Source organism: Panthera onca, chromosome A2 (assembly GCF_046562875.1).
Source record: "Panthera onca isolate mPanOnc1 chromosome A2, mPanOnc1 haplotype 2, whole genome shotgun sequence".
Lineage (NCBI taxonomy): Eukaryota > Metazoa > Chordata > Mammalia > Carnivora > Felidae > Panthera > Panthera onca.
This window is the reverse complement of record NC_138340.1, coordinates 15,084,676-15,199,201: the sequence shown is the minus strand read 5'-3', so window position 1 is coordinate 15,199,201 and position 114,526 is coordinate 15,084,676. Positions and strand designations below refer to the sequence as shown.

Genomic DNA, 114,526 nt, shown 5'->3' with positions numbered 1-114,526 from the left:
CTCAGGAAGTCGACGGCTCGCGAATTGCAATGGAAATGTTGAAGCCAAGCCCACCGTGATCAGACTGCCAACGAGATCTCATCCGAGAGTCTCCCCGGGTGAGAAGCGGCCAAACGCAACATAGCTTACGCTCAGCGGCTCAGATATCACCCTCCGCAGCCTCTCCCTGCCCTGGGGTTTGTAAGGAAATAACCAGAACCTCCTAAGAGCAGGGAGAGCTGTCTGGCCCACCATCTCGCTCCTCCCCTTCCTTGGCCACGCCCTCCATGCCCCCATCTTTCACCCACCACCCAAAGACCAGTAATCCAGTCTCTCTGTGGACCCCCCCCCCCCCCCCGGGGCCGCCTGCCCAGTCACTCCTCCCAGGAAACCCAGTTCGGTGCCGGTAACCACCTCCCTCCGTGGGAGTTACCTGATCCGTGAGACTCAGCCAGTGTTGGCAGCTCTGTTCCCCTCGCCTGTGACTGGTTTAGGTGGCACCACGCAAGGTGATTCCATCCGGCGAGAAACGAGTGAAGGGTTCTGGGGAGCTTCGGGGCGGTGTTTCACTGCTGTTATCACCGGTTGCTGCCGGGTCCGCCGCTGCCACTGGAACTGAGGCAGCCGTCCTGGGGGCGAAGCAGGGCTGAGGACGGAAAGAAGCTGGGGTCTTCCGTAGTATCGCTGAGCTGCTGAATTTTCACCCTTGGAGACATCCGAGCTTGGCTACTTTTATTGCTTAATGCACTTCCAGTTGGTGTTTCTGTTGCTCGTATTTGGAAATTGACTCAGTGACTAGCCATTTCCCTTCCGACCCTTCCCGTTCCTCCAGCTGGCGCCCGGTTGTCTTGGGGAAAGGGGGGTACAGGTGCTCTGCGTCCACCTTTTTCCTTTTTGGTTCCTTTTGTGAATCCAAAGAGGGCCCTATTAATTGCTGGTGAGTTTAGGTGACAGCTCAACCTTGCACCCCTTTCATAGAAATAGAGAATGTAAGTTTTAAATGGTTATTTCTTTCCGGGGAGGGGGAGGGGCAGAGAAAGAGGGAGAGAGAGAATGAATCCCAAGCAGGGGGTTCCTGCTGTCAGTGCCGAGCCCGTCGCCGGGCTCGATGCTCCAAACCGGGAGAGGATGACCCGAGCCGAAATCAAGAGTCAGGCACTCAACCGACCGAGCCACCCAGGTGCCCCAAGAATTGAGGCTTTAAAGTAAAATGGGACATCAAACTCCAAAGCCTGGGCTCTCGTTTCAGAGGTCACGAACACCTTTGAAAATCTGGTAAGAGCTAAGGAGTAGCGCCTTAGGAAAATACGTGCACCCACACAACGTGCCCGTTAGGCGAAAGCTTTCAAAGAGGCTCAGAAACCACTACTGAGAATCCCTACAGCTGCAAGGATGGTCATGGTGCCGTGTGCCCGATCTATTCTCGATGCTTTCATTCAAGAAATGGGATGGCGAAAATGTTCTTTTCCAGAATTCAGGGGGAGGCTTTAAAACAGAGCCAGGGGGTCAGGGGCGTGTAGGGGCATACTGCTCTCATGACAGAAGTCATAAGGGGACCGGAGTGTATTCTCCAAGGATCTGTGCAGTGGATGAGAGAGTAGGCGGGGAGAGAACGCTGGAAGACAACCGTGGAAAGGGGGGGGGGGGATACCTGGAGCCACCCAGATGGCAGATGGCCATGGTGTGATGACTTCTCTGGGTAACCCCTCAAATCTTCAGTGCCCAGTGGCACCTCCAAACCCACACAGTGTGGGGAAAGGTGGGGTCTCCTATGGAAAGAAGGAGGCGCTAAGGTTCACATCTGGGGTTGATGTGCACCAACCCACACAGGCACGGAGCATGGGGACAGAGGGGACAGAGGGACAGAAAAAGTGCTAAAAAAACAAGGCTTTGGAATTGGAATTTGCAGAACTATGAGAAAAACTCTGGATTATCTACCCCACCACACGGGGTGTTTATTAAGTCAAGAGTGCCAAATCTCGGGGCGCCTGGGTGGCTCAGTCGGTTGAGCGTCCGACTTCGGCTCAGGTCATGATCTCGCGGTCCGTAAGTTCGAGCCCCGCTTCGGGCTCTGGGCTGACAGCTCAGAGCCTGGAGCCTGTTTCAGATTCTGTGTCTCCCTCTCTCTCTGACCCTCCCCCGTTCATGCTCTGTCTCTCCCTGTCTCAAAAATAAATAAATATTAAAAAAAAAATTAAAAAAAAAAAAAGAGTGCCAAATCTCCCGGCAAGGGGTGGGGGGCGGGGCAAGGAGGCCCCAGTGGTACCAAGATCACAGACAGCCTTGAGTTCAACAATGTGCCCAGAGGGACACGGTTCACAAGTGATGAGCTGGGGTCCCAAGTCATTCTCAGATTCATCAAAGGAAAGAAAGAGGTTTTCAACGTTTTCTTTTTTTTTCCCTTCACTACTGGTATCTGGTATTTCCACAATATTATCTTCTGGGGGTTTTCTTAATGTTTATTTATTTATTTTGAGAGGAGAGAGAGAGAGAGAGAGAGAGAGAGAGAGAGAGAGAATGGGGGAGGGGCACAGAGCGGGGAGAGAAAATCCCAAGCAGGTTCTGCACTGTCAGCACAGAGTCCGACAAGGGGCTCGATCCCATGAACCGTGAGATCATGACCTGAGCCGAGATCAAGAGTCGGACGCTTAACCGACTGAGCCACGCAGGCGCCCCTTCCCTTCTGGTTTTTATCGTCCCTGTGCAATAATTCAGCGACGTGCGTTAAGCTTGAGCCCACATCAATCAAAAGTCTATCATTTGTGTAAGGTATTCAAGGGTGGGTTTTGGTTTTCAAATCCTGACGTCGCTTGCTTTCCCCCTCTGGGATCTCTCACCAAGGGAGCTGTGCTCGCCAGAAAGGAGAGCCAACCGGGAAATCGGGTACTGCTGGGTAAACACGGAGCTCGAGCCCTAGTTTGCCCGGAAGATGCCCAGTGTGTATGTAATTTCCTGGGGTCGGTATAAGTTCCCTTTCTCTCTCAAAACGCCTGATTTGGGTGATGAATCCTCTGAGGCTCGGCCGAGGCTCCCAGGGCAGAGTTCTGGCACCAGCTGGTTTGGAGGGAGGCGGTTCAAGTTAGCAAACCTACGTGGACGCTTGGTCCTCGCCTCTCAACACACGGGAACCTGCGGCCTTCACCCTTGGCAGAAAGCGGACCAGAAAGAGAGGCCACTTTGCCAGGCGTGGAACAGAAAGTGGAAGATGATGGCTGAGACTACCCCGGGGTGGGGGGGGGGGGGGGACAGACAGGTTTTGCTTCATCATACTTACCACGTGCTGATGGGAAGGGCAGGAGGAGATTCACTAAAGCGCCCTCACCTCTGATGGCACATCTTCCCAGGAGTCACAGTTCTTTGTTGTGCCTATCCGATTTCCTAACCCTCCAGTATGAACAGTAAAAGGCCAAGCGAACGGAAGAAGAGAGGAGGGCAGGCCCAGAGGGAGGGAGTGCCCCCTCCCGGGGTCGAGATGTCTAGCTCCTCCTGTTGTGGCCCCCAGAGGTATTTATATGGCTTCTGGCCTCGGGGGACCCAATTTCATGGCTTTCCCAGAACCACGTGGGTTTCCCTGGCTTCCCGAGTGGGCGATTCCTTGCAGTAACTGTAGTCTGTCTTAGTTAAGGGAATCTGAGGGCGTTTGTTTTTCTCGGAATCAGGGGCGCCCCCTCCCCTGCCCCCACACTGTGACGCAGTAGAGCCCCGAAGAAGGACGAGCAGCGCTGGCATGGGTATGAGCTCCTGAGGGGACCCAGGCAGGCCCCTTCCCCTCTCTCTGCCTGGTTTTCAGTAGCTGCGTGAAGGCTGACGTCTGTGAGCGGTAACCCGGTTGGGACGCAGGTAGAGACGCTTGAAAGAGCTGACCTCTGATTCTCCAGAAACCCCTGCACCTGCCAGAGTGACTCCTTAGAGGAAGCTCCTCCCCTCTGGGGGGTGCCTGTCCCTGACCACCCAGGGTTTGTACAGTGGGCTCGGGAACAAGTAGCCCCGTGGCAGAAATGGGGTCTCCGCATGGCCATCTGCTTCCCAAAGGTCATCCGGCTCTTGCCGCTGCTGAGCTGTGCCTGCCAGGGACAGACACCGAGACCCCAACACGGTATTAGCCCTGCAGGAGGGCAAGCAGCCACTTGGTGGGAAGCTAATTAGCCTACAGGGGGCACTGAGCCACCTTGTCCAGGATGGACACGTATCCCAGCTGTGCGTCTACCCTGCCTGCCTGACAGGTGCCACCGAGGACCACAGCCACGCGTAGCCCTTGAAAATGCCCATCACGTGGGGCGCCTGGGTGGCTCAGTCAGTTGGGCGTCCAACTTCAGCTCAGGTCATGATCTCAACAGCTCGTGAGTTCGAGCCCCACATCGGGCTCTGTGCGGACGGCTCAGATCCCGGAGCCTGCTTCGGATTCTGTGTCTCTCTCTCTCTCTCTCTCTCTCTCTCTCTGCCTCCCCCCTGCTCACAGTCTGTCTCTCAAAAATAAATAAAAATGTTTAAAAATTTTTTGGTTAAAGAAAATATCCATTACAGGAAGCCCAGTAAGGTTCTAACCCAGTTTCAAGGATTAGTCTCAGGGGTAAAGGGGACAGGAGGTAAAGGAAGGCGAGAGTTGAGATCCCAGGAGACCTTAGAACTGACTCCAGACTCCCTTGAAAGATATGAACTCTGGCAGAAGGTTTGGGTGGCTTGTTCGACCCTTCCTGGGGTTCACACCAAGACCACATTAGCTGAGTAAGTGGAAGACGCTCCTTATTGTCAACTCTTGTGAGGAAAGGCAGAGGTTGGCCTGTTTTCTTTCAACATTTCAGGCCAAAACGTTTTGTGGATGTGAATTATCCCAGTATCCATGCCTATGCTCCATTTCAACTCACTGGAGAAGACTTGGTCTTTGTGCAGCAAGAAATTAAGAAAGAAGGGATTGGGGGTGGGGGGCGCCTGGGTGGCTCAGTCAGTTGAGCGTCCGACTTCGGCTCAGGCCATGATCTCGCGGTTGGTGAGTTTGAGCCCCACCTCGGACTCTGTGCTGACAGCTCTGAGCCTGGAGCCTGCTTCACGTTCTGTATCTCCCTCTCATTCTGCGCCTCTCTCTCTCTCTCTTTCCAAAATGAATAAACATTAAAAAAAATTTTTTTAAATATCAAAATTTGCAGATGGTTATTATTAAAGTAAGGGAGTCTTTCTGGTGGGTGGGTGGAGCCATACCCCTGCTGAGGATTTCTTTCTATATATGACAGGTATTGGCTCTTGCTCATGACATCTAGAGCCATCTTATATATATACATATATATATATATATATATATATACATATACATATACATGTACATACATATACATATACATACATAAGTATATGCATATACTTATACATATAATAAATGGATACATATATATGTATATATATATACATATATATGTATATGTATATATGTATATACGTATGTATATGTACATGTATATATGTGTGTATATATACATGTATATATGCATACGTATATACATATATGTATATGTATGCATTTATTTTTGAGAGACAGACAGAGAGAGAGCAGGAGAGGGACAGAGAGAGGGAAAGAATCCCAAGCAGGTTCCGCACCATCAGCGCAGAGCCCAACTCGGGGCTCAGACTCACAAACCGTGAGATCATGACCCAAGCGGAAACCGAGAGTCAGATGCTCAACTGGCCACAGGCGCCCCTAGAGCTGTCTTTCCTTCATGCAAATCTGACCACATTAACTCCCTGCTTAAAAACCTTCCATGGCTCCCCAGTGTCCCCAGGATAAGACGATATGCTTTTGGCCTGGCAAAGGCAGCCTTCAGCGATGGCCCCCTGACCTCAGGAATGCCACCTCTCACCACGCTGCCACATGTACCACATGTTCCCCGGGTGTGCTGTGGCCTGCCTCCGGGACCGGCTGGTGCTTCTTCCCCCAACCCGTCTCACAATCATCACCCGAACTTCTCTCTTCACTCTTCAGCTTAGACATCCCCTCCTCCAGGAAGCCTTCCCGGATAGCTTTTTGGTTGCTCATCTGACCACCCAGCTTCCACTCCCTCTCCCTCGGGAGACAGCCCCCTACATCCTCCAGAGAAGGACGCACTCCCCAGTTCTGGTGCGTCTGCCGGAGCCTGCTGAGACCAGCCCCGCTGTGGGACAGCAGTGGGGGTGGGGACACTGCACACTCTTGGCCACCAGGATGGCCTCCGGCACTGCCCCCGTGCACAGTGAGACTCCGGGCAGCTTTGGCTGAGTCAGTAAGAGCCGGGAGACCTGGAGCTGAGAGACGCGGGAGGTGGGTGCAGCCTTCTCAAGGTCCCGGCGAGGGGGGGGTGGGGGAAAGGCTTCTCAAGGTCCCGCGAGGTGGAGGGAGCTTCTCAAGGTCCGGGGCATGGGGGAGGGGGGAGGGGAAGCCTTCTCAAGGTCCAGGGAGGGGGCCCGTGAGAGAATGCAGCACATGTGCAGGGAAAGTAAAACAACAGAATAGGTCTGGGGTGGGGGAGGAGGGAGCATTCCAGCCGTGAGGAACGTGCAAGCCAGTTACCCCCTGTGCTCGTGCCCGCATCCACCTTTGCTGTAAACCAGTTGACTCGAGTTTTCTGTCCCTTGCGCTCATCCGCCCCGCCTGCCTCCCTACAGACGGCCGTTCCCAGGGCGCTCTGCGTGGGTCCCTAGACCCGGCACCACAGTTCCGTGTTTTCCTAAGTCAGATCTTTCCCTGGACGATGTCCCGGATCACTCATCTCCACACCTCCTTTGGGTTCTATCAAAATTCCAAGGAGTGTATAATCCCAGGAAAATGGGGAGGCCGGTCTTGGTCCCTGGGGACACCCACAGTACTGTGACACCCGCTCCCTGGGGCTACTGCTCCTCCCCAGCCCCAAACCCACGACCAGGGTCGCCTATCACAGGAGGGTCCCCTGGGGAACCCTGCCTGGGAAGCCTCCCTACGTTCAAGCCCTCTACACTTAACGCCCTGCCTCCAGCCGCCCCACAATCTGCTCCCCTCGCCTGACAAGGTAGCTTCCACAGACTCAGGCCCCCCTGGGACACCGCCACACACGTTCCTTGGAAGGAAAAAAGGCCTCAGCGAGCCTCCTTGCCCCCGGCGCCCGCCTGAACCAGAGAAAGGTTACTAATGGGGTGTGTGTGTGTGTGTGTGTGTGGCAGATGGTCCTTGGGTTTTTGGTTTTGAGGTTTTTCTGAGATGAAACTTACATGATATAAGATGAACCATTTTTAAATGAACATCTCAGGGGCACTTAGTACATTCGCAGTGTTGTACAACCATCACCTCTATCTAGCTCCAGAACCTTCCCCAAACCCCAAAATAAAACCTGGACCCATGAAGCACTCCCTCCCCATCCTCCCTCCCACAGCCCCTGGCAACCATCTGCGTTCTCTCGCCATGGATTTGCCTGCTCTGGACGTGTCACCTACGTGGAATCACACACTATGGGGCCTTTTGTGACTGGCTTGTTTCGCTCCGCACGATGTTCTCAAGGTTCATCCACCTTGTGGCGTGAGTCGGTGCTTCGTTCCTTTTTACGGCGGAGTGCCACGTGGCTGTTGTCGGGATATGCCACTTTGCTACCCATTTATCCGCTGGTGGACACAGATGGGTTTTGGGGGGGGGTCAGAAACTGTCTTGACAATTATTTGTTTTTAAGTCTGTTTATTTTTGAAAGAGAGAGAGCACGCACAGGAGAGGGGCAGAGAGAGAGAATCCCAAGCAGGCTCTGAGCTGTCAGCACAGGGCCCGACGCGGGGCTCTAACCCACGAACAGCGAGATCATGACCTGAGCCGAAGTCGGATGCTTAACGGATTGAGCCACCCAGGCGCCCGTCTGTAATTACTTTAAATGAGCTAACAGCATTTGCACGTAGATGTCCAGCTACGCCTGGAAAATCAGACCTTGAAACCTGCGGCCTAAGCGACGGCCGGGACAATCCTAGGGGGTCCGAGAAGCACTCTCCCAGCCCCTCCCTGCCAGTGCCCTCCCTTCCTGGCTCCCATTCTCAGGCCCCGGCCTGCCGCCCCCCCCCCTCCCCCCGCCCCAGGCTCCCTCCAATCTGGCCTCACCCTTAGAGCACAAACCCAGGCTTCTGGGGAGAGGGCAAAGGGGAAGGGGCCTTTTCCTTCTTCTCTCCTTTTGAGGACGAGACATCACTGCCATCTCTGTGGAAGGGGGCCCAGCCTCCAAGCCACCAAAGCCACCTGCAGTGGGGGCCCCCAGCCCAGTCACCAGCCTCTCTTCCCCGAGACAGGGGCTCTGTGGGGGCACGGACTGTCCTGGTGAGGCCCGGCCAGGGGGTCAGCCAGGTCCACACCCGTCCTGCCGACCGCGTCTCATCCCCGCAGCAGCTGTCACCCACGTGTGGCCACGCACCAGCTTCCACGGACCCCCACCACCCCCAGCACATCATAATGCCGCACACCTGCTCGAGTCGGAGGAACGAGATAGAAAGGTCACTTCATGGGTGGGGGCCTTGCCCACCCCACCCTGCCCTTCCTTGGGGCCTCTCCTTTCATGCTTTTCATGGGCCTTCCTCCCCGCACCGGCTGTGGCCTCACATTTTCCCAGCTGGGGGGGGGCTGGGAGGGAAGTACATACCCATATTATTAAGGTTGTTGAGTGCGCTCACCTGAGAGGGAAGAAGGGCTAGAAGGACCTGGAAATGGGAGTCCCCCACCCCCCCTCCCACCCCCAGCCCACCCCCCCTCCCACCCCCACGAACACCAGGCCAGCCCCTCCCCCACGGGCTGGGCTTCCCTGGGGGCTCTCTCCCTCTGCAAGCCAGCCCCATCCCCCTCCCCTCCCTCCCCTCCCCTGTACAACTGAGAACGACACTTAGCAGCCCCCATGGGCATCCGGCATCAGCTATTTAATGTTTACAGTCGGGTCATCACAGCCTGGGGGCTGTTTCTGCAGGAGCACATTGGGAGCAGCTTGTAAATCAGAGCGGGAAAGAGCCGTGCCTGGAAAAATACCAGCTTGTAGAATTTGGGGCCCTTTCATTCTGTCATGTTGGGAAATGGAACCTTTGGAGGGCTTGTGTGTCTATGACTTAATTTCCCCAAATGCGCCCAGCAGGGCCCCCGATAGCTCTCTCTCCCCCTCCAGAATCGAGTCCCAAGATCCTCATCTCACCTTCCTGGAGGCAGAGTGAGAGCCCCAGGACCTGGTAGCCAGGATACTCACCCCTGTACCGCCTGAGCCCTTAAGACAACTTTACAGAAGACAGAATTTCCCTCTATTATTGGGGGGCTTTGGGGCTCCGAGCTGGCCAGCAGCTTGCCCAGGGTCTTCCGGCTGCCACAAGTGGGCATCTGCCCCATCTGCCCCACGGTCTGGGCTTGCCATTGTCAGCAGAAGCCCCCAGCCACTTTTGGGTTTGGGCATAAAAGCTCATCTGTTGTGTTTCATCTGGGAGCCTAGGGTTGGGCTCGTTTCTTTTTCTTTCAGCAGGTGGATCCCCATGTGAAGCCCTCTGGCAGATGGACCCCATGAAGCTGCTCAAGAGCCCCATTTAATGTTTAGTGTCGGGGTGGGGGGGGGTACAGAGGATCCAAAGCGGCTCTGCACTGACAGCAGAGAAGCCTGATGTGGGGCTCGAACTCACGAACCACGAGATCGTGACCTGAGCCAAAGTCGGACGCTTAATCAACTGAGCCCCCCCAGATGCCCTTGGAGCTCCATTTAAAAGAAAAATTCCCAGGGTGCCTGACCAGCTCTGTCAGTGGAGCATGCGATTCTCAATCTCAGAGGCTGTGAGTTCAAGTCCCCCCCCCCCCCCCCCCCCCCCCCCCCCGCTGGGTGTAGTGGCTACTTAAAACCTTTTCAAAAAGGAAGAAAAGAAAAAGTGCATGTCCATAGGGCTGGTGAGAACAGCTTTTTACAGACCACCATAATGAAGGGCAGGGGTCCTAATAGGACACAGACACTTCTGGCTCCTGGGCAGGGAGGATCACTCTGGCCCCAGCCGCCAGACCATTAACCTATTGCGGGGGTGGCTTAGAGCCAGCAGCCTGGGGCTAAGCGCATGGAGAGACGCCTGGACCCCCCACCCCACCCCAGGCTTCCATCAGTACACCCAGCCAGCACACTGCTAGGACACACAAGAGGGAAGACACCGGGGCTCGGAGCCCCCGGCCCTCCACCGCCACCCCATGCACCCATTCTCCAGATGGAGCTCTCCCCTGCCCCATGTCACCTAGCCGGATGGCCCCAAATGCAGTCCCTCGTGCAGGTTGGCACTTCCTAGCGCCTGTTCCCCCCTGGCTTCATATTAAGCTCCATTGTCCGTTTTTATCTTTCCAGATTCCCCAGCCTGCAGGGACAGCCCTCCACCCTAAGAGAAACCAAGACTTGGATGAGTCAGGACATTCCTCCCCTGCCGACTCGCCCAGCCAACACCCACTCCGAACCCACTGGTTACACCGCCCACTGCCATCCCCCCACACCGATCCCCACCCAGCTCTGCCTTTCAGGGTGCCACCCGCCTTGCCATGCTCTCTCTGTGGCTTTACGGTGTCCACTGTAACCCTCCCACAGAAGCACAGAAGAGATTATCCTGGCCCCCGGGGAAGCACCTGCAGTTCTCAGGAGGCAGGTAAGTGACGACTGGTTTCTACTCCACAGACCTCTAAAAGGACCAAAGTCTGCTGTTTACAATAAGAAACAAAGAGACAAGCCCCTATTAAGGCCAGGAATGAAAGAGCAGTAACAATGTCATGAAGTGTTTGCTTGGCAGAAGGCAGGCATTTCTTGTATCAGAAATCCTGATTTAGAAAAAGCACTGTAATTTACAGAAAAAAAAAAAAAAATCTTGCTCTGAGCCTCCTAGCAGGCAAGGCAAAAGTGATTTGTGTTGCTCTCGTTATCAAATTAAAAAAAAAAAAAGTATGCCATATCTTCCCAAGGACCCAAACTCCTAGCAAATTTTTCTAACACAGAAAGAGGCTTCAAAAAAATAAGTGTGTGGAGGGGAAGAAAGGAATGCAAACTCAGTCCTAGTTTTGACACCCTGACTGCTAAATTAATTATCACCCGGAGAGAGCCCTGAATAAGCATGGGCAGGAGCATTCATGGGAAGTTTTACAAAATAGGCTGAGTTATTTTCCCTCAGCAGTTTCCAAATCGAGTGTGGAGCCTGTGAAAATGCAAACTGCTGACCCCTGACCCTAGATCGCTAGAATCGGGAGATCTGGAGGGAGGGGACCTAAGAATCTACATTTTACCTCCTATTCCCCCATGCAAAACTTGGGCACCCTAAAATTGCAGAACTGATTTAGAATTTCCCTGCACTTAGAACCTACCTTCCAAGTCGGACTCAGGGAGAGGAGCCCCCCATCCCCCTGCAACCGTGGCTTTGAGCACCAAAAGAGGACCCCACTCCCAGGATCATGCCCGATGTAAAGAAACTAGTTTGTAAGTCAAGACTGCCGACACCTCGCTCCCGTTCCTGGCCCAGCCCTGCTGGGTTAGTCCGGGCCCTCTGGGAAGTCGATGCCAAGGAGGGATTAAACGTGCAAAGATTTTATTAGAGGAACTGCATGTGGGACAGAAAATTGAGAACAGAGGAATCTGCAAGGTGAGTCAGACCCCAGTAGGGTCACCAGATTTAGCAAATAGCCCGCACACACAGGTAAATGTGAATTTTAGATAAACGGCCAACGATTTTTTAGAATAAGCCTACCCCGTGCGGTATTTGGGACATACTTATACTAACGGTTTGTGTTCATCGGAAACTCACATTTAGCCGAGTATCCTGCATTGTTTCTGGCCACCCTAACTCCGAGTGAGGGAGAAACATAGGTTGAGTATCTTAGACTCCTGCGCCGTCTAAGGGAGTTTCAGCAAAGCCATCGGGGTGTCCTTGAGCCAAAGTTAAGGGACATGCCAGGAATCGATGGGCTGGCCTTAGTATCCCTTTTGCACTCAGTATTGATGGGTACTTGGCAAGCCTCGTGGCCTCAGCACAAATGGGAGGGTGGATTCAAGACCCAGGAGGTGGGGCCCTTGGTCGAGTTAACCTCCTGGGGTTGGAGGTCTTCAAGGTGCATGCTCACAGCCGCCCAGCACAAAGGCCAGAACAGAGGTTGGCAGGGGCTGCACTTTATATGTACGTCTCCCAGCCTCACTCTGCCTCCCTGGGGGCCCCCCCTCACAAGCACGCTCGCCAGAGAGTGGGTAATGTGGCTGAGTACTTCTTCACCCTCGGCTCAAAGAGTAGGTGTGTGCTGAGTGGATCGGCCTTGCCCAGAATCAAGTCTCGCATGGGGACGGGACCTTCTGCGCAGGGGCGCCGCCTCAGCCCTTCAGAGACCTCCCCCAGCATCCTTGGCGGATGTGACCATGCTGAACCCCTTTCCCACAAAGGTGAAACCCTGAGTCTCTGAGCTTTCGCATCTGTCTCTGGGAACAAAGAGAAGGGAAGCAGAGAGGAAGGAAGCTTCCAGGGAGCTGTCCCAGGGAAGCAGAGAGGGGTCCGGAGGGCAGGGCTGGCCAGGCCTGGGGGAGGGTGGGTCCAGCAACAGGTGCAATAGCACCCTCCCTCCACCGGGTGGCAGAATGACACGGGAGGGGACCTTAGCCAGGGAGTCCAGGGAAAGAGCTCCTCAAACACCCTTACTCGCAAGGTGGGAACAAAGCTGTACCACATTGTGGTGGCTTTAAAACTCGTCCCTAAGGGCGTCTGGGTGGCTCAGTAGGTTAAGCATCTGACTTCGGCTCAGGTCATGATCTCACAGCTCGAAGGCTCATGAACTCGAGCCCTGTGTCGGGCTCTGTGCTGACAGCTCAGAGCCTGGAGCCTGCTTCGGATTTTGTGTCTCCCTCTCGCTCTGCCCCTCCCCCACTTGCTGTCTCTGTCTCTCTCTCTCCCCCTCTCTCTCTGTCTCTGTCTCTCTCTCAAATATAAATACACATTAAAAAATAATAAAAATAAAAATAAAACACATCCCTAAATTATTTGATATGTCTCCCTTTTATGTATTTTTTTTCATGTTTATTTATTTTTGAGACAGAGACAGAGAGCAAGCAGGGGAGGGGCAGAGAGAGAGGCAGACACAGAATCCGAAGCAGGCTCCAGGCTCTGAGCTGTCAGCACAGAGCCCGACACGGAGCTCGAACTCACGAACTGTGAGATCACGACCGGAGCTGAGGTCGGATGCTTAACCGGCTGAGCCACCCAGGCGCCCCGAAATATTTCTGCCTTTTAAAGCTACTCCCCCTTCCCTGAAGCGTAGGGTACCAAGTAACTGGCTCCTAGTAAGATGTGGCAGAAGTGACAGCGTGTGATGCTCAAGATCGGGAGCAAAAGGCATTACGGCTTCCTCCCTGTTTTGTCTCCTGGACCGCTTGCCCGGCTGCCATATGAGGGGCATACCCCAGCAGCCCTGTGAAAAGCCCAGTGGTAGGGAACTGAGGCCTCCAGTCACCCCTGGCCTGAGTGAGCCTGCTTAGTATTGGCTCCTCCAGCCCCAGTCAAGCCTTCGGATGACTGCGGCCCAGTGATCAGCATGAGCCCAACCTTGAGGGAGTCAATACCACCCAGGGAGGCTGCTCTCAGATTCCTGGCCCGCAGAAACCGTCCTAACAAGTTGTTTTGGGGCGCCTAGCTGGTTCGGTCGGTGGAGCGTGTGACTCTTGATCTCAGGGTGGTAAGTTCAAGCCCCACACTGGGTGTAGAGATTACTTTGAGTGAATTTCCCCCCACCATCCCCCGCCCTCCCGGCCACCTGAGGCCAATCACTGACTGATGTGAAGGACAGGTGCCAGCTCCTTCACCTCCAGCAAAACGAGCCCAGAACTCCCCAAAGGATCAGGCCAAGGCTGCCGCTTCACCTGAGCTCCCCCCCCTTGCGGGGCTCCCTCACCTGCCGTTCCCGTTCCCTTCCCAGTTGGCACACAAACCCTTAGCCCAGGTTCTGGAAGAATCTGGCCTGAAAGTGTGACAACGCACTGGTCAGTACCTCCCAGGCGCCACGCCAAGGGTTACCGTGATCGAACACTTGCTTCTGAGTTGGGCTGTGCCCTCCACGCTTAGAGCCGGACGCCAACGGGAGTATTCAGGGATGGCACGTCACATCTGGAGACACCACGCATTTCAGAGCTTAAGAGACCAGCCCAGGCCCCACAGCAAAGGGAAGTGCCAGGACTCTGTCTCGGATCCGTTCCCCCAGAGCCACCCTCCTGGCTGCCCCTCCTCTCCTCCCCTATCTGGGCTGGTTGGGACGTATTTCCACTTGTTTGCTTTTTTTTTAGTGGCCCAGGTACACGGTTTCCACTAAGACCACATATGCTCCAAGGAAGAGGCAGCCCCTCAAAGCTCAGCCAGTTCCCGGTGGTTCTGGGGTCCCAGGGGGGGTCAGTTCCATCCCTGGCAGAGCTTAGAGGTGATGCTGCCACCCGCTCCGACCGCCGTGGGGCTTGGTGTTAAGTGTGGCTGCTGGTGATGGCCGACGCCAGAAAACGGTGCCCCAAAAGCCCTAGCAGGGCAGAGAAGTGTGCTTTCCAAACAAGCAACAAATCCAGCTCCAGACGGTTTAGAGAGATATCCTCGGCTGGAGGCTGTGCCCAGCAGGCCCTGGAAACGTCCCTGGGGAAAGAGCTGAGCCTTCTCTGCTTCCCTGAGTTTCCTCAGGTAATCTCAGCCCCCTCGTTGTCATCTCCATGAACTTTCTCTCACTTTGTCCTCCAGTGACCCCGAGGACACACACAGCTGCTTCCCCACTCTGGGCCTTCGGTTGGACTGTTCCCCCGGCCTGCACCGCCCTCCCCACGCTTCCTGACTCCGCACACCCTCTCCTGGGCTGTTCATCCCGCGGATGGCAGGGTGACGTCGTGGTTAAAGGCTTGGGATCAGGCTCTGAAATCCTGTGGCCCGGGCTCCCTTCCAGGCTCTGTTGCCGAAAACTGTGTGACCCCGGTTAAGTTCTTCAGTTCACATGCAGCTCTCGTGGTAGAGTCCTACAGGCCAGGCGCTGTCCTGGGGTAGGCACGATGTAGGCCTGACGCTTGAGACACAAGGCAGGCCCTTAACGTCTAACTGTAATTGACAGGAACTGACTTGCTCGCGCCTCACCTCGAGCTGCGGAGTGTGGTTTGTTAGACCAATGGACAACCAGCGGTATGTTGGAGCTAACAACTCAGACTTCCTGCGGCTGGATGAGAACCTCTCCGGGGGGAGTGTTCCCTTCAAACCCCAGCTCCTCCCTTTCCAACTGAGTGACTCGGGACAAATGTCTGATTTACCTCCCAAGGCTGTGGGAAGGACCGATACTGCTTGGGGAAACAGAAAGCAAGTGCCATACCGTTGGGAAATGTGAGTGGCAAACAGCGGCTTCCCGGAGATGAAAAAGAAACAAAGATATAGCTTTCTAATGGTGAAATTCCAGGCACAAGCAGGCCAGAAGAAGAGCTGCTTTTGGAAGTAGGGACCTTCCCAGTGAGCTGGAAAATCAAGTCCTGGATGACTCACGCTGAACAGTCCATCGGCAAAGAACTCCATGAAACCCGGGCATCCAGAGTGAAGAAGTCTTTTTTTTTTTTTTTTTTTTTTTTTTTTTAATTTTTTTTTTTCCCAACGTTTTTTATTTATTTTTGGGACAGAGAGAGACAGACAGAGCATGAACGGGGGAGGGGCAGAGAGAGGGAGACACAGAATCGGAAACAGGCTCCAGGCTCTGAGCCATCAGCCCAGAGCCCGACGCGGGGCTCGAACTCACGGACCGCGAGATCGTGACCTGGCTGAAGTCGGACGCTTAACCGACTGCGCCACCCAGGCGCCCCAAGAGTGAAGAAGTCTTGAGAACGTAAAGCTTCCGTTCAGGAAACGCTGTATGTGGAACTATGCCAGGCACGTCTATCTCGTATAGGGGCCTGATTACGCTTCACGACAACTCTACAAACCAGATGCCATCATCCCCATTTTACAGATGAGGAAACTGAAGCTCAGAGGCTCGGTCACCTGCCCAGGCATATGCACTCCGTTCACGGCAGTGCCAGGATTCCAACCCAGAGTGGATGTTTCCAGGGTGAAAGATGACAACCGTGACTTACTGCGTGTTACAAATCGTGGGAGCTAACATGAAGGAAAAGGCCACATCAAGCCCCTGAAAGTGCCCGCCTCTCACATCACATCCCAAGGATACAAAGACGACAGTCCCCTCCAAAAGCCAGATGGACCCTGGAAGACAACAGTGAACTTCCTCAAATCTAGCCAAATAGCAGCCCAAATAGCAGTTGCCAAATGCAGATTAAGAAGACATGAGTTGCTGGGGTGCCTGGGTAGCTCAGTCGGGTAAGCATCCAGCTCTTGGGTTCAGCTCAGGTCATGATCTCAGGGTTCATGAGATCGAGCCCTGCATTGGGCTCTGCACTGACAGTGAGGAGCCTGCTTGGGATTCTCTCTCTCTCTCTCTCTCTCTCTCTCTCTCCCTCTCTCTCTCTGCCCTTTCCCTGCTCACACACTCTCTTTCTCTCTCAAAATAAATCAATAAACTTAAAAAAATAAAATTTGCTTTAAAATTAAAAGGAGACATGATATACAGGCATTAATCTGGCAAGTGCATTTTCTTTTTCTTCCCCCCATCCTTATCAGAAACAACTCACTTTCACTTGGACAGCGGCACGCACTGATGATCCTCCCCAAGGATCATGTTACCTCTCCCACCCTCTGTCGTAATGGAGTCCAAAGGGACCTGCCCCACTGCATATCCCTCAGGACACCATCTGTCCATTACATTGACGAGATCGTGTCATAGAAACAGACTCGGGCCATTCCAGCCAACAGCCCCCACTGGGGTCTTACCCAACAGCCAGTGTCAGCCATCAGCCATGTGAGTGAACGAGCGAGCTTTCGGATAGTTCCTGCCCCGGCTTCCGGCTGCCCCAGCTGTCGCCATAAAGGTGAGCAAAATAAAGGTGGCGGTGGTTTTCCCCTCTAGGCCCTGGGACCGTTTGCTCTGCAGTAATGGGTAACCGGGAGCAAATCCACAGCCCCGGTTCTGGAAGATAGACTGACCCGCCTCCTGACAACATGCGGCCAAGTACAGAGTCTGGCACAGCCTAGATGCTGCCTAGCTGTCGGATGCTTATGCTGCTCGGTTTCAGGTGGAACACGTCAAGTCTGAACCCGTTTCAAGCTCCGAGCTGTGGACACACAGAGCCCAGGCAGGGCAGCAAAGGGAGGCTTCACGGAGGCGGAGGCACTTGGGTTGGGAGATGAGGAGGAGACTTTCAAGCGCAAAGGGCAGCACAGATCACAGGCACTGGGAGCCGGAAGGAGCCTCAGAGCCCCTTGGTTAAGGTTGGCGGCGTGAGCCCCAGTCCTATCCCGGGCACCTCCCTTTTCTGGTTGCCTGGATGCTGTCCTCAGGCGTCTACACTCGCAGCCCTCCTCTCTCTGGCGGGTAGGAGGGATTTGACGTTTGTCCCCGGGAACTCATCTACTGGGTGATTTTAACTGTGTGCTCTGGCTGCACTCCTTACCTCTCCATTCCCCACCTTGACCCCTGCAGGGCCCGGCAATTTCTCTTTACCTACTCAGTGCAGAATCCAGAATCCGCCGCGCGGTTAGCTGCTCAGATGTCGTCAGGCTTTCATGGATGAACACTTCCCCTCTCGCTCCCCCTCCAACGTTCCAGCCTTCCCTGGGGACTGTGGCTTAGGAGGTAGGTGGTTTAGAACCAGCTTCCCAGATGAACAGCTAGTTCGCATGGCTTTTGAAGTTATAAAAACGAGATACGCACATTACGGAAAATGTTGGAAAATCAAGAAAAGCAATCACCCACACTCCCACCTCCCCGCTGTGCGAGTCCCTTCTGCTCATCTTTTGTCTATTTTTCCCAAAACCTACAGCGTTTTTTAAAAACCTGTTGTAGTCCTACTTTCCATTTCGGTGTGAACCCTGAGCCTTCCATTTAAAGCTGTGGTACACGCTGTTGTCATAGTTTTCTTTCTTAATGAATACATAGCGGCATCGAGCGGCTGAACCACACTGTCTGTAAGGTGGTTACGCCCCCGTTTGGCAATTCGGGTGTTTGCCAGTTTCTACCTGCAGCGAACGTCCTGCCTGGAACTTTTTCCGAAAGCAAAAAGGACTTCCTCAGACCAGATTCCTGGAAGAGAAATGACTGATCGGAAGTTGTGGGTATCTTCTCAGCTCTGGATATACATCCCTTGTCAAATGGTCACAGAGACTTTATTTTGAATTATGATTGTCATAGCCGATGCCATCATTGTTATGAAAGTAGAGAGCAAATAAAAATCACCCATCCCCCCCTTCTAAAGTAACACGTTGGCGTATTCTTTTCCCATGTTTATTTTTCTTTATGTAAGTTTCAGGGTTTTGCGCTTGTTCTCCTGCCTGTGTGAATTCACATTTAATTGTGGTGATACGCTAGATAAATGGGAGATCACAATTTTCCTTAAGCGTTATAGCTAAGCATTTTCCATTTATTGCAAACTCTTCGTCAATACCTAGTTTAAGAAATGCACAATTCTCCGCTGGGGAGACAAATCCTCATTTCCTTGACAATTTGGGGCCCTTAAACTGATACCAAATTTTTGCTCTTAAAACCATTTTCTATGAATACATTTACAAGTTGCGGCTTACAAAGCGATTTGTAAGTTGGGTAAATAGAGAAATTATGGAAATTCACAATAGGAGGGTCCACTAATTGGTCTTGATTGTGGAAAAGATTAATTCAAAACCTCTTTCCTTAGACTCATGAATGGAATTTAAATAACCAAGGGTGGTTTTGTCTTATTTCATTTTTTTGATACTCAAAGCAAACCACTGATCGGAAGTCAGGAAACCTAGTCTCCCGATGGCTTCGCCTCCCGCTGCATGACCTTGGGCAAGTCCCAAGGCCCCTAGTGACCTGATAAAATGAGCAGAGGAGAGGGTGCTGGCCCTGGCCACAGCATACTCCCTAGCGGGTCCCTTTGCTGTGACCACACCTTTGTAGACCGCACCTTCTTCAAGCTCTCCCGGATTGCCGCATTCGAGTTGCCACCCACTTCCGGCCCCCTCCGACTCACACATGGCAGCCTGGGGACACAAGTGTCACAGCCTGCAGGCTTGGGGCCAGATGGCGGCAGCGCCCCAGAGCAGCAAGTGCACTTGGTGCACAAGTCATTACAAATGATTGATGTTGCTTCCTCTGTGCAGACGTGGAAAGATAATGGAGAATCTTGTTAACACTGAAAGAAGGAAAGGAAAAAAACCCCGAGGGACAGAGCAGGGGAACAGTATGCTACGGTTTGCATAAAAATAAAATGCAGCCAGACACACACCACACATAGTTTTTAAAATGTGGAGCTCGGGACCGGGCAGGCAGCGAAGTGCTACGTGGTCATGGCCGACAATCACGAGAAGCGTGGACACTTGTTCCCCAGGTCATCGCTTTCTTTTCCATGTGGAGAAATGTGCTCGCTGAAGGGCTCCCCTGGGAAAACAACACAGGCGTAGTTGGACAAAGCAAAGCCAGTTTCCCCCAAATGCTTCCTGGGTCCCCCCTGCCCCGGGGGCTGCCCTGTGGCTGAGACCCCACCCCCACCCCATCACCCTCACCCCTGCCCAAGCCCCATCAACAGGTCCACATGCAGAGCCCTTAGAAATGACCAAAAAGAGTCAGAAGGAGACAAAGAGAGGGACAGGGATGGGGAGAGAAGGGGGGCATATAGGGAGGGAAGGGAGTGAGAAAAAGAGACACTGGCCATCTTCTGAACAACCAGAAAGATCCTGGCGAAGCTTCAGTGATGTTTCATTTAGGATGAGCTTGCTAATGTTATAGTCTTTAATTTTTTTTGAACATTTATTCATTTTTGAGAAACAGAGAGAGACAGAGCACGAGCAGGGGAGGGGCAGAGAGAGAAGGAGACACAGAATCCAAAGCGGGCTCCAGGCTCCGAGCTGTCAGCACAGAGCCCGACACGGGGCTCGAACTCGTGATCCGTGAGATCATGACCTGAGCCAAAGTCGGATGCTTAACCGACTGAGCCGCCCAGATACCCCTAAAGTTACATTCTTTAAAGGCCAACTGCCTCTTAGGATGTCTTTCTAGCTCTTAGCAGCTCAGACAGGCGGGGACATTTCCTGGGACCTGGGCCTCCAGGACCAGCCCTGTCCCTCAGACACAGCTACAGGCGACCAGGCCCTGCCAGCATCCAGCCTTGGGGAGAGCTCAACACCAGACCCCCGTTAGCTCACCTACTAAAAGGAGCCTCTCCAACAACCTAACAAAGCTTTGGAACAAAGCCACTGAAAATGCTAAGGCCCCGAGAGGGAAGATAAGAAGTGACAGAGTCAATATTCTCCAGATGTCCTTTTTCTTATCTGTCGGGATTAATCTTTGGCAACAGAGCAGCAATTCAGTTGGACAGAACACGTGAGGCAATGAATTATAAAGCAGCCGTCCGGAATCTTAGGGGGAGGAGGTGGGAACTGAGGGGGGAGCATGGACAGACAGACTCCTGCCCAACACAGCACACACCATGGGAGGGGACCCTGAAGAAAACCATTCTCCTGGGGCCCGAAAGCCACTGCTTTGGACTCTTCTGGCCGCCATTTTGACAGCCTCTTCCATTCGAGGGGCTGGGCTGGGCTGGCTGCAGGAGAATCAGTTTCTTGCTTTCTCCCTTCACTTTCTGGCTGAGGTCAAGTCCGGCGGGGGGTCCAGTGGGCCCACGGTGAGAACCCAGAGTGAGGAAACGTGGCGTCCTTCCCAGCTTGCTCCAGAGTTGCCCCAATTGGCCGTCGCGTTCCTGAGTCTCTGCAGTTCAGAGTCAGAAGCATCCAGCGTGCCCTCAGGTGTCTGTTGCAGACTTTTCATGCCCTTGGGAGATGCCCCCTCCATTCTTGGCTACCCCTCTTGACAGACAGCTCTTTCTTGAACCAAACTAAAAGCCTCCTTCCTACTACATCCAAACCAAGCCCGGAGCTCTGCTCGGTAGAGGTACAAATAAGAATTCCAGCCTCACCTCAAGAAAACAGACACCTTCAGACATTAAAACCAATCCTCACATGCCCCAAACCTGCTCTCATCTGGGCTAAAGCCCCTCGTGTCCCCAAGTGCTGCCTAGGTCGCCTGTTCCAGCCTCTCATTCCCCTTCTTGGGGTTCCTCCATGGACGATTATGAGGCCGCCAGGTACCAGAGTGATAGCCTTGTGTCCACCGGCCCTGAGTTCTGTCTCTACCCGATAATTATTCTCTCAAATCCTCACCACAACGCCGAAAAACAGACATTGCGACGAGCACTTTATCTATAAGGAGGCTGAAGCTCAGAGCTGTAAAGTAACTTGTCCAGGGCCACACAGCAAGGCGTTGGTGGAACTGGGATTCAGACCCAGGCCTGCCTGACCCTAGGCCTCAGGCTCATCTCCCCAAGCCTCCCCTGCCGGTCTTTCCTGGGGGCTTCCCGGACAGCAGATACTCTGGCCCAGAAGCAGTGGAACCTCCCTTGGCCTAGAGACCCTCCTCACCTAAGATTGGCTTAATCACTTCCAAGATGGCGGACCCCGTGAAACCCCAGAAGGCCCGATCAGATAAACGCTCCCAGAAGAAATTAAGGCTGCCACTGATCCCCCCCATCTCCCCCACTCCCCTTTGGGGGTTGTGAGGATTGTCTGCGTTTTCTTCCCACACGCTTTGCTGGTTTTGCCACTTCTTTTTCTCCCCACCCCCGCACACGCACTTTCCTTGGAACTGGCCTCAGATCCTTCGCATTCATGTTATTGTTTGCGAAACGTGAGCAACAGCCCTGGAAATAAAAACCACAGCAGCCCACAGAGGGATGAAAATGTTCAGGAATTAGATGGTGGTAACTGACGCACAACATCGTGAAAACAGAAAACAAACAAACAACAAGAGACCACGGAGTTGTACACTTCAAAAGGCCATTACAAAGGGCTGCGCATTTTAAATTACATTTATGTGAATTACGTCGCATACCCTATGGTATATGAACTGTATCTCCAAAGAGCCATTAGTTTATTGGTTTTTATTTAATAACCCATAAGGCACATGGTTGAAGGGACTAGAGTGAATTTGGAAAGGTCTGGAAAGAATGAATGAATACAAACCTCGTGAAATCCCTTAAATACCATCATCCTGTGGACATGTTCCATTTGTATAGATTGACCCTGCAAAGCTGGCCACCTTTAGTATTCTCTCGTTACAGAAAGGAATGTTCGTTTCGGTCACTCTGCAACGTAGAGCAGGCCGGGCAACGTGCTCTGTGAATCTGGGCTCGGTATTAAACTGAGGAACGCCAGAAGCCAAGGGGGCGGGGCCTCCCACTAGGGAGAGGCGGGGTCTGACCACCCGGCAGACTCAGTTTCGTAACACGGTTTCCACTTTTTACTGGTTCTGAAGAAGGACCCACAGATGTGCCGTGAACACTGCATCTCCTCAAATCTCAAATACCATCGAAGTATCTGATGCCATGACGGCAGGAACTTCCAAGAAAGAAAAAAACATACTGTTTTCTTACCCAATCAGCTGTGAGATGTAGCTCAGTTTCAGAAATGGTTAACATGTGGGGGGAAAAAAACATGTGCGTCTCTGAATCAATGGAATATGGTAAAAAGGCTTCAAGGCAGAATACATTTGGGAAACCTTTGAGTGAAACGGGCCTCCTTATTGCGGGACTTGTCAGAGCCTTTCACGTGCTCCCGCACCATGAGTCTCTACGGAGGGGTAAGGAATGAGCTAGTTTCTGCACGCGCTGGTCGGTAGAACCCTTTCCGCCAGAGCACCCCAGAGAAGGGACGTTCTACAGGGTCAACTCAGAAAAAATACAGCTTTAAGGAAAAGAGGAGCATACGGGGACTGGGCCTAAAACCTGGGAGTACTTATATCTAAAGAGGAAAAAAAACCCAAACATATGTTGGAAGACAGACATCAGAAAAAAAGACTTAAGGAGGGCGAGGGAAGGAAGAAAAGATGGAGGGAAACACAGGAGGCTGACACTGAAAAAGAAATCCAAGCTCCACCCTAAATGAGAGGGAACACAACTCCCCATTCACTAAGTGTGGTCTGAGCACAGTGACTCAGTTCCAAAGAGCATTACACGGGAAGGGTGGAGGCAGGGAGGGAAACCTGACGAATACCACCTCAGCCAGGCACTCGAGATGAATATTAACAGTGCTAAGTCATGTGGGTCATTTAGACTCTTGACAAGATGTGATGAAAATGTCCTCTGTGATCTTCCTGCCCAAAACTCACAAAGCCGGTCTAATCCCGAGGGGGCGGGGGGAAATCAGAGGAATCCCAAGAGAGGGGCATCTTACTGTACAACTGACCAGTACTCCCCAAAACCATGAAGGGCATCAAAAACAAGGAAAGTAGGGCGCCTGGGTGGCTCAAAGCGTCTGACTCTTGATTTCGGCTCAGGTCATGATCTCATGGTTCGTGGGATCGAACCCCGCATCAGGCTCTGCACTGACAGCTGGGAACCTCCTTGGGATCCTCTCTCCCTCTCTCTCTCTGCCCCTTCCCCACTCTCTTAAAGATAAGTAAAACTTTAAACAAAAGAAAGTAAACAAAATTACACAGCCAAAAGGAGTCTGAGGAGACATGAGAACTGTGATGTGGTGTCCCGAACGGGATCCTGGAACAGAAACGGGATATTAGGTTAAAAACTAAGGAACTCTGAATATGGACATTAGTTAACAATAATATGCTAATGTTGGCTCCTTAATTGTGAGAAATGTAACAGAGTCACGTAAGATATTAACAAGGGAAACGGGGCGGGGCGGGGGGGGGGGGGACTCCTGAGGGGGGCACCCAGGGGGACTTCTCCCTACTATCTGCTCAATTTTTCTGTAAACCTAAAACTGTTCTAAAACATAACGTCTATTAATAATAAGAAAGAAGGCAGGAAGGAAGGAATCCAGGGAGACGATTATCTGCCCTGTGGGAAGGAAAAGAAATGATAGGGCTGTTTGCATATAACTGGAAATCACACACTCTGGTGTGGATTTTTTTTTAAGATTTTATTAATTTTGAGAAAGGGAGAGAGAGAGTAGGGGAAGGACAAAGAGAGGGGGACAGAGGATCTGAAGCAGGCTCTGCGCTGAGAGCAGAGAGCCTGATGTGGGGCTCGAACTCACAAACCGCGAGATCATTACCTGAGCCAAAGTCGGACACTCAACTGACTGAGCCACCCAGGCGCCCCTAGTGTGGTTCAGGCACATCTCCTGGCTGAGCCATCAGAAGTCCATGCAGGAAAAGGAACCAGAGGGTTGAACTACCATGAGCATGCCTTTTGATCCCCAAATCCGTTCGGAGGCGCCCTGAAAACAGGAATGTTTTAAAATCAGGACTCTTGTAGAAAATCTAAGGTGGGCAGTTGGGGGTATGTATTACTCAAGTGGAAAAGAAAGAGAGAGGCCACTGGTATAGCCACGGGAGGCTTCAGCTTGGCCGGGAGCAGCTGCAGGAATGTGACGAGAATCAGAGAATCAGGACGAGCAAATTAACATGCTGAGAAAGGGAACCGGTTTGGGTTTTCAAACGTTTATCGTGACGAGACCTCATCCCCAGTAAATGCTCTGTAAATATATATTGATTGACTGTTGGCTTCATTCCTCTGATAAATATTTTTGGAATAGTCGTAAGCACTGAGCTAAGTTCTATGAGGAGGTTACCCAGATAAATGAAATGAGATTCGTGCCAGACACACAGCCAGAACGCTGCATTTCACCGATTTCAAGACACATATTTTGAAAATTTCTAGTATCTCTGAAATGGGGAGGGGGGAGAGGGGGCATCCCATTGCCCACCAATGGCAGCCTTGGCATGGCCGTGACCATACATTTGGCCATAACTGTTCATGTTGTGTGTGTCACCTTTGAATGAATGACAGGCATGGTTGGTTAGAGTTTACTTACCATTTAAAATAACATCTAGAGCGCCTGGGTGGCCCAGTCGGTTAACCATCCAATTTGGGGGAGGTTATGATCTCGCGGTTGGTGAGTTCAAGCCCCGCGTCAGGCTCTGTGCCGACGGCTCAGAGCCTGGAGCCTGCTTCGGATTCTGTGTCTCCCTCTCTCTCTGCCCCTCCCCTGCTTGCTCTCTCTCTCTCAAAAATAAATAAGAAAAAAATTTTTTTAATAACATCCAAAAGATAGCAACATGATTCAGTATGGACACAAAAAGCTGGTGTAGGCACAGAAAGGCATGGAAATAGGGCAGTGGGGCACAAATTAAACAGTGGAGTAGCAAATACTTGCCCTTACGATTCCCTATGTTCTTGCAAAGCTATAACCAAGTGCTGTGGGTCTTACGAAATGTACCTAGAAGAAACAGAATTACATTAGCCTGTGCTGTCACTAAGAAGTGTGCAAACGGACGGGCTCGGCACGTGCACCTGCAAAGCCCGCTTGGGATTCTCTCTCTCCTTCTCGCTCTCTGCCCCTCCCCCACTCGCTCACTCGCACGGGCCCGCTCTCTCAAAATAAACTAATAAACCTAAAAAATATTGTTTAAAATAACAAATAAATAAATAAATAAATAAATAAATAAATAAATAAAAGAAGTGTGCAAATGGAGAGCAGAATGCCACAAAGACCTGGGGAGTGTTAAGCACATACGAATGCAGCCGTCAGAGGCGTCCCAACGACTTTGACTGAACTCCCTGCAAATGCAAGTCAACTGAGGAAACAATAATCCTCTGGGTTAGTGAAAAAGAAAAATGCTCACTCGACCCTGGTATCGTACTGACAGTGGAGAAGTTCCGAGTGGTGAGAAGCAAGGTGCCATAGATTCGTTTGCAGTGTTTCTTTCCTTGGTTGTGTGTAAAATAATGGCGTTTCTCGCCACGGGGCGGGGGTGTCTTTGATTTGCTGGAATCTACTATGTGTGATGGGGGTGGAAAGTGAGCTGTCTTCGTTTAGGAAATACCTTTGCCTTGATAAGGTAAGTCCTGAGAATCAGAAGGCGTTAGAACCGAGGGAACACACTGGGCGCCAACAGCCTCTCACGTCACAAAAAGGAGACAACCGGTACCTCCTGACCGAAGTCCCCATCCCCACCTGTGAGGCGGTCCTGCTGAGAAAACCAGCCGAGAATCGGATCAGGCCCCTCGATCCAAATACCCATTTACAGCAACTATGAAAAGCAAAGGAACATGTTACGACCTGAGAAATACCACTGGACAAAGACTTGGTTTCTTCAGAAATAACTTTTGAGGAAAAAAAACAAGAAAGATGGGGGGTCCTGTTGACTTAAAAGACATATCATGACATACCAAGACTTTAAAAGACATATCGTGGGCTTAGTGATTTGCTTTCAAGGAACGGAGCAGGGAAAGGGGAAAGATGGTAACTTTATGGCAGAGAAGCCCGGAGACATCGTGTGACCTCGCTGGGAGGTCCTGGATGAGGCAGCGGGACCCTCAGAGCCTCAGCCCACAACCCTTCCCCACCCCCACCTCCTTCTAAAGCCATCTCCCTGTCCTCAGACCTGGGAGCACCAAGAGGAGGGGCTGTGGCCCTTCTGGGGAGAAAAGCGGCTGCAGAGCAGTGGGGGTGGAAGGCAAGGCGAAGGGCTGAGTGTCAGGGGCAGGTGACAGCATGCTGATGGGACAGAGGGCAGGACTCGTGTGCTCCTGGATAGACATCTGGCTTCTGCTCTGAAGGTCACTTGCTGGGTGACTTGACTTGTGTCACATCCCCTCTCTTGAGATTCTATCCAGAGGGAGGGGACAACCAGATGTGCTCCAAGGCCTCCAGCTCAACGAGTGCATGACTCAATTCCCTCTCCAAGGGCAAGAAGATTCCTGAAAGCATTAGAGAGGCCCTTCCCTTCTGAAACTCCAAGCGGAAACGTAGAAAAGAAAGAAGCAAGGCCAGCAGGCACGGGCTCGACGTGGGTATGGGTCATATCCGAGGGCGGTGCTCTCCGAGGAAGGGCAGGGTGCCTTTCTTCGCCCTGCAGGGCAAGTGACTTACAGGGACCCACTTTCACAAGCTTTGAGAAGGGCGGAGAAGAGAGCACCGTCTCCGGTCCACCTTCCTCTCTTTTTGCCACCTGTCGTTTACCTCGACCTTCTAGGCGGCTTGGCTGGGGAGGTGACAGAATTATGTATCCCTGGGCTTCGGGGAACTCTGGGGTGAGCATCGAAGAGCTGGCCTGTGCCTGAGTCACGCAGACCCGAGATCACCCAGCCCCCCCCCCCCCATCCGTCCCCAGCAGCCGACCTGCTCCGGCAAGAAAGATCTTCCTTCTTTGCCTTACTCATCCCAGGACTGCAATTGTACCACGTGGTTACCCTGAGGCAAATTACTTGGCCGGCTAAGTCATGCCCCACCCCCACCCCCCACCCCCCACCCCCAACCCCAACCACCCGTCTCATCCCAAGACCACAGCGAGCTCCTCTGTCTCAAGACTCACAAAGGGTCTTCTGCCCCAAACTGGGCCTGGACGGTTTTCTCCCCGGAAACGGTCGTTGGTATCGCAGTGACACTAAGGGCCATTGGTGCCCCGAAAGAATCTCCACTTTTGTGAACTTGCTTCGTGGCCTGGAAAGCAAAGTCTCAGAGAAACGGCCTGCCTGATTCAGACGGATGTTCCTCCCACCCTGTGTTCAGAGCAGATAAAGTCCTGGCTCACCAGACACTGGTCAATCCCACAAGGCTGCCAGACACCTGGCGGGAGCCACAGTGGCCTCATTCTGGAAGCCGGGGGCCCCGCCCCTTTTTCAAATGAACTGTGCATTCACCCTCTCAAGGTCCGGTCTCCAGGAGCTCCCCAGGCTCGGCCGGCTGCGCGGGTGGGGCAATCCGCGCATCGGCCGGCTTGACGAGTCCATTCATCTCCCCGGCTATTTGCTGAACGCCGACCAGATGCCAAGCACTCTTTTGGGCACCAGGCACATCCAGATCAATAAAGCCGAGACCGCCCCCTCCCTTGGGGGAGCTGACACTTTCACGCTTGAATGAGACCGTGAAGATGTCTGTCTCCAGATCTCTCTTTCCAGAGCATTCTCTTCCACCTCCATGGCTTCCACTCCCGCCAAGCAGATACCTCTCTCCTGGCGACTCCCGTGGTGAAGGCAGCCTCCGGGCTAGATGCATCACGCGCTCTATCTCACGAATCTTTACAACGCCCTAGGAGGGTGCCCTCTCCTAGCCCCAGTGTATGGATGAGGAAACTGAGGCACATAGAGATTTGCACATGCTGGTAACTGCCAGGGCCGTATCTGAACCCATCCGACTGGAGAATCCACACTGGTAGTCGCGGGGATATTGAACTTCACCCATTTAGGTCAGGTTCCTTTTTGGAGTGAATCACTTGGGTCTGCTCTCCCTTAAACATGCCAGAGCACCAGAAAAATCTGTGATGCCTGCCTCAGGACGAGGTTCGGTTACAAGAGACCGGAAGCCCAAAGTCACAGAAGCTTTAGGAAGAGAAGTTCGCAATCCCTATCAAAATAATGCCAGCATTCTTCACAGAGCTAGAGCAAACAATCCCAAAATGTGTCTGGAACCAGAAAAGACCCCGGATGGCCAAAGCAATCTTGAAAAAGAAAACCAAAGCAGGAGGCATCACAATCCCGGACTTCAAGCTATACTACAAAGTTGTAATCATCAAGACAGTATGGTATTGGCACAAAAACAGACACTCAGATCCATGGAACACAATAGAGAACCCAGAAATGGACCCACAAACGTATGGCCAACTAATCTTTCACAAAGCAGGAAAGAAGATCCAATGGAATAAACACAGTCTCTTCAGCAAGTGGTGCTGGGAAAACTGGACAGCGACATGCAGAAATATGAACCTGGACCACTTTCTGACACCAGACACAAAAATAAACTCAAAATGGATGAAAGACCTCAATGTAAGACAGGAAGCCATCAAAATCCTCAAGGAGAAAGCAGGCAAAAACCTCTTTGATCTTGCCCGCAGCAATTTCTTACTCAACACGTCTCCGGAGGCAAGGGAAACAAAAGCAAAAATGCACTACTGGGACCAAAATAAAAAGCTTCTGCACAGCGAAGGAAACAATCAGCAAAACTAAAAGGCAACCGACAGAATGGGAGAAGATATTTGCAAACGACATGTCAGAAATAAGGGTTAGTATCCAAACTCTATAAAGAACTTATCAAAGTCAACACCCAAAAAACAAATAATGCAGTGAAGAAATGGCCAGAAGACATGAATAGACACTTCTCCAAAGAAGACATCCAGATGGCCAACCAACACATGAAAAAATGCTCAATATCACTCATCATCGGGCAAATACAAATCAAAACCACAGTGAGATACCACCTCCCACCTGTCAGAATGGCTAACATCAGCAACTCAGGCAACAACGAGATGTTGGCGAGGATGTGGAGAAAGAGGATCCCTTTTGCATTGTTGGTGGGAATTCAAGCTGGCGCAGCCACTCCAGAAAACTGTATGGAGGTTCCTCAAAAAATTAAAAATAGAATTAGCCTATGACTCAGCAATAGCACTACTAGGCATTTATCCACGGGATACAGGTGTGCTGTTTCGAAGGGACACATGCACCCCCATGTTTATAGCAGCACCATCAACAATAGCCAAAATATGGAAAGAGCCCACATGTCCATCGATGGATGAATGGATAAAGAAGATGTGGGATACATATACAATGGAGTATTACTTGGCGATCAAAAAGAATGAAATCTTGCCGTTTGCATCTACGTGGATGGAACTGGAGGTATTATGCTAAGTGAAATTAGTCAGAGAAAGACAAATATCATATGACTTCACTCATATGAGGACTTTAAGACACAGAACAGATGAACACAAGGGAAGGGAAGCAAAAGTAATATGAAAACAAGGAGGGGGACAAAACGTAAGAGACTCTTAAATAGGGAGAACAAACAGAGGGCTGCTGGAGGGGTTGTGGGAGGGGCTAAGTGGGTAAGGGGCATTAAGGAATCTACTCCTGAAATCATTGTTGCACGATATGCTAACTAACCTGGATGTAAATTTAAAAAATAAATAAATAATTTTTTAAGAAAAAGAAAGAGAACTCTATTCCTCTCTCGTGTCAAAAATCCAGGTCAGTGTCCTGGGCTGGTGTGCCACTCCATGGTGCTGGCTCCTTGTCTCTCACTGTGCAGCTGTATGTGGCTTAGGTGCATCTAGAAAGCACGGGTATGCTGAGGTACGAGGGGTATGCATCTCGGGCAAACACCGGTTTTAAAAATACGTATTTATTTTTGAGGGTGGAGCAGAGAAAGGAAGACAGAGGATTGGAAGCAGGCTCTGTGCTGACAGCAGACAGCGGACAGCGGAGAGCCCGACGCAGGGCTCAAACTCATGAACCATGAGATCACGACCCAAGCCAAAGTCGGACCCTTAACCAACTGAGCCACCCAGGTGCCCCAGTGGCCAACCACCATTATTAGTTGAGGATCTCATCCATGAAAGTAACACGCCATTTGACTTCACCCTGTCCGTCTATTCCCTTGAGAGGGACCCCCACCATCCTTGGCCATACGTTTTACAACCTGACTCAGGCTAGACTCAACTCTCCGTAAGCCGGGTGCACATCTCCCTGGGAATTTCTTGCCTCTCCTGCCAGCTGGATCTTGTGTTTTCTGTGTCCGTTGGCTAATATACCACAGGAGCTTAGAAAGCTCGAAGGTCACTGTGCAGCCCCTTCCAAGGGCATGTATGTACTCGCCCGGCCATATGTTTTTCTTGAACAATTTGCAAAGGCACATATGTCAACCGCAGAAAAAGTTCTCGCCCACGTCCCCTTCATCACGCTTCCCCTTAGGCAATGCAGGGCTGAGTAGCTGTGGACATTTTGGGATCTCGGTAAGGAAAAGCTGAATTGGAGATACATTTAATTGGGGTTTGATGAAAGGCACGTAACTAAGTCACAGTCACTTCCCCATACAGTTAAGTCATGACTTATACTCTCATGCAGCAGGGGCTTCCAGGAATATGCCCACCCACTTGGCTGACCCAAGGGGTGAGGTGACCAGAAGGGGTAAGGTCAGAGGTGGTGTCCTATTACTCACTTGTCCCACGGTGCCCAACCAGCAGTACGTGGATGGTGCAGGAGGAGCCAAGTTTGACACGTACACAGCCAGAAACCCCTCTGCAGAACACTCTTCCAATTCCCAAAACCAAAATTTTAAGCAGAATATTCAGTTCTTATCATCTTATCAAAAAACTAAAAGTTTTTCTTTCGGTCAGAAATAAATGGATTACGGCAGCACTTACAATGATAAGTGTACCATACTACTTTGTTCTCTGTATTTAACAGAAATCACACAAACATAATTTGTAAGAATTCCTGTATTCGTAGGGCACAGCAGTGTAGGGTTTCTATGAAGAGTGAGTATTTCTATGTGAATTCAACCCAATAAATCAAGATGGCATCTTAGCTCATCTGATGTATCTTGTCATGAAGTCTGGCAGTTCCTGAAGAAATTGCACACACATCAAGGAAGCAAAATCATTTGAAGAAACAAATGATATTGAGCTGTACCGATGAGTTAATAATAAAGATACCATGATATTTGGCCGGATCTTGTTCCCATTTTTTTTCAAGTTTGTAATTTGTGGGTATTTCTTTCTTCGTTCTAAATAATAGTCATTTTTCACACCTGATTTTGTTTGTAACTCTGTATTTTTTTTCTTAAGGTTATTAAGTTCAGCCCACAAACCTGTATTGATTCCTATGATTTATGCACTTTTTAATTAAAAAAAAATTTTTTTAATGTTTAGTTTTGGGAAAGAGAGACAGAGATAGAACATGAGCAGGGGAGGGGCAGAGAGAGGGGGAGACACAGAATCCGAAGCAGATTCCAGGCTCTGAGCTGTCAGCACAGTGCCTGATGTGGGGCTTGAACTCACAAACCCCAAGATCGTGATCTGAGCCAAAGTCGGATGCTTAGCCAACTGAGCCACCCAGGTGCCCCTGCATTTCTTCTTTTAATGGAACACATCCTCCAGTATTTTCCTGGCAATACGTGTGTGGGAAGGGATGCCTGGCTGGCTCGGTTGGTAAAGTGTGAGACTCTTGATCTCAGGGTTGTGAGTTGGAGCCCCACATTGGATATAGGGATTACTTAAAAGTAACAAAATCTTTTTTTTTAATTTTTTAATGTTTATTTATTTTTGAGAGAGAGAGAGAAACAGAGTATGAGCATGGGAGGGGCAGAGAGAGCGGGAGACACAGAATCTGAAGCAGACTCCAGGCTCTGAGCTGTCAGCATAGAGCCTGACACAGGGCTCAAACTCACGAACCACAAGATCATGACCTGAGCCAAAGTCAGAGGCTTAACCAACTGAGCCACCCAGGCACCCCCAAAAATAACAAAATCTTAAAAAAAAGTGTGGGAGTTTGATGTTTGGAATTATTTGTTTGTTTGTTTTACTTGTCTTGGATCTTGGATATCTAAAAGTGCCCCTTTTCTACCTTATACTCAATTGGTAGTGTAGCTGGGTATAGAATTCTTGATTGGAAGTTATTAAGCCTTCAGCATTTGGAAGGTATTGCTTCACTATCTTCTAGCTTCCAGGGCTGTTGTTGAGAAATCCAAACCCATTTTGATTTCTGTTCCTTTGCATGAGACCAATTTCTTGCCTCTGGAAACTATAGACTCTTCTTTGTTCATAGGTTTCTATGCCTTGATGTGACCTATTTTATCCATTGTGCTGGACACTCCATGAGTCTTTAAATCTGGAAACTCATATCATACAGGTTGGGGGGATTTCTTGAATTATATCACTGATGATGGTTTCTCTGTCTCATTTGCTCTCTCTCTGAGAAGAGAGGGCATTATTATTATTTGAGAAATTATTCAGATGTTGCATCTCCTATACTGGATCTCTAATTTCTCAACTTTTCTATTTTTTCTCTTTGTCCTTTTGCTTTACTTTCTGGGAAGTCTTCCAACCCTTCTATTTATTTGTTAATATCAACTATCATTTTTTTTTAATTTCCAAGAACTCTTTTGTGGCTCCCTGAATCTTCATGTTTTATAACATCCCGTTCCTGTTTCATAGACATAATGTTGTCTGCTATCTCTTTAAGGAATTTAGTAATTGTTTTTGTTCTGCTTTGTTTTGCTTTCTTCTCCTTATATAGTCTCTTTCCTCCAAGTTGTTTTTTTGTGTTTGGCTAGTTGGTTGATTCTGCGTCTATCATGTTAGAAGCTCTCCTCAGATGTCTTGAAATCCTAATTGTCTAGTCATATTTAAAAGAGATTAAAAAGCTGAGTTGGTGGAGGTTATCAACTGGGAGCCTCATAATCGTGCTCTGGTTATCCTGTTGATGGGGACGAATGTCCCCATCTTTAGCTCTTTCCTCTTGGGCTGGTCAGATTGCAGGGAAGGGGCAGAAAAAGAGGGAGACACAGAATCCGAAGCAGGCTCTGGGCTCTGAGCTGTCAGCACAGAACCCCATGTGGGGCTTGAACCCATGAACCGTGAGATCATGACCTGAGCTGGAGTCGGATGCTTAACCAACTGAGCCACCCAGGCGCCCCAGGAACAGTCTATTTTTTTTAATTTTTAAAAATTTTTTTTTAACATTTATTTTAGTTTTGAGACAGAGAGAGACAAAGCATGAATGGGGGAAGGTCAGAGAGAGAGGGAGACACAGAATCTGAAACAGGCTCCAGTCTCTGAGTGGTCAGCACAGAGCCCGACGCGGGGCTCGAACTCACGGACCGTGAGATCATGACCTGAGCCGAAGTCGGACGCTTAACCAACTGAGCCACCCAGGCGCCCCAGGAACAGTCTATTTTAAAACTCACCCTTCCATCTGTCATTTTTCTCTGGCAATAGACAGTAGCTGCCTGCATTTCTTTCCAGCTCAGAAATAACCTTTTAAAACAGACTCCTTCCATCCAACACATTTGTAAGACAAAACATTTCCATACCTTGACAATGCTTTGCTCACCTTCCGCTCCAAGAACCAACACATGACATCAGGACATATTGACTTCCACTATGTAGTTAGGTTGTCACGCAAAGGATACAGAAATGCCTCCTTACTTTCTTCATCTCTGTCTCCTTGCCACCGCCGCTGCCTCTGTCTGGGACCGTCACCGATCCTTCACATCTGAGAATTTCTGACATCATTTACAGAAAGTCGGTGTCACTATCCCAGGGAAGACAGTTTAACAAACTTTAGAGAAAGAAGACAGTAACGACATAACTGTTCCTTAGGCTTAAACTTGTCAAGCAGCAATTCTGATATTTTGAGTTCAACACACTGCCATTCCAATATTTATTATTATTATTATTATCATTATTATATATGGGAGACAATGGTGCTATGGATGCTAGGAAAAGATGTTGGGGTATATATCCCTGCTTAGAATCAGGACACCAGACAAAATCTGCTTTCACTCTCTGGGTCAGCATAAACATTTTAAAAGGTTGCTGAGATTTTTCTCAAGATTTCTTCTTCTTGATGGAGTGTCCTCACTCATTCACTGGGGGAGACCCAAGAGCCTCCCTGCTTTTCTCGTCTTCCTCCCTCCCTCTAAGCCTCAGTTTCCCCACCTGTCTGCCTGATGAGGGAAGTGAACCAGAGGATAAGCTCTGAGGTCCCCACGAGCTCACAGTCCAAGCCCTTCTAGGGAGGGGAAAGGTTGGGTCATGCCCTCAGTCTGGACGTCTCTGCCTCCCCCCGTGGACTGTGGGTTCCCGAGGGCTCCTATGGGCTCTTTTCATCCGTGAAGACACAGAAAAGGAAGGGCAGGAAGCTCCTAAGCGATGACTTCTCAGCCCGTTCACAAGGAGAGTAGGGGCTGCAGTGGAAGAAGTTAGACAGAAGTTGGGGCCAGACAGCGGGCTGATGCTTTCGCATGTAATGGGTTTCTGACCCAGCCCTCCTTAGCTGTTCTGGGTGACCTTGGCCCAGCTTCCGGCAGCCCACAGGCACAGGTAGCCCATGGAGTCATTTTGGTGAACCCCTAGTCTGCCGGCTGAGAGCCCCTGAACTGTCTACTGCTTTTCTCTGTGGCCCTAGACTTGGTGTGTAGCCTACAGGTGGAAGGGAGAACCTACAGGACCTCGAAAGCCCGACACAGGACGCATACAGGCAGCTGGGAGGAGGCAAGGAGCCAAGCGCCATCGACTTTTACTGCCCAAAGACTGGCTTGAATGCTTCACGCCCAGGTCACACATTTACTGCTCCACACTGTCTCCTCTTGGCCTTTTCCAGCCTCATGCATTCATGCACCCATTCATGCATTCTTCAAAGCAGCTCCGTTTGTAGAAAACCCTTCCTGTACTGTCGAATCCTGCCTCTGTAGATGACTAACTGCCTTTGGGCAGGTAGCAGAACTCAGCAGTCGGCCTCATGTGCAACGAGGACGGGGGTGCTGCGAGCATTAGACCCCGTGCAGGTGAAGAGCCCGAGGCTGCAGAGTCGCAGTTCTGCAAACAGGCACGGCGGACCGGCTTTAAAGTCTTGCGAGCCCAAAGCAGGTAGGAGAGGAGCGAGCCCACGAGAAACCAGGGCTTGGGTGACGCACAAATAGGATTCCCGTGCAAAACAGGGCTCACAAGGGCCTCCCTGCCGCCTGGACAGTGAAAGGAAAGCGGATCGGCTTCTCCAAAGGCGACCTTTGTGCCTGTAGGCACAAAGACTTGAGCACTCTCGGCCTTGGGAGGAAAGACTAGCGCGGGAAAGTGGCAACAAGTCCCTGCACCCTGGGAGGGAGAGGCGGGAGGCTGCGGCAGGAAGGGGAGGAGGAGGAGACAGAGGAGGGGACAGGCCGGCCCAACTCGTGCTCGCCCGCGCAGGGCGGAGCCCGGGCTCGCCCGCCCGCAGGTGAGCTAGCCGGGGAGGAGCCGGTGCCAGGCTCAGGCGCCCGCGGCCGCCGCTCCGAGCCACTGGCCACAGCCGCTTCCCCCGCCGAGGCGGAGGCGCCCCGGAGCCATGGCCGGCCAGACCCGCGGGGCCACAATCGCACTGCTGGGGGTCCTGCTGCTCGCCGCCGTGCGCCCGGGAGCTGGTGAGTGCGGTGCGGCGGTAGCGGGTGTAGCTGGGCGGTGGAAGTGGCCGGAGAGCGGGCGCCCGGCGGAGCGTGCGGGGGGCGCAGAAGGAAGCAAGGTGCGGGGGATGCTGAGCCGGGGTGGGGGCGACACAGTCGGGATGCATGGACGGCGCGGGGTCCCCGGGACAGCCCGGCGCCTGGGCGCGCCGCGTCGGGCAAAGTGGCCGTGCCCTCCTGGATTTCGAGCGACCTCGCCCTGGGCGCAGGCCGCGGCACATGGAAGTGTCCCCGAGCGGGGAGCCCGGGGGTCGCGGGGATGAGCCCGGCGCCGACGGCTCAGGAAGAGAAAAGCGCGCGCCCCAGCTGAGGCCCGGGGACCTGCCTCGCATCGGGGGCTTTACCTGAGTGCTTGGGGGGCGCCGGGGCTGGCCGTGGGGAGGGAGCTTTCCTCTCTCGGCCCACCCTCTACCTCCTCACCTGGGGCTGGAAGAAGGGGCAAGAAAACAGCGGTTTGGCCCCGGTAGCGCACGGGATCACCCTTTTCCCGGTCCGCACGCCCCATTCTAGCGCTCTCGAAGTTCCGGAAAATTAATTTGAAAATGGAAGCGCCAGGCTGGAGAAGGGTCCCGGCGTTCTTGCCACGGGGGCGGTGAGCTCCCGCCCCTCGTGCGTCAGGGTAGTGTTTGTACTTTGACCCCGCGAGGGGGTCGACGAGGGGACGTTCGGGAGAGGTGTGTGAATTTCCAGTTGATTCCGTTGTGCGCTGGGACCGCCGCCTCCCCGCTGCGGGTGCGCGCTCCTGTGCCTGCGGGCTCTGGAAGTGGATCGAAACGTAGAAATAACCGGGGTTCTTCGTGTAAGAACTTGATTCGAAGCCTTTCCTGAGGCTAGCCCAGGTTTTGTGATTTCTAAAGAGTTATCCGGGAGGCGAGTGGGGTCTTGGATTATTCTTTGGTGCCCCTAAGGGGGCGTTTGTATTCGGCGGGTAGGTAGATTAGGGTAAATTAAGTTCAGGAATAAAACGAAGCGGGCGTGGTGGACTTTGGCGTTCTGGCAACTGCCGTCATTGCAAACCTACAGGAAAGCTTCCTGGTTCCTTTCTCCAACGGCATCAGGTGACATATTACTTACTGTACATTCCCTAGACCATTTTAAGACCACATTTAAAGCCTTGTGCCCGTATGCATATCTCTTGTAATACAAATTTACCGGAAGACTGCATTTTCAAGATTTCCTTTGAAGAAAAAAAAAAAAATCCGTCTAAGAATAAAGAGTGATTTTGCAGGTGAAAATGCGTGTAAATGTGTGTGAGAGAAAAATGTGTGCCCATCACACTTGGGAGCTGTGCTGAAACTCGGAATTGTCTGAGGTGTTTCCGGTTGTCTGTGATGACCAGGAGTCCCCCAGTAAGAATATGGTGTAAATCAAGGCATTACCAATGCCAAGGATGACAGGCTGGCCTGAACGGGCCTCTGTTAACTGATTTCTCCCTTTGGCCTGGAGACGCTGCCACTTTGGCCTACAGCACTGTCGCTTTCTTCTAGGAAGTTGTTGACTGTCGGAGCGAGCTCTCATGGTTCAGGTATCAATACGGGGAAGCCTAGGGACTTCCCACCTCACTTTCCAAAATCTTCCTGTGGTCTCCGGAATTGGCTGTGTGTGGCCACCTCGCTGGCCTGAACTGGGGGCTGCGTCTTGGAGGTTGGAGCCGTTTCAGAGGACGGCCGCTTTGCCTGACGTCTTGGGGTTGGCCTAACAGGTAGGGGTCTTTGAGAAGTTCCTGGAGCCTGTCCAGAGAAGATGGAAAAAGCCAGAGAGCCCGGCACAGTGGGTTTGTTTTTTAAATCCCTGAGCTCTCTTAATGAAGACGGCCTAGTGAACATGAATGAAGCTGGTGTCCCTGCAGAACTGAACTGCAAAGGGAAAGTTAATGTCTTGGTGTGATGTGTTGGGGTGAGTGTGGTGTAACCCCCCGCTCCCCCACTTCCAAGAGTGAAGGACTGGTTAAGTTGGAATCAGAACCGTGGTAAAAACCTCGACTTCCTGGCTTTTGAAGAATTGCTGAGTGGGGCTCCTGGGCGGCTCGGTTTTTTGAGCCTCTGACTCCGGCTCTGGTCATGATCTCGCGGTTCACGAGTTCAAGGCCCCCGCGTCGGGCTCTGTGCTGACAGCTTGGAGCCTGGAGCCTGCTTCGGATTCTGTGTCTCCTTCGCTCTCTGCCCCTCCCCCACTTGCATTCCGTCTCTCTGAAACATAAACAAACATTAAAAAAAATTTTTTTTTAAAAAAGAGAGAATTGCTGAGATACCAGAGTCTGGGTTCGGTGACCCCATTCTTGCCGCCACCGTGTTTCACCAGAAATGTGAGCAAGCATCAAATGATGTGTTCGCTGACCCCGGATGAGTCTGCGTCTTCGTCATTCTTTGGATTCAAATGAGCAGCTGGTAGCTGTTGTCTGGAATGTGTAACTGGTAGGAGTGATGAGTCTCCCTCACCCCCACAGATTTTCGTGGTTCAGGGTCAGAGAGGGCCACTCTGCTGACCCGGAGGATGTGCTCTGATGCTGGCCCGTCAGCCTCAGGGTTCACCTCAGATGCTGCCATTTTGTCTGTGAAGAACGAACCCTGCCCCCCCCACGCTCTTCTGGGGGGTTCTCCCGGGCTATCAACGTAGGAGAAGAAGGTCGAAAGCAACAATTAAAATATCTCACGTAGTATATAGTTGCTGTAGAAAAATTGGTAATAAATACAACCAAAATGAAAAAAAAAAATCTGTAAGCAAAGCACATTGGTCACTTTGGTACAGTCTTATCGTGTGCGTGTGTGCGCCCAAAACCAGACCTGGGACCATCCATCGTATGGCTTTAACCAGCCCCCCACAGGTGGACATTTAGGCGGCTTCCCACTTTTCCTGCTAAAAAAACAGAACGTGTCCAACAGTAGGGGACCGACCGCCTGTGTCCATTTTGATAGGTCTGTTCAGTGAAAAGACATCGAAAGTGACGTGGTGCGGATTCTATAATGACATCAGATGATGTCGTCTCTGTGTTGCCGAGGTTATAAAATAGAAGCTGGATTGTCCCATTTTGATGTATCCGAGCATGAGTTCTTGCCGGCTATATCGCTCTGCACACTTCCTTGACGATCCTGTCCGACTGAAACTCTGGGAATAGAATTGCTGGCATGGAGAGTAGAGAAAATGCTCAGGCTTTGGAGACATCCCGCCTTGTGGCCCTCTGGAGAGCTCGTCCTGTGGTCCTGGTGTACGTTCGGGCCGGCGTGTGCCGGTCCCTGGTTCCCACACTATCAGGCTGACCTCGTAGATGTCAGTGACATCTATGGAAGAAGAAGCCTTTTCCTCCCTCTAGTTCAGCAAGCTGGGTCTGAACGGTGTTGGTGGATGTTCGAGAATCTTAGGAGCACCCCAGCTAAGCGATTATGTTGCTGAAACACACACACACACACACACACGCAACAGAATGGAGCCCCTTGACTTATAACACAAGCCTCACCTGCGGGTTTGGACGGGGGCGAGAGTGGGGTTTGCTGGTCAGGATTCATGATTGCGGTCAAGGTGGGTGGGGCAGCGGGGGAGGTCAGGACCCCTGCTAGGGAAGACCCATGGCTAAGGCTGTCCACCTGAGTGATGAAGAACAGTTCATACCCTTTAATTACCATTCTAAGTGATAAAAATTCTCCCACAAATTATTTCAAACCACTTCCTACAGCCTTGTAATTAGCCCGTCACCTTCTCCCAGGCAGCTGGCAACGTTCTAGACAATCGGGCCGGGAGAGCCGGGTTTCCTACCTCACCCCTTTGTAGCCTTGAGTTTGTATTTCAGGACATCATTTTTAAAAATCACTAACCACTGCTTGTAATAGCGAACACGTACTGCTCTGCGGCAGCCGCCCTTCTGAGTGTTTTATGTGCAAGCATCTCCCGTTTACCGTCAGTGATGTTTTCTTTAAAACCACACGTGCTGCACAAACACACTAACCGATGCCCTGCGTCTCATGATTTCACACGGGAGACATGGTAACAACCCAACCCCCATTTGGAAATATGGCATTTCCAAAAGCCATATATATACAGGGGAACCTGGGGGGCTCAGTCAGTTAAGCATCCGGCTTCGGCTCAGGTCATGATCTCGCAGTTCATGAGTTCGAGCCCCCCCATCGGGCTCTGTGCTGACAGCTCAGAGCCTGGAGCCTGCTTTGGGTTCTGTGTCTTCCTCGCTCTCTGCCCCTCCCCTGCTCACACTCTCTCTCTCTCAAAAAATAAACATGAAAAAAATTTTTTTAATGTTTAAAACAAAACACTGAGTGTTCTGTTCATATTTGTTCTGCGGATGTGTATGTGCTTTTAATACTCAGTTTAAAGACTGTGCTTCGAAACACCTGTACATGGTAACAAAAATTCCAGTTGTACAAAAGGGTACGTGGGAAGAAGTATGTCCCCTTCCACCTCTGACCCCGGGGTTTCACCCAGAAGCAGCCACGGTTTCTTGTGCATTGTTCCTGAGCAATTCTATGCAAGCACAACCTCATAAATGTGCGTACGTCCCTTCTTTACACAGCCAGACCATAACCATGGTATATGGTATGGGATGTGTCTCATATGCTTCTGGAGTTTGCTCACTTAGCAGTCCATCTTGTTGCATATCAGAACATATGGGGGCTGCCATTCTTTTTGACGGCCACGTAATATTCCTGGCCGTTGGCATGCCGTGTGGTGTCACCAGCCTCTTACTGCTGGGTTGTTTCCAGTCTTTTGTTTTTAAATTTTTTTTTAATGTTTATTTATTTTTGAGAGAGAGAGAGACAGACAGACAGAGCATGAGTCGGGGAGGGGCAGAGAGAGAGGGACACACAGAATCCGAAGCAGGCTCCAGGCTCCGAGCTGTCAGCACAGAGCCCGACGCGGGGCTCGAACTCACGGACCGTGAGATCATGACCTGAGCCGAAGTCGGATGCTCAACCGACTGAGCTACCCAGGCACCCCCAGTCTTTTGTGTTTATAGAGAGTTTCAGTTGCCATATTTGCAGTTGTCTTTTTTAGGAATATAGACCAGTGTGTCTGTGGGTGCACTCCCCGGAGGAGGGAATTACTGGGTCAAAGAGTCTGTACACAAAGTGTCAGGGAACAAATGGAGGAAAGTGAGTCACAGAAGTGAGGCAACTCCCCCAAGGTCACAGCTAATAAGCGGGGGTGCCATCCGTGAACCTGGGCAGACTCATTTCAGAGCCCAGGCTCTGTCCCTCCCCGCACTGCCGTTTTCTCCTTCCTTCTTTCCTTCCTTCCCTCCTTCCTTCCTTCCTTCCTTCCTTCCTTCCTTCCTTCCAGGTGAAACTAACCCTAAGTTTTACTAAGAGAAACGGTTTGAACTTCCTTTTAAATATTGACTTTTGATGACGTGCTCAAGAAGACTTGAGGACAGGCATGGGCCCTGGGAGCTCCTCCCGGGTCTACGTCGAGTTGCACTGCGTCACGTTCGTTCTTGCTGACTTTGACATCGGCGAGTCTAGCGGCGGCAGGTGTAAGACTAAGCCGCAAACCCAACCGTGTGCAATGGCTCACACACGACAGGTGTTTATTTCTTGCTCAGATGAGACCCCAAACAGGGGACCTCCTCCAAGCAGTGATGAGGACCCAGGGTCCTTTGACTTCCTGTCTCTGCCGCCTTCAGCATGTGTCCTGTCCTCCGTGCTCATCCACGTCATGCTGACGGAAGGAAGAAGAGTGCAGAGGGACTCCCGTGGGAGTCTTGACGCCTGAGCACGGAAGCCGTTTCACATCCATTGTGTGGCCGTTCTCTTGGCTCCAGATCAGTGGCCTGGCCCCATCCCGGTGGAAGGGAGACCGGAATGTCGTCTCGATGGGACCCCGGAAGAAGTTAGCGTTGTCCAGTTGGCAAGACCGTGGGCAAAGTGGGGAGAGCACCCCACTTAAGAGTGAGGACGCGTGGCTGTAACCTCAAGTCTTATCGACAGCGAGCTTTATGACTTGGGAGAGTCGCCTCGCCTCTCTGGGCCTCGCTTTTCCGGTCTTTGACATAGGGGCTTGGACCATGCAGAGGAAGTACCGGCCCTAATCTTTTCTGCCAAAGCTGATCTGTGGACCTGCTGGAGACCCCTGAGCTGAGGGAACAGCTCAGGCAGATTCGTATCCAACCCCCGTGAAGTTTCTGGCTAGAACTGTGCCTGGCGCATAGCTAGCATTGAATAAATTGCGTGTGGAATGAACAGATAGGTACTCCAGGTCAACCATCAAAGCGAGTCTTTTTAGGAGGGAATGAGCACAGAGGAGTTAGAGGACTTCTGGGGCACCCGGGTGGCCCGGTCGGTTGGGTGTCCGACGTCGGCTCGGGTCATGATCTCACGGTTCGTGAGATCAAGCCCCGTGTCGGGCTCTGTGCTGACAGACATAATCTCTGCTTCAGGTTCTGTGTCTCCCTCTCTCTCTGCCCTTCCCCCGCCCACTCTGTCTCTCTCGTGCGCTCTCTCAAAAATAAATAAAAAACATTAAAAAAAATCTTTAAAGAAGTTAGATGACTTCTTCAAGTCGCACTGTTGGAAGGGGCTGAGGACCAGAAGTGCTAACTCCCAGATCTTCTGGCTCCAGCTCTGATGCAAATCAGACAGAAGAAGAAGAGGAGGGAAGCTGGGTCCTGGAAAGTAGAAAAAAGAGAATGTGGATGGGCAGAGGGAACCACAGCTCTCTGTGTCCCTGCAGGGGGTGGGGGAGACCTCCCTGGTATCCGGCCGGGGTCTCTACCTCAGGCCGGGACCTGGGGTCTTCACTAAGTCTCTGCTGGTCCCCCAAAAACGTGTGCTCGGGAGGCAGTGGATGGGGGCGTGGGTGGGTCCGCAGGAATGCAATCCCGCTTCTGGAAACCTTCAAGTGAATCGCCAGGAAACGACGAGGACTTGCTTGTGATACAATGAAGGAAGCAGGGAGTAAAGTCATGTGTGTGCAGGGCGACTCGTGTCAGCTTGCTGTCCTTCTGTCTGTATCTCATAGGAGCTCAGGAAAAAAGACGGGAAGGACGCCCCACCAAAAGGGTCTGGCCTCTTGGGGTGGCTCAGCAGAGTCCTCTTGTACAAAGGACAGTTCGTCGGTAGCAGTAAGGACGGTGACAAGGACTCCATGTTATCCCACGTGTTCTCCCCATTTGACCCACCATTGCCCCACCGTCTCCTAACCGGGTTGGTTGGGTTTGGTTTTCTCTACATTGTGATGCTGAATTTGCAAGAGAAGGCAATAGAGTATCAGAATTGACCCTCACTTCACAAACTTATAGGAAATTAGAAGCTCTTTCTTCGGGTACTGGACTTAAAAAATAATATGCACGTCTCAGTTCTCTCCCGAGTGGAGCCCAAGACAAGGGCACCACTGGAAACCTCTCTGGTCTGACTTTGCCAGGGAGGGGCCGCCCTCTTGGACCAGCTGTCCATCCTGCCAGATGGACACACAGCTCACGACCCTGAGGCCGTTAAACACCTCGCTGCAACGTGTGAACGTGTATAAGTAATAAATTTGGAAACATCTTGCCAGAATAAATTAAAACTGTCCCATAAGCACAGATGATATAGCTTTCTTTTTTTTTTAAATTTGCTTTTTTAATGATTATTTTTGAGAAAGAGAGAGACAGCCAGAGCGCAAGCGGGAGGAGGGGCAGAGAGAGAGGGAGTCACAGGATGGGAAGCAGGCTCCAGGCTCCGAGCTGTCAGCACAGAGCCCGACGTGGGGCTCGAACTCACGAACCGCGAGATCGTGACCTGAGCCGAAGTCGGACGCTCGACCGACGGAGCCACCCAGGCGCCCCAGCGTAGCTTTCTTGAAGTTTTAAGTGAAGTGCGGATACTTCTGACCCTCGGTGACAGAAGATCAGAGGCTTCGGGGTGTCCTGATTCCACCACCTGCTAGCTAGACAACTTGCGCTGGTCACTTAGCCTCCCTAGGACTAAGTCCTCAGTTCCAAACGAGGACACCACAGCACCTCGTGGGTGGGTTGAATGGAATCACGGCTGTAAAACACTCAGCACTAAGGTCGGGCCTGAAACGCATTCCTCGGTGAATGAGAATTGCCATTTTCTTCGATAACTTGAGCTGAGCCCAGGAAGAACTTGGAGTTTTGCAGCAGCAGGCAGTCTGGACCAAACTGCCAGGGCAAAGTCTGCCCTGGTCGCTCGTGGGAGACAATTGACATTGTTCTCGGGCTTCTGCTACCACACAGTGCTTTGGATACTCTCCCGGTGCAGTTGACTTTGGGCACGTGTGAAGACATCTTGGGAGAAGCTCCTAGAAGAGAAGCTGCTGGATTAAAAACCGCAAGAAGTTGGGGCACCAGGGTGGCTTAGTTGGGGAAGCATCCAACTCCTGATTTCGGCTCAGGTCGTGAGCCAGTTGTGAGATCGAGCCCGACGTTGAGTGTAAAGCCTGCTTGGGATTCTCTCTCTCTCTCTCTCTCTCTCTCTCTCTCTCAAAATAAATAAGCATTTTTTTTTAACTGCAAGAAGTTGTCCTCAATGATACTAGCACAAGTTTTTAAAAACTGTTTGCAAGTGAACACAGACACACATGCACACACACACACACACACACACACACACACACTTCCTGTTAACCAGGGAACTGACCAGACCAGTTTTCTATAACTTCAATGCCAGGCCCAATTATTCTGAGACATGAATGTGAACACCCCAGGAGGCTTCTGAGGATTACAGCTGTTCTCATGAGCAGATGTCATACTCCAAGACTGGGCTGGAGGGTGCCAGGCCGCAAAAGCCGAGTTGGACCCCTGCCTTTAATCCTCTCCGAGAGATGGAGGATTGCTCAACTGGCCCAGAAGTTGCTGACAATCTTATCAGGCACTTCAGCCTTGGGCTAAACGTGTCGGGAGCAAGTTCTCAACTTGTCAGAACACAGAAGATGTTTTTCAAATTGTGAACGGTGCTGGGTCGTCTTGCAGAAGCCCGTCACAACCCAGTGTAGCCGAACCCCTGGCATTAACATCTCCCAGCCTCCCTGGTCTCTCCCCGTGTGGGGAGTACAGCCCGAGTCGTGACCAGGAACCTGGGACCCGGGGAAGGCGTACCCCACCAGCGCCTTGAAACCCTAGATAAGCATGGTTTGCTCCTTGTGCTGGTGGTTGGAGACTGGAAACAACCCAAACATCCATCATTAGAAGCCTGGTTAAATAAATGATGGCACATCCCAGCAGTGGATGCTACGCAGCCATATAAGGCCACTGGGTAGCTCTCGGTGTACGGATGGGGGGTGACCCCCAAGATATATTATGGAGAGGAAAACATACGGTTCAGAACAGTGAATAAAGCATGTTGCCTTTTGGCAAAAGGAAATGAAATAAAATAAAATAGGGGTGGCATATAGATACACACTTGCGTATTCACAGATTTCCTGTACAAGGACACGCAAACCGGTGTCAGGGGTTGCCCCTGGCAAGAACACCAGGTTCAAGATAAGAGTGAGACTTTTTAGCGGTCAAAACTCATTTTTGTTTTTTTGGGTTTTTTTTTTTTTTTTTTTTACCTTGTGCTTCGTGTGTTATTTAATCTAAATGTAAACCATATTTTTCAGCTTTACGAAGACACACAGAGGCACCTGAGTGGCTCAGTCAGCTAAGGGTCCAACTCTTGGTTTAGGTTGTGATCTCACCGTTCATGAGTTCGAGCCCTGCATCAGGCCCTGGGCTGACAGCTCAGAGGCTGGAGCCTGCTTCGGATTCTGTATCTCCCTCTCTCTGCGGCCCCCACCGCCGGCCACCGCACCCCTGCTCATGCTCTGTCTCTCTCTGTCTCTCAAAAATAAACATTAAAAAAATTGAAATTAAAAAAGTAGTTTTAAATTAAGAAAACATCCAAAGGCAGGTACGGGTATAGCAATCAATAGTAATGCTTTGTGAAAACACAGATATCATGAATGTAGATACTGTCTTCAAAAAGTCTGCAGTTGCTTCCTGCAGGAATTGGGTTGTGTAGAAATATTAAGTTACTAGGAATTGGGGAACTGATGACCAAAGCTGCCTTCTCCACTTGGAGCGACATTTCTAGAAGAGGAAATTGCTACGCTTCCCTCCTGTCTGCTTTTAGAGCATAGCACTGAGCAGGCCTGGAGAATTTGATTTCTGCCTAGAAAATCTTTGAAAGTTCCAGTCTAATCTTAGGCCATTTGGTAATAAACCCCATCCATCCACAGATCTTGGAGGCCCCCTATGCTAGACGGTGGACATTCAGAGGTAGGAACCACCAGTCCCTCGCTCTCCAGGGACTCATCATGCAGAAGGGATTCAAACATGGGAACTAGGGGCTACAAATTGGTGGCCTAGAGGTCTTGGCCCAGTTCTGTTGGATGTGTTTTGGAAAAAAAGCTGACTTACAAAGTATTCAGTAAAGCATGCACCCTCTGTTGCAGCAAAGACACCGTGTTGGCTTTTCTTGTTTACGTTGCTTGCCTGGGTCCCTGAAAGCAGGAGTCTGAGACACTGTCCAATGTGATAACTACTCTTCAAAGATATATATGTATAAAAACCACAGTAAAGGTACGGGATGGAGAATAGCTTTCATAGACAGGAAAAGAGAAAGCAGAGGACAAGGTGTCTGAGGTCTGTGGGCCATCACAGGAAACCATGAGGCTGGCCCTGGAGTGAAAGTGTGGCTCTGTCATTCGTTACCAGTAATCCCACTGTGTTGTCCTGGTATTTCGAGAGCATTCTGCCACCATCTCCGAAAAGGACAACTTGCTACGCGAGCCACTATCTGGAAAACACTATCCTTCAACACGCAGATGGCCGAGAGACACATGAAACGATGCTCAACATCACTCATCATCAGGGGAATGCAAGTCAAAGCTACAGCGAGATACTGCCTCACACCTGTCAGAATGGCTAAAAGCAATGACACAAGAAACAACAGGTGTTGGCGAGGATGCAGGGAAAGGGGAATCCTTCTGCACTGCTGGTGGGAATGCAAACTGGTGCAGCCACTCTGGAAAGCAGTATAGAGGTTCCTCAAAAAGTTAAAAACAGAGCTACCCTGTGATGAAGCAATCACATTGCTAGGTCTTCACCCAGAGAATACAAAAATACTAATTCCAAGGGATACACGCACCCCGAGGTTTAGAGCAGCATTATCTACAACAGTCAGAGTATGGAAACAGCCCGGGTGCTCGTCGATTGATGAATAGATAAAGATGGGGTGTATATATACAATGGAATATTACTCAGTCATGAGAGGAAAGAATGAAATCTTGACATTAGCAATGGCGTGGATGGACCTAGAGAGTATCATGCTAAACAAAATAAGTTAGGCAGAGAAAGACAAATACTGTAGGATTTGACTCATATGTGGAATTTAAGAAACCAAACAAATGAGCAAAGGGGAAAAAAGAGAGAGGCAAACCAAGAAACGGACCCTTAACTATAGACAACACACTAATGGTGACCAAAAGAGAGGTGGATGGGGGGGGTGGGGGGACAAGCGATGGATATTAAGGAGTGCACTTGCGGGGCGCCTGGGTGGCTCAGTAGGTTGAGCATCCGACTTTGGTTCAGGTCATGATCTCGCGGTCCGTGAGTTCGAGCCCCACGTCGGGCTCTGTGCTGACAGCTCGGAGCCTGCTTCCGATTCTGTGTCTCCCTCTCTCTCTGCCCCTCCCCTGCTCGTGCTCTGTCTCTCTCTGTCTCAAAAATAAATAAAACATTTTTTAAAAAGGAGTGCATTTGCTGTGATGAGCACCAGCTGTTGTATAGAATTGTTGAATCACTACATTGTACACTTGAAACTAATATTACACTGTATGTTAACTCACTGGAATTTATCTATTTTTTTCAGTTTATTTATTTATTTATTTTGAGGGGGGAGCGGGAGGGGCAGAGAGAGGTGGGAGAGAGAGAGAGAATCCCAAGCAGGCTCCGCTCTGTCAGTGCAGAGTCCGCTGACGCAGGGCTTGACGTCACGACCGTGAGATCGTGACCTGAGCTGAAATCAAGAGTCAGACACTTAACCAACTGAGCCACCCTGGCACCCCTGGAATTTATTTTTTTTAACGTTTGTGTATTTTTGAGAGAGAGAGAATGCACGCGTGCAGGCTGGGGAGAGACAGACAATCCAAAGCAGGCTCCGTGCTGTCAGCATGGAGCCTGGATGCGGGGCTCAGACTCACGACCCGTGAGATTGTGACCTGAGCCGAAATCAAATGCCTAACCGGCCGAGCCACCCAGGCGGCCCGGTTAACTAACTGGAATTTAAATTAAAACTGTAAAAAAAAGAGTGATCCTTCAAAGTGTGATTTACAACTGGAGACCAGCTATAGGAGCAAAACCGAATGCAGTTAAATGAAGATTAAATGCCTCATCGCTCTGGGATTTTATCTGGATTTGTTCCCATCCCCCACCCCCCGCCCCTTCCTTCCTTGGAAATAGCACTTAGCAGTAGGACCAACTCCAGATGTAAGGAATATGGTTCACGAAAAGGGAAGTGCTCTGAACCACAGTCTCTCCCTCCCTTTCAGTGCTAACCATCTGCCTCTTTTCTTCCACCTGCCGACACGATGTGCTTGGGAACCAGGCTCCTCAAAAGCCTCATCTCAACATTCATGGTCCTTCGACCTTGTTTTTTACGTCCCTGAATTTTTAGCATAATTGTCTTGAGATTGCTGGCTAGTCCCCTACTGGCCAATATGACCATCCTTGTTGATCTAACTCTTTGCGTGATGGCGGGGCCCCTATAATATCCATTCTTCTTGATTTAAGACCTTCCGTGCCAATATCTTCCATACCATCCGTCCTCATGGACATGACACCTTCCGTAGCAACAGTTCGTGTTGGTATAGCACCTTCCGTAACGACCTTCGTCGTTGGTGAGACACCTTCGGTGGTGGTTGACCTTGGTGACACAACACCTTCCAGAATCACCATCCTCTGATGTAACGTATTCCAGAATGTTCCTCCCTGTGGACGTAACACCTCCTGCACTAGCCCCCGTTGGGGAGGAAAGCACGCGTCTGTCTGGCCCCAAAGATTTCCTGCAGCGTGCAGCCTTTCTTTGCTGGCCAGTTTTACTCTGGCCTTACCCGGACTACCAGAGGAATCACTTCATTGACCTGGCCTGTAGCCGTTTGAGAGAGCTTCATTCAGAGACTTATTCTCCAAGTCAGGCTGTGTGGATTGCTCTGCACTAGGGCAGAGGGCAGGGTGGATATTCAGAGCGGGTGTCGGAAAAGCAAACACTCACACTTCTCTCTGTGTTGGTGGTATTGAGTGCTACAGACGGAAGCAGGTCCCTCTGACTGCTGCCCCCTCTCTAACGGGGGTGGGGGTGGGGGCAAACGCTTGGGCCCAGGCTGCCCAGCAGCCCGTGACCTTGAGGGTGGACGTCTTGAAGTAGCAACCATGCATGGGCTTTGCCGTCAGGCAGTCACGGGTTTGAATCTCAGGCATGCATCTTCCCAGCTGTGAATGTGAACAGTTTACCTAAAGGATACCTACAGGAAGTATCTGGCACATAGCAGGTGCCGAACAGATGGGGTGGTAAATTACTGCCGTCATTCCCAGAAGCCACCTCCGTTTGGCCAGCCCTACACAGCCTAACGCCTCTGGGCTCTTGGGGTATGAAGGCCAGGCTTCCCACCAGATCTGTCCCTGATTTCTGGTTGGCATCTGAGGACCCTCTTCTTGCTCTGGCTGTGCCCACAAGACCAGGTGAGATGAGCAGCCGTGAGCCCTCTTGACCACAGCACCCCCTTCCCTCTGACCCACCCTCCCTGTCACCTTCTGGCGTCTGGATACTAACGTTTTACGGTGAATACAAGGTGTTTAGACATCCTCACTGATGTACCCTTCCATCAAAGCTGTCCACTTGGCATCACATCATAACGGCAGCTCAGCTCAGAAGGGAAGGTTCCGCGCCCTAGACAGTACCGTATACTTATCCAAACCCCTTTCCTTGAGCAGCTCAGCATGTCCTGCCTGGTACCCTATCTGGTTACAAGTTCTACACGGGTTTTCTACTGCCACATAACAAATTGTCATAAACTTAGTGGCCTATGACAAAGTCCAGATAAGATGTGGACGGCTTCTTGGCTCAGTCTCACTAGGCTAAAATCAAGATGTTGGCCAGGCTGTGTTCTCATCTAGAGCCCGGCTCCTCTTCTGCGTTCACACGGTTGTAGCAGAATTCAGTGCTTTGTGGCGGGTAAGTCCAAGGTACTCCCGCTCACAGCAATTAGAGGCCACTCAAACTTCCCACCATGTGGCCCCCGCCGTCTTCAAAACCAGCTACAGAGAATCTACCTCTAGGCGAATTCCTTTTTCTCCAGGAAAAGCCCAAACTCTTCTAGGGGTTCAACTGATTAGGTCAGGCCCACCAGGATAAAGTTGACCTGGCCCTACAACATCAATCACATGAATGATATGCCTTGATATTTGGAGTCCTTTCCACACTCGAGGGGAGGAGTACCTACAGGGCACGGGGTCTCTGGGGTCACCTTGAGATTCTGCCTACCACAAGGTTCAGAGGCTCAGGGGCTTGGTCCCGTCTGTGTGGATGGAAGTGATATTCTTTGCACTTACACATGTGGTCTCACTGAGGTACTTGTAGAAGTCCCGTGTGGTTCATGTTTGTGGCCAAATATTACAGATGAGAAATCTGCAGTTTAATGAGGTAAGATGGGGGGCGCCCGGGTGGCTCAGTCGGTTAAGCAAGACTTTGGCTCAGGTCATGATTTCACAGCTCGTGAGTTCAAGCCCCGCGTCGGGCTCTGTGCTGACAGCTCAGAGCCTGAAGCCTGCTTCGGATTCTGTGTCTCCCTCTCTCTCTGCCCCTCCCCTGCTTGCACTCTGTCGCTCTCTCAAAAATAAACATTAAAAAAATAAAATAAAATAAAATAAAATAAGGAGGTAAGGTGGCTTGTCCAAAGCGGCCCAGCCAAGCGTGGCCCCAGCAATGACCGCAGAGACTGGGCTCATGAGGCAGGGAGGGTTACTCACATCAGACTGAGTGACAGAGGTCAAGACTCTAGTGGCCCCCAGCACAGGGCAGGCCCAAATAGAACCTTCTCTCCTGCTGTCCCTCCCTGCTCCCTCATGACGGACCTACAAAGCTGCAGGCCAACCTAAATCAAAGACGGATCTTTTTTTTTTTAAGTTTATTTATTTATTTTTTATTTAAAAAAAAAATTTTTTCGACTTCAGCCAGGTCACGATCTCGCGGTCCGTGAGTTCGAGCCCCGCGTCAGGCTCTGGGCTGATGGCTCGGAGCCTGGAGCCTGTTTCCGATTCTGTGTCTCCCTCTCTCTCTGCCCCTCCCCCGTTCATGCTCTGTCTCTCTCTGTCCCAAAAATAAATAAAAAATGTTAAAAAAAAAAAAAAAAAAAAAAAAAAATTTTTTTTTAACATTTATTTATTTTTGAGACAGAGAGACAGACAGAGCACGAACGGGGGAGGGGCAGAGAGAGAGGGAGACACAGAATGGGAAGCAGGCTCCAGGCTCCGAGCTGTCAGCACAGAGCCCGACGCGGGGCTCGAACTCACGGACCGTGAGATCGTGACCTGAGCTGAAGTCGGACGCTTAACCGACTGAGCCACCCAGGCACCCCAAAGTTTATTTATTTATTTCTGAGAGAGAGAAAGAGAGAGAATCCCAAGCAGGCTCCACTAGCATGGAGCCCGATGCGGGGCTCAAACCCACAAACCCTGAGTCATGACCTGAGCCGAAACCAAGAGCCCGACGCTCAACCCACTGAGCCCCCCAGGCGCCCCTCAAAGGTGGATGTTTCCATAATGAGGCATTTCCCTGCTGCCTCCCTACCCCCATCTCTTCACGTTATCTATGAGGGACAGTGAATAATAAGATGGAAAGAGGCTGATATAACCTTCTGGAAAAGCCCATTTTAAACGAAACTCACTTTAAGATTAACCAGCGCATGGCTTCTGTTCGGACAAGTAAGAGCGTCTTCATGGATATTGTTGCTAATCGCCGAGGAATGCGGGCCTGTCAGAACACTGGTCACCGTAGCCTGTTGTTGGGCCTGCGGCACCGGGAAGGTCAGGGTCGCTGAGTGCTACCCTGCTAGTGGCTAGCAGGCTGAGGGACGCTCTGACCGGCTGCGTTTCAGAGAAATGCTCCTGCTTCTTTTTTTCATAACCTTTTCCCATCTTCTGAGTCTCCTAGTTTATTGACACCGTTTTTCGGTTCAGAGAAAGCTTCCTCCCCCTTCTCGCAAAGCGAATATCGTGTGTAGCCATGAGTTTGAGCCTCTGTCCTTTTGCTCACTCTTGGGTTGTTACTCAAATCAGCGGTCAGCGATGCTCAGGTTGAAAAGCAAAGCCCGCCTACCACGTGACGCTCGGTGAGATGAGTGAGACGCAAAAGGACAACTAGTGAGTGTCCCCCTCCCACTTATGCGAGGTCCTTAGAGGAGTCAAATCCATAGAGACAAAAAGATCAGTGGGCGCCAGGGGCTGGGGGGAGGGGAACGGGGAGTTAGTGTCCAATGGGGACAGAGTTTCAGTTTGGGAAGATGGAAATATTCTGGAGATGGGTGGCGGGGGTGGTTTCACAATAACGTGAATATATAGACTTAATGCCACTGAATTGTACCCTTTAAAGTGATTAATCAGGGGCGCCTGGGTGGCTCGGTCGGTTAAGCGTCGGACTTCGGCTCAGGTCATGATCTCGCGGTTCGTGGGTTCAAGCCCCGTGTCGGGCTCTGTGCAGACAGCTCGGAGCCTGGAACCTGCTTCAGATTCTGTGTCTCCCTCTTTCTCTGCCCCTCCCCTGCTCACGCTCTGTCTCTCTCTCTCTGTCAAAAATAAGTAAACATTAATTTTTTTTTTAAATGGCTACCGTGGTAAAGTTTCTGTTATGCTTACTTTACCACAATTTAAAAAAGGGGGGGGGGGAAGTGTGTGGGATTTATTCATGGGTAGCAGACGGATGAATTCTCTTTTCCCAAATTTTTCAAAGTTTATTTATTTATTCTGAGAGACAGGAGAGAGAGAGAGAGAGCACGAGCAGGGGAGGTGCAGAGGGAGAGGGACAGAGAGAGAATCCTAAACAGGCTTGGCGTTGTTAGCACAGAGCCCGACGTGGGGCTCGAACACCCAAACCGCGAGATCCTGACCTGAGCTGAACCCAGGAGTCGGACACTTAACCGACTGCACCACCCAGGCGCCCCGTTTTCCATTTTCTTTCTTATTTTTTTACCACAATGAAGAAAAAAGAGTGGAGCACATGTTACGATCCCCAGGCTTGCTTGGTAAATGTACCGATGTATCTGCTTCTAACGGTGGCCTTAGAGGAAATCTTGGACACACCCCACAGCGTCCCCCCTTCCACAAGCCTAACTCGCTACGCTCCTGGTTGTGTGGACAAGACCCCGTGCCCAGCACCCTGCGGTCACAAAGAGGGACTCAGGAGGGTTTAGTGCACGCCTGGAAGGATAGAGCAGGGTGGGGGAGGGGGGGGGGGTTGAGTCTCTCATCAGAACACGTTCCAAACAGTTAGCTATTGTTTCTCTGAATTTTCAAAACTGTTTTATTGAGGCACACACGAGGATACGTAAATCTTAAGTATACAGCTTGATACATTTTCCAGATGTATATACACTTATACATACACATTTATACGTGTGTGTATGCCCTTACAGCACCCCAGAATTTTTCTCTTCCCCCTTCCTATTTAATATCTGTCCCCCGGGCATTCGCTGTTCTGACTTATGCCAGCATAGGTTGGCTTTGTCTTCTGGAACTTGATATGACCGGAATCATACACTATGTAGCCTTTTGTGTGTGGATTCTTGTTTAACCATCTTGCTGCTCACTTTGTGTTTTGTTTTGTTTTGTTACTGTTTATTTATCTTTGGGAGAGAAAGAGACAGAGCACCAGCAGGGGAGGGGCAGAGAGATCATGACCTGAGCCGAAGTTGTACGCTTAACCGACCGAGCCACCCAGGTGCCCCTGGTTTGTTTTGTTTTGTTTTGTTGTTTTAATTGTTTAATGTTTATTTATTTTTGAGAGAGAGAGCATGAGCAGGGGAGGGCAGAGAGAAAGAGAGAGAGATACACACGCACACACACACACACAGAATTCAAAGCAGACTCCAGGCTCTGAGCTTTGGGGCTACAGGCTCTGGGCACACAGGGCCCAATGCAGGGCTCGAACTCATGAACTGCGAGATTGTTTTGGTTTAAAGTCTATTTATTTATTTTGAGATAGAGAGACTGGGAGTTGGGGAGGGGCAGAGAGAGGCAGAGAGAATCCCAAACAGGCTCCACACTGCCAGCACGGAACCCGACATGGGGCTCGAACTCACGAACCATGAGATCGTGACCTGAGCCGACACCAAGAGTCGGCCGCTCAACCGACAGCTAGGGAACAGCTAATTCCCTGGTGGTTAGGTGGGGCCAGTGGAACAAAGTGCTTTAGGGCGGGAACACCGAAGAAATTGGAGATTCAGCAACTTGTAAACATTTAGCAGTTGGGAAAAGGGAACTATGGACCTCCTGTCCTGAATATGTCTGTGAGCAGACATACGGATGCGTTTTAGAATCTTCTTCTTTGATTCTTCCCCCTCCATCCTTGTGATCCTTACTGACTTTCACAGTCGTGCTAGCTCACACTTCAGGGTCTGACAGAAGGAATCTCTTTAACATTTCATAAAATGGAAATGTGGTTCAAAGTGGCCTTAGAGCATTGGAACATACCATCATGAGTTATTTACAGTGGTTATAAGCTGAGTTATGTGTGTTACTTAATTCTGCAATTCCCATGTTCACAGTCTGTTATTATTTTGCTCCCTCTGTGGCCCTCTTTGAAATCATTCCTTCACCCAGCGCACTTTGACTCAGTCTGGAGTTAAATGTGCAAGTCCATGTTTTGGGTTGGCAAGAAGCCTTAAAATGGCCATGGTCCCAGAGCGATTTATACATAGATGTGTGCATTTGCTCTAGACCGGGGCCCAGACCGTCCACAGCCTGGTTGTGCGTCTCTCACATGCATCTCTAATATGGTGTGCATCTTTGATCATAAAAGGGAAGGGATGCAGGGCCACCTGGGAGGCTCAGGCTGTTGAGCGTCCCGCTTCGGCTCAGGTCACGATCTCACGGTTGGTGAGTTCAAGCCCCGCATCGGGCTGTCTGCTGTCAGCGTGGGGCTCGCTTCGGATCCTCTGTTTCCCTCTCTCTGCCCCTTCTCCCCTTGCACTCTCTGTCTCTCTCTCAAAAATAAATAAACATTGGGGTGCCTGGGTGGCTCAGTCGGTTGAGCGGCCGACTTCGGCTCAGGTCACGATCTCACGGTCCGTGAGTTCGAGCCCCGCGTCGGGCTCTGTGCTGACGGCTCAGAGCCTGGAGCCTGTTTCGGATTCTGTGTCTCCCTCTCTCTGACCCTCCCCTGTTCATGCTCTGTCTCTCTCTGTCTCAAAAATAAATAAACGTTAAAAAAAATTTTTTTTAATAAATAAACATTAAAAAAAGAGAGAGAGAAGGATACAGCAGAAGGGTTTGGATATGCACACTGACCACCACGTTAGAAAAATAATTCAAAACACAAGCCCCGAAAATTGTCCATGGCTAGCATCCCCTTTAGAGGATCATTCAGTTACTTTAGAAAATAAACAACTTGCATCGGTGCATATAAATTTCTTTCCTGAAGAGTTTAGGAATTAAGACAAGGAAATGGATGGGTGGACACAACAGCCCCCTGTTTTGATAGACTGTTCCCCAAGTCGAGTTGACTCCCCAACCCCTGTTACAGGTTCCTTGTAACATTGTTCTTTGAACTTCAGTTTACTGTGTCCTCTAGGATTGCTCTAAGAGCCATGGAAATGGTAAACTTTTTTTTATTATTTTTTTTAATGTTTATTTTTGAGAGAGAGAGAGAGAGAGAGAGAGTGAGAGAACATGAGTGGGGGAAGGGCAGAGAGAGAAGGAGACACAGAATCGGAAGCAGGCTCCAGGCTCTGAGCTGTCAGCACAGAGCCCGACGTGGAGCTCGAACCCACGAACCGTGAGATCATGACGTGAGCCGAAGTCAGACGCTTAAACTGACAGAGCCACCCAGGCACCCCAAAACTATTTTTTAATGTTTATTTATTTATTTTTGAGAGAGAGAGAGAGAGGGAGCAGTAAGGGGCAGAGAGAGAGGGAGAGAGAGAATCCCAAGCAGGCTCCGAGCTGTCTGAGCAGAGCCTGACGTGGGACTCGATCTCACGAATCGTGAGAGCGTGACCTGAACTGAAATCAAGAGTTGGACGCTTAACGGACTGACCCACCCAGGCGCCCCTGGGGAACTTTAAATCTGAAGTTTAAATTCAGACTACAGTTTCAAAGTACTTTGACATGATGAATGATTTCTAATAACGCAGGGTGCCTATTTAGCCGTTTTAAACAAACACCTTTCCCTTCTGACATCCTAGAGATTCCCCCCCCCCCCCCCCCCCGGACAGACAGCAGCTGGGACATGTTCTACTCCATCCTGACTTTGTCGGTGAGAGCAAGACATTGTCATCACCAGGTTCCTGGCCGTGTGTGGAACTCCCTGGGCAGGACGAGGTTTGCAGAGTATTCATCTGGCAAGTGCTGGGCTCCAGGGTCATACCGCATGGCCGCAAAACCCAGCCCCACCCCTACCTGGACAAATTCCTTAATCCCTCAGAGCCTCAGTTTCTTCATTTGGAGAATGGGGGATGATGTTAGCACCCACTCTGTGGGATGGTTGCGGAGATTTTTAAACACCGAAGACGAGCACGAAGGCTGCCCGTACTAATCAGTCGCCGAATATTCATTGTAATCATCGCCTGGGCAAGCCAGGTGCCTAGATTCCAGAGGCTTCTCACTCAGGAGAGACTGATTAGTTCCTTGGGTTGTGTCCTGGTTTATGTGGATGTGAGAGATTCGCTCTTTCCGGGTAGGCAGGTGGGTGACTTCCTGCCATTGGGAAGACAGTCCCTTCAGTTCACCAGTATGTAAACAGACCTGGCCAGGTCGCTGCCCGTTGGACATAGGGGGTTCTAAACCAGTTATCCCCTCCACTGTCTGCAGGGCCTCACTGCCCCGGGTCGACCGATCAGTAAGACTCTGAATTTGATGGTAAGACAGACTGGCACCCCCTCCCTACAGCGGACCCCACTAAATAGGTTATGTTGGTGGTGATGCCCAGCTCCTTGGTGGCGATCAGCAACTCACTGCGCGTTGTAAGAAACAGCAGCTCCTGGGCACCTGGGGAGCTTAGTCGGTTAAGCGTCCGACTTCGGCTCAGGTCATGATCTCACGGTTTGTGAGTTCGAGCCCCGCATCGGGCTCTGTGCTGACGGCTAGGAGCCTGGAGCCTGCTTCCGATTCTGTGTCTCCCTCTCTCTCTGCCCCTCCCCTGCTCGTGCTCTGTCTCTGTCTCTCTCTCTCTGTCTCTGTCTCTCAAAAATAAATGAAGAAAGGAAGGAAAGAGAAGAGAGGAGAGGAGGGGAGGAGAGGAAAACAGCAGTTCCTCCTCCTTCCGTTGGTTGACTTGACCAACCTTGACAGCCTCCAGGAGGGCAGCTCGGTGTGGTAGAATGGACGGGGCGGGGGTGCTGGGGTCCAACCAGCATGTCCCAGCTGCCTCCCGTGTCTGGGAAACATGGGGAAGTGAAAGTCACTTCTCTGAGCTGCAAAGTGTTGCAGAAATCTAATGAGTCAACACCTACAGAAAGGCTTTGCTAAGCAATGAATAGGGCCAGGCCAGGGCAGGGAAGGCGTGGAAAATCTAAGGAGGCCTCCGTGCTTGCACAACCCTGAGAGCGAATGCCCTCCTTCAGGTTTGCCCCAAGGTGCCTTACCGGCCTCACCCTCGGCCCCGCCCAGCCCTGGGCTTTAGACTGTCAACAGCAATAGCAGCTAACCTTGATCGACTACCTGGCACATTAATACCTCTTTTCATCCTTACAACGGCTCTTGTATTATCCTCATTGGCAGATGAGGAAAGCGAGGCACAGAGAAGGTAAGGAATTTGTCCAAGGACACACAGCCGGTAGAGCCAGGAATCCATCCCACGCAGGGAGATTCTAGAATCTCAGCTCTTAACCATTATGCAAAGCTGCTAAGTTATGCTGGTCCACTGGGGGAAGCCCAAATTCCCTGGCCACAACCACGCCCCTTCCCAGCCTGTCCCCTGCCTCTGTCTCTGCCTCTTCTACCCACATTTCCCTGGGCCTCCAGCCAAAACAAGCTCCATGGAGTGGCCCCAAGGGAGCCACGTTCTTCATACCTCTGTCTTCGCACCTGCTGTTGGCCTCCCCCGATCCTTCCCGACACCCATCTTGCTGTCCCTGACTGGCAAACCCCTATTTATTTTTCAAGACCCATCTTAAGTCGTGCCTCCTCTGTGAAGCCTTCCCGGACCACCACCTCTAGACAGTTAGTAGCTGACCCTCAGTGTCTCCAGAGTACCTTGACTTTCCTTGGTGCCTAAGGTTACTGACTATCAGGTAGGGTCTGGTGGGGCAGACAAGCAAATGTATATTCAACGTACATGAATTCAGCTACTGCTTCCTGCAGGGAATAAAAGCAGGAGAGATTGTATAAATGGTGTGAGCGTCCCCACAGGGTGGATGCGAGGTGTCCCTTCTGCTGGTGTCACTTCCTCGGGCTCCCATGATCCCATGCCCTGAGGGATCACCCACAATTTAACAAAATATATTTTGCAAACCCGGCCCCTAAGACCAAATCGCTGCTTTGTGTGGTGCTCGACCTGAGAAGCAGGGATCCGCGCCACGGATGAGCAAACACCGGCCGCAGCCAGCAGACTTGAGGGAGGGATGTTGATGTGCAATGTGACACCTTCCTCAGAGAGGACAGGGCTGTGGTGGCCGGAAGTGCTTTTCCCCTTATGGGCTTGCTTGGGAATCGGACTCCCACACAGGCTGTGACTGATCAGCCATGCTGATTCACGATTATGCCACTTGGCTTCTGCGTTCTGTCTCCCTCGACATCCCGGGCTCTCCTGCAGGGCATCATAGGTGTCTCCTGGTGCCCAGGCTGGCCCCGGGCCCTGCTGGGAGCTGCTTGGTGTCGGGGGCGGACAGAGAGTGAGTGGAAGTCAAGCCCCCCCTGGGAACCACACCCAGAATTGAGGCAGCTGGTTATGACCCATCGAAAAAGTTTTAAATCACATTCGTCAGTCTTTTAAACTGTATCTCAGGGACGCCTGGATGGCTCAGTCGGTTGAGCGTCCGACTTCGGCTCAGGTCGTGATCTCACAGTTAGTGAGTTCGAGCCCCACGTCAGGCTCTGTGCTAATAGCTCAGAGCCTGGAAACTGCTTCAGATTCTGTATCTCCCTGTCTCTCTCTTCCCCTTCCCCACTCACAGTCTCTCTCTCAAAAATAAATAAACATTAAAAAAAAATTAAAAAAAAAAAAAAAAACAACCCTGTATTGGACAAATCTGGGAGCAGATAAGTCCCCTGATGTGTATCTGGTGGAATCCCCTTCTTTGGGTTTATTTTCCTTGCCTTTCCCTTGCAAAGAGATAGGAGAAGAAAGAACAGGGGTGTTTGTATAATATCCTGTGATACGGTGATTAATGAATGGTGATTAAAACAATTGGAAATTCCCACCTGAGATGCCGCTGGTGAGGCAGAAACTAGCGAAGTTATCCTAATAAGGAGTGGTCGGAAGGCAGGAGAGTGAAGAGAAGTGTGATTCATGACCCCAAGCCTGTCGCCTGCAAGCTTTCCCGAATGCCCGGAGCCCGCGAGCCCGCTCACTGCTTTCCACGAGGCTGGGCTTGACTTGGCTTGGAGTTCTTTCCACTCGGAAGACCTGGAAATCACACCAGAATCTGGAGCTTTGTCTGAGTTTCTGTGAACCTGGGTAATAGATCTTCCAAAATTACTACGCCAGCGAGATACCAAGTTCCTGGGGAGGCAAAAGAAAGAGATGGTGAAGAAGAAAAAGCCCAACCACTTTCTTTAAATGTGTATTTATTTTTGAGACAGAGAGAGACAGAGTGTGAGTGGGAGAGGGGCAGAGAGAGAGGGAGACACAGAATCCGAAGCAAGCTCCAGGCTCCGAGCTGTCAGCACAGAGCCCAATGCGGGGCTCGAACTCAAAAACCGTGAGATCATGACCGGAGCCGAAGTCGGACGCCCACCTGACTGAGCCACCCAGGAGCCCCCACCCCCACCCCACCCAACCACTTTCTGTAAATTACAGCACGTCTGTCAAACACTCAGATGTGCTGACCCGGTGGGCGGTGGCCGTGGTGGGAGGCTGAGATCTATTCCGCGGTGTTGGAATTTCCGATTTCATGGTATGATTAATGGTGGGGAATGCAGAAGACAGAAATGTGCACACAACATGACGTTCTCAGGCTCCCAGCTTCTGTGATGAGTTTTAAGTGATTTCACTCAAGCAATGAGGGGTCTCTCTGCCACTGAATGGAAGGGCTGGGGGCGGGGGAGGCGGAGAAGGGGGGATTCTGGATTTCAAGTGGGTACAAAGTTGGGTCATCAGCCTCTCGCTCCCCATCTCCCCTTTCTGCTAATACATTCATCACTGAAGATGAGGAGGGCTGTCCTGTGGGTAATGTGTCCTTGGCTGTGACCTTAGGAAACAGCCTGTCATGTAAATCGTCCCCTCCTGCTGCAAAGGTGGGTGGGCCTTGGCTTTCTTGCACGGGTTTCCTGTGGGCGAGGAAGCCAGGTGGAGATTCTCTGGTCTGGGGTACTAAAGGAGAGCTACGAACCACTGCTGTGCAGTAGAATGTGCTGGGGGGGCGGGGGGCGGGGTCACCTGGGAGGCAGAACAAAGAAACATTGTGAGATGATAAAAGGACAACGGAAGTGAGTCACTTAACCCTTTCAAAGCTTCATCTTCTTTGTTTGCAGCATGAATTAGAATGTAAATCTACGTTATTTTGACCCAAAATAAAAAATATAGGGGCGCCTGGGTGGCTCAGTCGGTTAAGCATCCGACTTCGGCTCAGGTCATGATCTTGCGGTCCGTGGGTTCGAGCCCCTTGTCCAGCTCTGTGCTGACAGCTGGAGGCTGGAGCCTGCTTCGGATTCTGTGTCTCCCTCTCTGCCCCTCCCATGCACACTCTGTCTGTCTCTCTCTTCAAAAATAAATATTTTTTTTTTAATTTTTTTAAAAAAAAGAAAAGCTGAGTGGAGGCATTGTAGTGAGATCAGCTTTGTTCTCCAAATCTAATTTAGGGATATTTTAAAATATTACACATGCCACGAGAGAAACAAGGCCCACCCCCAAGATTTTATTTAGCAATATTTTAACTGTGGTCACGACTACTCCTTTATTCATTTATTAAGTGCCTACTTTATGTAATAACACAATCTTTCTAACACACGTTTTTTTTCCTCTTTTTAGTTTATTAAGGCATAAGTTCCATATAATAAACTTCACCAATTTTAAGTGTACAGTTTTATGAATTGTGGCATTTGTGTATAACGCACAGTCACCTCCATGGTCAAGACACAGAATGGTCCTCCCATCCTGCAAAGACTCCTCTGCCCCCTGGAACCCCATCCCCTGCCCCCACCTCCAGCATTAGGCAACTGCCGGGCTGCTTAGGGTCTAACACTTAATTAAAATAACCGTAATAATTGTAGAGTCAGGATTTGTTTTTTTACTGCTTGTTTTTGAGAGAGAAAGAGCAGGAGCAGGGGAGGGGCAGAGAGAGAGAGAGAGAGAGAGAGGGAAATAGGGGATCCAAAGCAGACTCCGAGCTCACAGCACAGAGCCCGACGCGGCCCTCGAACCCACAAACTTCGAGATCGTGACCTGAGCCGAAATCAGATGTTTAATCAACTGAGCCATCCAGGTGCCTCTGGAGTCAGGAATTTTGAAATAATGCTGTGGCCAAAGGGTGTAAACAGAGACAGAAGAGAAGTAAGAATGGGGAGGAAGGTGATAACCTGGCTAAGCTGGGCTGCAGTCCAGACACTGGGTGCAATGAATTAGCCCCACCAGAGACCCGGGGTCGGAGGCCGGAGAGAGCATGCCATGCCTCCCGGGACTGGGTGTTCCAGGAATTTTTTTTTTTACCAATAACGTGGTAAGACATTTTTACGACTACAGAAAAAGAACGCAAGGTTGACATATACCGCTTGCGTGGAAGCCTGGCAACTGGGTTTCCGAACACGCATCTGGATTCATTTTAAGTTTTTATTTAGTTTTGAGAGAGAGAGAGAACGCACAGGTGCACACAAGCGGGGGAGAGGCAGAGAGAGAGGGAGACAGAGGATCTGAAGAGGGCTCTGCACACACAGCGGAGAGCCTGATGCAGGGCTCAGACTCACGAACCGCGAGATCATGACCTGAGCCGAAGGCAGCCGCTTAACCGACTGAGCCTCCCGGGTGCCCCTGGATTCATTTTAACCTGGTGTCTTAGAGAGCCCCCGAGCCTTCAGATCCGTCCCTGAAGATTTTAAATGTCACTTCAGCCTCCATGGGGACAGCAGGCACTGTCTGGATCCCGAGGCCACCACCGAAAAGGACAGGGAAATTCCTGCTGCCTTCCAGTAGGAAGGTGCTCCCGTTCTGATCATAGGAGGCGACAACAAATGAACACTCTCAAAGACTAGAGCGGGGAGGGACATAAAAGCAGGAAGACTGGGGGTGGGGGAGGAGGGGAGCACTAGAGGAGGCTGGTCAGGGAAGGTCACTCTGAGGACATGACCTTTGAGCTGAGACTGGAAGGACCAAAAGGACCCAGCTCTTGCTAGAGAAACAGCTTCATAGAAACTAGGACCAGCACGTGCAAAGGCCCTGGGGATGGGAAAGAGGTTCATGTGGTCAAGAAAGAAGGCAAAAGTGGTCACTGAGCACGGTGACCAAAGCAGAGAGGGGTACAAGCTGAAGTTGGAGAGATTAAGACATTTTGCTCCAAAAATGCAAACCGAGGCCGTCTTGAAAGCAAAGTCAGGAAGGCAGCTGAGCTGGCGTCCTGGCGCCCTGAGGCATGTGTCGCTGCCGGGCAGTAGGTGGGAATGCGTACAGTTGCAAAGTCACTTCTTTCTCCGGTACTGATCACAGACTGGGAGCTGGCAGGAAATGGTAGATTTTTTCTGGCCTAGCCCCCTCCTTTTATAAATGGAGGGACGGAGGCCCAAAGAGGGTAAAGTTCTTACCGATAAAAATGGACAAGATATTTGCAGTTCACTATCACAGACCAAGGGATCAACTTCCACACTACGTCAAGAGCGGCTGGCTGGTCAGGCCAGAGCAGAGCAAACAAGGGGGAGAGAGGTTCAAGAAGAGGCTGACGGAAGTCCCAACATTTTATCACGTAGCTGCTGGCCTGGGGAATGCAAGTGGACTGCAAAGGGACATTAAAGGAACGTTTAGGGGCAATGAAAATTTTTTAGATCTTGATTGTGATAGTGGTCATGTGTATATACATCTGTTAAAACTCGTAAAGTGAGTGGGTCCTTTTTAATGTACGTAAACTACAGCTCAATAAAGTTGATTTTATTTATTTTTTATTTTGAGAGAGAGAGTGCCCGAGAGAGACACAGCATGTGTTCACGTGAGCAGGGGAGGGGCAGAGAGGGGGGGAGAGAGACAATCCCAAGCAGGCTTCACGTTCAGCACCAAGCCCTAGGTGGGGGGGCTTGAACCCACGAACCATGAGGTCATGACCTGAACTGAAAACAAGAGTCGGACGCTTAACCAACTAAGCCACCCAGGCGCCCCTTAATAAATTTGCTTTTAAAAAGTTTTTTTTAACATTTATTCATGTTTGAGAGACAGAGAGAGACAGAGTGAGAGCAGGGGAGGGGCAGAGAGAGAGGGAGACACAGAATCCGAAACAGGCTCCAGACTCCGAGCTGTCAGTACAGAGCCTGACACGGGGCTCGAACTCATGGACCGTGAGATCATGACCTGAGCTGAAGTCAGATGCTTAAATGACTGAGCCACCCAGGCGCCCCAAAATAAATTTTTTAAAAGGGTGGGAAAAGCATAGCTGGTTAGATTGCTATTGATTCATTGGCTGAAGACTTACTGGGCACCTTCCATGAGCAGGTGCCATAACGGGTACTAATCATCCTTTGTGCCAGAACGTGGTGGAACAGAACACCCACATCAGCCCCGCACGTCTCCATGAGCCCCTGGGTTCCCTCCACGGGACTCCCTACACACGACTGCCCCATCATCCACTGCCCCAGGCCGTCAGCTACTCAGAGACCCCAAATCAGGACCCAAGTCACAGAAGGGGCCGAGATGGCACTTGTTCATGAATCAGGGCCCCCGTCCTGACCGGTACGTACCCCTCTGTTTAATGATCAACCGCCGTCTCACCGGCTTGGTGTTGTCCATTCAGATCATTTTGCAGAACCCCAGTCTATGGTATTAGCGTTCTTTAGCTCTTTCAAAGTTTGTTGACACAACATGTTTGTATCTAATTTCTGCAAACATTTTCCTAGCCTCCACTACTGAATATAGGCATATCCTGGGCATGTGAAGCGCTCAGGGCAGGAGACAGCGGCTCGTTGCAAACAAATATGTCCCTGTGTACATAGACTGTACGTGGACTTTCGTCTATGGTCATATTGAGAAGAGGTGTGACAGTGTCTCTGATTGCTGTTTAATGCTGCACAGATGGGGTACATGAATATATACTGCTCAAGGCATCTAAGATGTGGTACAGTGTTTTTAAATTTCAGAAACATTAATAAAGCAAAATAGAGGGGTACCTGGGTGGCTCAGTCGGTTCAGCATCCGACTTCGGCTCAGGTCACGATCTCACAGTTCGTGAGTTCAGACCCCGCATTGGGCTCTGTGCTGACAGCTCGGAGCCTAGAGCCTGCTTCGGATTCCGTGTCTCCCTCTCTCTCTGTCCCTCCCCCACTCATGCTCTGTCTCTCAAAACTCAATAAACTTAAAAAAAATGTTTTTTCAATAAAGCAAACAAGAGATACTTGTCAGCACCCCATCGGCCATAGCCTGGCACTTTCCCATCGGTAAGGACAGCACTGACATTTTATTTTACATCACTCTCCTTCTCAGACCAGGAGGGAGGGAACAAAGGTGTCAAAGTGGGGGGCTCCCTGGACCAGAGGGGGCAGCACGTTTGGAGATCTAAAGCCTCCTGCTCACTCCCATTTTTCTTCCTTCTTCCAGAAGCTTCCGAGATTGCTCTGCCACACGGAAGTGGCATTACAGTTCTCATAAAACCTGGGATCCCCACGCTGCCGGTGAAACCCTGTTACATCATCAGTACTAAAGGACACTTAACCACATTGACCATCAAATCCGGAGAAAAGGCGGTCTTTTCCTTTAACTGCCAGGACCCAGAGAAGCACTTTGTCATCGAGATCCAGAAGAATATTGGTAAGTACACACTCGTGACCTGTTTGGCCTCCCTGCCTCTCTTTCCGGTGCTGAGCCGGTCTCTAATGCTAGGGAGGTAAGAGCTGTTCTGAAACCCCACACTCTGTTTAGCTGTTATGTGGCCAGGTATGGTTCTGAGTGCTTTACAGAGGTTAAGGTCTTGAATCTCCAAAACAGCCCTGTGAGAAACTCACCAAGACGGTAACTTGCCTAAAATGACATAGCGACTAAAAGCAGCAGGACAGGCACTGAAGTATTCTGGCTCCAGGATTTGCCTGCCACCACTGTGCTGCATGGTTTCTTTTCATTCATTCATTCGTTCATTCATTCATTTAGAGGATGCACTCGAGTGCACAAGAGGGGGAGGGGCAGACGGGGGGGAGGGAGGAGACAGAGAATTCCAAGCAGGCTCCCCTTGGTCAGGGCAGAGCCCAAGGCGGGTCTCAGTCTCACAAACCATGAGATTGTAACCTGAGCCAAAATCAAGAGTCAGATGCCGCGGAACAGACTGAGCCTCCCCCAACCCCCGCAGGCGCCCCACCACACTGTTTCTTGATAGAACTTCAGATCTTCAGGTCTGGGATGCTCCAGCTGATGTGCTAAAGTGTTTTTCAACTGAGGTTTAAAGTTTTTAAACGAAAACCTTAAAGCTAATTTAACTCAAATTTCAACTAATTTATTATTTTTTAATTTTTTTAACATTTATTCATTTTGGAGAGACAGAGAGAGACAGAGCGTGAGCTGGGAAGGGGCAGAGAGAGGAGACACAGAATCCGAAGCAGGCTCCAGGCTCTGAGCTGTCAGCACAGAGCCCGACACGGGGCTCGAACTCATGGACCGTGAGATCATGACCTGAGCCGAAGTCGGACGCTCAACCGGCTGAGCCACCCAGGCGCCCCTCAAGTTTAAACTAATTTAATTGTAGGCTAAAATTTTGCCAACAAGGAGCAAAAAGCAAGGAGTTGGAAGACAAAGAAATTGGAGGGGCGCCTGGCTGGCCTAGTCGGGTGGAACGTGCAACTCTTGATCTCAGGGTTGTAGGTTTGAGTCCCATGTTGGATGTAGTGATGACTTACAAATAAAATCTTTTTAAAAAAAGAAAAGGCATTGGAGGGTTGAGCAGATAAGGGTTGAGAGGTGGGTTGAGGAAAGGAATTGGAGGGTTGAGAGGTGGGTCCACGAAGCACGATGGGGAAAAACAGAATTTTTGAGGCTGAGGGATCTGGTCTGGCTTCAAGCTTCAGGCTCCTGGTCATGTGAGCTCATCACATGGCTTTGTATAAGTCACTTAACTGCTTTGTGACTTAGTTTTTTAGTCTGTGAAATAAGAGTCATTGTACCAACCAGTAGGGTTCTCATGAGGGTGAAATAAACTAATACACTGATGATGTTTGACACACACGGATTCAACAAACTATGACTCTGACATTATTACTATTACTCACAACTTGAACTTGGGATGAGAGATTAACATAAGATGTAATAACCAGGCAGAAAGAATTAAATGTGTAATTTCCTAATCGTCTTAAGGTGGGCATGCCAGCTAGGAACATAGATGTCGTAACAACAAGGAGAGCACTATTTGGGATCCAGTCAAAGCCATACTCAAAAAATGTCTTTACTGGAGCATCTGGGTGGCTCAGTGGGTTGAGCGTCTGACTTCTGCTCAGGTCACGATCTCACGGTTTCTGAGTTCGAGCCCCGCATTGGGCTCTGTGCTGACAGCTCAGAGCCCGGAGCCTGCTTCAGATTCTATGTCTCTCTCCCTCTCTGCCTCTCCCCTGCTCACGCTCCGTCTCTCTCTCTCTCTCTCTCTCTCTCTCTCTCTCTCTCTCAAAAATAAATAAACATTAAGTTTTTTTAAATTTCTTTGCTTTCCATTGAAAATAAATGAATCAGGCAATAGGTAAGCAAGGAAAGGGGCAAAATAAACCTTAGGAAGAAGGCATTCAGAAAAAGAAAAGAAATTAAAGTGCTTACCAGTAGCTTTGAAACTCCATCTGGTAACTAAAGCTAAGGTGTGGTTCTCTATAAAGACTAATTAAATAGATCTCTGACTAGTCTGCTGGAAAAAAGACAGAGAAAATACAAACGTACAGCTTTGAAAGGCTAAATGTTGCTTTCGTGACATTTACAGAGGCGATTTCTAAAATAGACTGTGTACAGCGTTATGGTAGAAATGTGAAAATCTGAATAAAAGGAATAATTTTCAGGGAAAATTCAGTGAGCCAGATTGACTCATAGAAAGGTAGGAAACCCAAATCAATAAATAACCGAGGAGGAGGTTGGAAAAAAACGTGCAAGAGGGAGGAAAGTGGGGTTTGGGATATTAGAGATGATTTCATAGAGGATCCTATAATACATCAAGGAGAAGATCATTTCTATAATATTTAAACCGTTCTAGGGGCACCTGGGTGGTCCAGTCAGTTGAGTACCCGACTCTTGATTTTGGATTTTGTTTGGGATTCTCTCTCTCTCCGTGTCCTCTTCAAATTAAAAAAAAAAAGAACATTCTAGGAGAGGGTTGGCAAACCTTTTCTGTAAAAGACGGGATGGTAAATATCTCAGAGCGTCTCCGCCCAACCACTGAGCTCTGCGCTGGGACAGCACGAAATCAGCCACGGATAATAGCTAAACATATGGGCAGCGCCGTCCCACATGTCTCTTCTCAGTAGCAGGTATTGGGCTGGACTGAGCCCACGAGCTGTGATTTGCTGACTCCCTCCCTGTTCTAGAGCACAGAAAGAGGTGGCATTTCCCGATTCATGGAATAAAGCTCTTCCAACCCTCATATCAAAATGTGCCAGAGCCTAAAAAAGAAAACCACTGTCTAAATAGGGTGAAGGGATCCCACAGGAGCCCAGCAGGAGCCACTCCATGGGGCCCTGGGCACACTGGAGGTGTGGCTGCAAAGCCCAGAAAGAAATGGCTTCACGGAGTGGAGTTTCCCCGAGCTCCTAAAAACAGGTACTATCCTTACCCACACACAAAATCTAATTTTAGCCAATTCTGTCACCTTGTTATCTAAAGACCCTGTTTTGTCGGTCAGGCAACACACTGTGCTGGCATGAACTCGGGCGGACCAGCCACAGCCCGGGCTTTCCTCCTGGGGTGCTGTGCGTTGCAAACACACTGGTCACCGAGGTTCCAGGACTGCTTTGCAAAAATGAGTGTTTGGGCGTGAATGACCTCGGGGGGTCCTCAGACAGCCCTGAAAGACTCCCATGATCCCGCTTCACGTTGCCGGTGCCTTCGACACCCCACTGGAGCAGCAGTAAGGGTTCGAAGGGTCCCCTTAGAGTGGCCGGAAGCCAAGGCACCGTTCAGATTCCCTGCACGGGAGACGACGGAAGCCTTACTATTCTGTGTCTGCTCTCTGTCCCTTCTTCCACATGCTTCCTTCCTCCTCGAGAACAGCGTTCTTGCTTTGTTTTAAGAGTCTTGGGAAACAAAAGTACATCAAAGGATGTCATCAGCTGCTAGCCTTTAAAAAAAAAGGCGGGGGGTGGGGTGCCTGGGTGGCTCAGTCCGTTAAGCCTCTGACTTCGGCTCAGGTCATGATCTTGCAGTTTGTGGGTTCGAGCCCCGCATCGGGCCCTGTGCAGACAGCTCAGAGCCTGGAGGCTGCTGTAGATTTTGTGTCTCCCTCTCTCTCTGCCCCTCCCCTGCTCGTGCTCTGTCTCTCAAAAAATAAAACGTTACAAAAAATTTTTAATGATTTTTAATGTTTATTTATTTTTGAGAAAGAGGGAGAATGAGCAAGACAGGGGGAAAGACAAGGGGACAGAGGATCCGAAGCGTGTTCTGTCCGTACCGACAGCCGAGAGCCCAATGCCGGGCTCAAACTCATGAACCGTGAGATCATGACCTGAGCCGAAGTCAGAAGCTTAACCGACTGAGCCACGCAGGCACCCCGAGATGGGGATTTTTTTAAGTCATTTGTCGAGAGAGTACCCTTGGAGGACACTTACAAAGCAGTGAGAAAAGCAGGGTAGAGCCAAGGGAAGAAGGAAGCAAAGGTGTGGTTTTAGCTAGTGGAACCACAGGCTGATGCTGGTGTCAGAGGGCATCCCCAGGCTGTCACATGAGACAGGGAGGTCAGGCTTGTTCCCCCCAGCCTTGGGCAGCGATCGGCTGTGGGCTGCTACCCACCTTGGGGGGCAAGGGTAGGTGCAGGACAACTCTCAGGCTTTCTGGCCAAAGGGGGGCTCCCCCGGCCTAGGCGACTCCCCAGAGAAGAGTGAGCTGTTGGCCACCAACACTCACGCAGCCAGGAGATCACGCCTCTGCCTGGCGGTGCCCCCCGGCTTCTCCCACAGGGGTCGAGGGGAACAGTGCGTGGCCTGGTAGCGTCTGTGACCAAGCTTGCTCTTGTGGCTGTGTTTCAGACTGCATGTCAGGCCCGTGTCCTTTCGGGGAGGTCCAGCTTCAGCCGTCAACATCGGTGCTGCCCGCCGTCAACAGAACTTTCATCTGGGACGTCAAGGCTCACAAGAGCATTGGTCTAGAGCTGCAGTTCTCGGTCCCTCGCCTGAGGCAGGTCGGCCCGGGGGCGAGCTGCCCAGACGGAGTCACTTACAACATCAGCGGCCGCATCGATGCCACCGTGGTGAGAATCGGAACCTTCTGCAGCAACGGCACTGTGTCCCGCATCAAAATGCAAGAAGGGGTGAAAATGGCCTTACACTTGCCGTGGTTCCACAAGAGAAACGTCTCTGGCTTCAGCATCGCAAACCGGTCTTCTATAAAACGTGAGCACACCTCCCCCCGCTCCGTCCCCACCGGTTGCTGAGGCTGAAATGTACCAAAACAAAAAATGCCCGTTGCTCTAGACGGTCAGGTGTTGGGCAGTATGGTATGAATATCTTGAAGGAAGATCTCACTCTTCTGTAAGTGGTGCGGATCTCCTGGTGTGAAGTCACCCTTCTCTATTTAAAAAAAAATTTTTTTTAACGTTTAGTCATTTTTTTATTTATTTATTTTTAACATTTTATTTATTTTTGAGACAGGGAGAGACAGAGCATGAACAGGGGAGGGTCAGAGAGAGGGAGACACAGAATCTGAAACAGGCTCCAGGCTCCGAGCTGTCAGCACAGAGCCCGACGCGGGGCTCGAACTCACGGACCGCGAGATCGTGACCTGAGCCGAAGTCGGCTGCTTAACCGACTGAGCCACCCAGGCGCCCCACGTTTAGTCATTTTTGAAAGAGAGACAGTGTGTGAGCAGGGGAGGGGCAGAGAGAGAACGAGAGAGAGACATAGACTCAGAGCAGTTTCCAGGCTCCGGGCGGTCAGCACAGAGCCTGCCTCGGGGCTCGAACTCACGAACCGTGAGATCATGATCCGAGCCAAAGTCGGATGCTTAACCGACTGAGCCACCCAGGCGCCCCGCCACCCTTCCTTCATAAACAAACCGTGATGCCACTCTCTTTTCTTGGTCCTTTGTTGCCTATGAGGTTTGTTTGCACAACACGAAGTGGGATTGCCTCCACAGACCTCTCTTGATGACCCCGTCCCTCATTTCTTTGTCCTGTCTTCTAACCCCGTCACATTTTCTGTAATTGTGTCGGTGGCTTGCCAGAGGGAATTTTGTGAGCTGAGGCTTAAACGGAGCTAATGAAAATAAAATCACGCCAACTCACAGTTAAATTAGAAACAAAGGTAATACGCGCTCAGAACTCATCACTTCCTAATGATTTCACCACATTCGACGTTTCTCTGTGCTCCTGAGGTTATTTACGCTGACTGTGCCTCTACGGTGGCGACAAATACAGGGACAAGCTACTGTGCGTCTGCTCCCGACTCCACATTCATGCTTGAAATCAGCCACGGTGCGAGGAAATGGACAGGCGCCCCACGTTAGGGTGCTTTTCTCCCCCTGCCGGGTTGGTAAACACCTCCTCGCCCGCCACTGATGTATCCTTAGCGAGGATGAGACCAGACGCAGAGCTCGGGAGCTGAGAGCCGCCCTCCCCTCTTCCTGACCCCGTTGCCCACCGGCCACCGACAGCCAGGACAGGGGTCTCATCGCCTCCCGTTCTTTCTCGTTTGGGCCCCGCTCCCTATAGGGCTGTGCATCATCGAATCCGTGTTCGAAGGTGAAGGTTCCGCCACCCTGATGTCTGCCAACTACCCGGATGGCTTCCCTGAGGACGAGCTCATGACCTGGCAGTTCGTCGTCCCCCCGCACCTGCGGGCCAGCGTCTCCTTCCTTCACTTCAACGTCTCCAACTGCGAGAAGAAAGAGGAACGGGTTGAATACTATATCCCGGGCTCCACCACCAACCCCGAGGTGTTCAAGCTGGGGGACAAGCAGCCCGGGAACATGGCTGGGAACTTCAACCTGTCTCTCCAGGGCTGTGACCAAGACGCCCAAAACCCAGGGATCCTCCGGCTGCAGTTTCAAGTTTTGGTCCAACATCCACAGAATGAAAGCAGTAAGTGAGCCCCGCTTTCCTTTCCCTCCTCCTCCAGTTCTTTCTTTCCCTCCTGGATAGTCCGCTTGGCGTGAGGTTCCCTTTCTGTTTCTCACCTGTGGCTTCTGGAACACCTGAACTCTGGACCCCGTACGAGTTTCAGGACGTGCATTGCCAGGCAGTAAGACGGGCTCGCTGGTGAACACCCACTGCGAGAAGCAAATGCAAACTTGCATTCAGGCCAAGTTATTTGTTTTTTTAAGTGTATTTATTTTGAGAAAGAGAGAGAGAGAGAGAGAGAGAGAAGATGGGAGGGCCAGAGAGAGATGGGGAGAGAGAGAGGCCCAACCAGGTTCTCCACTGTCAGCGCAGAGTCCGATGTGGGGCTCGAACTCAAGAACTGTGAGATCTCGACCGGAGCTGAAACCCGAGTCGGACGCTTAACCGACTGAGCCACCCAGGTGGCCCCAGGCTAAGTTGTTGTTGTTGTTTTCACTTTTTTTAATGTTTATTTATTTTTGAGAGAGAGAGAGAGAGAGAGCATGAGTAGGGGAGGGGCAGAGAGAGGGGGAGACACAGAATCCGAAGCAGGCTCCAGGCTCCGAGCTGTCAGCACAGAGCCCGACGCGGGGCTCGAACCCACAAACCATGAGATCACCACTTGAGTCGAAGTTGGACACTTCACCCGCTGAGCCACCCAGGCGCCCCAGGCTAAGTTGTTTTTAATGAAAGTATAGGGAGGTTACTTTCTGTATCGCATGTCTTGACCCTCGATGTGAATCAGGATTCACATTGCACGGCCACTGTCAGCATTAACGAACCCAGTATTATTGGCTGAGTGCCCCATCCATACTGTGGGCACACACTCCATGCCAAGCCCTGACCTAAGCAACCACTTACACCGCCTCAGCTAATCCTTATTACAACCCCAGAGGGGAGGCGGGAATTACCCTCAATTACTGCCTGAAAACCAAGAGGCCCAGATTGCTTATAGAACTAGCCCAACGTCACGTAGCTTGTCTGGAGCAGAGCAAGCCCAGAACCCAGAGCCTGTGCTCTGGATCATTCTGAACCCCGAGTGGGGGGTTTACATCACTCTACACGCAGTTACTGAGATGCCACGAACCTAGAAAAGGGGAGTCACGGCCGGAAGTAGGGGGAGGCCAGGTGCCCAGGTACCGACACTGAAGCAGGCACCTGCTCTAAGGCACTTACTTGCCCTTCTGGAGGTGCTCACCCTCAGGGTCACGTAAGTACAAGGTCAGCCCCTGAGAGCGAGCGCCTCCTTCAACTTTGCTCCGCGGGGAGTGGCGCGGCTGTTGAAATAAAAGGTGCAAGACCAGGGGCGCCTGGGTGGCTCAGTCGGTTAAGCCTCTCACCTCAGCTCAGGGCATGATCTCACAGTTCATGGGTTCAAGGCCACATCAGGCTCTGAGCTGACCGTGTAGAGCCTGCCTGGGATTCTCTCTCTCCCTTATCTCTCTGCCCCTCCCCAACTTGTGCTTTTTCTCTCTCAAAATAAATAAATAAACTTAAAAAAAAAAAAGGGTACAAGATGAGTTCAGAGTGGAATTAAATGGGAGCATGGTGTTTATTTTAGTAGAGCTGATAAACGTCTGGAAAGTGACAGTGTGGGACCCGCCCAAGGGGCTGCCTCTGGGCGTCTCTGGAAGATGCAGCACCACCACATCCATTTTTTTTTTAAGTTTTTGTATTTATTTTGAGAGAGAGAGAGAGAGAGAGAGCAAGCAGGAAGGGACAGAGAGAGAGAGAGAGGGAAAGAGAGAATCCCAAGCAGGCTCCGTGCTGTCATCACAGAGCCGATGCAGGGGCTCGAACTCATGAACCGTGAGGTCATAACCTGAGCTGAAACCAAGAGTTGGACACTTAACTGACTGAGCCACCCAGGTGCCCCAGCCCCACCATGTCCTGACCCAGGATGACTTCTGATTTATAATAACCGTGTAGAAGGTGTAGCTGTGTGTGTGTGTGTGTGTGTGTGTGTGTGTGTGTGCGTGTGTCCACCGACGTATTTCCGTGATCCCACTGTCACAATTTTATCATCAGAATGTTAAAAACCACCACCCAAGAACGGTGTGGGTTTGAGTTTAGGAGACAGAGAGATTTATCATCTCAGCTATGGTTAAGTGCTGTCGATTTCTTGCATTTCCTGGAACGTCAGCTGAGTTGATCTCTACAACGAATCAGACTGTTAAACAGGCTTTCTTCACCCGCATCAAGAAGGATTTGGCTTTAGTTTCGAGGTAAGTAAAGAGTCGCTAGCTGCGGTTTAAAGCTGTTTAGCGGTGTCCCGGCTTCACGTAAAGGGGGATCTGCCTACGTGGATTCGAATCCCAGTTTCCCTACGTGCCGTGGGACTGTGGACAGAGCACCTCACCTTTGTGTGACTCAGTTCCTCAACTTAAAATAGAGAGGGTGGGCCCGCCCTCGTGGGGATGTTTTAAGGATGAAATGAGGTAGCACAGTGCCTGGCAGGTGATCAGCGCCCTTACGTGGTTCTAGATCAAAGACCCAGCGCTTGACCTCAGAGACAGACCGTAACCCAGAAGAGACATGACTTGCAGGATGCAGGAGGTCACGTCCCAGGAGTTTTCGGGGGGGTGGGTGCCATGGGGCTCAAGGCGGGGAGCGCAGAGCAGGCTGGCAGGATTTCCGGGGGGAGACTCAAGGCAGAGCCGGGCGTTTCCCGTCTACGCAGGAGGCTCCCGGACGGTGGCTGCCTCTCGTGGCCACTGGAAGGGAGTCTAGTCTGTGTGCTGTTTGTTTCTGCTCTTCCTTGGCCTTGGAAATGAGAAGGAAGAAGCTGTGGGGTTGTTTCAAGACACGGAGTCCCTCGGTAGGAGCCTCTGCCCTTCGCTTGACCGCCCTTTGCCCCCGTAGAAGAAACAACTGCCCAGAGCAGAGCCCGCGCCCCAGGCACACGCATGTGGGGGTTTGCATTCAGCACAATGTTGTATTTATCCGTCCGCATAGCTGTGTCCCGCTAACCTCCTCCCAATCAGGAATCTTGTCTCATTCCTCCATCTTCCTACACCCACCACGGTTTCTGGCACATTCCAGGCCCTTTTGTTTTTGTTTTTGTTTTTGTTTTTTAAGTAGGCTTCATGCCCAGCATGGAGCCCAACGCGGGGCTTGATCCCACAACCCTGAGCTCAAGACCTAAGCTGAGATCAAGAGCCGGATGCCCAGGGGCGCCTGGGTGGCTCAGGGAGCTGAGCGTCCAACTTGGGCTCAGCTCATGATCTCATGGTTCAAGCCCTGCGTCGGGCTCTGTGCTGACAGTACGGAGCCTGCTCGGGATTCGCTCTCCCTCTCTCTCTGCCCCTCCCCCACTCTCTCAACGTACGTGCATAAACTTAAAAAAAAAATCTCTACAGATTCCACAGAAATGATGAGGGGCCTTTATGAAACTTCAGTCAATAAGCTCATCCCTTCAGGGGTTTCCACGGTGTCCGTAAGTGGCAGGTAGTGAAAGGTTGTCTTTTTTCTTAAGGGGGAGGGGTCTTTCCAAATCTCCAGCTCAGGCGTTCTTTACCGAGAGGAAGCACCTGCTGATTCTCTTGCGGTAGGAAGCCTTCCATCAGGATGTCGCCTTGAGCAAATCGGAGGTCTCTTTCAGCCGTAAGTTGGCCAAGGTCACACCTACCCCTCCTCCTCCTGGTGAGGGTGGGGTGAGGCAAGAATTGCGAATGTAAACAGTGACATTTCCATTTCTCCCTTCTGTGAGAGGTGAGGGGTGCCCACGTCCTTCTTGCTCTGACAGCTGAGGCCCCCTGGGAGCACGTGCCTGAGGCAGCACGTGAATTTACTGTGTCTGCCCTTCGAGTCATTGAAAAAAGATCTTTGAATGTTTATTTTTGAGAGCGAGAGACAGAGAGACAGAGCGCGAGCAGGGGAGGGGCAGAGAGCGAGGGAGACACCGAATCCGAAGCAGGCTCTGGGCTCCAAATTGTCGGCACAGAGCCCGATGCGGGGCTCGAACCCGTGAACCCCGAGATCATGACCTGAGCTGCAGTCGGACGCTCGACTGACCGAGCCACCCAGGCACCCCAACCCCTCAACTTACTTTGAGAGCCAGCCAGACTCAGTGTGGAAGGAAGGCGCGTCAGAGGACTAATGAATGAAAGGCATACGCACAACCAGAGAACCGGCTGCATGCAGCGTGTTAGCACGGAGGCCGGGGGTCTCCTGACGCTCCCCACGATGCAAGGTCTGTCTTGCCCCGGAATCAGGATTGTTCTCCCCAACAAACCCCGCTCTCTGTTTCGGCTTCACCGCTGGGTGTCTCAGTATACAGTGGGGGTCTCTTCCTCAAAGAAAAGAGGAGCTGTGCCACTGTGGCAACAGCAAGGGTCCGCGAGCACGAGGGGCACTGGAAGCCTCACACGCTGCTGGCAGGAGGGGTAAGAGGGTGCGATCGTTTAGGAGAACAATCTGGCAGTTTCTCACAAACTTCTACCTACCTATGACCCAGAAATTTCACTCCAGGGTAATTAGGCCAGAGAAACAAAACCGTAAGTCTGCTCAAAGATCTATAAAAGAATATATAACAGGGGCGCCTGGGTGGCTCAGTCAGTTAACCGTCTGATTCTTGATTTCAGCTCAGGTCATGATCTCGCGGTTAGTGGGTTTTTGCCCCATGCGGGGCTCGAACCCACAAACTGTGAGATCATGACCTGAGCTGAAGTCGGTCGCTCAACCCACTGAGCCACCCAGGCTCCCCTTAATCCTTTTTTTTTAAGTTTATTTATTTATTTTTAGGTCGAGAGAGACATATAGACGGTGAGTGGGGGAGGGGCAAAAGGGAGACAGAAAATCGCAAGCAGGCTCCGTGCTGTCAGCACAGAGCCCGACATGGGCCTCGAACCCACGAACTGTGAGATCATGACCGAAACCAAAAGGACTCTTAACCGACAGAGTCACCCAGGCCTCTCTGAAAATTACTTAACCTTTCTAAGCTTCAAAGTTGTAGTTTATAAAATGGAGATAATAGGGGCACCTGGGTGGCTCAGTCCCACTGAGTGGCCGACTTTAGCTCAGGTCATGATCTCCCGGTTCACAGGTTCAAGCCCTGAGTCGGGCTCTGTACTGACAGCTCAGAGCCTGGAGAGAGAGAGAGAGACAGAATATGATCGGGGAGGAGCAGAGAGAGAGAGAGAGGGAGACACAGAATCCGAAACAGGCTCCAGGCTCTGAGCTGTCAGCACAGAGCCCGACGCAGGGCTCAATCCCACGAACCCCGAGGCCGTGACCTGAGCAGAAAGCAAGAGTCCTGATGCTCAACTGACTGAGCCACCCAGGCGTCCCCCCCATTGGCTACAGGCTTGGCCACGTGAGTTTGCTTCCACCAATGAGATGTGAGGGGAAATGCGGGTACCACTTCCAAGCAGAAGCTTCAGCACATGTCCTGTGGTTCACCTTTCAAACACCGTCATAAGACCGGGCTGTCGCAGAGGGCTCTCCTTCAGCCTGGATCTCAGAATTAAAAAGACATGCCCCAGAGGGGTGCCTGGGTGGCTCAGTTGGTTAAGCCTCTGACACTTGGTTTCAGCTCGAGTCATGATTTCACGGTTCATGAGGTGGATCTCCGCATAGAGCCCCGAGCTGGCAGCGCAGAGCCTGCTTGGGATTCTCTCTCACCCTCTCTCTCTGCCCCTCCCCCACACGGGCTCTCTAAATAAATAAATAAATAAGTAAACTTAAAAAATAATAAAAGACAGGCATCAGAACTGCAGCCAACTCACGATGGATGTATACATTGAATGCAGAATAAATCTTTGGTATTCTAACCCTTTGGATTTTGGGACCACTTGTTACTGCAATATAACATAGCCCAAGCTGACCGACACACTCCCTCTCAAGGATATCATGAGGCTTAACCTAACACGTCAGGGACTCTCTGCCATGTGCCAGATATGCGGGTCATGGAGATCTATGAAGTTCACTCTCCCGACGGGAAGAACAGGCAAGCAATTGGAAAATGAGGACTTCCCATTAAAGAGAGATTCGCTTCCTTCTTCAGCCACCCTGTCATGGCATTTAAAACATTTCTAAAAGCATAAATCCCAAGGGAAATGACAAATGGAAAGGAAACAATATGCTCACATTTCCCAAAGTGGGACGTAGACGGGTAACTGATTCAGCAGACCCGAAAGTGCAGAATCTAATCCCACAGTGGGGAAACTTCCAGAAGAAACTTTCAAAGGCCCAGGAGTTGGCAGCAAGTTACCTCCAGAACTAGGGCTAAAAGCTGGAGTAGCCACTCCAGCCCCAGACCAACAGAAGAGAGGAATTTCTTCCCTGGTAAAGGGAAGGTTTTGAACCAGAGATCCTATTTGCATGAATAGGGAGGTGCTAAGCTGAACACAGGGAGCTTGAATAAAAGATTGATGTGCTGCCTTTTTTTAAGTTTATTTATTATTTATTCCGAGAGAGAGAAAGGGGGGCAGGGCGCAGAGAGAGAGACTCCCAAGCAGGCAGCTCGGCACCCGATGCAGGGCTCCGACTCACAAGCCGTGAGATCTCGGAAGCTAGGCGCTTAACCGACTGAGCCACCCAGGCGCCCCTAAACGTTTCTTTTTTTTCTTTTATAATTTGTGTTTGCTCCACATCTATAAGGATATTCTCTTTGCTTTGAAGTACCAGTCTAATTTGATTCTTTTACTAATGGGAGACACTGTTCTCCTGGCCCAGCCAGGAGTGGTTCATCTTTTGCTCACTTGTTGGAACTAATAGCATTTATCAGAGACCACATTATAATATCAACGGGTATAACATCTATGAATAATGATAATATCTATGAAGAAATATTATATCTATTAATCTTCTATCCCTGAACTAATGGCACACTGCTGCTAATTACTACACATGAGAATGTTTATACAGGAGGGGCGCCTGGGTGGCTCAGTTAAGCATTTCCGCTCAGGTCATGATCTCACAGTTCGTGGGTCCGAGCCCCCCCATCGGGCTTTGCACTGACAGGGCGGGGCTTGCCTGGGATTCTCTCTCTCCCTCTCTCTCTCTGCCCTTCTCCCTCCTCTCTCTCTCTCAAAATAAATAAACTTAAAAAAAAAAAAGAGAATATTTACGCAGGAAAATATTTAAATAAATGATGGTGAATATCACTTGTTCATTATCAAGCAGCCACTAAATGACCGAATATTTTCAAAGATTCGTGAATATGAAAACTACCTGGAAACATAATCAAAGCCGTGTAAAGTAATAAAGGAAAAGCCGAGTATACAATTTTATGTATACTATACTTTTCCGTAGGTGAAAACGTTCGTACGCGTGCGTGTGACCCAGGACCAAGATGAACTTGAAGTAGTAACAGCAGTTAAGCAGTGGTAGAAACTCAGTCCATTATTTTTCTTTTTCAGTTTCTCCTAGAGTTCTTGTATGTTCTCTCTCTCTCTCTTTTTTTTTTTTAAGTTTATTTTATTTATTTGGAGAGAGAGAGAGCACAAAATGGGGGGGGGGGTGGCAGAGAGAGAGGGAGAGAGAATCCCAAGCAGGCTCCACACCAGCAGCGTGGAGTCCGACGTGGGGCTCAGACTCCTGAACCACGAGATCATGACCTGAGCCGAAGCCAGACGCTTGACCGGCTGAGCCACCCAGGCGCCCCTTTGTGTATTCTCTTACTAAGAAAATGTGTTTCCAATGCTTCCCAGCCAGGAGAGGTTTGGTGCTAATTTTTGCCCTGTCCGCCGGGTGGCCGCTGACCCGTGCCTCAGACCTGTTTTCTCTTTGCGGTTTCAGATAAAATCTACGTGGTCGACTTGAGCAACGAGCAAGCCATGTCGCTCACCATCGAGCCGCGGCCCGTCAAGTTCAGCCGCAAGTTTGTCCCCGGCTGCTTCGTGTGTCTGGAGTCTCGGACCTGTAGCACCAACCTCACCCTGACCTCCGGCTCCAAGCACAAGATCTCCTTCCTTTGTGATGACCTGACTCGCCTGTGGGCGAACGCCGAGAAGACCATAAGTACGTCCCCTTGGCTGGCGCTCCTCTGGGGCCGTGGGTGGCTCTCCCTGCCCCTCCCCATCTTCTCCATGGGGTCCACTGGGTAGGCTATAGACAGTCTGATCAGAAATGTCCCCTGCAGTACAGAATAGGCAGGGGCGACCAGGAGAGGTAGAGATGTGCCCCTCTCGGACCAGAGCCTCTGCTGCATCGGTGTCCTTCAGAAGGACACTACGTCCCCACGTCCCTGCTTGTCTCCTCTGCCCAGCCTTCCAGAATCCCTCGTGAGATCCTCTCGTCTGTGTAGCCTTCCCCAGCCTCTCCCATCCCCATGTCCCCACCTCCACACTCACTGCGCACTTAGCACCCCTGGCGTGAGACCGAGCGTCTGGAGGTCAAGAACTGTGGCTTATTCCGTTGTTTCGGTCCCTTGAGCCCCTGGTGGTGCGGCACACGTATTAGTCACCTAATAAATGTTTGACGGTTGGAGGGCAGCGAAACACATAGTCCCCTCCCCCTGCTGGGCCACCATGACCTTCGACGTGGATTCTCTCCGAGTTTCCGCAGATGCAGCAGCCGAGGCCACAGGGCGCAAAGCAGCCTGCCCACTAGGAGGCGGCCGAGCTGGGACGCGGGCTAACGTCTCCCCAGTTCCAGCCCTGCTCTGACCACTGCACAAAACTACCTGCCCACGGTCATGGACGCTGGGACGAAGGTCTGGGTGGAGGGAGAACCTATATGCCCTGCCCATACTTAGCATCTGAGACTCAGATCCACAAAAGAGACGCTGGCAAACAAGAACAGAACGTTTCCGCCCCAAATACTCCCCAGAAGTGGGTCTGCCGGTTTAGGGAAGAGTAAGACTCTGGGGCGCCTGGGTGGCTCAGTCGGTTAAGCGTCCAACTTCAGCTCGGGTCATGATCTCGTGGCTCACGAGTTCAAGCCCCACGTCGGGCTCTGTGGCGACAGCTCAGAGCCTGGAGCCCGCTTCGGATTCTGTGTCTCCTTCTCTCTCTGCCCCTCCCCTACTCTCTCTCTCAAAAATAAACATTGAAAAAAATGTTAAAAAGAATGTGAGGGGGCGAGCGGGGCAGCTGGAACAGGAGCATCAGGGAGCCGGGAGTGGAGGACAGAGCACGAGAGGAGAGACCAAAGGGAAGAGCAAGAGAGCCTGGGCGGCCTTGAGGGCAGGGCAGGATGCACCTGCTGGTCTCCTCCCCGCCTGGTGCCACGAGCTCTTCTCTTCCAGGCTGCATGGACCACCGGTACTGCCCCAGGAGGCCCTACTCCCTCCAGGTGCCCAGGGACATCCTCCAGCTGCCCGTGCAACTGCACGACTTCTCCTGGAAACTGCTGGTACCCAAGGACAGGCTCAGCCTGGCATTGGTGCCAGCCCAGAAGCTGCAGCAACACACGCCCGAGAAGGTCTGCAACACCAGCTACAGCTACCTGGTGGCCAGCACGGTCCCCGGCCAGGACCTCTACTTCGGCTCCTTCTGCCCCGGAGGCTCCATCCAGCAGATCCAGGTGAAGCAGAACGTCTCCGTGACCCTCCGCACCTTCGCCCCCAGCTTCCAACAAGAGGCCTCCAGGCAGGGCCTGACCGTGTCCTTTATCCCCTACTTCAAAGGTGAGGACGTCTCCCTCTGTGTCCCCATCTCCCTGCCCCTTGCTTGTCTGGGCATCCCTCTTCTGTTGGGTGGGCGATCGCCTTCATTAAGTTGTCAACTCGAAGGGAAGGGGCAGCTGAGTGGCCAGGTCCTGGCGCAAGAAATGTGACAGACTGGGGAGCCCTCCTCCTGACTCTGCCGTTAGCTTCGTGTGGAAAATTCCGGGAGGTAGAAATAAGTCTCTGACAGTGGGAGGTGATGGGTGGCGAGGAGAAGAACAAATCATCAGGTTCAAGTCTGAAAGTTTATTTATTTTGAGAGAGAGAGGGAGAGAGTGCAGGCAGGGGAGAGGCAGAGAGAAAGGGAGAGAATCCCAAGCAGGCTCTGCACTTGGAAGGCTCAATCTCATGAACCTTGAGATCACGACCTGAGCCAAGATCAAGAGGCAGATGGACACTTAACCAACTGAACCACTCGGGCCCCCCAACCAAGACTTTTATCTGAAGTTCACTTCGTACTTTGTTCCCAGAGGCCTGAGTGGGGAGGGAGAAGAGTCTTTGGCCATAAGATTAAGGTCAGCCTTAGGGCCCCTGAGTGGCTTAAGTGGCTTATCCAAAGTTGGCTAAGCATCCGACTTTGGCTCAGGTCCTGGTCTGCAAGTTCGAGCCCCGCATTGGGCTCTGTGCTGACAGCTCAGAGCCCGGATCCGGCCTGTTTCAGATTCTGTGTCTCCCTCTCTCTCTGCCCCTCCCCCACTTTTGTGCACTCTCTCTCTCTCTCTTTCTCCATCTTTCTGTCTCAAAAAATAAATAAATCTTTTTAAAAATTAAAAAAAAAAAAAAAAAAAGATTAAGGTCAGCCCAGGCTGCCAGATCTCTCCAAGGCTACCCGAGAAACCCCTTCTGGGGGCTCTTTGAAAACAAGACATACTCCGTGCAGTGTGAATGCTGGGGTTTTATCTCACTTGAAGGCCAAGAACGAATCCAGTTAATGTGTCGGAGGCTCTTCAGCTTTGCAATTCTCCCATTCTTCCCAGAACCCCAAGTGGGTTTTTCTTTTAATGTTTATTTATTTATTTTTGAGAGAGACAGAGAGTGCACAGGCGAGGGAGGGGGAGAGAGCGAGGGAGACACAGAATCCCAAGCAGGCTCCGGGCTCTGAGCTGTCAGCACAGAGACCGACGTGGGGCTCGAACCATGATATCGCGACCTGAGCCAAAGTTGGACGCTTAACCACCCAGGCGCCCCAGAACCTGAAGCGTTTTCGTCTCTGAAACAGAAATCGCTGTTGACCAGTCACGCTGGGAGCAGCGCATCGGGTGGACGTTAGCTAGCTGGAGGGCGTTTCTGAAAGGAAACTTTTAGAGAGAACCAGCGGTTTGGCAAATGAGCCTCTTTTTTTGTTTGTTTGGTTCGTTGGTTGGTTGGTTGGTTTTGTTCGAGATCTGAGCACCTGACCTGAGACTCTAACCTTGTGCTGATCAATGCTCGCTGGCCACGTGTGGCAATTTATATTTAAATTAATAACAAAATTAAAAATGTAGTTCCTGTCACATCAAGCACTTTTCAGGCCATCCACAACGCACATGGCTGTGGCTCTGCCCCCGGATGGTACAGATGGAGGCACCCAGGAAATATTGTAGGTTCCGTTCCAGTCTACTGCAATAAAGCAAGTGAAATGAGTTTGGTTTCCCAGCGCATGTAAAAGTTATATTTACACCATACTGTAGTATAAGATAAATAAACATAAGATTTTTGTAAGCAAAAAAAAAAAAAAAAGTTATTGCTTAAAAAATGCTAAGCATTGGGGCGCCTGGGTGGCTTACTCGGTTAAGCGCCCGACTTCGGCTCAGGTCACGATCTCACAGTTCGTGAGTTCGAGCTCCGTGTCCGGCTCTGTGCTGACAGCTCAGAGCCTGGAGCCTGCCTCAGATTCTGTGTCTCCCTCTCTCTCTGCCCCTCCCCAGCTCGCACTCTGTCTCTATCTCTTTCAAATGTAAATAAACATTAAAAAAAACATTTAAAAAAATGCTAACCATCGTCTGAGCTTCCCGCAAGTTGTAATCGCTGATCACAAGATCGCCGTAACAAACACAATAATGAAAAAGTTTGAAACGTCGCGGGAGTCACCAAAATGTGACCCAGAGACACAGAGTGAGCACATACTGTTGGAAAAATGGCGCCACAGACTTGCTGTTGGTAAAAAAATGGCGCCACAGACATGCTGTTGGTAAAAAAATGGCGCCACAGACATGCTGTTGGTAAAAAAATGGCGCCACAGACTTGCTGTTGGTAAAAAAAATGGCGCCACAGACATGCTGTTGGTAAAAAATGGTGCCACAGACTTGCTGTTGGTAAAAAAATGGCGCCACAGACATGCTGTTGGTAAAAAATGGCGCACAGACTTGCTGTTGGTAAAAAAATGGCGCCACAGACATGCTGTTGGTAAAAAATGGCGCCACAGACTTGCTGTTGGTAAAAAAATGGCGCCACAGACTTGCTGTTGGTAAAAAAATGGCGCCACAGACATGCTGTTGGTAAAAAATGGCGCCACAGACTTGCTGTTGGTAAAAAAATGGCACCACAGACTTGCTGTTGGTGAAAAAATGGCGCCACAGACTTGCTGGGCGCAGTGCTGCCATAGACCTTCAATCTGTAAAAAGCGCAGGATCCGCAAAAGGTAGCAAAATGAGGTGAGCCTGTGAGAAACTTTAACGTCACCGCAGAAAGCTCTGTTGGACAACGCTAGTCCAGGCACTTGAATGTCCTCTCCTCTGTCGTTTTCCCCTCTGTTTGGGTTCAGTGACACATCTATGTGGATTCTCTCCCCTTTCCTGCAGAGGAAGGCGTTTTCACGGTGACCCCAGACACAAAAAGCAAGGTCTACCTGAGGAGCCCTAACTGGGACCGGGGCCTGCCTTCGCTCACCTCAGTGTCCTGGAACATCAGTGTGCCCAGTGGCCAGGTGGCCTGCCTGACCTTCCTCAAGGAGCGGACCGGCGTGGTCTGCCAGACGGGGCGTGCATTCATGATCATCCAGGAGCAGCGGACCAAGGCCGAGGAGATCTTCAGCCTGGAGGACGAGGTCCTCCCCAAGCCAAGCTTCCACCACCACAGCTTCTGGGTCAACATCTCCAACTGCAGCCCCGTGAGTGGCAAGCAGCTGGACCTGTTCTTCTGGGTGTTGCTTACCCCAAGGACTATGGGTAAGGGCCTGCAAGGTCTTGTGCGGGTGGCGGTGGACGGCAAATGGGCGGCCGAAGCCTGGGGGGCAAGCCTGGGAGGGAGTCAGAAGACAGGGATTTGAGTGCTGGCTGTCCATGTCTCTGTCAGCTTTTGCATCAGCAGTGCTGCGTAACAAACGGCCCCGGCACTCAGCGGCTTAAAAACAGCCGTTTGTTATTGCTCACGCGTTGGCTGGGCGGTTCTGGTCTGAGCTGGGTTTATCCGGGTTCACTCACTCATGCACCCGTGGGCAGCTGCACGGAGCTAGAGGACTTTGCCGAGCTTGGCCGCACACTCTCACAAGTCTGGGGCCCAGCCGCAATTAGCTAGGACACTTAGGTTCCTTGGCTCTCCTCCCCACTGTCCCTTTCACTCCAGCCTGGGCCTTGTTCTCATGGCAGAAGCAGAGAGATCCAAGAGAGTCTGGGGGAAGCCTACAAGGTCTCTCGATGCTTGGGTTAGGAACTCATACACCATCCCTCCTGGAATTCTTTTGCCCTGCCCAAAGTCAAGGGGTGGACCAAACGACTCCACTTCTCGGTGGGAGGAGCCGCAAGGGTCACATAGTAAAAGATATGGTTCAGGGAGTGGGGAGAACTAGTACGTTTTTATTGTCCGTCTGTCACGGTCATTTACCATTAATCTCTCTCTGACAACTGGGGAAGTTTCTTCACTCCCCTAACCTTCCTGGTCTGTAGAGGGTGGATGGTAATAACTACCTCAGAGAAATATCAGCGGGAATTTCACGCTGGGGATTCACATGCGGGGACCTGGAAAGTGCGACACAGATGTTTGGTGTTGGCATTTTTTTCCAAGTCCGGTGAAGCCCTGGAAAAGGCCCCTGGGGGCAGGTCTCGTGCTCAGAGTTGCAGAATCCGCTGAAGGGTTCCCAGCGAGGAAACGCATGTGCGGCACGGCCACTGAATGGGGCCACGTTTGCCTTTATTCCAAGAGAGTCACCGAGCACCACAGAGTGTTGGAACCAGAAGGGACCGTGGAGGTGGTTTCTCCCGGCCCCTTCCTTCCCTCTCTGGAGGTCAGAGAGACTGCGTGTCTGCCCAAGCCACATGGCTGATCAGCAGCAGGAGAACTGGGGGGAACCAAAAACCACAAGTGAGAAGCTCTGTCATAGTCTCAGCTCAGCTCCCGGGTTTGCTGACTCTCTCACATTCATTTTCTGTCATTAACTTCTATTTCTTTCTTTTTTTTTTTTTTTTAAGTTTATTTATTTAAGCCATCTCTACACCCAATGGGGGGCTCAAACTCACGACCCCAAGATCCAGAGCTGCACGCTCCTCTGACCAAGCCCACCAGATGCCCCATTTATTCCTGTTTCCCTCTTAACCTCACCTTTCGTTTTCTTGGTAAACAAGCAAGAAATGCTAAATCCCTGCTCAGCGTGGGTCTCCCTGTCTGATTTATTTCCTTTCTTCTTATACAACTGTAGGAAAAGAATAGTGTAGGTGAAACAACCCTGTCCTGAACACCTTCACTGCTGACTTTTGACTCCCTGCTTTCCCTCCACCCCTCTGCTCTCCTCTCTCAACAGGCTGTGGCGACCCGGTAAATACACCCAGGGGTAGGCCCAGCGTAGCCTTTGGAGTGGATCTGGTAGGGCCCCCAGTTTGTTTTAGTTACCTATCACTGTGTAACAAACAGCCCCAAGATTTAGTAGCTGAGACGATACACCATTTTGCTTGCCCGCAATCCTGTGGGTCAGGAATTCGGACAGGACATGGCAGCGTGGCTCTTCTCTGCTCTTGGCTGGGATGGTTCACCTGGGGACAGATGTCTGGAGCCTTAGTAGTCACCTTCGGCCAGGTTCCTTGGTGTGTGTTCCTCACGGAGTCTCCACATGGCTGGCTTGGGCTTCCTCACAACATGGTGGCCTCAGCGTCGTCAGACTTCTTCTGTGGCGTCTGACTGGCTTGCCCTCAGACAGGAAGTGCAAGATGTTGCCAGGCCTCTAGAAGGCCCCGGAACCGGCGAGTCAAGAAGAGTCGAGAAGGGGGGAAATAGGGTCCTCTCACTGTGAGGAGCAGCGTGTGTGTATGGGGGGCGGGGGGAAGGAAGGGATGGCGGCCATCTCTGGAGACTGTCTCCTCCGGCTGATCGTCGGCCCGACGCCCCCGCGTCTCCTCATCCCTCTCCCTCGTGTCTCTGCTCACAGACCTGACTGTCATCATCACAGCGATCGTGGGAGGTGGCGCCTTGCTGCTGTTTGCCCTCGGACTCATCATTTGCTTCGTGAGAAAGAAGTAGGTGGAATTTCTCAAAACTGTCTTCAGCTGCCCTGACGCCTCCTTAGATCCCACAGACCAGAGCTGTCGTGAATTACGGATTTCTTTCCTTGCTCCCGGTTTCTCTCCCGAGGATCGGTGTTAGATAATATTGTTTGGAGGGGACGGGGCGGAAAAAAACAGAAAACACGGCCGGCGACACTTTGGCCTGCAGTTTTTTACACAGCTGCCTCAGCACAAGTCAGCTGTGAGTCACGTACTGTCTGCTCATCACACGGTGGCCATCACCGGGGTGACCTTAGTAGGAAAACCATCACGTCGGCCCCGCCAGACCGGGCCTCTGAGCCTGAGTCCTCTGTCCCCTTGAGAGCAAACGATTTATGGTTTCTCTAGGAAGCTTCCTTGTCTGGGGTGCAGTCTCTTCCACCCAGACCAGAAAGCTCCGTGTTAACACTGGGCCCCTGCCCATCAGGAGGGAACCGGGCGACGGGAGGGTCCAGCTTCTGGCCTGAGAATCGCCAGCCCCGGCCTTGCAGTGGGGGAGGCCACCAGCTGTAGGAGGGCAGGGAGGTTCTGCATTGGGAATGACGGCCTCCTGGACATTGGGGACCGTGCACGGTGCTGGGGATGCAACACTGAGCAGGACAGAGTCTCTCCCACCGCCCGGTGTGGGGGCAGAGGGACGAAATGAAGGACCAGCTTCAGAACTGCCTGAAAAGAGCGTTCGTGGAGAGCATCGAGGCTCTGCGAAGCACGAGTGAGGGGCGTCCGTCTCAGGGCTTCAGGCTGGAGCCTTCGGAACCCATCAGTCCAGCCAGACACACGGTGTTACAAGCTAAATGTACTAGATTATTTTTTTATCTCAGAAAAGGACAGAGAGCCTGTCCACAGTTAGTGAGCCGCCAGCCTGTGCATTATACAGTCCATTATGTTAATTGGGCTAATGTCCTCCATTTGAATCACTGGTCAGTTAAAAAGCCAGCATCCCCTGCTTTTGGCTCGTGGCGAGGGAGGGCGAAGCTTTGTTTTCCGTGGCGGCGAGTGCTAATGCCCGTCCACGCCCAAGGACCAAAGAACATTACAAACCAAAGGTTAATGGTGTTACCGAGGAACTCTGGCGTCCCGGCCTAAATGCTGTTTTCTTTTGAGCTCTTTCCCCTTATGCAGCTTCCTGCTGAAGGGGCTGGATCCCTCTGCTAATACTGACTTCCATTGTCCCCGGCTCCAGCTAAAAACTAGGATACAGCCTTCCATCCTGAGTCTCCTATGTCCTATCCTTGAGAATGCAGACGGTCAGAGTTCTGCCCATGCAAAGGAGGGGTGAAGCCTTAAGCTACGGGAAGGACTGAGTCGTAGAGGGTTGGCCTGGGCATGACCGCACCTGATGTGGTCGGGGTGGGGCACGGCCCTTTCTCGTAGGACAGAGGGGAGCTGGTTGTCAGATGTTTCCACCCCGGGGTACTGCGCATTCGCCGAAGCACATCCAAGCGCAGACAGTGTTTTTTTTGTTGTTTTTTTGTTTTTTTTAATGTTTTATTTATTTTTGAAACAGGGAGAGACAGAGCATGAACGGGGGAGGGTCAGAGAGAGAGGGAGACACAGAATCTGAAACAGGCTCCAGGCTCTGAGCTGTCAGCCCAGAGCCCGACGCGGGGCTTGAACTCACGGACAGTGAGATCGTGACCTGAGCCGAAGTCGGACGCTTAACCGACTGAGCCACCCAGGTGCCCCAGCGCAGACAGTGTTAAAACGGGCACCGTCTCCACCACCCTGTGTCCACTGTGAAGACTGGAGACAAAAGCTGATCCCTTTTTTTGTTTTTTTAATGTTTATGTATTTTGAGAGTGAGAGAGCATGTGAGCAGGGGGAGGGGCAGAGAGAGGTGAAGACAGAATCCCAAGTGGGCTCCACACTGTTAGCACAGAGCCCAGCGCGGGGCTTGATCTCACAAACCGTGAGATCATGACCTGAGCCGATATCAAGAGCCAGAGGCTTAACCGACTGAGCCACCCAGGCGCCCCAGAAGCTGGTCCCCTCTAACTTCTAAGGACAGGAGTTTCCACTTCAAGGACCGAGGGATTTGAGAGACTTGGGGGAGACGTGTGGGAACCCCAAAGTGCCCGAGTTCCGGTAGGGGCTCTACAAATGGACCACAGCTAAGGTCGTTTCCTTCCTGTCCTGTTCCCTTGTCTGTCAGTAGGAAAAAGAAGATAAGCAAAGGCCCCTCTGTAGGCATCTACAACGGCAACATCAACACCCAGATGCCGATGCAGCCAAAAAAGTTTCAGAAGGGACGAAAGGACAGTGACTCCCACGTGTACGCAGTCATCGATGACACCATGGTATATGGCCATCTGTTGCAAGATTCCAACGGCTCCTTCCTGCAGCCAGAGGTGGACACCTACCGGCCGTTCCAGGGTCCCACGGGGGACTGCCCTCCCTCCCCACCCCTCACAGGCTCCAGGGCCCCGACTGCAAAGCTGACCGTAGATGAGCCATCCCCCAGCTTCACTGCTGAGTCTGACAGTGAACCATATACCTTCTCCCACCCCAACAACGGGAACACAGACATTCCCTTGCTGGACACCCACGAGCCCACGGAGCCTGGGGAGTAACCTGGACCCATCCCAAAGACTTTTGCTGAAAGCGGGGCACTGAGACACCCTTTAGGGGTCTCCAGCAGAAACCCTAAAGAGGAGTTTTATGGAAGGAACGGCAGGAGGTTTTACTGGACGCCACCAACCCCTGATTTCCAAGCGGGCTCGTTCCGACAATGGGACGTTGAAAGTGATGAATGCCTGCCTGGATGCAGTCGTCCCAGTCCGTATCCTTCTGAAGCCAGGTTGGGTTGTAAACCAGCCGTAAGGAGAGGGGACGGCTGTGAGTCACCCCGTACGAGGTTGTAATGACCTCTGGATCTGGATTTGGAACTCTTCAGGGCGACAATACTGATCCCTGGGAGCCCATCCAAGGTCCCTGCTCCCCCTGGAGCCCCCTGGATGAAAAGGACGATGTGCCTTATTATTATTATTTATTTGGGGGTCCTGTGTATTTAAGAAGTCGAAGGTATGACCACGCAGCTCTTTTCACCTGACGTAGTGACAGCTCACGCTCACTGGTCGGATGGCTGGGCTTTGACTTCTCCCGACCACTAGATAAACATGTGCCTGTTCCCCGGAAGATGGGAATGATTTGCGATCTGTCCCGCCAGGAAAGGGTGCGCATGTTTGAGGGCATTGACACTTACCTGCTTTGACAAGAGGCTTCATGGTTCTCTTGCTCTGCTCGTGGTCATCCTCACTGTCCTTCAGTCCCAGAAGGAAGAGAAATTTCCTTGAATTGCCGTGGGTGGCTGTCCCGGCTCCAGCCGTACTTTGGTATTTAAACAGAAATGTAGAGAGGATTTGCATCCCCTAAAAGTGTTTAATGACACAGGGGAGACTGGCCACTGGGTTCCTTTCCTATCGCTACCGTAACCAATTATCTCAAACCCGGTGGCTTGAAACAACGCAAATTTCTTAGCTTCCGGTTCTGGAGATGAGAAGGGCATAGATGGGTTTCACGGGGCCAGCTAGCATCAGGGTGTTAGCCCCTTCTGGAGGCTCTAGGGGAGAGTCGGTTGCCTTGCCTCTTCAAGCTTCTAGAGGCTGCTCACGCTCCTTGCCTCCCATGGGGCTGGGCACACCGTGGCACCCACACTGTCACTGGCAGGGTGACCCTGATGCCCCTCTTTCCTTCTTTCGTTTATAAAGCCCACCCACCCAGATAATCCGGGATCATCTCCCCGTGTCGAGCTCTTTAATTTAATCACACTGAAAAGTCCCCTTTTGCCGTGTGAGGTACCATATCCACAGGTTCCTGGGAATTAGGCACATCTCTGGGGAATCATCGTTCTGCCCATCACACCCCCCTGCCAGTGCAGGACAGACTATGAAATGACCCAGCCCGCCAGTGTGCTTGGTTTGGCCTAAGAATCTTTTTTATTTTTTTATTTTTTTAAGAATTAGCCACTAACATTTAAAATTCTAAAACGTTTGCGTAAAAATCCGGATCGGGACGTGCGGCTGGCCTGGGGGGCTCACGCTGTCACCCAGCAGCCGCTGGCTGGAGCTGGTAAAGCAGGTCCAGTTTTAGGTGGGACAGCTGGTGTCCCGGTTCAACCCAGCCTCCCCCTCCCACCCCCCCACCCCCACCCCTGCCACCATATTTCTTCTCGCCTCCCTCACTGATGCTGAGCCTGTGGCTAAAGATCAGTGCGCGTCCCCCCGCCCCGCTGCAGGGTTGCTTTGTTTATAATGAAATGGAAAGTTTGGGCCCTAGATCTCTCATCGAATGAGAAGACAGGCCTCAAGGCTGGTGTCTGTTTCAGGAAAGGTTTTTCCCACACACAGCCCCGCGTCCCTCGTTCATACTAATGACCAGCCGAGCTCCTGTGGGCGTTTGCCTCTGCGGCCCCTGCTGTCCTCTGGGAGGAGAGGGATGGTGTTGCGGCTTGACAACACCATCCAGAGGTCAGTGTTTCTGTGGCCAGACCTCCTGTAAAGGTAAACCGGCTTCATCGTGTTCGGTGAATTCACCTGGGAAACACCCGGCCTAGACTTTGCTACTTTGCCTCCATGAGGACTTGTGTAGTCTCCGGACTGGTGTATCTTCCGAGGCCTCTTGGACTCTTTCCAGAAGGAAGAGTCTGTTGTTTTAGTGATGACCTTGGTGGTGCCCCCGGCACCTTTCTCTTCTGAAAGGCGGCCCCCTGCCCAGTTACCCTCGGCCTCTCGGCCTGAGATGCGGGCGACCTCCCCCATGAGGGGCCAGCGGAGGGCTGGGGCTTCCTGCCCACAACTAAAATTGGATCGTTGCTTCCAGTCCCTGTAGGAGCCCCAGCCTCCACCTGCCGCCCTCCCCGACCTCCTGGGCTCTGCGGAAGCACCCTCAACCCATGCCCTGTATCTCGTAGCCACGAAGCGTGGCTGGCCACCCTTGGGCCCCGTGTGGCCATTTTTTAACCGAGAGCTCAAAGCCCCAGACCCAGTTGCCTTCTTCCTGAGACCGCAGGTGAACTGAACCGTTTTCTGAACCTTTGCCTCCCTGCAGGTGCCGGCCCAACATACCCCTGGCCCTTTTCTTGAAAGCCCAGACCCCCACTTACGTAAAGTACTTCGGGGTCACTGGAAACCAGTCGGACACGTTTGCTGATGCCTTCTGTGCTGGCACGGTGCCCTTCCTGCTGGGACTGCCTGCACCGGGGCCGCCCCCACACCCGTCTGCTGGGCTGGTGAAGAAGCCCGGCTCGTCCAGGCCTGGGCTGTAGCGCTGGGGTCATTTTGCCCAGGAGGAGAAAGGCCCAGGAAGAGTCAAGGGGGAAAAGCATATGTCCGGGGGGATGTAACCTTGGTCACGGTTAGAGAACTGGTGTGTGTGGATCTGTAATCCTTCGCTGGAAATAATTTATTTTGTTGTAGATACTTTTTAGGCGCCGTTTTCTTCATTTCCTACACTTTTTGTTTTTGTTTCTGGTTTTTTTTTTTTTTTTTTTTTTAATAAACAAATGTACAGGAAAGAAAAACGGGCGTTGAGTTGTTTTACATGCTTTGGTTCTTTGCCCCCCCTGGGTCGGCTGAGGGCCAGATTCCCCAGTTCACTGTGACGGGCTCAGCACAAGGTCAGCAGAGGCCGTGTCTTCTGTGTGTTTATGGCACGGGATGCCAGGCTTTGGGCTGACGGTGGGTACCTCGGACGCCAGAGCGCGCTCTGCTCTGTCTTTGTTGAGACAACACGCGCCTCCCTGTGTGACCACTAGTGATTTGCTCCTGCCACTGTTCCTGGACTACTCTCTACCAAAATCTGTGCCACCTACCTCCCCTCCTGGCGAAAAGCCTACCAGCACTTCAGAATCCACCATTGCCCACTTCCTCCAAGAAGCCCTCCAGCTCCCTCCCCCCAACCCCAGGCTCTCCCTCTGAATGGCAATAGTCCGCACGGAGGGACATTAGTTTTCTTACTTAGAAGTTTGTACTTGCGGGGGCCCCTGGGTGGCTCAGTCGGTTAAGTGTCCGACGCGTGATCTCAGCTCAGGTCATGATTTCATGGCTCGTGGGTTCGAGCCCCGCATCAGGCCCTGCACTAACAGTGCAGAGCCTGCTTGGGATTCTGTCTCTCTCTCTCTCTCTCTCTCTCTCTCTCTCTCTCTCTCTGCTCCTCCCTGCTGTCTCTCGAAATAAATTAAAAAAAAAAAAAAATCAAATGTACACTTCAAAAAAGGAAGTTTGGGGGCACCTGGGTGGCTCAGTCGGTGGAGCGTCCGACTGCGGCTCAGGTCATGATCTCGCGCTTCGTGAGTTCGAGCCCCCCGTCGGGCTCTGGGCTGACAGCTCGGAACCCGGAGCCGGCTTCGGATTCTGTGTCCCCCTCTCTCTCTGCCCCTCTCCTGCTCACGCTCACGTGCTCTCTCTCTCTCTCTGTCTCTCAAAAATAAATAAAAACATTTTAAAAAATGGAAAAAAAAAAAAAAAGGTTATGCTTACTTGTGTTTTGCCCAGTACGATTGTATTTTTCTTGGAGGGAGGAGTCTGTATTTTGTACTTGGTTCGGCTTCCTCATACTGCCCAACACAGCAGGTGCCCAGAAACAACATCTGGGACGTTAACTGTCACAACAGAGACATATTGTGCTTCCGCAGTGACATCAGGCAGGTATCCTACTTGAGGCTACCAGATGGAGGGCGGGGATTAGATGCCAGGCAAAGACCGTGCTAGAAGCTTTCAAGCCTTCCCTCGCGGCAGCCGCTGCCGACTCCCAACAGCAGTGCTTCATCCCGTTTACTGGTGAGGAAAGGAGGCCCGGAAAGATGGAGTCACTTGCCCAGGGACACAAACCCAGAAGAGGCGGAGCAACAAATGTATAGCAGCCTTTCCACCTTGTTCCCCTGATCAGTTCAGCCCAGGAGGGCCCGGTTCTGGGATCCGGGATCAGGTGAGGGGCTGCCAGAGGTGGCCCAGGACTCCCATGGGATCCTTTTCTCCCCCATCTTTTTCCCCTTCCTACAGGAGGCCGTGAACTTCGGGGGAAGGAAGCCTCAGGGACGCCGTAGCCGCCACAGGCCCTCTCTGGACTTTGTGCTAGCGGCCCCTCCCCCTTGTCGGGGATGCCTGGGAATCTGGTGTCAGCCACAGAGCCAAGGGCCTGCAGCCCTCCAGGCCCTGCCAAGTCCGGCTCCCCACACTCACCCCTGCTCCTGAGGATTCCTGCTCCTGAGGGGAGGGGGGGAGTCACGCTTCACACCTGTGTGGCCTCCCGGGTTGCTGCCAGAAAGTGCCACCTCCAGGCACTGATGTGACCTCAGCCCAGGCTCTCCTCCGGAGGTAAGCAAACAGTTCCCTACCCCAGGGCTCACTGTCCTCTGTTTGGGGGTTGATGGGGCTGCTTTTTGGCTTTAAAGGTGCTTATTGGGGGGGGGGGGGGTGCCTAGGTGGCTTTGTCAGGTAAGCTCCCGACTCTTGGTTTCCGCTCAGGTCACGATCTCACAGTTCGTGGGTTCAAGCCCCGTATCAGGCTCTGTGCTGCCGGCATGGAGTTAGGATTCTCTCTCTCTCTCTCTCTCTTTCTCTCTGTCCCTCCCCTGCTCATTCTCTCTCTCTCTCTCTCTCTCTCAAAATAAATAAGCTTAAAAAAAAAAAAAAGATTAAAAACTGGAGCACCTGGGTGCCTCAGTTAAGCATCCAACTTCGGCTCCGGTCATGATCTCAGGTTCATGAGTTCAAGCCCCGCGTCAGGCTCTACGCTGGCAGCTCGGAGCCTGGAGCCTGCTCTCTCTCTCTGCCCCCTCCCCTACTCATACTTGCTCACTCTCTCTGTCTCAAAAATATATAAACATTTTAAAAGTAAAAAAAAAAAATTAAAAACTAAAGAAAGGTGCTTATGAGGAAACAGGGAGACATGGAACTCAATCTAACTCCCACCCCCACCCATCCCCTCCTTTCCTCTGCTGATCTGTGACTCACAGAGCTGAGCTGTAACGGCCTCTTGGCCAGTCTTTGCTGAAGGTAATTGCCAGAAGCTAGACTGTGGTCGTTTCAGACCCAGACGACAAATAGGCCTAGAAAAAGATTTGCTGCAAAGCAGTCTAAGGATGTGGAAAGAGGAAAGACCCAGAACAGATGCCAGGAAAGATCTCCCACCCCAGCCTTCAGCCCCAGGCCAGTGCAGCAGCCGCAACAAACCCCCTGAGCCCACTCTTTTCACCACTTAGACCACCCAGCAGCCCCTCTCAGACCCTAGAGGCAGCTTCACGTGTGGGCCCCCTTGCAGCCACACAAGCCACGTGTTCAACAGGACCTACGCATAGCACTGTGGCCAGTTCGAAATTCTTTTTTTGGGGGAGGGGGGGAGGTGCAACTTAGCCAGAGGCAGAAAGCGGGTGGGGAGAGAGGGAGAGAGAGAAGAGCAGGGCTCATCCGAAGCAGAGCTCCTGTTTGACCAGAAGCGGGGCTCGTGTTCACCCCATTCAGGGCTCGAGCTCACCCGGAGCAGGGCTCGTGTTTTACCCAAAGCGGGACTTGTGCTCACCGGATGTAGGACTCGAACTCATAAACCATGAGATCGTGACCTGGGCCGAAATCAGAATGCTTAACAACTGAGCCACCCAGGTGGCCCGCCAGGTTGAAATAACTGTTGCACAAGGGGCCTCACGTTTTTCTTCTGGACGGGACCCCACCAATGACGTGACCATCTCTGCCTGGAGGTCAGGGCTGTTATGACCCCTCATCTCAGAGGATGAGGCTGGCTTGGAGACGTCCAGTAACTCGTCAGGGCCCCGCAGCCAAGGGACAGAAGCAAGATTCAAGTCCTCAAGCGTTTTCAATTCTATCCCTCTTTCTTCAGGTTTTTTGCCTTCCCGTGCACCTGACTTTTGAAACGCTACCGAAGGGCCTTTCTATACCACTCACTTATTAACCGGTTAAAACACGTAATTATTAGGCTGATAATCTGAAGAGAAATTTATAATAGGTCATGGGATAGACCACAGAACCATTCTGTCCAATACAGGAAGGAGCCACATGTGGCTGTTTAAATTTTAAGATTAAATTAATCCTAATGTAGTTAAAGTTTAAGCAGGTTGGGCGCTAATTAGTACATCAAAATATATTGGGGCTTTCTTTTTCAAATTAAGTGTACGTGGCTATGTATGGAGGGGATACCAAGGTCCCAGGGTGGGAGGACTAGGAAAACGGGCCTGGGGCTCACACTTGGCTTGAATGTTCAGCTAAGGGTGTTTGCCTGGATAAGGTACACTTTGGCATCTTATTGTGTTGGAACTGAATTTCACGAGACTGCCGTGTGTCAGCCCCTCCCGTAATGTAGTTTCTCAATTGCACTAGACACATGTTCAAGTGCTAAGTAGCCACCTGTGGTTAAGTGCTGAGTATGGGACTGCACATCACAGAAAATTCTGCTATGAGGCACTAACAGTGTGTGCCTGCGTGTGTGTGCGTGCGTGTGTGATATGTAAAGTACCACCTTCCTCGCACAGGAGGAAGAGTCCTGTGTACCAAGGACTCTTCCGAGGGGTCTATGTGGCCAGCTTGACAAGCAGTGAATACCACCTCTCACTCTTTCCCCGTGAAATATTTTTTTCTCTTGGCTATGATGGCCCCAGGCTTCCTGGTTTTCCTCCTCCCCCTCTGGTTTCTTGTCAACCTTCTTCACTGGTGCCAGCTTGCCTCCAAATCTCAACATCAGAGGGGGCTGTGGTTCAGGATTCGGATCCTTTTTTTCTCCTCCACCCTCACTCACTTGGTGACGTCCCCCAGTCACGTGACATTGAAAACCGTCTACATCCCAATGGCTCCCGAGCCGGATCTCTCCCCTGAACTCCGAGCTGTGTGTCAGCATCTCCACCTGGCATCTGATGGGCATCTCAAATTCAAAACATCCCAAGCTGACCTCCTGCTATTCCCCCTCCAAATCTGCTCCTCCCATTGAGGGTAAGAGTAGAGGAAACAGTTTGCTCTAACTCTGTTGATGGCGATCCCAACCCTCTGGTTGCTCAGTCCAAAACCTTTGGAGTCCTCCTTGACTCTCTCTCTTACGTGCATGTTTGGTCCACCAGCAATCCTGTTTTGTTTTGTTTTTTTTTCCAGTATGCTTTACTCCCAACGTGGGGCTCGAACTCGTGACCTTGAGATCAAGAGTCATATGCTCTACTGACTGGACCATCCAGGCCCCCCCGGGGCCACCAGTCATCTTAATGGCTCTTCCTTGTATCCACGATCCCCTATCTTCCTACCTCCACTGCTTTCACTAAATCCCTCACCTCGACAATGCCGTCACCTCCTCATCAGTCTCTGTGCCTTTGCCCTCTGCTCCCTCATTTCAAGACCACAGTGATTCTGCTCATATAAGGCAGATCTCGTGACTCCCTTGCTCAGAACCTTCCCCATCGCTCCATCTCATTCAGAGTAGAAGCCGAAATCCTTCCAATGGCCCATGAGGCCCTGCTGGACCCTGCCCCCATCACTTCTTCTTTTTTTTTTTTTAATGTTTATTTTTGAGAGAGAGAGAGACCGAGTGTGAGCAGGTGAGGTGCAGAGGGAGAAGGAGACACAGAATCCAAAGCAGGTTCCAGGCTCTGAGCTGTCAGCACAGAGCCTGACGTGGGGCTCGAACTCACGAACCACAAGCTCATGACCTGAGCCGAAGTTGGACACTTAACCAACTGAGCCACCTAGGTGCCCCATGGCCCTATCACTTCTTTGAACGTCAGCTCCTAATACCTGATCCCTCAATCATCCAGCTCCACTCACGCAAAACCCTTGTTCATTCTTGAACATTCTGGCCTCACAGCCTTTGTGTTTGCTGTTCTCTCCAACTAGAATGTTCTTCTACCAGAAATCCCTCTGTTCTCACCCTTACTTCCTTAGGTCTTTGTATAAATGTCACCTCAGTTCCTTGGCAAAATCCCATGCGGCTTCCCTGGCCACACTAGAATGTCAAGCTTTCCCCCCAGCTTCCACCCTTCATATCTGCTCCCTTTCTTTATTTTTACTTCTTAGCAATTATAAAAGTATATGTTTTATTTCTTTAAAAAAAAATTTTTTTTTAACATTTATTCATTTTTGAAAGACAGAGACAGAGCATGCATCGGGGAGGAACAGAGAGAGAGGGAGACACAGAATCGGAAGCAGGCTCCAGGCTCCGAGCTGTCAGCACAGAACCCGACGCGGGGCTTGAACTCACGAACCCTGAGATCATGACCTGAGCCAAAGTTGGAAGCTTAACCCACTGAGCCACCAGGCGCCCCGTATGTTGCTTTTTTTTTTTTTCTTTATCTTGCCTGTTGTTGCTCTTCCAACTAAATTACAAGCTTCACGAGGCAGGAAATGTTTTACTCAACCCCATCCCTAGTACCTGGAACTGTACCTAGCACATAGGTAGGTTCGAGTTCATGTAACAAAAAACAATAATAACTTAAGCAAGACAGAGCCTATTCTCTCACATATGTGACATTCAGAGGTGGGACCTAGATTCCTATCTTTCTCCTTCACCATCCTGGCTGTGGCTTCTACCGTCAAGTTTACTTCATGGTCTCACTATGGCTGCTGGAGGTCCAGAAGCCACATACACATTCCAGGCAGGAAGAAGAGAGGTGGGGAGTAAACACCTTTCCTGGGAACTCCGCTTAACTTTTTATTGCATTCCCACCTCTATCTTCAAGGATGACTGGAAAGTTAGCTAGGCACTTCGGTGACTCTAGCAATGTAAAACTCTGTTGGGGGTGGGGGGGGGGAATAAGAACATGAATACCGATTAGGCACCTTGGCATTTTCGCTTCGTTTCTGGTTTTTTGTGTAATTGTTTGCATTTGAATATGATTGTAAATCTCAAAAATGTTCACTGTTTGTTTCAGCATAAAGTAGCAGGCATATCCGATTAGATGGCCAGATTGGCTAGATGCTCTTCCCTCAGACATTTATGCATCTAGGTGTTCTTTTATTTCCTGCCTTATTGGGGCGCCAGGGTGGCTCAGTTGGTTGAGCATTCGGCTCAGGTCATGGTCTCGCGGTTCGTGAGTTCGAGCCCCACGTCAGGCTCTGTGCTGACAGCGCGGAGCCTGGAGCCTGCTTCGGATTCTGTGTCCCCCACCCGCCATTCTCTCTGCCCCACCCCTGCTTGTGCTCTGTCTCTGTCTTTCAGAAGTGAATAAACATTAAAAAAAAATTATTTCCTGCCTTATCAATTTAAGAACCTCTAAGGAGATTCCGCCTTATCCTATCCCTATCCCTAGCTTATTAGAGACCATGCTAAAAGTCACCATGTGTTTTAAATAGGTCGATCCTGCCCTTATGGAGTAGAGAAATGTCTCCATTTATAGCAATGTGTCAGAGCACCTGGGTGGCTCAGTCGGCTAAGCGTCTGACTCTTGATTTCAGCTCAGGTCATGATCTCACGGTTTGTGAGTTCAAGCCCCACATCAGGCTCTGTGCTGACAGCATGGAGCCTGCTTGGGATTCTCTCTCTCTTCTCTCTCTGCCCCTACCCCCTTCTCTCTCTCTCTCAAAATAAATAAAATAAACTTAAATAGGTTCTGTCACAAGAGCAGGGCTTTAAAAAACTTATTGGGTCATTTGGCATTTAAATTTTTTTCAAAAATGAAAATGAGCCTGTTTTCGGCAGGCTTCAAATGAGTGCCGTCCCGTAATACAAACACAGCCCATTATAACGCCGTAGAAAGATCTTGAGCCTAGCTGTAACATGATGATGTTTTGTTCTGTTTCGTTTTGTTTCCATAATGGACATTAACTAACCTCAAAGTGCAATCTGCCACTGAAAGTCTCTGCATGTGACATAGAGCACTGGGCACCAAAGAGGCCCAAGTGGGCAGATCCGGACCAAGAACAAGCTAATTGGAGCTGTCCATCCACTTAGGAGCTTTCATTATATAATAGTTCGTCTTTATTTTCCCCAGTTCCAAGTAGGGCCTGAGTCTGTTCACACTCAAGGCCTCCTTAAGACTTGCTTGGGTATGATATTTGCCCTTGTGGCCTCAGTGGAAAAGCTTCTAGATGTTTTCTGCTCCACCCCAGCTGATTTCCCATTCCAGGGCCCAGGAGTGTCTCAGGTGTGATTTCTCGAACCCGTGTCCAAATTGCCTGGAGTCCGTAGATCAAATGCAAATTTCTGGCCCCAGCTGTGACCGCACTAGTCAGGATCTCCGGGACTGGAGCTGCCACGTTCTCAACAGGCTTCCTGGGCTTGGGCCAACCGACCAAGACTTTCTTCAGAAAGGGGACTCACAGGTGACGAGATGGGGGCTCACTTTCTGGCCCGCCTGTGTCACCATCGCCTGTTTGCTGCTCCTTGGAGCACCAGTTGGGGAGTGGGCTCGCCTTTGAGGGAGTCACTGCTATTGTGACCGCTCGCTGAAGAGTGTCCCACAGAGGACGCCATAGGCCACTCGCCCTCCATGTGTCAAGGAAATGGTGCAGGTCTATCAATTTGTGTTCACGGGTATGTATGTCAAACCCAGCCTGTCTTGTTTTTTTTTTTTAATTTTTTTTTTTAACGTTTATTTATTTTTGAGACAGAGAGAGACAGAGCATGAACGGGGGAGGGGCAGAGAGAGAGAGGGAGACACAGAATCTGAAACAGGCTCCAGGCTCTGAGCTGTCAGCACAGAGCCCGACGCGGGGCTCGAACTCGCGGACCGCGAGATCGTGACCTGAGCCGAAGTCGGCCGCTTCACCGACTGAGCCACCCAGGCGCCCCCCCGCCTGTCTTGTTTTGAGGGAACGTTTGTCCCCAGACTGACAAAGACCTCAGAATTGCTGAGAGGCGGCTGTGAAGCCCAGCTGTTTCATCCGAGCAAGCGCCTTCGCTTTGCTGAGCCAAAATATCCTCGACTACAAAATACGAATCCTAGCGCCTACCTAACGAGGCGATTGCGAGGGTGGGGAGAGGTGACGTATACGACAACGTCTGAATTTTAGTGGCCAATCTTCATGAAATCCGCGTCCGAAAGGAAAACCATCGCCGGTAGTCGGCTCATTCTGGCTCGGACTCGTCTTCGGCAAGCTGGTTGCCTTTTCCTGTGAGTTGACCGTTCTCCGGCTAGCTGCGTCACATTTGAAGATGCCGTTCTCATCTTCTCCAAACCCACTTAGCTGTCAGCTCCAGCAAGCTGGCACGTGACCGCACAGCTTTTGCGCAGCCCTAGAAAGAGCCGTTCCTGGAAGGAGCGTCGCGGCGTGAGCCGTGGGAGCTCAACCGCCAGGGAAGAGGGAAGTTCAGGATCTCATCTTGTAAACACTGTAGCGGTGAGCTGAGATTTGGCGGCCCGTGTCTGAGGCAGTCCTGTGTGTTTGGGTCTGCCTGGTGAGCAGTGGACACCAACGGAGAGACATGGCGGGGTGGGGGGTGCGGGGGGCAGGCAGCATTCCCAGCACTGAGGCTTATAGTAACCATAACAACTGTCCGGTCTTTTCTCCCTGCCCCATCTCACTTGCCAAAGGACAACTTTCCTCACTGGCAAGGGGATGGACAAACACCACCATTCCTTTAAAGATGGTGCTGGGGCGGGGCGCCTGGGTGGCTCAGTCGGTTAAGATCTCAGCTTAGGTCACGATCTCTCCGTCCGTGTGAGTTTGAGCCCCACATTAGGCGCCGTGCTGACAGCTCAGAGCCTGGAACCTACTTCAGATCCTGTGTCTCTCCCTCTCCCTGCCCCTCCCCAACTCGCGCTCTGTCTCTCTGTCTCTCAAAAATGAATAAACGTTAAAGTAAATAAACAAATAAAAATATAAATATTAAGATGGTGCTGGGGAGGAAAAATTGTTCTCTGTTCTTCAAGATTCTTCTAGCTGGTCTAGGAATTAAATTGACACGAGATAGATGAACAGGGGAAAATCCCATTGAAACTTGTACACATGGGGAATCTACACACACATGAGATTCCAAAGACAGTCGGGCAAAATGAGGTACATATGTCATCCTGAACTAGAAAGAGGGGGGAGAGGGTCTGGGACTTCAAAGGGAAGGAAAGCAATTCACGGGAAGGTGAAAAAAAAGTAAAGGTTTGGTAAACGTGTTTGCCGGGGCCCTCAGAAACAATGGGACGGAGGGAGGAATTTTAACAAACAGACTTGCCAAATCCCTTTCTGTCTGTGCTCTGGTTCATATGATCAGGTAGTTATCTAATGTAGCAAAATCTCCTTCAGGCAGGTTCTTCGTCTACATCCCTTCAGACAGTTAGGGGGAAGGTCAAAGTTTCTTCCTGAGTCTTTGGGCCATGATTATTTTGCAACTCTGAACCCCTGCCATGGTCAGAAACCACCCCGCTTCTTCTCCCGTGTAGAATTCAGCCAGTGCCTTGAAATAGCCTCTAAGCATCTGAGAAGTTTTAAAAGCAATTTTTAAAAAATCTTGTTAAACAGAAACCGTGAAGCGCTTGCCTTCATGGAAGGAAACTGTGAGGTTGGGAATCTTGTCACCATATACCCTTCCGTAACTTTTGAATCTGAACCTGGAGAATGCACCTCATATTTTAAAACGTAATAAGGGGCACCTGGGTGACTCAGTCGGTTGAGCGTCCGGCTCTTGATTTTGGCTCAGGTCATGATCTCATGGTTCATGGGTTCAAGCCCCACCTAGGGCTCTGCGATGAATATGGAGCCTGCTTGAGATTCTCTCTCTCCCCCTCTCTCTGTCCCTCCCCTCTCTCTCTCCTCTCTAAAATAATAAAAAGTTTAAAAAATAAAACATTTTTTTAAAATATACAATAAAATTGGGCACCTGGGTGGCTCAGTCAGTTAAGCGTCTGACTTTGGCTCATGTGATGATCTCACAGCTCGTGGGTTCGAGCCCCGCATCGGGCTCTGTGCTGACAGCTCGGAGCCTGGAGCCTGCTTCGGATTCTGTGTCTCCCTCTCTCTCTGCCCCTCCCCGGTCACACTCTGTCTTTCTCTCTCCCTCAAAAATAAAGATTTTGAAAAAATATTTTTAATACAATAAAATGAAGATGAAAACTTCCGTGTTAAAACGCAAGATTCTGCGGTTGTTAAATGTCTCAGAAAAGTACGGCAGTCTTGCCAGCCTCCATTAAGTCCAGTTTTTCAGACTTTGAGCCTCTCTTCTCCCCTCCCCACCCCCAGGTGCTGCGACCGGTTTGGCCAGATTTCACCCCCACCCTCTGGTCAGAGATCCGAGGTTACTCCCCGAGAGGCTAATGGCTGGAAAAGACTGGAAGGTGTGGTGGCAGAAATGCCGCTCACACCCTGCCAGAAGCTTCTTCTACACACCTCTGGTGACTCGGAACCCCATCGCCCCGCACGCTCCTCAACTGTTGATTCTCCCAAGCCAAGATGTCTCCAGAAGGCTGGCAACCTTCTGGGGGAGGGGGTGTTGGGCTCCCACCTGGAAAGAAGAGTCCCGGCACCAGCTAGTGAAGTGACTTCAGATCCCTTCGCGGGTTCCTCGTGTCACCCAGGACGTTGAGATCTGACCTCTCAGAGGCCCAGGCTCCAATGACTAAAATCCGCTCAGACCTTAACCTTGGGACTCGGGCTGTGAGGGGGCCAGGCCGCTCCTCAGAGTTCAGGGAAAGCAGCCTGCCATACGAGAAGGGCTACTCAGAAGCTCGTTTTGGGGGCGCCTGGGAGGCTCAGCCGGTTAAGCGTCCGACCCTTGGTGTCGGCTGGGGTCATGATCTCGTGGTTCGTGAGTTCAAGCTCCGTATCAGGCCCCTCGCTGACAGCGCAGAGCCTGCTTGGGATTCTCTCTCCCTCTCTCTCTCTGCCCCTCCTCCACTTGCACTGCACTGTCCCTGTCGCTCTCAAAATAAATAAATAAACCTAAGAAAAAAGAAAAAGAACCTTGTTTTGTGGCTGTTCTGTCATTTTAGGAGAGAATATATTTTTACCCAAGATCCAGGTCCGTGAGGCTGCGGGAGTGAATGGAAGAGCCTCCTGCTCTGCCTCAGACTTGGGACTCAAGTGTGTCCTTTGGACCCCACGTGGGCTCGCTCGGGCTCAGGAGCTGAGTAGCCACCAATTCCATTCTGGATCCCTTTCTTTTCGCAAGACACCAGTCGCTTGGCTGCTGGCCACCCGCTGTGTTGTCTGAACTTGTTTGCAGGCTGAACACCAGCAGGATCGTCAGACGTTCCTGAGTTAAATCTCTTTTCCCACCGTCACCACCCCCCACTCTGGTCCCTGCAGCCACCCAGGAGACCCAGCCTGCAGGCTGTCATGGGTCTTTGATCCCAACTAATTACACCTTCTCTTTTGGTTTACAAAACGCCCTCACAAGCCTTATTACAGGTTTATCCCACTGGGCACTGTGTATCTTAACAACTCAATAAACTCGGAATTCGAATTCGTTCTAATAACCACCCCGTGAGTCCTGCAGGCTAATTGTCTTCTTCCTCTTCCCTTTCTTTCTTTCTTTCTTTCTTCTTTTGTTTTAATTTAAATGAAGAAATACAAAGAATGTGTGGGTTTTGCCTAAGGCCACCAGCAGGAGAGGCACAGACCTGTGGATGGACTCCAGCCTTGTTTTTTGCGGACTAGGGGAGGCGCAAGGGAGGGCTACCCAGACACCATGTGGCACTCCAAAATGCAATTGATATTCACAACGACACGGATGGGCCTAGAGGGTACTATGCTAAGTGAAATAAGTCAGACAGAGAAAGACAGATATCATAGGATTTCACTTAGAGGTGGAATCTAAAAACCAAATCAGAACAACAACAAAACCCAGAATCACATTCACAAATAGAACAAACTGGTGGTGTTGCCAGAGGGTCGGGAGGGCGGTGGGAGGATGGGCAAAACAGGTGAATGGGATCAAAAAGTACAAACTCCCAGTTGTACAATAGATAAGTCACAGGGATGAGAAATACAGCATAGGGAATACAGTCGATAATACTGTAATAACTTTGTATGGTGACTGCACTTGTCACGGTATTTCATAATGTATGTAATTGTCGAATTGCTACATTGTGCATCCAAAACTCATATAATATTGCACGTCAACCATACTTTAATTAAAAAAAAATATATATATATATATATATTTATTTATTTATAAAACTGTCTAGTGGCTGCTGATCTCTTTACTCAGTCAGCATTTTGGTTGTCCCAATGGCACGGACCCTACAGAGCTTCAGGGCAGGCATTCTCCAAAGGCCTTCAACATAGGGATTACTATGACTCCGAATCAGGACTATTTCCTTTCTTTTGCTTAGATGTCTTTGTATAAGTAAAGTCACAAATGGGCCAAAAAGCTCAATTTAAAGTTGCCAAGGAAGAATGAATCAATCTTTTTACTCACAGTCCCAATTTCCAGGAAAGCCAAACGTTCTTGAGCAATGGTCTTTCCCATTCCAGGAAGACACCACCCAGGAAGCTGCAAGAAATAACTCATTCATCAGATTGTACTGAGACATCGCCATTTCCCCCAGAGGACAGAGGAAGAATCTGGGGAGAAAGACATCTGATATGGTAGTGATGAGGTTTGGAGAAGTAGGGATCTGGAGCTGATGGCCAAGAAAGAATTCTTGAGATGTCTTTGATGCAAAAAGGTGTTATTGTTAAAGCAAGGGGACAAGACCCCTGGGCAGAAAGTGCGGCACTGGGGTTGTAGAGTGACTAGTTATATACTAAGGAGGTGGGGAAAGTTAAAGGCAAAAGGGAGGCCTCCAGAAGGACTTCCATATGCTAAGGAAGGCTCATAAGATACTGGAGGCCTAGCTATTGTCAAGCTAAGGTTGTTTCGCTTAGTAAGGTATTCAAGTTAAGACAGGAGGGAGTTCCTGGAAGAATGTTATACTCTGTATTTGCTTCAAGTGTTTGTCAGTGGGCTGCGGGTTATCAGGAAATTTAATTTTACCTACCGTTTCCTTTTTGCCTTTGTTCCCCACATCACTATAGTGGGGAGGGTGATGTTGGGTCTTCAGGAAACTGAGTCTATAGGTTTCTGGAGATTAGGCTATTGATAAGATTGCTTTTTTCTCACAATTTACTAGAACACTTGTAAACTGATGGGACAGTGATCTCTATCAGTTAACCGTTTGTTTTTCCCTTTCCTTTGTTCTTGGGCAGCCAGGAGTGCCTGAGGAATGCCAGACCTATCCACATATCCCCCTGGGCAGGAGGGGGAGGGGGGTGCAGGTTGCAGGGGAGGGGGAGAAGGGGGAGGTGTCAGCTTGCCTGATGTTCCCTCATCAGTAGCTCGAGCCGCAGCAGCTCCACAGGCCATGGAAGAGGCACTTGTCCCTTTGATCTAATGACGCTTGGTTATTATTTTGCAGGGGTGTGGGCCATCATGTGAAGAGAGACAATCCAAAACTCGAAACTTACACAAAATGATGGACTGAATGTCCTTTCCAAGTCTCCTGGAGCATTGTCTAAGTTCACCTAAGGATCATTCAGTGCTCTAGGGAAATGAAATTGTGGGTTGACTCACTATTGATTGGGACCTAGACCCTGCTAAGAGTATATGTTTATTTGTAGAAAACTGATAAGTTGCAAATGATTTTTGTCAGGCAGACAATGCAAATGAACTCTGTCCAGTAGAACAGATAACCTTAAAGGTTATGGTTTCATTGCCCTGTAGGACATTAAGCAGTCTTGTATCTAACTTTGCCTTCTTGTTCTACATTATTTATCCCACTGAGTAAACGTTTACTATGCATCATGATTCTTCAGAAAAATAAATAATTCTTAGGGGCTGTTTTTCTAAAACAAGCTACCAGCTTCAAGAGAAGAACAAAACCCATCTGAAAAGCCCAGCAATTCTCCTCCCTGCCGTTATCCACTAGGAGCCTTTGGGGTTGCCTACCCCAGCTGTTGCAAAAAGAAAAAAGAATAGAAGGGAAGACTCCACTGGTATTCAGCTGCAGGAGATACTTTAAGAATATCCTCATCCTGTGAGAAAAAGCTATTTGTTTCAAGGCGGTGGGGGCGAGAGGGGTGGAGCCCCCATGTGGGGCATCCTCCAAAGGTCTAAACAGAATCTTATCTCTTTATCCAGTAACAGAGGCTGACGTAGTTAAACTGGGGCTCAGGCTAGCTACAGAATTGCTCACTCTACAGCGCTAGGGTATAAGGCCCCTGAGCACAGAGACTGGGCCTTTGTTCACCTCTGTGTCCCAAGGAAAGTCAAAAAATGGGATGCAAAGGGAAGATGTATGTATCTGCACTGAAGATCCAGTCTGATGATGACCCGCTACAAAAGGAAATGAGGGAACTTTGGGGGGTGATGGGGATGGTGGTTTGTCTGGAGGCAAATATTTGTCGAAAGTGATCAGTGGTACACTTTAAATGTGTGCATTTTAGTGTAGGTAAATAACACCTCAATAAAATTGATTTAAGAAGAAAAAAGCACTAATTGAGATTTACGGTATCTTTGGGGTGCCTGGGTGACTCAGTCGGTTAAGCGTCCGACTTCAGCTCAGGTCATAATCTCACAGTTTGTGAGCTCGAGGCCCACATCAGGCTCTGTGCTGACAGCTCAGAGCCCGGAGGGAGCCTGCTTAGGATTCTGTGTTTCACTTTCTCTCTGCCCTTTCCCCACTCGCGCTCTATCTCTCTCAAAAATAAACATTAAAAAAATTTTTTTAATTAAAAAAAAAATTTCCAGTATTTTTAAGATAGTCTGTGACTCATTCCAAGCGATGCCTGGTTTACAGAGGGCAGACTTCACTCTCCTGCTATTTTCAGAGTTTCTATTTGAAATGCAAACACTTACCAATAAACACAAATACTTTGGGAGACCTAGTGAAAGCAGAAGTCTTTTCTTATGGAATCACATTTAAGAACAAAAAAACTAAGATTCATCATTTGGTATTAGTTGACCAATTGACCAATTGCCCTTCATTTCGGCCAGCAAAAAAACAAAAAACAAAACAAAACAAACAAAAAAAAACACTAAATAATTGTGAAAATTCTAATTAGAAAGAATGTTAACAATTATCTAGTGACCAGCCCATTCATTTTACAGATGTGGAAACTGAGGCCCAGCTAAGAAAGGACAATTGGGAAATGTGTTCTTCAGAGGTGATCCTTCCAGTCAGGGGTTAGATCTTTCCAGAAATCTTCCTCACTTCCTCTTGAATGGCAACCCAGTGATATTTCTGCAGATAGTCTCTTTGAGAAGCACTGGCAACAGAGAGAGTTCCAATAATGAAGATAAAATGTCCTACACCTTTTAAAAAATGTCTAATGTCAAATTGGTCCAGGATACCCGGGATGAAGTTGTATTTTCAGTTATGTTTTCCTTAAATAAAATGGATTAGGGGTGCCTGGGTGGCTCAGTCAGTTGAGCGTCCGACTTCGACTTCAGCACAGGTCATGATCTCGCGGTCCGTGAGTTCCAGCCCCGTATCGGGCTCTGTGCTGACAGCTCAGAGCCTGGAGCCTGCTTCTGATTCTGTGTCTCCCTCTCTCTCTCTGCACCCCCACTCGTGCTCTGTCTCTGTCACTCTCAAAAATGAATAAATGTTAAAAAAAATTTTTTTAATGGATTCAAAGCCCTTTTTGAGATAATAAAGTCTCTGTCTTCGGCATTAAAAAAAATTAGTCTAGTTTATTTTCTTCCACCGATTTTTTATTTATTTATTTATTTATTTTTATTTTTTTTTCACGTTTATTTACTTTTGAGACAGAGAGAGAGACAGAGCATGAACGGGGGAGGGTCAGAGAGAGAGAGGGAGACACAGAATCTGAAACAGGCTCCAGGCTCTGAACTGTCAGCCCAGAGCCCGACGCGGGGCTCGAACTCACGGACCGCGAGATCATGACCTGAGCCGAAGTCGGCCGCTTCACCGACTGAGCCACCCAGGCGCCCCTCTTCCACCGATTTTTAAGGTAAAAATTTACACTTGCAGCAGATGTTGCAAGGGTAGACTTCTTGCACAGACAGATCAAGACGTTTGTTTGTCTTCAGACCCTTGCCAAGAGTTAAGCAATCATTGAACATGGCATCACATCCACTTTGGTCCCCATGAAGAGTTTTAGCACACTCCTATCAAATACATACGATGTGAAAGACGTGGTGCTAAGCTAAGTGTGGGTGGAGAAGCCCCTGCAAGTGCTAGAAGGAAGGGGGACCGCAGGGGGTGAGGTGAGGGGTGGATTACAAACCTTAGGTGGTAGCGTTCATTCATTCATTCAACAAGTCTGGCTATGGCGCGCTCTCCTGAGCTGTTAAGACACTTCTAAACCACCAGAGGGGATGACTGTGGGGCTGAGGCTGGAGCTGCAGTAAGAAAGTGTGATGAGGGCTCTTTGCCAATTTCCATTCTGTTTTCCCAATTCAGAGGGAAATTTCCCATTGTTTCTCACCTGCTCCCAAGGCAACAGATGAGTTGCGAGCTGTTTACACTAGCAAGCAAGCTGTATTGATCTATAAACCGAGTAACGCATATTAAAATGATTTCTTAGCAATAATCCTTTAACTAAAAACTTACATTTTGGATGCTGTAAGGGAAAATCATGCACTCCATCACGGCCCCCAGCAATGCCGAAGGCCAGAGCAGCGAGATAGGCTCACCTCAAGATTTAATCTTGATTCCAAACCTTTGCAGAGAGAACTGTTTCTTTCATAGCAACCTAGTATTTTCTCTCACCTGCAGGGGAGAGGAAACCCATATTCAGGCGACCCAGAAAAAAATAAAATAAAATAAAATAAATAACCAAACAGGCTCAGTGGGAGAGGGTGGCCCTCTGGGGTATTCTTGACCCATCGCATCATACCCAGGCTTGGGGGTGGAGAGGGCAGACGCTTCTAGAATGCTTTAGCCCCATCTCAAGTTTCTGAATTAACATTCTTCAGGTCCTCTTTCCCCAGATCTTTAAGCACCCAAACAATCGGGAAGAAAGTGTTTTTTATTTTTTTTTTTAACGTTTATATATTTTTGAGAGACAGAGCAAGACAGAGTGCGAGCCGGCGCGAAGAAGAGAGAGAGGGCAACACAGAATCTGAAGCAGGCTCCAGGATCTGAGCTGTCAGCACAGAGCCCAACGTGGGGCTCAAACTCATGAACCGTGAGAACATGACCTGAGCTGAAACCAAGAGTCAGACGCTCAACCCACTGAGCCACACAGGTGCCCCAGGAAGGGTTTTTTTTTTTTGCTTTTTAAATGTTTATTTTTGAGAGAGAGAGAGAGAGAGCATGAACGGGGAGAGGCAGAGAGACAGAGCATCTGAAGCAGGCTCTGTGCTGACACAGAGCCCAAAATGGGGCTCGACCCCACAAACTGAAATCATGACCTGAGCGGAAGTCCGATGCTCAACTGACTAAGCCACGCAGGTGCCACAGGAAGGTTTTGAAGATAATGGCTACATTAGGGATGAGCTTCTGCAGAATAAACACCATTCGCGACCGTTCTCTGAACAGATGCCCCAAGATGCTGAATAAGCAATATGACGTGAGGACAGGGGAAGGGAATCATGAGCTTTGTCTCCTTGGTTAGTCAAATTCTTCCAGCAAATCCCAATGAAAGAGCTCTTGCCATTGAGGACCATTCAATACAGGACTGCTGGTGCACAGGGGACAGCTTCCTCCCCAAAATCTCAAAGAGCTGCCCCCAAATGCCAGCTAAAACAAAAAGCCCCATCCGAAGATCCTGGTTGACTTCAGGCCCTAATCCTTCCACATCTTTCTACGTAATAAGGTAGAACTCTCATCCTGGGACTGCGGGGCGAGAGCGCCTAGGTCAGACATCCAGACGCTTCCTGCCGCTTCATCTCTGAGGGAAGAATGAGGCAGGTCTTGAGATGTATGCCCAAACCAGCTACTGTCCCTGCTCTCCAACCTGCCTCCCACTTCCAAGCCACGATTTTAAACTATGTTTAAAACGGACCATGGTGCAAAATACGCCTGGGCCTCACAGGTTCAGCGGGTGAGAAAGACCCTTGAGGCCTGGAGGAGGAGACTCCGTGGGCAATGCCTAAGAAAGGGGCGGGGCCCGAGGCCAAGGCGGACTGAGGGCGTGGTGGACGTGGTGGGGGCGTGGCGTCTACGAGGACTTGCTGGGCGTGGCAGGGTGAGGTGGGCGGGGCTGCGGGCGTGGGGCGAGGCTGGAGGACGCGGCGGTGATTTGCTGGGGCGTGGCGGGGCGTGGTAAGGTGGGGTGGGCGGGGCTGCGCGTGCGGGACAGGGGCGTGGCGGACGCGGCGGGGCGTGACGTCGGTAGGGACTTGTAGGGAGGGCGTGGGTGTAGGGGACGAAGCTGGGCAGGGCCGGGCGGGGCCGGAGCTGGGCCGGGCGAGGGGGGCGGGGCCGGAGCTAGGCGGGGCTGGAAGGGGCGGGGCCCAGCGGCCTTTGGGTGGAACTCACCGGGCGGTTGGCGCCGTTAGTCTCGCGGAGTCGAGCCTGTCGGTGTTCCTTGTTCTGAACGCCCGTCCTATCGCCATACAGTGGATCAACCGCTCTCTGGTTAGGGTGGGACAGACTGCAAGGAGGCCCCGCCTGGCCCGGCCTCCGGGTAGAGGGCACTGCTCAGGGAGCAGAAACCTGTTGAAGCCACGGCAGCAAGCCAGTGAGGAAACTGCTAGGACCCCCAGGCGAGGATGTAGCAGGTGGAGAACGAGCCGGTTCATCCATGAAACTGTCCCAAGGGCTTACCGAGTGAGTTTCTGGTGTACGTTTTCACCGCTGAAGGCAGAAGAGGTTTGCTCTAGAAGACACCCCTCTTGGTTTGGGCCCACGTTTTTTTGGGGGGGGGGAGCATGCATCTATCTCCCCACCTGGGGCCCCACAGCCCTCCCTCAGTGAAAGCAGACAGCTCGAGAGGGTGGCAGTGTGCAGGGGTTGGCGAGGCTTGGAGGCCCCGACCCCAGGCCCTGGGCAGCCCGCACACCGCCCGCCGCCCCGGCCCGGTGGGCCGGGTGGGACGCGCGGAACCCCTTCCAGGCACACTTCTTTTCCTCGTCTGGGCCCTCCCAGGACCCTTTGCACTCTGCAGCCTCTACACTCCTTATTTGGCCTCTGAAGTCTCTGGAAGCCACCCTCATTATTGATCTGTCGTTTCTCCTGACAGGCCTGTGCACTTCTAAATTGCACAGCAAACCCGAGGTGGAGACTTGGGGAGAGTACCATACAAGCTGCCAGGAGGCTGGGACCTGGCGCCTGCTCTGGAGTCTAGCTTCCTTCTGAAATATCCAGGAAGGTAATAAGGGGATCCCGTGCCCATCCGCGGCTCCTCCTTCAGCTCATGCTCAGAGGTGGACTTTGAACCCCATTCCCCAGGCGTGGATGTCCCCCTCCTCTTCTCCCTGACCCTTCCCTTGGTGCCCATTTGCCCAATCTTGCCAGCCCACCCCCCCACCACCACCACCATTTCTCTGGTGCGGTTCTCCGTGCCTCCCCAGATCCCTTCCTTTGGCTGAGGGAGACTTCCAAGGGCAGGGGGTTCCCAGCCGGGATGGACTTGGTCTCCCCTTTTGTCTGTCTCCTACAGTTCTATTTACAGCTTTTTCCCCAGATGTTCTTGGCTCTTCTCTCTCCCTAAGATAATCCTTTCACCATCTCTTGGTTCACCTCCTCGTGTTCCCTGCACCTTCCGTCTTTCCCTCAACCTTCCGGCTCCTCCTAGCCGTGAACAAGCGGGTTTTGTGTGCCGGCCATTGGGCACAGCTTGTTGTCATCCTTGATGTGTTTAAAACTCACTTTGCAGGTCTGCGAAGGATAAATAGTTCTCCACTTTTGTCTGAATTGTCCAAGGCCACGGAGCAACTCGTTAGAATCGGAGCCACAGTCAGGGGATCCATCTACACCTCAGCTGCTGTATGGATGAAACCTCTTTTCTTGTCGTCGTCTTGCCTACAGTTCCTTTTCTCTCCTAGGATGGTTGTGGCACCTTGGAGACAGACCCAGGAGCCAAAGTCATAGAACAGACCAGGGTCTGGCCACCTGTGGACCTCCTGTCCATGCCCATAACCAAAGACCACCAGGAACAAAGTTGGATTCACTGATTTGTTGCTGACGACGTACTGGTAGAGCCGAGGAGTCCTGGGGCGTCTCAGTACGAAGGTGTTACAAGGGACTTATAACAGAACTTGTGTTAAAAACCATAGGGGGGGGTGGAGTTTCAAGGAAGCGGGGGGTTCATTCTGGACTGCATGCTTTCAGGAAGCAAGATCCATTCTGTGATTGAGCATCTCAATTTTCATAGAGAAGCTGAGACAAAGGCAGAGCTAAAACTGCGGTTGGTAACCAGACAGCCATCGCTGGGGGGCGGGGGATGTTGGGTGGTTTTTGTGGTTTGCACAGTGGCCTTCATTTTGTCTGTGCTTGGACACAAGCGTGGAATCGTCCTGTTTGGTCAGGCCTTGTCTGATGGTGGCTATCCAAGAGACTGGCTCTGTTCAGGCCCAGCTGTGAGCACCTGGCTGATCAGAGCTAGCTGCCAGGGACTACTTTTCTCTTTCTCACCGCAAAGGCAAAGCCTTGACCTTCAAGGGCCAGCCTTCTGTCCATCCTAGTCTCATATCTTCATGTTGGGATAAGGATCATCACACTGGAAAAGGAAGAGGGATGGACAAGAACAGGGAGGGGGAGTTTCCTGGGGGTGGGGGTGAAATAGCAGCCTAGCTTAGGGTGTTCATGGCTCTGTGACTTGAACGGATCCAGGGTTCCCTTCCTCTATTGGAGGAAGCTCTGATAAAGAGGTGGGGGGAGGGCAGTAAATGGCCATTCTTAGTACAGATAGTCCTCACTTAGAAACACGATCCATTCTCTTAGGAAACCTAGGTGGAGTGATCATACGTCCCAATTTTCTGGTACATTCCTGCTCTCAAGTGTTACAACTACTCGATTACTGTGGATACAGTTTTGCTACATATTTTATAGAATTCAGATTGTTTAGTGAAGGGAATCCATTACTTGTCTGACCCTATGAGGAGCAGACAGCAAAATGGAATTAGAAGTGCAAGAGATTTATTAGGGGGAACACCTGTGAGGGATCAAGGGTTTGAGGGAGCAGGAGCCGGCAGGGGGAGCCCTCTGCAGTTCGGCAGGGGGGGGTGGGGGGTGGGGTGGAGGGGACGCTTGTGCGGGCTGACCCGGGGAGAGAGGGACTGGGTAGGGAGAACCACGGGCCGCAGTGCACTTCTGAGAAAATCTTGGCCAAGCCGCTGGGGACTCCCTATGTTTACCTGCCTCATCAGAGGAGTCCCCTTATTTAGCGGGACAGTGTGGCCTCGATGCCCCTGTCCTGCTCAGTCATTGCCCAGAGGCAGCGAGGGAAAGACTGGCCTCCTGTCCCTGGGGGGCAGCAGCCGAGGCTGGGGCTCTCTTGTAGACATCTGGGCCACCCCCCGCCGGGGGGCCATACATTTCTTCAGTGGACAGTTCGCTTATTTTGAGCCATTGAACCAGTTTAAGTGCCCCCAGAAGCGGGCACCAGGATGGGATTAGACATGCAAGAGATTTATTGAGGGGAATGGCCGGCAGGATGAAGGGGGGAAAGAGAAGAGAGGGGGGAAAAAAACACAAAACCCTACACAAATGTGGTACAACCTGTGTACTACTGGTGAAGAAATAAATTCACAGAAGAGGGTTGTTTTTTAAGCCTCTGTTAAGTCACGTGTGCTGAACTTTGGCGTGGGAAATACGGTTTCTTCATAAACCATGGAATCTGATCCCTCAAACAAGGTCTGCCTCAATTATTTTTTGCACGGCTCTTTTTTGTGAGGGCTCCTCAGGTATCTACGGCTCCCCAACTTCTCAGTGGGGGGCAGGGGGTGATTTTTGCCTTCCCCCAGGGGACATGTGGCAATG

General features: G+C 51.0%; 1 protein-coding gene and 1 long non-coding RNA gene across 5 annotated transcripts; both read left to right on the top strand.

The window, feature by feature from the left end:
• The first annotated feature begins 35,760 nt into the window (after window positions 1-35,760).
• On the top strand, window positions 35,761-92,271 carry CDCP1 (CUB domain containing protein 1). 2 transcript variants are annotated; one of them, XM_060630801.3, is made up of 9 exons: window positions 35,761-35,955; window positions 65,073-65,282; window positions 69,671-70,033; window positions 71,350-71,718; window positions 79,477-79,698; window positions 80,927-81,307; window positions 84,127-84,492; window positions 86,682-86,769; window positions 88,952-92,271. In XM_060630801.3, the coding sequence occupies exons 1-9, from the start codon at window positions 35,880-35,882 to the stop codon at window positions 89,364-89,366; spliced, it is 2,490 nt and encodes an 829-aa protein (XP_060486784.3). In that variant the 5' UTR covers window positions 35,761-35,879; the 3' UTR covers window positions 89,367-92,271. The 2 variants fall into 2 exon arrangements, with proteins under 2 accessions (XP_060486784.3, XP_060486783.3); XM_060630800.3 differs by having other exon boundaries at window positions 88,949-92,271.
• Window positions 92,272-111,074: 18,803 nt separating this feature from the next.
• LOC132678461 (uncharacterized) lies at window positions 111,075-114,316 on the top strand. Of its 3 annotated transcripts, none has more exons than XR_009609611.2 (3): window positions 111,075-111,373; window positions 111,786-111,914; window positions 112,422-114,316. It is a non-coding gene; the product is annotated as an uncharacterized LOC132678461 (long non-coding RNA). The 3 variants fall into 3 exon arrangements; XR_009609610.3 differs by having other exon boundaries at window positions 111,786-111,969; XR_014136716.1 differs by having other exon boundaries at window positions 111,786-114,316.
• Window positions 114,317-114,526: the final 210 nt, after the last annotated feature.

Coding starts and splice junctions, on each gene's coding strand:
- CDCP1 (XM_060630800.3), top strand. CDS start 35,880: ATGGCCGGCCAGACCCGCGGGGCCACAATCGCACTGCTGGGGGTCCTG. Junction 35,956..65,072: donor CGCCGTGCGCCCGGGAGCTG/GTGAGTGCGGTG, acceptor TCCTTCTTCCAG/AAGCTTCCGAGATTGCTCTG. Junction 70,034..71,349: donor AAACCGGTCTTCTATAAAAC/GTGAGCACACCT, acceptor CGCTCCCTATAG/GGCTGTGCATCATCGAATCC.